The sequence below is a fragment of the Tauraco erythrolophus genome, chromosome 2 (genome assembly GCF_009769465.1).
Source record: "Tauraco erythrolophus isolate bTauEry1 chromosome 2, bTauEry1.pri, whole genome shotgun sequence".
Classification (NCBI taxonomy): domain Eukaryota; kingdom Metazoa; phylum Chordata; class Aves; order Musophagiformes; family Musophagidae; genus Tauraco; species Tauraco erythrolophus.
This window is the reverse complement of record NC_141466.1, coordinates 44,946,207-45,060,812: the sequence shown is the minus strand read 5'-3', so window position 1 is coordinate 45,060,812 and position 114,606 is coordinate 44,946,207. Positions and strand designations below refer to the sequence as shown.

The 114,606-nt window shown below is 38.7% G+C and overlaps 1 protein-coding gene across 4 annotated transcripts; it reads right to left on the bottom strand.

Annotated features, from left to right (window-relative positions):
* Positions 1-9,638: 9,638 nt before the first annotated feature.
* Positions 9,639-94,258, bottom strand: HMGCLL1 (3-hydroxy-3-methylglutaryl-CoA lyase like 1). Of its 4 annotated transcripts, none has more exons than XM_086608319.1 (10): positions 94,019-94,135; positions 82,334-82,339; positions 70,506-70,580; positions 69,920-70,027; positions 64,140-64,235; positions 62,227-62,375; positions 47,962-48,025; positions 43,313-43,501; positions 14,000-14,125; positions 9,639-9,752 (listed from the first exon to the last, which is right to left on the bottom strand). In XM_086608319.1, exons 1-10 carry the CDS (start codon positions 94,133-94,135, stop codon positions 9,639-9,641), a joined length of 1,044 nt encoding a protein of 347 aa, XP_086464445.1. The 4 variants fall into 4 exon arrangements, with proteins under 4 accessions (XP_086464445.1, XP_086464444.1, XP_086464446.1 ...); XM_086608318.1 differs by lacking the exon at positions 82,334-82,339 and adding an exon at positions 81,729-81,734; XM_086608320.1 differs by lacking the exon at positions 82,334-82,339 and adding an exon at positions 90,110-90,137 and having other exon boundaries at positions 94,050-94,135.
* Positions 94,259-114,606: the final 20,348 nt, after the last annotated feature.

The window sequence follows — 114,606 nt, the reverse complement described above, 5'->3', positions numbered from 1 at the left end:
AGTGCATAATTCTCCAGAGAGAAGTTACGACCCATCTCATCACCTGTTTCCTATTCATTGTCTCTAGGCAATCCCCGAAGTGCCTAATTCTCCCCGTGCACGGTACTGGGAGTCATGGTCTCTAACACACCACTCTGGATCCCACTTTCTGGCTATGAGTTCTGGATTTCTCCCTGTAGATGAGTTGTTTTGCCAGATTTAAGCTTCTATTTACCAGCAATTTGTTGTCTTTGTTGTATCTTTGTAACGATCTGGTTCTGGTCAGCACAAGACAATAGACCGGCATTTCTTACACAACTGTTACCATGCGTAGCATATGTATTGTCTTATGCTAGCATCTGATGATTTAATTTTATTTTGGATTAGATTAATTTGAATTTTGTCTGATTTCCCACTAAACATAACTCACACAACAAACAGCATGAGGAATGAAATACTGGTTTCACTGAATTCAGCTCCAGTTTTGACTATGAATGATTTAGATCTAGGGCTAAACATCTATGATGTGATCAGAAGAGCAGGAATCTCTACCCTTCAGTTTGACTTTTGCTTCTGGCTTTGGCAGCTTGTGAAGTGATTTAGGTGTGAAATTCTATTGGGGAGAGTTTTAGAAATTTTTAACAATTATTACAACATGCCTCTTCTCTTTCTTGAGGATCTGCATACAACCAAAAAATCCTTCTTGTTTTGCAACCAAATGTTATCCCATTACTAAATCAGCCTTTGGACAAAAATACAACAGAAAAGTGGAAAGCTGGTTAATTTGTTAATCAAAACAATCTCCTTTATCAGTCCAGCCATTTGAAGCATTTAGTTTAGTCCAAACTGAAAATACTTTTGAGAATATGTTCTCATCAGTGTTGGATAAAAACACTTCTTCATATAGGAAATGCACATATGAAGTGAACCCTGTGTTGGTTTTCAGTGTGACTTCAACAACAATGATACAACGCTGAACCCTCTGTGTCACCAAATTTGAAGAGCTCCATTTATATTCAGATTTAACTAAACCTCAATCACACACACAAAAAATCTCTTGTAACTTTCTGTCTTATAAACTTTTTGTTTTCTTATTAGCCTATATTTAGATGTTAGGAATTCTCCTCATATATGTGCTTAGACACACACATGCACTCATACACACACAAGTATGTAAAATGTATTTGAAGCAGTCGTTATGTGAGTTACTCTGAAAGACAGAAAGATATTTAGTGACTATTGTGTTGCTTCTTTAATCTAGCAAGCCCTCTTCATTAGGACTGACTTTAATGCTTAATGGAAAAGCACATTTCCTCCATGATACATGTGAAACGTATTCTGCTGATTTATATTTCCTAGTGACACTGCATTTTGTCAATTGTTATCTAGGTGTTAATTATTAAATAAAGGAATTTCTGCTGGTCATCACGATTAGACTCTAATTGCTTCATGAACAGTTTTGTGATGGAAGAAGAAGTAGCATCTTTGTAACAGCCTCATCATTAAAATCTTTTCCCCTGAAGTGAGACATCTGCACCTAATTCTCAGCTCAGGAAAATTGTCTCATTGACGACTTGGGATTCCGAGGATATAGGCCATTTTGGGTAAGACCGTGGTGTTCATCTCTCTTTGTTCTGAGCTAGGACATTGTAGAGTGAAGAACTGAAGACTGATTGGGCCAGAGGGAGAAAGCATAAATTTTATCCTTACAGCCCTCTCATCTGAAAGGGGACATACTGGGTTCCAGTTTTTTCTTTCAAGACTGTTTATGAGGTTTATCTACAGATTGTTTCAAACTAAATGTGTAAAGAGTTTTTAAGACAAGTGCGCAGGACTAGCTGTTCCTTATGCAGTATTGAAGCTACAAGGCTGCAAAGTCCAAGTCTCCACTTCTCCTGTCTCGGCACAGTGAGTCTTGAATTCTTCAAAATTAAAATCTTCCTCAGCCATCTCACTTGTTTGTGAATGGGCTGCTTGGAGAGACCGGAGTGGACTCAGCCTTTTCAGGCTGTTGTAGGAATCGCATCTTGTTGCTCAGAGACAGATGTCAGATCAAGCTAGTAACCCAGAAGATGGACGGAAGCAGCACCAACACCATCCCAAGTTGGTGCCTTAAAAGAGCGAACACCAGTCAGTTCTTTCAAAGAAATTACTGTGGGTGTCTTTCCACCAGGGAAAGATACTAACTGTTGGATTCAAGTTGGTGAAGATAACTAACTGCAGCTCATGTTGAGACACTTCAATGGCAGCATGGGGTAGGGAATTTTACTGTTGACTTTTTCAAAAAAGTTCCCTGATCAACACACTGAAGTTTCAGACCACATGCTGAAGTCATTCAGTCTCCCATGAAGTGTGTAGTGGGTCTTAGGCATCACTTAGAGGGCATAGATTTCTACTATGCATTGGAATATCTGAAGTTCTAAAAATACATTACAAATACATATAAATATATTCTCTCTCTATAAAATGTTCTATAACTACATTAGCAACAAAAGGAGGACTAAGGAGAGTCTCCACCTTTTATTGGAAAACATAGTGACAAAGGACGAGGAAAAAGCTGAGATACTTAATGCTGCCTTTGCCTCAGTCTGTAATAGTAAGACCAGTTATTCTCTGGGCAACCAGCTGCCTGAGCTGGAAGACAGGGACCAGGAGCAGAATGAATGATAATGAGCTCCCATAATTCAAGAGGAAATGGTTAGTAAGCCACTATACCACTTAGACACACAGAAGTCTATGAGACCAGATGGGATTCACCCAGAGGTATTGAGGAACCTGGCAGAAGTGCTCACCAAGCCACGTTCCATCATTTATCAGCAACCTGGCTAACCAGGGAGGTCCAAGTTGTCTGGAAGTTAGTAAACGTGATTCCCATCTACAAGAAGGGCTGGAAGGATGATCTGGGGAACTACAGTCTGACCTCAATGCTGGGGACGGTTATGGAGCAGATCATCTTGACCGTCATCACGTAGCACATGCAGGACAATCAGGTCATCAGGCCCAACCAGCATGGGTTTATGAAAGGCAGATCCTGCTTGATTAACCTGATCTCCTTCAATGACAGAGTGACCTGCTTAGTGGATGAGGGAAAGGCTGTGCATGTTGTCTACCTAGATTTTAGTAAAGCATTTGACACTGTATCCTGCAGCATTCTCCTGGAGAAACTGGCTGCTCATGGCTTGGACAGGAGTACTCTTCACTAGGTAAAAAAAATGGCTGAATGGAAGAGTTGTGGTGAACGGAGTTAAACCCAGTTGATGACTGGTCACAAGTGGTGTTCCCCAGAGCTCCGTACTGGGCCCAGTTCTGTTTAGTATCTTTATCAATGATCTGGACAAGGAGATTGAGTGCACCCTCAGTAAGTTGCAGATGACATCAAGTTGGGTGGAAGTGATCTGGACAGACTGGATCAATGAGCCGAGGCCAACTGTATGAGATCCAACAAAGCTCAGTGCCGGGTCCTGCACTTGGGTCACAACAACCCCATACAACACTACAGGCTTGGGGAAGAGTAGTTGGAAAGCTGCCTGGCATTAAAGTACATGGGACTATGGGTCAACAATCGGTTGAATATGAGCCAGCAGTGTGCCCAGGTGGCCAAGAAGGCCAATAGCATCCTGGCTTGTGTCAGAAATAGTGTGGCCAGCAGGACTAGGGACGTGATTGTCCCCCTGTACTTGGCACTGGTGAGGCCGCACCTCGAATACTGTGTTCAGTTTTGGGCCCCTCACTACAAGAAAGACATTGAGGTGCTGGAGTGTGTCCAAAGAAGGGCAACAAAGCTGGTGAAGGGTCTAGAGCACAAGTCTTATGAGGAGCGGCTGAGGGAACTGGGGTTGTTTAGCCTGGAAAAAAGAAGCCTCGGGGGAGATCTACCTGAAAGGAGGTTGCAGTGAGGTGGCTATTGGTCTCTTTTCCCAAGTAACAAGTGTCAGGATGAGAGGAAATGGCCTCAAGTTGCAGCAGGGGAGGTTTAGATTGGATATTAGGAAAAATTTCTTCACCAAAAGTGTTGGAACAAGCTGCTTAGGGACATGGTTGAGTCACCATCCCTGGAGGTATTTAAAAGATGTATAGATGTGGTGCATAGGAACATGGTTTAGTGGTGGACTTCGCAGTGTTAGCTCTACAGTTGGATTCGATGATCTTAAAGGTCTTTTCCAACCTAAATGATTCTATGATTCTGTAAACTAGATTACGCCTCATTAAATTTTTCAACTCCTACCTCCATTCCCGGCTGTAGCTTTTAATGTTTAGTTAATGGAGGAAAGAAATGTTTCCCTAGTTACTTAGAAGAGATTTGTCAGGTATAAAAGCACACAGGACCAAATGATAAAAAGGTAATCCTAAGAAAATGCATTCCAAATGGATTACGAGGTAACAAAGTCAACACAGGCGTACATGTCAGAGTGACAGTTTATATTTGCTAATGCCGTATGTGTGAGCTGGTCAGTCAGAGCTACTGAATCCAGTGTAATACATGAGCATATCAATTTCAGTAAACATTGAGATAGATTTTATTTCAGCTTTAACACCACATATTGCAAAATCACAAATGCATTTAACCAATTCCATAACAAACGTATCATCTCTTTGACATTGATTTCAAAGGACTAAGTTGACTTTGGCTGTAGTCCTTCTGTCTGCTGTGTTATTGCAGCAATAAAGATCAACACTGCATTACAGCAGGACAGTAGAGAAAAGTAATCTTCAAAAATATAACAAAAGAAAAGCATTGATCAGCAAGTCAAGAACTGGAAAGCAAGTGTCTTTCATTCACTTCTCTAGACTGATTCTTCTGTTTAGTCAGTTCTCTAGACATTAATAAAGAGAGCTTAACCAGTATGAGAAATCATAGAAAAATTCAGCAGCACAGAATACTAATTTTCAGGTATCACAGTAAATAAACAATATTTCTACCCCTTAAAAATAGCTCCATGAAAAAATAGGCACATTCACTCTAACTCTTTGGACAAGTATTATTTCATTTCAACAGCACTGATCTCAAACACAGGAATTTTATCTCACAGACTTGCAGTCTTCATTTTGCGACTCTCTATTACAATAATAAAAGTTTTATGATCTCAAATGACACTATTAAGAAAGGAAAATTAGCCAAAGCCTCTCTGGACTTATTCACAAGACCAGAATATTCACTTCTTATTTCCATAAACTCTGGTTATACATGAAAATGAAACACTAAAGTGCTGGTCTAGAGCCAAGTTGCCCTAATACATAAAAGTCTAAACTACAAAGCAAGCTGCTGCTGGAAGACGTCAGCACTATCCATGTACAGGATCCATGTCATTGCTGTCTTGTGAAAGGCACTGAAGAACAATTAGGCCCATTGCTAATGGAACTGATCAACTTCTCCAAAAAAGCACACCAGCCATGCCTTCAGAACAACATAATATCTTGATCAGCCAAAGAAGCCAGTATTTGACTTTCTAGCTATTGTCAATAACATGGGAAAAAGAAAAACTACTGTGAAAGTATTAAAGAAAATTCCAGCAATATGACATCGGTCAGCTGTTGAATCTTCACAGGTTCACACCAGGGCACAGACCAAAGACTGTCCTGGGAACTCCAGTTTACCTACTCCATGGCCCTGGCACAAATAAGATGATCTCCATGTGAGATCTCTGCAGTGATTTTGATACAGTGAGCTACAGAAGAAAATCTCCAAAGCATAGAGGTAAATATCTCGATACGTCTAATTTGCCTCTGGTAAGACTCAGAGAGAGCAGTCAATAAGCACTCCTCCTCTCCTTCTGCAGGCTCTCAGAGCCTATGCCATCCCCTTTTCAGCATTTACAGAGGACTATCAGCAAAACAGACAGGGACACAGCATGTCCCTACATTACAACAGTGTGATCATGATCTTCAGCACTCTGATGCTTTTTCTTGATACCTTTCAACAAATATGTATATATAATTCTTATAAAGACACAGTAATAGGAACATCTGCTCATGGAAGCCAAAACTTGGATGCAAGCCTTCTGCAGTCACAGGGTTACTTTAGCGTGAAGAGACAGCAACATTCTCAGTGGAGGACACTGATAGGGACTAAAAGAGCAGGCACGTGTAGTGGTGGGTCACTCAATATAAGCATAAAGATTTAGAAGTTCAGAAGCATTGGAGAGCATTAGAGCCATCACAACACTTACAGTTCTTGCCATGTTTTTGAAGGGATGTAGTCTCAACTGTTTTATTATGTGCTGAACTGAAAGCTGCCTATGTGAGTGATGCATGCTCGTGGCATAGCTGCTGGATTAGTCCTTGATCTTCAGAGCAATAGATGCCTGTTTTGTGAAGCCAAAGATTAGGTGTTAAAATGCTCAGCACAGTCAAAACGATGCCAGCCCAGCAAAGTAGAGCAGCAGCACTTTATGCACCTAACAAACTTCAGCAGTGAGAACATGAGATGTCTCGGGATTCTCAGTCACACTACAAGTAAAGAAGGATATTGTGAGGATTGCTTACCTGGACCCACAGGCTTAAATACATCCCAGGTGGCGCCTTTGGCACATGAATGTTGATGTTTTTTTAAATCTGGCTCTATGTTTCTTCCTCCCTTGTAATGATCCTGACAAACAATCCATTTGTCTGTGACCTCCATCCTAGATTACTATAACTCACTATGTGGTTGAAGCCGAACGTGCGGGTAAAGCACGGGCACCAGATGTGACTGCTCATCTTTTCCAATGCTCACATCATTATAGAATAACAGACTTGCATTTAAGGCTCTCCACAAGCTCCCAAGTAGTTTCTAAAATAGACCCAACAAAGAACTGAGGCATTTTAGGTTGCTCATCTCCATGATTTAACAGTTACCCCGCTTGAGTGCACAGGGACTGTTAAGAGCCTTGGAACTGCAAACTGGACAGCCCAGATACTGAGAAGCCTAGGATGCACTACGCACAGAAGCCTATCTGAAAACTCCTCCAGAGTGTAAGGGTCTCCTAGTGCCAAAGTTAGCAATTCTTCATGGTAGTTAGGAATACAGATGTCTAGAACTCCCAAAGAACTGAGCAGAGCTAGTTTTTTTATTCTGTAGTCTATGTTCTACATAGGTATTTTATTTAATGTAAAAGTTGTGGTAGTAGTGAAACCACTCACTTCTATCTAAGATGTTGTAGTTAGCATACTTATCAAAAAAGTGGACAGTATCAGTTCAGTTCCTAACTTGGCCTACAGCTGAAGCCCTCACCACCGTCATCAAGGAAAACGACCCTTATCTGTTGCAGAGCCGTTTTTTTCTTATGATCTTTCTCATTTCAGGAATTTTGAATTCTATCCCACTCAGTGGCACAACTTCATCCAGATTTACTAGAAAGTACGTTCCTTTTCAGTTCTGTATATAGCCTGGTGGTTCGATCCATTGATTAGGATGCTGAAATATGTGCAATGGAATTTCCTCAGGCTGAGTAGCAAGCTAATCTCAGATCAATTGTTTAGGCCAACATTCAGGCTTTAATTAAAAGGTGGTTTGCAGCACAACTACTTTTGTTTCAAGAGGTGAGGTCACTTTCATTCTGTGAGAAGGTCAGTCTTGGTCATGTCAGTTAAACATACTCAAAGGATCTTGGATGGAAGGACACTCATCAGGCCCTACATGAGAACGGCACACTTCAGCTTGATATGAGCTAATTCTGTGCCTGCACAGAAGCAAACAAAAGAGGAAATTTTATTGTTAGACAGGAAAGTATTACGGTGTGGTTAGTCACCTTCAGGGGTAAACGGCATCTGAATTAGGGAGTCCTTAGGATGTCAATTCTGGCACCTCATTTAGGCTTAATTACTAATTATTAGACTAAGTACAACCTAAGTCTTGCTGTAGATCCCTCACTTCTTCATTGGCTCAAATCCATTACAGAACTTTTAAATCTGTGAATGGCTCAAGACTCTTTTTTATTAAAGCTCGTGTTCTTTGAGGACAGAGCATTTTCTGTGGTGATTCAACTACTCACCCAGAGCAGGCCAAGCAAATCGGGCTGTTCATGTCTTTACGAGCACTTGAAAGCCTTCTCACTAGATACCGCAGGAAGGGGTGCAATTTAGAATTTTGGATTGATAGGCAAGACATTTTCTGCCCCACCTAAACGTTTCTTTGCTTATTCTTTGACCATGAGAAGAGTGAAACAATGTAGTTTATATTGGTTTTGACTATCATTACAGCATAAAGAGGACAGAGGTTTTATATCAAGTTTCTAGGTTTGAGTTACCTGGCATGCAAAGTTTGACTTTCTTAAGCTGTGCTAAAAGATCTCAGAAAAGGTTCACTCTGGAGTTTCAAAGGCAAGCTGAGACTCAGCTGGAACATGGCAGAGTTGAGTTCCAGACAAAAATGATTCAGCCTTTTCCTTCTTTTCAAGTCATGTTTCACTTTCTTTCATCTTACCTTTTTCCAACCTTTCATATTCTGGAGGAAAACAAAGAATATGGAAAAAGATCATAGCCCAGGGTTTTGGGCTTTCATTGTAACAAGCTATTTTCAGAAAAAATCAAGATTAAGTACACAGAGAATTACAGAAGGATCCTACATGAAGAACCAATAACAGTACTGATGTTTCATACTGAAAAAATGGCAATATTTTTGTGGCGCATTTGAACAGTTTATAGGCAAGATAAGGCTCTTCTTTGAATTTGTCCATTATTTATCTAAAAATGACAATGCAGTTTGCTGGCATCTTGCTGAACTAAGACACTGAAAAGTACTATATTGCTATCAGTAGAGCACAAAGAAAAATTGTCAGTGGTTCCTTTTGTGTAAGCTAGTCCAGCAGAATACTACTATCCTCAAAAGCTTCATGACTTGTAAATAAGAATGTCAATTCATAGACTATAGGACAAAAAATCAAATTGTTCTGTGAGATTCTGGACAAAAATTTAGCCTCTTCTACACTACTACTACCCTGAACGATCGTTGAAAACCTTGCCAATTTTTAATCGCATCATAGTTTTAATATAGTTGATGAAAAAAAGCAACTACAACAAATTTAACATATGTAACAAATGAGGAAATTTGCATTAGATTTGGAGGATCTGGCAGACTGCCATTCACCACAAAGCCTTGGAACAAGATAAAGTCATCCATATACTTAACAGATGTTAAACAAAACAAAAATTAAAAAGTGCTATTGCTAATAAATTCTTATGGTGAATTCAGATTTGGCTTCATGTTCATAACACAACTGACTTGACAAATGAAAAGTAAAGATTCAGATAAATAAAACACATAATAGAATGGCCACACACAGTGTGGGATCTCATAAACTACTGCAAATATTTGTACTGTTCTAAAAGTCATCTTGATTAAGAATTAACTATGTATTTGCTGCTTCTATTCAGTTTTCCTGAAAAGAACTAAAATTCAATTTAAAACATGGTAAAATGTCCTGATGCCTATACATTTTTTTCATCTGCAGAAGTACCAAGCACAGGGTTCTGTACTACAGTCATTTATTTCTTACTTTCAAATCAGACAATTCATGACAAAACAGTACAGTACAGTAACTCTTCTCATAATAAAAAGCTATATATGGGTTCCATTTTGGTTCTTTGCTGAAATTATTTTCTTATATTTGTTTTCTTGATATGAATGTCCTCGGCCAAGGTAGATGAGAAATGTAATTAAGCTCAAAAAAAAAAGAATCCATTTAATTGATAGTTCCGGTATTGAAAGAAGCTTGTGCAACCTTTGAGTTAGTTTTCTTGTTCAAAGCTGTACAGATGAAGTTTCCAGCTTCCATCACTGTATAAAGATTTACTCCCTAAAAAAGAGGTGAAAAACATTAAGAATAATGAATGTGCATGTTGAAAATCTTAAACTCCATGTTTTTTTGCTGCAGGGTCTAATTTTTGCAAACAAAGGACCTGACTCACATCATTGGTCAGTAATGGAGATCAGTAGAGTTACAGCGATGTACAGAATAGCCACAGCTTCACTGCTTCCAGTTGTTTGGAAGGTTCTACCACTTTGACCATGATTACTTTTCCTAACAGCAGTGGACCAAACACCCTAGTAATACCTTTCAAACATGAAAGAATCTGGAATGAAGAACTGGTATAACAACTTGAAAAAGTTGGAAGAAAAATACATGCTTATAGATATCCCATTTGCTGCTCAGGAAAATGGAGGAAACACACCGAGTTCAATGAGAAACAGGATCCTGCATTCTCCTGAATAAACAGAATCTCCGTCTTGATGAAGTTCTTTTTAATGCAAAATTGCAATTAACATTGCTAGCACAACTGAGCAAAAAATTGCAGCTTCTTGATCTGCCCATGCTAAAAAAAAATGTTTCTTGAGCAATTAACTGTGTTTTAACTAACATAAGATACATATCTATGCTGCTTGATTGCTAAAATGGAATCAGATCACCAATCAAAGAGGAAAAAAAACGCTGCGTTACTAGTCTCCTGGATTACTCATGTACAGTAAAAGTTTTAGAGTTAGATCATGTAAGTCATGTAAGTACTTGCTCCAAAGATTGGAATTTAGAAGCCAATAAAGTTCTTGTAGAAGGGATGTGAAAGGGGACTTTGAAATACCAATACACTGAGCAGTCACATAAAACTGGGAGAAGCATGTCACTCAACATTAAAGAGTACAAGATGCATTGCACGAGAAAAACGCTTCCATAACACTTCTCGATTTATGCATTCGAGTTCAGACCAAGACCTGATTTAGATGCTTAATCCTTTAATTGGATCTAGCACTTATTTCCATGTTCTACAGTAAACTTCACTGTTTTCATTCTTGGCTAAAAATGTTAATGAGAATAGGAATTACTTGACAGAAATGTAATCAAAAACATTTTTAATTAAAAAAAATGCTTCAAAGTTTCCAATTGGCCCTAGTATATGGCACCATCTAAAACATACTGTTCAAAGACATCCTTTTATAATTGTCTCATTTTAATGCTGTTATAACAAGGGTGATTTCAGCTCTATCTGTTTATCCTTTATTGATCATTACTTAGGCTTAGTTTATAGAGTGTTATTGTACATAATGGAATCTAAAAAATTCTTACAGCATCTGTGCTTTTTTACTAGGAAGAAATGAGAAACATAACACCACAGACATACTTGGTAGTTAGATTAAGGAAGATGGCAAAATAAACCCCTCAAAACACACAAAGTTCACATTTTCAGCACTGTAACGCTGCATATTGTGATGCATGTTGATAAGAAATATATGTTCACAGTTCACATTCATTAAATGGAATACAAGCATCTCTGCCTTTTAAATTGTCTGTCTTAGGTAAGAATCGTGAACCAAAGAGGATTACCATGAGGGCACAAAACCCAGAATTCACAAACATGACTCACAGATGGTGATGGGAAAAGATTCATGACAGGTGTTTGTAAGGTTGTTGAGTTAAAATAATACGTCTTCAGATAGATACTCAGAAATGTACTTAAGTGTACTTGACAACCACTCCATATATCCAGAATTATTCCTTGACACCAAGGAATGAAACCATGAAACAGAAAGACAAGTACCTCCAAGAGTATCTATGAACTTGGATAAGTGCCTTAAGTCAGAAAAGCTTCTGCCAGAAGGCAAAGTCCTTTAACTCTCATTGATTTCAGTTAATCGGTTCTCATCCAGCATTCATAAATATCAAGTCTATTATCTCTCTGAACTTCAGTTTCAGTGTCAGTGATGTGAGGCTAGTACTTAGTTGCTTCTCAGAAAGGCTTATTGTTTGCCAAGCACTTTGAAGGCATCATAAGCACGAGCACTACTGTAATTACAGAGGAACCATATAGAAACTGTTTTTATAGAAAGTAAATGTCTCCTGACAAAGTTTCATAAGCATCAATGATCTATGACATTATTATCTACCCATTACCATGGTACAACCAATAAATCTCTTTGTAGATGGGCTTCGCTAGAAAAATATTTCAGATTTAGCCTGCTGGAGATTCATTTCATGCGTCACTTCTTGGTTACATGTTCTGAAGAACAGTATAGAACAAGCATTAATTATTATTTCGATGTATCCAATCAATCTGAACTCAATAATGTATGCTAAAATACTGTCCCTCCTTTGGTTGACAATTTAAGTGACTTCAGTCAACAAAATGAAAGCTTTAGCGCACAGCTGAAAGGAACAAATGGACATTAGTATTTATAATTTCATTTCGTGCCATTACACAAAAAGGGTCATATTAATAAACTTTTGTGATAATGATTTTACAGAATTGGCCATGGTACCAAAACCAACCAACACTGCAAAGACCAAAGCTCATACATTAAAGTAATAATTTTGAGGCTCTGTGTCTCTCATCCAGTAAACCATTCTTTTCTTAACGGTCCAGAAAAGGGTCAAGAAGCAAAGCCTTGTGTTTTCCTATTATGTAATTTAAAATTAAAAAAAAAAAAAAAAGGATAACTAAGTGTTTGGTATGTTTGATGGTGAGATTCTTTGGTATCAACCTGTAAGACAAGCTAGATTCCTGCTTGGACATCAGATCATTAACAGGCTAATAAATCTTATCAAAAAGCCTAGAACAAGGTATATTTCATTTATTCAGGTTATTTTTATTTAAGTGTTTCCTTCTGCTATGACTTAGCTGGAAAAGTCAATGGATATTTTGCCCAAGGAAAGACTAAACTGAAATCCCAAGTCTAAGGTTCACAGCAATGTCAAGTGAAATACATTTCTCCTCCTTATTACAAATAACTGTATTGTTTCAAAATAAACACCTTCTTCATGAAGAAAGCTATCCCACAGCATATACAAACAGTTCAAAACAGAGTCCACTTGAACAACGGACACTTTTCATCAAACCTTTTCTAAACAGGTATCTGACTCTGCCCAGAACTCCCTAAGAAGCACATGAAAGCAGATAAATATTACAGTGAACTCTGTAAGGCACTAACTATGCTTTAACAGTGCTCAGGGGATGTTCAACTCAGAAACAAGTTTCATGATCCTTTTACGTCAAGGAACTCCATTGGCATGCCTGTCACACTGAACTGCAACCGACAGACAAGTAGTAAGCTCCCCAGTAACTCAGATATTTGTATTTCAGATCTAGACTTTACAATTTCTTTCTGCAGTAGTTTAAATACAAACCATATACGTTGGAGCTTTGGCAGCTCTTTATACGTTCTCCTTTGAGCCTGACTCTCAAAGTTTACATCTAAGTTAAAGGTAAAGTCTTTGTATTGCTCGAGCTAGTACAAACTCATTATGTCACGTTTCCAGAACAAGGACGACCAACAGGAAGACCAAAGAGCACATTCTTTGGAGAAGGCAGCATGACTTGGTTCCCAGGAAAACAGAACAATTAACATGCCAACCAAGCCAGGGATACTAACTGTGTGCTTTTGAAGTGGGGATGCTCACTGGTAAGGTTCATTAAAGCTCAGCTCAGTGCAGATAAGCTGCTTTGCTCTCTCTCCTTCAAGAACAGGGCTGGAAATAAAAATGGCTGTGAAGCCTTCTAGCCAGTAACAGATTTTGTACAATTTTGAAATACGTTCGGTGGATACCTGGGAAATCGCAATGTCCTGTGCTTGGACTCCAAACATTACAATTTTTTTCTAATTTGAAGCCAGAAAAAATGATAACGAATTAGTAAGTACTATGAACCAAATCCAAAGCTCTGCGAAAAAAGCTGAGTTCTGTTCAGTCTTTCCACTGAAGAGCTGATCAGGCTCCTGGGGCAATGTCTACAGGAGTAATTTTTTTGTGGCTACTGAGGCAGAGCAATGACTCAAAGCAGTTGCTGCTGAGCTCCTCAAACCTCCAGGTAGGGAAAGGGGAGTTATTCAAATTCCTGTCAAATACGCGAACCAATTCTATTGTAAATTGCTGAACTGTGGAGACAACATCATTCATGTTATGTGTCAAGTCATGTTGAAGCACTGAGTTTGCAAAAACTATTTGCTCCCAATATTTTAAGGTACAGCACAAGAAATTGTCAGGTACGTATCATATGTTTTCTAGAAAACTATTTTTGTTTTCCTTAAAGTCTTAAGTAGAAAGTAAAAATATCTTACTGTATTGATCCCCAGACCATTAAGCATGTATATCACATCCTCTGTGGCTACATTTCCCGTAGCACCTTTTGCATAGGGACAACCCCCCAGCCCTGCAACCGATGAATCCACTACAGCAACTCCCATCTGGAAGACAACAACACAAAAATGCAACATCAGCGCAGAGTATTATTTATAATTACTCATAAATAGCAGGCTATACATACTAGTTACCATGGATAAAATACATATTTCTCCACAAATGTTTCGAGGAGGAAATTCCTTGTAACGGCGTTAGTCCTGACATCTTTATAAGGTAAGACTCATCAAACACAGGATGCGGAACAGAGAACTAGTGGTTCATTACATGTGACTTTGGCAGATAAGATGATTGCTGTTTTAGAGCCAGAGTTCCAGGTCTTTTCTCTCTTTATCTCTCTACGTGTTGTTTTTAAGTAGTCTGTATCTATTCCTGCAAAGGTGTACATGCAACCAAATATAATCAATGTGTTTATTCAAATTGTAATTTGAATAAAGTTTATTCAATGTGTAATTTTAAGCATATGCATAAGTCTTTGCAAGTCGGAAGTCTTAATATTAGCATCTGATTTACATGTCATCCATTTGAGACATCTACCCTCTACAATGTGTTTCATATTAATGGCTATTCTTCCACAAAGATCTTCCCTCCTAGCATTTTCTCTCTTTTCACTTTCTTTTCTTTCCTCTTTATTAGAGATCATGAAACCACCATGTAAATAATTGTTTTTGTTCTTGTTTTAGAGGAAGACTACAAGGTATTTTCACCCAAACTGAACACCACAATGTAAAGAATTAAATTTTGGCAGATCTGTTAAAAAGTTCATGAGTTTAAATCAACTGGAAACAAAAGTTTAAAGAATTTTAGCCTGGTGAGTCTGACCCATTGTTTCTCATATTCACCAGCCTAGAAGAAAACACAATGCCCAAAAAAGCAAATTTCACACTCTAGCACAGTCCTGGAGCAGCATTCAAAAGCCTGGTTTTTAAGATGTTTGGAATAACTGAATAGATTGACTATCATGGAAGTTCTCCATAGATACAGGTTCCAATCTTTACTTCGAATATTTTTTTAAGGGAGTATTTGATACACAGAAAAGTAACAAAGCTGGTGAAGGGTCTAGAAAACAAGTCCTGTGAGGAGTAGCTGAGGGAACTGGGGTTGTTCAGCCTGGAGAAAAGGAGGCTGAGGGGAGAGACCTTACTGCTCTCTGCAAATACCTGAAAGGAGGTAGTAGCGAGGTGGGTGTCAGTCTCTTTTCCCAAGTGACAAGTGACAGGACAAGAGGAAAAAGCCTCAAGCTGCATCAGGGAAGGTTTAGATTGGATATTAGGAAAATTTCTTCACTGAAAGGGTTGTCAAGTATTGGAACAGGCTGCCTGGGGAAGTGGTTGAGTCACCATCCCTGAAGATATTTAAAAGACATGTAGATGGGGTGCTTAGGGACATGGTTTAGTGGTGGATTTGGCAGTGTTAGGTTAATGGTTGAACTCAATGATCTTAAAGGTCTTTTCCAACCTAAATGATACTGTGATTCTATGATTCTCAGCATGTTCACGATAAAGAATAGTAAACCAGTTATCAGCTCTGCCCAACAGATAATATTAAATTTCCTATGGGATAAAGCCTTCCCTAGGAGATTGTTCAGGGAGGGAAAAGAACTGAGCCTGTAATTTCCACTGACTTGTTTAGCGAGCTCTTACATCTTCTTCTTTCTGTGATTATATTTGAAAATAAAGCTGAAATTGGGAAGCATTATTTTCTGTTTTAACATGTTTGGTATGTGATCTAGGACACTGACTCTCCCTTGTCAAAGAAAGCTCTTCAGACTTCCTCTTGAAGATTAGATGCCTTTGGAGGCATTCAGGCTCTAGACATAATCAGAGGCAGGCAATACTGTTAGGCAGAAAGGTCATCAGGTCTTCAAAGACACCAATTTCTCTCTATCTTAAGCACCCTATCAGGTTCTCCTCCCCCTAGGGCTAATTTAGGCAGACATACACCAAAAATGTATAGGAAGTCAGGCAGACTGAATCAAGGTGCAATCACAGCTCAAATTCAGGACAGGAGTTCCTGTGCAGAGGTAATTTTTCAAAACTCCAACTTTGACATTGGGTCCAGAGAGATTCAGAGGTTAAACCCTGCCTGTTACTCACATATACAAGTCAGTAAGATCAGCTTAGAGGCCTGACTGCACAGCAAGCTGATTTCTGTCACTCTTCTTCTGAAGGACCTACTTGACTCCACAGGCTAGGCTGGGAGTCTGAGCTGCTTTTTCACAGCGGTGAATACAACTAGCTGCCAAGGTAGGCAGAAGACAATGTCCAGCATGTTGCAGTTGCTAAGTCCTCTCTCCGAATATACCCATCAGTGGGTTTTTTTCAGTTCTGAAACAAACTTCCCTACCGTTCTGTTGCATTTGCTTCTAGTTTTAACAGTGCTTTCCATAGTTTTATCATTGGCCTTACAGGCTCTTTGAAGTTCCAACATTTCTGGAGGGCAATAATAAAGAGTAATGCAATGAAGTGTTGTCCCAAGTCTTTATTCTGAGGCAAGGAACATTTTCTCAAGCTAGGTAGCTGCTCAAAGCCTGTAATAAAGACCTCCAAGGTGCCGAGGTGCATCACTGTGACAGGCAAGACAGTACTGCTTAATATTGCTCACACAATGAAACTAAGAAGGGATATTGTACTTTAAAGTACACTAATCGGTGAATTATGGAGTGAGTCATGAAAGTACGTTTCACATTTTAGCCACTTGTCACACACTTACACACTTTGTTTGTGTAACCCACCGGTCAGAAAATGCGTTATACAACACATCTGTGTCCAATACACAAAGGATATGCGTTTATGATAGCTTTCAACTGGAAATTCTGTCTCTTTTTGCATTAGCTGCTAAAATTCATACATTTACTCCAGAAGCCATTGCCTGAAGCTCCACAGTGGCAGCTGTCAGGCTTGTAAGTGTCCGGGCAGAAATACACCTAAAGCCTCTTAATGGAAAGACTTAGGGTACAGTGAAGGTCTGGGGAAGAGAAAAGGGGACTAACATGTAAAAGTGCTGGTATGATACAAGCATGCATCCCACCACTGTGTCTGCTCTTTCAGGCTATTTTTAAGATTTCCATCAGAAATTACTATTTCAGGGATGAAAATGTTGAAGAAGGTGTCCTTCATGGGAGTTTCCTGCTAGCTGTCAGGTTACGTAATAACCGCTAGAGCATTCTTCTTGATGTACTTATTTTCAGTAACTTTTACATGGGGATAAAAGCTATAAGAAAATAATGTGCTGAGGTACATCTCAGCTATACAGGTCCTAAGGAAGATTAACAAACTGAGAAACAGCTTTAGTAGCATATAAGCAGCCACTTTGTAACCCCAGTGCATTATCTCATGAAATGCTTGTTGTTTTGCAAAAATGGGAAAAATATCAACTAAATTGTATTGGTGATAATTAAATCAATAATTAAGTTTGCCAGTTCAAATCTGAGGAGAACCTTCTCCAGTGGGGTGTCACCTATGTTACTATCAGTAGCCTACTCCAGTGCTTCACAGGGTTCTCACTGGGAGAAAAAACAAGAAATAATACACTGCCAGTGTTAAAAGCTAGTGTCTTCTAAAGGAATTTGATAATTTCTTGATATGCTTGTACAAACACTTGTGATGCCACTCTAGTTCTGTGTTTGCAGTGCAAATCTTGTAACACTGGGGTGCAAGTTGCTTGTTACTGCTTGTTGAAAGTGTCTGTGAATACATGGAGGGGTATAGGAATACCACAGTAACATAAAGGTAACATGAAATACTCATCTTTGTCTAAGCACACCCTAGTATTCTCAGGCAGCCTCATCTGGGTTAATTCAAACTGCCTCCACTAGAAGCTGGAGTGTGCTTGGTCATTTTAGTCCAGCATACATGCAAGAGCATAAAAAATGCTATCTTCTGCTGGATAAGCAGTGAGAGCAGTAACCTCCAGATGATGGACAGTGATAATTATTCTGTCTTTTAAACCCTCAACTTCCCTGGCTAAGCAGAAAAAAGAGACAGTCCAGCCACAGCTTTACGTTGGTAACATCCTTGGTACGGCAGTTCTCATCCTAGTACAGGACACTTAAACCACTACTTCCCAGAAGCTGTGCATGAACATGTTTCTGTCTCTATAACGGTGTCTGCATCAGGATGCATTTGCTGTTTTAACATTCAGCCAGTTGTAGACAAGGTCTTGACACAGTGTATATAATGCAGCAGCTCTGCCTGACCTCCAAATCTGACGCGTCTTCAAATGAGTGCTCTTAATATGCAATGAGTGGGTGTCTCTGCCTTTAAGATATTGTTCTTTAAAGTTCTCTTCATGACACTTCTGAGAAGATGTCTGTTGCAACATACTGCTATTTCAGCAGCAGGCTCAGCTGCATCTGTCTGCTCTTGCATGTGGTATGGGCAAATATAATGTGTTTTCTGATTCCTATGCAGAATCATTGCAGTTCATCTCCAGTGTGGCCCCATTCAAAAAGACCTTAAATAATCCATACTCCAAGGTCTGTTCTAACAGTGCTAAAAACAGATGTTGGAAAACATCCTTCAGCAGCTCTACTAACTAATTTGGAGGTTAATATTACAGCCCAGCCTGTCCAAGCAGAGTCTGAAATAGCACCTAATAAATAACTTCTCTGCAAGTTTGAGCAGCTATGAAGCTGTTTTGCTTTTGCAGCCATTAAAAACATAAGGGGTTCTAAAAGAAAAGCTAAAAATTGACATAATGTGTAAAACAAGGCCTCTTCCTTCATCACATGTCCTGCATTTGTCTGGCTTTTAAAGGAGATAATGAGTTTCAAGCCTTTCAGCAATCTGAGCTTGCAAAACATTCACTGTCAATGGGAGATCTTTAAAAAGCCCACAGTCTGGTTGTCACTTCCTAACAGGCACTAAATTGTGCTGAGATTCATGAGAAGTTGCTCTGCAGCAATTTGGTAGGATATGTCCTAGACGAGCACTCACTGAGCTGCTTATGTATAGATGTGTGTGTGGGTGAACAATGGCTTGGCTTCCAGGACAACTTCAGTGCTCCAATCTTTTTTGACACTTGCCGAGTTTTGATAATCATTAAATTCCTGACAGTGGTTCCTGAACACCTTCCAAACTTTAGCTTTGGCTAGCTTTAGCTTACTCTCTAGAGAAGGCAGAAGACTTTTTGCTCCTGTCCCATGCTAACTTCCTAATTCCCCAATGAGAGAGCAAGGAATCAAATTCATCACCTTTGTCAAATAGCCAGTTTTAACAGGAAATCATTATTGCCAGTGAATAATAAATGCTTCATGTTTCTTAGTTTGCTCTGCTACCTCCCCATAACTTCTTGTTGGGACAGTCAGTCTCCTTCCTTCCTTATCTTTAAACCTGGCTTCATCTGACAGAAAACTAACTTTGTCCCTCTCTTAAAAATGGCAAGATCAGCATCAGCAACTCCAGGGATGTATGAGGCATAAACCAGAAACTGTAAACCAGGTTTCTCATAAATTGGGATTTTTTTTTAACTATGACATTTTGAAACCAGAATATTGAGGATCTCAGACATGTATAAAATAGGTACTAAATAGGAAAAGATTAGTTTTTCCAGAAAGCTTTGCAAAATTTTGCAAAGTTCAGTACCACAGTGCCTTAAAGATAGGTGCGTATAGATATGACAAAATATGAGTATGTTAGTTCAGGATTTGTTCAAGGAAGGGAGAAGGAAGGGACGAAGAAGTAAAAGGAGGACCTACACGAGTTAGGTCAAACACTGTACACCCAGAAAGGAGCACAAGACCAATACTCCCAACTGTTCAACCCTGCAGCCCAGTCAGTGCCTAGCTGGCACTCTTGGCATGGGGCGGTACTGTCCTATTACTGTGCCTCTCTCTCGTCAGTCTGCTACCCAACACCACTTGGTATGCCATCAGGGAAAATTCCTCCTGTAGAGATACAGATAGAAATAGAGAGATAGAAATATAAATAACTCTGCCAGCAGCACTTTCTAAAGCACCTTTTGAGACCCTTCTCTGAGTTATATTATCAAGCTGTCTAAAATCAAGGCTTGCCATTCCCCTTTATTTCAATAAGACAACTGTATATAAACAAACATTATTGTTGTATTTGAGCAATTAGAAGCATATATTTCTACATATAAGGCAATAAATCATAGAATCATAGAATGGTTAGGGTTGGAAGGGACCTCAAAGATCATCTAGTTCCAACCCCCCCGCCATGGGCAGGGAAATCCTCCACTACACCAGGTTGCCCAAAGCCTCATAAAATAGGACTTCTCTCTGTGGAAAACCCTGAAAGTTAACTACATTTCCTTCTTGTTTCTTCTTCTCTCTGGTCTTGCTAAAGATTAATGCATCATAAAAGAAAGCACTACTTTTCAGAGTAAATTCCATCGCTACTGACCACAGGGTGTCACTGTTACACTAAAATCTATAATTTCCCAGTTCATTTAGTTAGAAAATTAATACATTCAGCCAGAAAAAAAAAAAAACCAAACACAAAAAACTTTTCTCCTGAAACATATTGAGATGCAAGCGATTTGTGGGCAGACGTGCTGCATTAAATAGGTTAATATAGCATTCCTTTAACTTATTGCACACATCTTTTCATATTGCTACTGACACATTTATTATAAGCAAAGCTGGCAATGACATCTAGAGTTAAAGTTCCCTAACACTTTCCATCATAAGGGCCCTACTTTCAGTTGTTTATTACTTCGTCAGCCTTTAACTTCAGGATCTTATGTTTTCCATGCCTCGTCTTTGCCTCAGGCTGGGTTGTTTTGGAAAGTTTTAGTGAAAAATGGGATTGACCACTTCCGAGAAAAAGTTTTGGGGAAGAAGAAAGCCTTACTATGCTAATATTCAATAATTCTAACACCAGCTTCTTGAAGATATTCTTGTAGCTTTGCACTCTTAAATTTAGCACAGGAGAAATACGGATTTTAGGAGATCACACGGTCTGGACTTAGCTACGAGCTTAGGAAAGTTCCACCTCATTATCAGGAACTGGTCAGCCTGGTAGCTAACATGCCTGAGGGTCAAGAGAGCAGCAGCTGACCATGCTCTTTCCCTTAACCTCAACAAAGAACTGTGAAGCAATTTCTCTGGAACGCAGTTGGAAAACCTGTGTCTGGCTGACAGTGCATCATCACTTGCACAGAAAAACCTCTCACCGACAGGCTTGAGCAGCTGACAACTGTGTTGCGGAACCAGTTCTTCAGAGAATGTTTATGGATGTTTGGGGGAAAACCATTAAACATGACAGACTGGTTCTGAGATTTTATAAAGCGTAGAAAGTCCTAATCAAAACCCTAAGCCATAAAAAAAAAATATTGGGAAGCAGATGTTCACAAATCACTGTTAGTATTGACTCTGCAGGCATATTTTACTTTGTTTTTTGAATACATGCACTAGTTTATTTACAAGACACCCGAGTTTGCTAATTTGGGGTTGTACGCAATTTGAGCTGCTCCCCTGCTAAGGATCACGGTTGGACTCGATGATCTTCAAAGTCTCTTACAATCTAAACGATATTATGATTCTATGACCACAAAACCTGCAGGGGGAGCAGGAGGCACATTTCAAGGTCTCATCGAAACCCATGAAGATGTGACGACCATCAGAGCACTGAGCCACTTTCCAGTCTCCCTTTCTTCCCCTCCCCAAGCAACCCAGGGCATTACCAGATTTCCCAATTCAGCTGCTGTTGATCTGGAGTAGTTATTGCCCCAGATGCTCTTCAGCAGAAGTTGCTGCTCTGAAGTAAACCTCTGATTTGTCCGCTTCCTATGTCTTGTGAAATAATCTGATCTAAAAATGCAGACTATTAATTTTATAGATTTAAGTTTGGACATGCGTCCAGGTGACAACCAGGTTTTTGTCACATGCTACATGCCAGTTTAAATGAATGAGGGATTTGAATGGACAGGGAAGACAAAAAGGTTACTTAACTCGATGTAAGTTACTGAGGGTTGCTCTGGAGAGGAAAAGTTTGGTGGAACTGGAGAAAGCATGTTTGGAACTGCTGGCACTAGAGGTCTGATGAAGAAACAAAATCCACTCACTTTGCAAGGGATAGCTCATGGAGGATAAGCAGAGTAGAGATGTATCCACCAAAATAAAATGGCTGAATTATCGGACATCTGCTGAGAATGAGTTGAATGAATGATGGAACTACAGGTGAACAGAAGAAGGTTCTGTTTGAGATGCAGACTGCAGGAAGTGCACTTCACTGAGAGTCACAATATTGAGAAAGGACAGAGTGATACTACAAGAACGAGGGAAAGACACAGATCCAGCATTTGAAGGGCACGTGGCAAATGCGGAACATACGAATCCATCAATAAAAATGGCAAATCTGACCTGAGCATCACAGTACCTGAAAAGACTACTTTTTCTGACATTCAGGGAACATATAACCTAGTTCATCTACCTTAGGTACCCCTGTTATCGGTATCTATATCTTATAAAGAAACTATGAATCATTTTGATCTCATTCAGTCCTGGTTAGCTTCTGCCAACTCCCAACCCTTCTAGTTACTGGAAGACCAATTTCTGTTGATTCATTCTGCAGCTTAAGCTGGGTGGCCAAAACTGTTCCTGGAGCTCTAATTTCCCACACTTGGAATAAACAGAACATTTTCAGGATGATGCATGTCATGGTTTGATGTGGAGGGGGGGGTGGTTCTGGTGGCAGGAGAGGGGTTTTGGTCCCTGTGACCTCCCCGGTTTTGGAACCGGGTTAGGCTTAGTTCTGGCCACCAGATCAGACTGCCATCCCCCTCGGGATTGAGCCAATAGGGCGCCTCTGCGAATTGCCCTATTTAAGTCAGGACAAAGGGACCGGAAAAGGTGCTTTGCCCAGGATCGAGCAGAGAAGGGAGGAGGGCACTGCCCCCGCTCCCTGGCTCCCGGCCGGGCAGCTGCCTGCGTCGGGCCGGTGCCGCCCACGGAGAATGGCGGCGGCGGAGCCAGCTGGGGAACTCGGGGGCACCCCACTCCCGGGGTGCCCACTGGGCTGAGTTCACCCGGAGAGGACTGAGATCTGAGAGAAACAGCTGCATCGACAGCAGGTCAGTGAGGATGGAGCGGGAGGAGGTGTGCCGGAGCCGAGTTTGCCCTGCGGCTGATGGTGAGATAGCAGGCTGCCCCCCTGCAACCAGGACGGCCTCGGTGGAGCAGCGACCCACTCGCAGCCCGTGGGGAGAAGATGCCTGAGCCCGAGGATGGTCGTGTTGGGGTGCACGACGAGGCAGAGAGGCATCTGGAGTCTGCGTGACGACCCACGCCGGAGCGAGTGGCTACAGCTCCCTAAGTACCCGAGACTGTGGTAAAGCCCACACCGGAGCAATCTGTGGGGAGGGATTGTTTCCAGTGGGCTGGACTCACGCTGGAGAAGTTTGTGGATTTTTCCTCGTGGGTAGGGGATCCATTGGAGCAGGGGAAAAGGGTGTAAGGACTCCTTCTCCTTTAAGAAAGAAGCAGCAGTAACAGCACGGAATGAACTGACCTGCACTCCCCCAGTCCCTGCCCCCTGCGCTGCTGGGGGGAGGAGGTAGAGCCGGGAGGAAAACGAAGGGGGGGGGGAAGGTGTCGGTTTTAAGATCTGGTTTTGTTTCTTTCTGTCCTCTCAAGTAATCGGTTTTTGTTTCCCTTTGTCCTTCTAAGTAATCATTAATAAACTGTTTTGCTTTGAGAAAAGCTCTGCCTGTTTTGCCCAGGACCATGGTTGGTGGGTGCTCCCTCTGTTCTTGTCTCAACCCTCAGTCCCTTTGTTTTTTTTTCTCTCCTCTCTACTTTACTGGAGAAGGAGAGACTGTGTGAGTTTTAGTTGCTGGATCAGCCTAAAACCACGACATGCATCAAGTGGCATAAGACACTAGCTTGTACCAATCAGAGCAAACACAATAGGTGGGTGGCAGAAAACATCTATTTTTATAAAATAAATTTGTAGCGATCATGGCATTTATAAGAAAGCTGGGAAAGCAGCGCAGAACTATGTCATTCCATGATAGTATTATGGTACTCACTTGGAGTACTGCGTCCAGTTCTGGAGTCCCCAACATAAGAAGGACATGGACCAGTTGGAGAGGGTCCAGAGGAGGGCCACGAAGATGATAAGAGGGCTGGAGCACCTTTCCTATGAGGACAGGCTGAAAGAGTTGGGGCTGTTCAGCCTGGAGAAGAGGAGGCTCCGGGGTGACCTTATAGCGGTCTTCCAGTACCTCAAGGGGGCCTACAGGAAAGATGGGGAGAGGCTGTTCAGGAGGGCCAGTTGTGATAGGACAAGGGGTAATGGTTTTAAAATAGAGGGAGGTAGGTTCAGGTTGGATATTAGGAAAAAATTTTTTACTATGAGAGTGGTAGAACACTGGAACAGGTTGCCCAGAGAGGTGGTGGATGCTCCATCCCTGGAGACGTTCAAGGCCAGGTTGGACAAGGCCCTGAGCAACCTGATCTAGTTGGAGATATCCCTGTTCCTTGCAGGGGGGTTGGACTAGATGACCTTTGAAGGTCCCTTCCAGCCCTAACCATTCTATGATTCTATGATTCTACATCAGCATCAGGGCATCTAAAGGAATGAAATGGTAACAGCATTTAAAATCCCATCCGACTTCAATTCAGCCAGAGCCCTCACACAGCAGCACCTGACTCCCCTAGAGCCAGGAACATCACCCACCCACGAAAACCACTTTGGTTTGACATTCATTCTCCATATTATCTCTGAAATCATACTCACCTGCCACCCAGTCAGCAAAAATGGGGACCTCCTGTACGTCCCCGGGGCTCATGTCCAGATGTGCTGTGGAGCCCTACAGAAGTATCAGCTCCCTGTCTTGCTTGGGCTAATCATCTATACAACATGTGTGATCTTCACAGCCTGAAAACCACCACTGGCTCCTTAGTGTGGAAGGAAGGGAAGCTCAATGGACCAACATGGCTGGAGGGGACCCCAACATGGCATCAGGAATTCTAATGGGTTCTTCAGGGGTCTGAAAATGTATGCTAAATTCAACCTCTTCTCTGTCTTCCTCTATGTAGCTAATATTGATGCCTGCTAGTTCCAGTACAAGGACATTTTCTTCCACAACTAATTCAACTTCACCCAGTGCTTCCCACCTCAACTCTGTAACGAGCTTCCACACTTAGAGTGAAAAGACCTTTTCAGATATTAGTGACTTTTAGTATTGTTCCAACTCACACCTTTAAAACCAGACTGACACTCGTTCTCCTGGATGTGGGGAGGGAGCAGTTGGTAAACATGCTCCAGCCCAAGTCTCCCTTGTCTCTGCCACATTCCAGAGTGTCTGCTGAAGGTTTTGGCTACTATACCAAACATGATGGCAGTAATGACATATTAAATGATCTGTTGCACATTACCATTTAAAGTAGATGACTACTCCTATCTCATGCTTCCAAGGCTTTTCCTCTGATGTCAGTACCTATGCTTTCCAGAAAGTTGCTCAGGTTACTGTTGTAACTACTATAACATTTTCCTTCCTATTTCATCTATTTAATAGGAATCAAGCTAGGCTAGAGTCAAACTTTTTTCCCCCGCTCTCAATAACCATCTCAGAAAGACTTAGCTGACTTAGAAATGGAGCAGATTCAGCAGTGGAGCTAAAAATAAACCCCACACGCATCCAAACACAAATACATCCAACAGTCTAGCAGTGCTACTATCCTAGCTGGGGCTCGTTTTTTTTTTTTTCACTTTCCTTCTAAATAAATATCCTAACTATTGGGTAATGTAGGATACACAGGCAGTGAACCACAAAACTTCTGCCTATGGCTTTTTCTCACTTAAGACTCAAACTGCACTCTGCTTCACAAACACATGGCGACATCTAAATGGAAGATCCTGCTGAAGTTTTAAGTTTTTAGCTACTTCAGAAACACCAGGATGGTGGTGGGTTCTGTGCACGTCCCTGAGAAACCTTAGCCCACCACTTTTCAATCAGATTTTGCTGCACTTTCAATCTCCTTATACAACAGTAAGATTTAAAGCCCCAGTAGCACAGTTCAATTGCTTACAAAAGTTTGGTATTTTATACAGACCTAAATCTCTTGAAACTCCTCAACTTTATAAAAGTGGATTGGACTAATTCTTACTTTACTGAAATCAATATTCACTGGAAGCTTGCTTGAACAAGGGCATGGGCTTCAAGACACTATCAGTAGCAGTAGTAGTAGTTCTAACCTGTAGTTGAAGTTCATAGATTTGACTCCTCTTGCAGATCTCAGTAACAATCAATGAAATATCAGAACTTATTAATAAGCAGGCAGAGATAAAAGGACCTGATTGTATCATAGAATCATACAATGGTTTGGGTTGGAAGGGACCTCAAAGATCATCTAGTTCCAACCCCCCTGCCATGGGCAAGGACACCCTCCACTACACCAGGTTGCCCAAAGCCTCATCCAACCTGGCCTTGAACACTTCCAGGGATGGGGCAGCCACAACTTCTCTGGGCAACCTGTTCCAGTGCCTCACCACCCTCAGAGTGAACAAAACTCTGTTTTCACTTTTTAACTGTTGTTAAGGTTTTCACCTTTTTCGGGGGGATGGTGTGCAAGGGAAAGCAATAGTTCTGATAATTCCTGAGGCTACCTATTTTGCAAATGAAGATATTTGAAGCTTTCTAAAGGAAGTCACACATTTTCAACAGGGTACACGTGTTATAATGATATAATTTGCTACTTGGAACTGGGAAATCACTTTAACTTCCATGAAGTGTATAAAAGTGTTATCTTTATGCATTGTTTTAGCTGTTCAGATTAATTCAAAATGTACTACAAGGATGTGCAGAATTTTGAATTCTAGTTTAGTTTTTCCATAATCCAAGGTATATTTTGCATTTCATATTAATATACACAAGATAAGCTTCATACTTACAATTCATAATATATGCTTATAGCAGTTATTTTCTACTGTGAGAGATTCCTCTTTCTTTTTATTTCTGGAGATATATCTCAGAACAAAAATGAAGAACTGTGCATCGTATCTCAAGCCGAACAGATCTATATGCCCATCATTCCCTATCACTCCATATTAGATTTAAAGTCCAAGCCAAAAATAATTTGTACAGTTAATACTATTAAATAAAAAGCTGTGCTTTTTATTCAGGCATAACTACTATTTTGAATCTCTCAATTCTATTTTCATAATCCCCTGAGTGAAACAATACTTTATTCTATTTTAGTACGTAGGACGTAAGGAAATTAGAGATTCTGCTCCCTAAAATTCATCGACAAAACATACTCAGCATAAAGAAAAGTGAATTGCCAAGACGTATGGTAAACTGCCCTCAAAAAAAACCTCCTGGCATTTATTACATCATCTGGATTACACAGGTGCATATCTATCTTCTCCCATATTTGGAAAATAAAGACTGCATTCTCCATTCAAATGCTTTTAACTTATTTACAGCTAGGTCTGGAGACTTAATATTTATCATCACAAAGTATAAAGCCAAATGTCCTTTTTCTTCAGGAGCACCAAAGATTAACAGATTAGAATGTTTTCCACATGTCCATTTTACTGTCAAGAGAATATTAAAGAAGTTTTCCAGCTTCCGCAGCTCAGCCAGATGTCAATGGATCCCACAGTGAAGCAAAATTGGCAGAGTAGCCTTCTCATGACCCCGGCATTGTTTTATCAAGGATCAGTTTAAAAGTATAAAGGGCCATTTCTTGCTGAGATCTGTAATGTTTTTCAGCCCTTTTCCCCTGCAATTACACAAAAGTGCTGACTTTGTTGAACTACTGATATGCAGTAGTGTTTCTTATGACTTCTCTCACACTGTGCTGTAATTGCTGTTTGTGTTGGCACAAGAAAACTACCACGTCTTGTTTCCACTGTACATTTCCGGGCTCTGGTTTCAGTAACATCAGTGTAGGATATTGTACTGGGCATATGTTTTGTTGTGTAAACATTAACTGGTAATTTACCCTGTCAATCTCCACAGTATGGCCTCTAATTACCAGAAGTTGAGGGGCTTCGGATGGACATTTTATAAAATATTTACAGTACTTCTTTTTTCCTTCACTGGTATCTGTGTTCTGAAAAGCATTGCAAGGAAAAAAAATGCAACATCAAAACCCATAAACCAAACCCCAACAACAAACCCAAATGCATTCATTCTTGCACACCTCATTCTCTAGAGGAACTAAAGACCAGGTTCTCAATTAGTTGAGAAAAAGTTATGGCAATATTGCGGTAGATGTTATGGTATTACAAAGTATTAGATACTTCTGTTTTCTTTCAATTTGATTATTCACTTTTACATCTTCCGAAACAAAAAAAAAATAGTATATTATTTCTATTAGTACTTTTTTCCTTGAAATTCATTCTCACTAAATAGACCCTGAACTTGCAAACATGCTTAATTTGATTCAAAACTCAGACAAATGCATTTAACAAATGGGACCACTAAGGTCTTGTTGGAAAATATAGCATCTACTGCAACGATTCAGAACCAAGGAGCAACCTCCCTTTAAGAGCTCTGGAGTATATGTTTTAGTCATTCATCTATATAATTTCAAGGAAGTAGAACTTTCCATTTTGTCCTAAAATATAATGTCTTGAGTAGAATTCCAGGATGGCATTAAACAGTTAATAATTACAGGAATGTGACCAAAGAAGATGCAATCAAATAGGGCATCTTTTTGGACACCATAAGCAGAATGAATAAAATTTTCACCATGATTTTCATTATAACATAGGGAACTCAAAAAAAGTGTCACAGTTCTCAGCTTCTCCTATTCCATTATAACTGAATCAATCTTGCAATATTCATCACATTAGAATATCTTAACACATTACAATACTTCCAAAAGAATCTTCCCTTCCTATACATTGACTAATTAAGTGGTAGCATTAAGGTGGAGAGCCACAAAATGTGATGTCTTGAAAATTTTTTTCCCTTATTTAGAATAAAGTTCCTTTTCTAAAAAAAACAGTTTCGAATTGCTCATCTAATATATCTGTCAACAGTAAAGCCAGAACACTTCTTTTGTTTAAAAAGGCATTCAACTTAGCATCTTATGTTTTACTATAGATGCACATTATATTGCCTTGTTAAGTCTGCTTCTATTCTGTTTATTCTTTAGAGGAAAAGATACTACATCAAATTAAAAATTCTTAACTATTGTTGCAACTCTCTGTGCACAAGCACAATCTTACTGTCACGAACACAGATCAGAGAAAAATCTTTCTTTCTGTAATTGTTTACTTTATACATTTGAAAGGACCTTGTGTTAAGCAAATCACATCATTTGCCTCTGACAATATGTCACAATACAGCACTTGCATTAAGCAACCAAAGAGAAAAAAAATTAAATAAACAGGAAAATATGCAAGCTGGCAAAAATTATGGAGGGTATAAAACTATCATTCATTTATCATTGAAAATGATCAAAAAGTTTTTATTCCTGAAAGCCTGGCTGTTTCAATTTGTACGGTAATATTTCAAAACAAAAAAAAAAGATAAATGATTTGACTCAGGAGACTGGTTCAGTGTTGCTTTTGCACAGCACAGAAAGAAAAGATGATTGTCATACTTTAAGTACTGCATCACCTTTGGTTTCTGTCTTAACTGAAGAGTCACCTTCGAATTATTCCACTTATGCAAATGGTCACTTGTTCTAATAGGGCTACAAAGATCCACCCACGACACTCATTTAGAGTGAGTTCAGGAACTTCAGTCTGTCTGGTCATAGTATCTCCAGATTTTCTGCAGTTTCATTTACCTTAGGAAGCACCCTGAGAGCTTGTTTAAAGCCACCTAAGGTATCTCAACAATAGGAAGCGTCTTTCCCTCCTTCATTGTTTGCTGGATGATAACAAAATTGGTTCTCAGGAGCCATAAATATGCAAGAATGGCCAGAGGTTTAGTTCCACCCCCTCAGCACAGCTGTCTGCAGAGCTGCTCAAAAAGGAAGGAAGCACCATCCTGTAAACACTGCGCTTCCCTACTGGAGACACTGGGATTTCTGATTTCCCAGGACTGTTCCTGCCATAGCAAACTCCTCTGACCCTTGCTTGGGTCTGAAAGCCAGGTTCCATGCAATACCCTCTTTTTTCAGGCAGAAACTAGAGCAGACACACTCACAAATAATGAAAGGCAATGAAAAGAAACAATCATTTCCAAGTGGGAAGCACTGCAGTGATCCTTTCCTTACTTTACACTTGCTGTAAAACTTTAAGAAAAACTACTTCAGAGTAAAAATGGAGGGGAAGTCATTTCCATCGAGTAGAAAAATACACACGTCTAAAAGCCATTTATCTCCTTCAAGCTGAAGTACACAGAGTCACAGCCTGATTAAAGTGCAGTATTATAGGGAGAATTTCTAAAAACAAGTCAAGCAACTCTTACAAAAATAATTCGTTTTCAAAATATCATGAAAACTGAATGAGGAATTAAATCCTGAATAAAACCTGAATAAAAATCCTGTTTTTAAAGGTACGTAAAATAACTGTAACCTCATCAAACTTTTGAAATTTCTCTTTCACAATTGTTTTTAAAATTATGTTGAAATTCTGTATGTTATTTTTGTCACTGTACCATGCATCTTTTTAGTGTGCAGCACGTAAGCTCAAAACAAAGAGAAAGAGAAAGCAATAAGATAGGAATAGTAATGTAGTGATAGGACAAGGGGTAATGGCTTTAAACTGAAAGAGGGGAGATTTAGATTAGATCTAAGGAAAAAATTGTTCACTCCGAGGGTGGTGAGGCACTGGAACAGGTTGCCCAGAGAAGTTGTAGATGCCCCATCCCTGGAAGTGTTCAAGGCCAGGCTGGATGAGGCTTTAAGCAACCTTATCTAGTGGAAGGTGTCCCTGCCCATGGCAGAAGGGCTGGAACTAGATGATCTTTGAGGTCTCTTCCAACTCAAACTGTTCTATGATTCTATGGTAAGACTGTACCACAATCAATCAAGGAGACTAGCTGAAAATACAAAGCTAGATACACAGCTATTGGCATACTCATATGTTCTAGATTAGAAAGCATCTAAAACAATATATCCTAGAATCATCATCATAAGCACATTTTAATCACAGGAACAAATAAGTGGTCTAATGAACATAAACCTGCTATTAATCTAAAACATGTCTTAGATGACTATTTTTTGAATGTAGACACTGATTTTAGTGGTGTATTAAAATTCAAAATTTAATTTAAATTGGTATGTTAGCCATGTCAGTTACAAAGACCGGCCAATATTTTCCATATTCAGATCCTATGGTAAGCTGCTTAGAGCTCTGCCAATCTTTTACTAATCAAGCTGATATCCTGTGGGACAGATATCTGCCCTGAACTACAGCGCAAAACTTAGCCGAAACAAGTCCAGCTTTTCAAAACAACTTATATGCACACTTAAATGGGTCACACTAGTAAAGAGCGATGGATTCCTCAAGTTCTCATGCCCCAATGCCTTCAATCAAAGACGTGTCACGTGAGGAGTCCCACCTTAGCCATAGGGATGGATGCGGTGTGGAGATGTTTAAGGAAGACCTGTAACAACTCTGCACTGAAAACCCCAGGGATGTCGGCAGCACACTCAGAGCTGAGCAGAACCTTCAGACTGAGCTTTGGAGACATCCTCAAACAGCCACTGTGAATGACAGCAAAAATCTCTCTTTTGTGTTGTTAATACACAGGAACTTGTGCTCTTTTGTGGCTACAGATATATATATATGACCAATAAACTAAACAGTGTCAGGACTGGAACTCAGTTGTCCACTGTCTGTAACTCTGGCCACAGTCCCCGGCACAGCTTTGGCCTGAGCCAGGCAGCACCCACCGACCAATTTCTGGCACAGTCTGGGAACTAGCACCATTTAGGGATCATTCACAGCTGGCAGTCTGGATGTTCTGACCTTGTTTTGGAGGGTAAGAATTTGATTTTATGGATGTAAGCTTTTCGAATTTATTTGCCTCAGTCCTGGAGAGGCCAGGAGGTACCGAGACTGGGAACACTTTAAAAGAGTGATACAGCAACCGTAGGAGTGCAAAGTCTATTCAGACATGCAGTCTCGTATCTAAAATTAATGTGACAGCTGATGAGAGAGAAGTTGATGAAGAAACGCACGTGGTGGGAGGGGTGCTGAGAAGAGAGAATGGAATGGGCTTGCAAGGATGGAGCAGTTCTGAGATGAGCCAGTTGTGTAGGATACTTATCTATGGAAATCCCATTTCATTTGTTGTGAAAGTTGGAAGGTGTGTGAGAGACAACCAAGACACTAGAAAACCAAAAGGGACAGGTAACAGCTGTGGACAACTAGCTTGTCTTTCTGTGAATGACAGAGTGCCTATGTGATGCTGCATGAGGCACAAAAAACAACCTTCAGATCAATGAAAACTCATTTTCCAGTCATCTTGATAACCTAGATTCTGATTTTCAGGAATTGAATCAAAAACTGTTGTGAAATAACAGTTATCAGTTCAATTTTTGATTGCTATGGGCAGTCATCTCATCAGACCTACAGCCAGCCATGTAGTCTTACGTAAAAAAAAAACCCAAAATACAACCTTTTTTATGCATGAGATCCAGTTGAGGCACAACAGAAATATGCATGGGGAATTTGACACCAGTGTGCCCTCACCGTGTGTTTTATGCATGCTACAGATCAGTGACTTGGGTTTTCTAGTGCTGTATTTTCACAACTCCTAAAGTAGTAAATATTTATTTTAAATTGGGCTTAGCATTTTGAAAACTATTTTATACTAATTTGTTCTATAAACACCTGAAAACCTTTTTTGAAAAGCCTTCTCACATTTCCAGCATTTGGAAGTAATTTGTTTCTAGTCCAAAAAAATGAATGTCTGTCTCTAACAGAAAGAGCTGGATTACAGCCCAGTCCACTTCAGAACTGGATGATGCTGACTCTTAGCCATTTAAACAGTCAAGTTAAACAAGACACAGTTGGGATGATAAAAGGAGGTCTGTAAAAAGACTATTGCTCTGGCCATGTGGACTTACAACTATCAAACAATGACTAGGAAAACAGTGAAAGAAAGGAAAAAAGTTAACGTAAGTGCCAGGGAAAATATTAGGATTAGGTGAATGTAGGAGCACGGCATCTGTTCACATCATTCTCCCTTCTTGTCAGTGTGCTGCCAGCAGGATATTTACTCTGCTTAAGCACTGAAGGAGGCAAAGAATGGCAAAAAAGCATTTCAAAGGAAAACAAAGGAGAAGGGAGGTAGACACTAAGTCTGTACAGAGTACTATCCTCAAATGCGCCTATAATCTGCTGGGTTGGTACCTACCTTATATTGTATGCTATTTTGTGTGAGCCTTGTTCGCAAGCACAACTTTGCAAGCCTCTTATTAGCTGGCAAAAGGTGAAATAAGACAGAATTGTCTTCTTGTATTCTATTAATACCGATTCCTTTCCCTTTCACAAACTACAATTCCAGATACAACAACTAAAGAATGATGTAGCAGAATCTGACAAAGACTGAAGTATCATTTAAAGTATATTCTCTGAATCTGCTTATATTTGCATGGGACGTGCATTCACAAGAGGAGAAAGATGCACAGTTATGAAGAATGCCTTTTAGGTACTAGTCAACCAAATCAGCATGGTCTTAATGCATCTAAATTTAATGAATCGGAAAATGATCAATGAGGCTGAAACTGGAACATACCACTGACACTGAAGAATTAAATGTGTAAATGAACACCACTTGCAGGATGGGAAACTCAGAAATGAAAGCATTTAAGATGTGAATAGGAAAGCTACAATAAAACAGCATTCCAAGAAAAAAGCAGAAGTATGCAAGGAGGATGCAAGCACAGAAAAAAGAGAAAAGAGTACGGAATATTTGGGCCAAATTTATTCTTTCTAGAAACCCACAGCTTTAATGCTATTAGTACAGAAATTATGTTTGGCTTTAAGATAGAAAACTAAAACCACTTCAGATTTTATTTCTCTAGTTGTTGTAGTGATTTCTCCATTCATGTTCCATTTAAAGCTAGGCTGATAAATCTATATGAACTTGCAGAGATATAAAGAGAGATGCATAGATTTGCATGAGAAATTCAAGGTTTAAAAATGTTTTAAAAGCCGGTTGAGGTTTGATTGTAGGCCAAAGGGAAGTTGTGTCTACTGCTCCAAGTCGGCACTAGTGAAGGAATTTGGAGATGAGAATAATCTATAACTGATGAGGGATCTCTTTGTCTGATTGGTATCCTGAAACAGACTTAGACTTGAGGTTTGTTGGTTCAGTAACTAGGGTTGAAAGCTTCTGAAATTCAATCATCATATTAGAGGCAGCTAGAACAATGAGAATTTCTATCATTTGTTAATCATTTACAATATACTAAGTTTCATTTAAAATAAAACACAAATAACACAAAAACATACAGGCTACCTATTGGTATATGCATGTAAATACATCTTTGCCTCAGAACCTCTGGCTGCTATTTCAGTATCCAATACAAATATACTCCCTTCCCTATCCTAAAAAATTCAAAGAATAAAAATCTTGAAACAATGTCTACTGTTTAAACTGTTTTTTTTTTTTATAGTAACAGTTGTAATAATAAGAATGAGGAATTTATTTGTGAACTATCAGGCTATCAAGTTTTCCTCAAGCACAGGGAAAAAGGTCCAAAACTTTCAGCTCCTCAGAAATTGCCAGCTATGCACATCCTACAAAAAGCATCAGAAAGCAATAAAAATAGGGTTGCTACTTCTTTTGTACTGATCTGAGAAAAGAGCAGGATCATGTGCTTGCTTTCTTATTTTGCTGAAATTACAGGCAACAATGTAAAACCAGTATCTATAAAAAGGTTAAAAAAAAAAAAAAAGGAAGAAAAAAAAAGAAAGAACAAAAGAACAGAGAAAATACTGGAAAATATCTCTCAGATTTTCAGTAGGAATGCCTGTATTTTTATTTTCTTCCTATATGTTGGCCTGATTTAGTCGTTTGTGTAGTATGTTTTTTCATTTACAAAAGTAACTATCTGACTGCTTGTAGTAGCAATATTTGATAAAATGCAACTGTTTTTCCACTTTCCTAAAGCACACATCCTTTTTTCAAGTTTTCTTCACAGGAACCTTGCAGTCTGGTACCTTTTCACAATTCACCTGCCATTTTCCTTCTAACTTATCTGCTTTCAAATACAAAGTCTTATTCAATTCTGCCTTGTTAGCTTAATTTTTAAAGAATTCTACTCACTCTTTTGTTTCCTAATATCACATACTCCTTCAGCTCAAACATCTGTTTTTTTTAATTGCTAGCTTTACCTAAGTGCTATGTTGTTTCTATGAGGAAAACGGAATAAAAGGAAACAGAAGTAAAAAAGGAAGCTGGTGTTTTCTAAAGAATTTTATGTTATTGCTAACAGCTCTTTTAGTTTGCTGACAAAAAATTCAAAAGTATTGTTTACACTTTCAGACCAAGAAAATACCTGGTAAATACCTAGGATAAATTAGTTCCCAGAGAAATACAAAAGTAGAAAGCTCTAGGAAGACCCTTATTTAAAAGGACAGGCATGTCCTAATAATCTCTTGCTTTACTGAAAATTGTGTCTATTTGTATACTCTTACTTTTGATCCCAAGCTTTTTCTTTCACATGTTTTCGAATATTACACAGATTAACACTTACAAATCGTGCTAGCTATCCTGTTTCTCACAATGGAAATCTAAAATTTGAAAAGTTTAATTTCTACAAGTTAGAACAATTGCCCTTAACATGAGAATTACGGTACTGCAAATTATTCATTTAAGCAGGAAAACCTGGGACTCACAGGCCAACACTTCCACAACCCTGCTGATGAGTGCTTTCCAGCTCCAAGAAATTCCGTTTCATAACTCCATTTGTTTCCTGCCATTTAGCCAACTTTCCACTTATTACATGCCTCCATGCCTTAATATTAACTTCCAGTACAGAACACTGTAAATTGTTTTCTGAAAAATCAAAGCATATGATGGCCACTGTATATCCTTTGTCTTCTTTGGCAGTGACTGCCTCAAAGAATTCCAGCGAAATATTGAAGCATGACCAGCCCTTCCTGAATCCCGGACAGCTATTCTCGGTCAAGCTGTGTTTTCTAATGTTTCCCCATCTGAACCTTGAAATTAGTTTCTGGAGATCTCTGTTAAGTCTTCTGCAGTTTCCTAGCATATCTCTGTTAACAGCAGAGGAAAGTAAACTTGTGAGGTCTGCTGAAACCTTTCTGTTTCTATGTGTTTCTCAAAATAGGAATCCATAAAGGTATTAATGTTTTTTCAGGATCCCCAAATATGTGCATGCTTCATACGGCAAGTCTTTCCTATTCTTACATTGTGCTACATAAATTCTTCAGAGTACCAGGATGTGCAGGGGAAAGGAAACGGAGTGTTACAGAACTCAGATAATTTGATTGGACATGTATGTATTTTGGCCACTTGCCCACTCATATACCTAAGCTTTTTTAATCTCAAAATAACATTCTATACCAAACTTAAAATCGATTCAGTCTCTAAACTTCAATTTTACAATAAATTTTAAATCTAGACTTCATAAAAATAATTGGTACTTGTCCGATGATCTTCCTCTGTAGATTTTTTTCAGCATTTCACAAACTATAAGAGATGAGCCTTATTCTATTTTTATAAATAAAAAAATTAAGAAAAGTGATGTGCACAGTGACATGTCAAGTCAGGAAAAGACAAGCCAGGATGTTATGGTTCCTGCTTCCTATACCTCATTAATTTCATACAATACCTCCCCATTGGTTTAAAAAAACCTGTCTGTAATACAGTGTTGAAATTTTAACTAAACTATCATGACTATTTTTGCTCTGCTAAAAATCAGTTTAGATGTAAATTAATTTCATTGCCAGGCAGTGGGTACCCCAGGACACCGCTGATAATAAAATAAAACCCTAGTGGTATTTAATATATTATTCAAGCAAGAACTTCGGCAGCCCACTACATACAAGTTCATTTCCTCAATTACTGTATAACTCCCCAAACCCAGTATTATTTGATTTTTGTAACAACAGACAAATATGACTAGACTGCTTTCGTCAGCTAGAAAGTTCATATTCACTGTTGCATGGGGAATTCCTAGCATCAAGTCTAGCACAATGAGTACATGCAAGGCTTCACACTTTTTCATGGTTGCTTATCTGTGTTCTCTACCTTATAACACAAGTGTCAATTTAATCTACTACACTATAGCTCTGAATGGTTGTGCTTTGCATGGAATTAAAAAAGAGAGCATTACTTAAAAATACAGAATGATAAGGTGTCTTTGTTTTTCTTTCTTGATACCATCTTGAATGTTCAATTTTAGGTTGCTGATAAGTTAGTTGGGAGTTTAGAGATGAAGATGTATAAGCAAATCTATAATACTACCGATGGTCATTAGGAAGAAGTTGTTGAACTAGCAATGATGAACATAATGCACAGGAGTCAAAGGTAGATAAAGTTGGGAGACAGGACCAAAGATTTTAAAACTTTATTCAAAGTTTGTGCATACACTTTGTTCTCTGTTTTACAGGGAGAAAGTGAAGGAATTCAGTTGTTGATTAAACCTAGACTGTAGGCAGATAAAGAGTAGTCCTAAATTTTGGTCCTCCAAAATGGAGACCATTTATATCAGCACATAAATATACATGTTAATGATGAATTAATGATGCTTTGAGTTAATCCTGCTTTTTTGTTCTCTTTTAATGTCTTTGTTTTGTTACCCAGCATGCTGTGGATTTTATTGCTATTTCATACTTAGAAAATCAGAGAACCAAAAAGTTTTAGTTTTACTGTTTAATTTTTACTTATATCATGTCCTCATTGCTCTCTTCTAGTACAGCATTTTGCAACAAAGATATCATGTCCTCATCGCTCTCTTCTAGTACAGCATTTTGCAACAAAGCTTATCAAATTTTAAAATCTCTCTTAATTTAGTGGTCCATTCAAAAGATCACAGCCCAGCAACAGTTTTGCATTAACATTACGATAAAGGGGTAATTTCCACACAAATCCAGGAGAAACCTGCTAGTTTTAACTTTCTATCTCTTTGGAAGTGAACTCCAAAGAAGAAACCAGGCCACGAAGCTCACGAAAACTGAACCAAAGGAAAATGTGCTACGAGTTTTTACAACATAAAGTTTGGTAAAACTGTACTTCAAAAAATTGTCCTATTGCCTCTTGTTAAATCAAGAGATTAAACTGTGACTGTATACCTCTTTGTATGAGTAACTCAGTAAAAAGGCACAAAATCACCAACAGAAACCCTAGAACAATTTGTATGTGTCTAGTATACACGTCTTTGCCGTCTTCCCATTCGGTCCCCCACCATTGCTCTCCATATCTTCATGCTATTTTACCATTTTTTAGCACTTCTCTGTTCCATTCAGCTACTCTCACAGCTTCTAGCTGTACCTACTAGTCATTCACTGGGATAAGCCAGCATGAGCCCTGCATCCTTGTAGACATCTGCTAAAATAACCTGGACAAATCAAAGATGAAAGAACTGACTGCAGGATATAAATGTTAAGTGAATTTTCTAGCACAGAAATATTCTTACAGATTCTGTATTTATTTGGAAATTTATCATGTGAGTATATTCTTTTAGGTCAGTTAGTCACAGAAATACAAGTCTGAGAACTTGAGAATGGCACCAAAAGTAGTCTGGCACCTAAAAGAAATGTTTAAGTTCTGTCAGACACAGACATCAATCCTCAGGCTGATTTCTGGACTTTTTTTTTGACCTAACAGAGTTCCCAGTGCAGAACTGTTAGGGTTTTGTGTACACCCAGACACCAGGAAACGCTTTCTGGATTTAACTGAGCAGCAATATCTCGCTTCTCTGCAAGATAGCCTGCCGCTGAGCTCCAGAATCAAAGCGCATGAGATCTGCTCACTCTCACAACTGCCGTACCTCCCAGCTCACCGCTCCGCTACCTGCCACCCAGAGTCACCCTGAAAGCTCAAGATATTGGTTTCTAGGCCTTTGTCTAAAGACTTGACTGTGTGGAGCAGCGGGCTGGCCTCTCACCACCATCTAAGGGGACTTGGGAGACTCCTGCCACTACAAGAAAGCTCAACAGCCACCAACAGCAAACTCTGTATTTGAAAAAACAAAAAGACAAGCTAGGTACTTACATCTAGGAGCTGGTTTTAGGTGGAAAATTCATCTCACCTAAGGCTTCACATGTAAGCTTACGTGAATCATGGAGGAGGGAATTTTAAATATAGTCTTTTTTCAGTTGCTTAACTTAGGCTCTACCATTTCAGGCTGCTGGCTGTTGTGAACTCTATTCCTGTAACACAATTGATCCTTGTGAATTAATAAACCATGAGATTCAGCATCTACATTCAGAGTCCTCTCCTGGTTCCGGCACTTAAAACTTTGCCATATCAACACCGAGCACCTTTGTGTGAACCTAGTCCTTACTATGTAAGTAAACTGGATCCACAAAAACATGCAAGTTAGTCTCTCCAGCATGCATCAAAGGGGCTAGAATCTATTCAATTAAGTGATGAAGGGAAGAGGTCAGCAGTCAGCCATTTCTATTTGGATTAAAAAAAAAAAAGTTTATTTAATCTTTAAAATTCAAGGATCTTAAAGACATAAATGAAATATTATTAAATATTTTAAACTCTCTGTAAGGGGATATATTATAATGTTTGTAACAAAAACCTGTATTCACAAATCTGACTTTTGCGGTCTGAACCTTGAAAGTTTAATTAGAGGTTTGCTAAATTCTGTTTCTGGTATTAAAGTGTGGATTTTATTTCAAAACTCCTGTTTTCTGGAAAAAGAAAGCACTAATAAAAAGTAATTTCATTTGGCAAATCATCAATCTCATTCATCTCATTGTGTCCAATAAAGTGGAAATGATTACACAAGGTGGTAAAAATCCTTGCTCCCTGTAAGTCCTTAGAGTTTTATGCTTGTTTTCTCTAAGTTAAGATTTAATCCCAGTAGTGTAGGGATCAGTTTATATGAATGAATTACAATAGTGATTTGGATTTGATAAAGTTCTATGGGATTACCATGCGATTGTTTCATTCATTGAGGTATCATTGCCGGCCAAAACTCCTCTTTGCCTCTTAGTATGTTCTTTCTCATGTTTGGATATGCGCTATGAAAACAAAGCTATTTCTGGCAGCTACACACGCTACACAAGAAAAGAATTCTGTATCACTGTCATTAAAAAACGTCCCCTTTCTTACCTGTTCTATATGCACTACGAGAGTCAGTTGTCAAGGTAAATCAAATCTCCACAGATCAATGGTCTACCTTATTGGGGCCTCTAGCACAGAATTCTCCTAAACCATCTTTTTACCCTTCCTTGGAGGTCTGTAACAATTTCCTATAAATGTTTTACTACTTCTTTTAGGTACATTTTGCGTTTGTCACATTAGTGAACCCACATATGTAATTTTACTCAAAATACCACAACCTCTAACTAGATTGCCACATCACTGCCCATCTTCTGAATTTGTCTCTTTGGTAAATTATAGACTCTAATATTTTTATATTAAACCATTTAACTGAGAACCAGTCATGTTTCTCCTTTAAATGTTTACTGTTTTGTTCCAAAGCATCATTTCATGTTCCTCAAATTTTTACACAGACGCTCTTCATAAAAGAGAGTGAATTACCTTTCTCTAGGAAATGCTTTCTATCTAGGGTATTCACTTCAACAACTTAAAAAATTACTTACCCTTTAAAAGTTGGCTAATCTCTCTCCCATCTTTCACTACCTATCCTTTTGCTAAAACAACACACATAAAACCGAATACTAAAATTACAAGACTACTTCCCTGCTAATTTCTTATACAGATACAGCCTGTCAGTTCTAGATGACTTTGGATCAGCCCCAAACAAAAGAAAATATTCTGGGTAGTATAATCCTGCATGGAACAATGTGATCTGTATAAAAAATCACTTACTGAATCACCAGCACCTCTTTCCACTCCTATGAGATCTCCCATCGAAGCAACGCCTGAATTAGTGCAGAGTGATTTGTGGCTTTCCAGCTGTCATTCATTAATTCTTAGGAAATACAATATACAATACAATAGTACTCGGCCTGAGGTCGTAGTCTGGAATGCCTTAGGAAAAGTGTAATTTGCCTGCTGAATGTTCTTTAAAATGCTTTTCAAACGAGAACCGTAGCCCATTATTTCTATAAGCCCTCAAACACATTTCACTCCTGATGAAATATTGTGTCGGTCGCATGGCCCCATAAAGGAGGAAGGGTGAGGAACTGTGTCTGTGGGGAGTCTGGTCTATGAAAAGAAGGGCTGAGTTGAAGACAAGGGGTTTAACTCCAGTACTTTGCCATCCCGTGTATCTTTGGCAGAGAGGAAAGCACCGATGAGCCTGACAGCGGGGGCTAGAAGTGACCCGGGCACTCTGATCTGCTGGCTTTGGCACTTTACCACCTGGTTGACCTGTAAAAGCTGTCCTGTTTTAGGAAGAATATTGCTTAGCTGTAATTCACCGCTATCTGCCTCATTTCTTTGATCAGGAGAGGATGCTGTGACCTGCGGGCCCGGTTTGAGGATCCAAGTGCCTGGGAACCTGCCTTTGGAGTGAGCCAAGGAGCTGCTTCCACAAAGCCAGTCAGAGAGACTGTGTAATGCCTGCTTTATCAAGGACTTTTGGCAAAATCCATGACAAGCTCAGCTCAGCCAAAAACACCGCACCTTTAGACATGCACTGCAGCGGGACATGAGCACAGTGGGAAGTTTTCTGGTGGGTCTCGGGCACCCAGGGCTTCCCAGAAATCCGAGAAGGCTGCACAGGGATTATTTTTTTAGGTCTATTGCTCTCTTGAATTTACATGTTAATTAGCCTGAACCACACATTAGGCACCTAAGAGCTTTTTTCCCCTTTAACTCTTACACAGTTGATTTAAGCAGTAAATAAAAAGTAGGAGTGGGAGGTAAACCTGAAACAAGAATCACTTACAACAACTACTGGGGTTAACAAAGCATAGCCATCCTTCAGTGTTTAGTAGGTACCATGACAGCAATTACTTTAAGGAAGGATTTGAAAAACAACACTTGAAGTATTTTTATGGCGAACTCCTCCCATGCTCAGGGGTTTTCATGCTTTTAGCTTTTACATCTGCAACTGAAGCTAACTGTGAAATTAGCAATTTATCTATCCCATGGTACATACGCACACATTTGCAAGAGTGTAAGAGAGTAAGGGTCAATAGCGAGCACTGTGAGTAAAAGTTAGAACCTTTTTTACCAGATTTTGTCATTCACTATTTAATCAAATACCTGCAGAGATTCCCATATTGAAACATTTCCCTGTTTCTTCTGGTTGCTTATATCACTAATACTGTTAACGCACTGCTGTAATCTCTAAACAACATAATATGAGCCCTGCCAAAAAAACAAGTCAGGACAAAGGAAAGTTGAGCTTAAAAATGGCCAACTGAATTGCAAGGAAGCAGAAGATGCCATTAAGTATAAAATAGAATAATAAAGGCCTATGATTTGTAAACAGCTTTTGATTCTGTAACATTTAATAAAACTAGGTGTATTTAGGACGTAAGTACACATTAAGATATTTTTCAAAATTATACCTTTGCAAAAAATACATTAGAACTTGTAATCTCTTTCTTGTATTGTATCCTATTCTTATAATATGTAAACACAAAAGGCAAAATATCTCCTCTGTAAAGGAACTATTTCTGATTATTTAGCCACAGATATGAAAAAAGATTAAATAGAATATAAAGTTGTTGATAATCTGATTTGGAAGGTATAAGTGATAAACAAAAAAGCATACTGAAGGCATATTAACAGTGATAAAATTATCTAGACCAATCTGTGTACATAATTACCAATAATTTAGATTTATCCATCTGAAATCAAGATGTAGTTATGCATTATTCTCTTTTATATTTAGACACATCTGTAAAATAGAAATTTTACTTTAGTGAACAATGAATATATAGATGTTCCTAAGAAAAGCAGAATCTGAGACAGCAGAAAAAAATTGTATTTTATCTCCCTCATTCATCAAAAATCAATGGAATATAATAATCACCACCATTTCTTAGTGATTTTGTGTAGAATTGAAGGTAATAAGTAGATAAGAACTGAAATTTTCTTGCAAAAGCAACAACAGTACTAGCTGCAGACAACCCAATGCGTGATCAATACTTTCTGAAAGTTTAGTGAGTGCCTCTTTCCTTCTCTAGTAACTACTTTAAAGGTGGGATTTTTTAAAATTGTGCATTTGAATTAAACTAGGAGTACTACTGTCATATCTATAAAATGAGAATCTGAGTTACCTGTATGGCGGTGAGGATATTGGCTAATGCCTGGCCATACGTGTCATGACAGTGAACAGCAAGAGCACTCAGAGGAATTTCTTTCATAACAGCTTCCAACATTCTCTTCATACTTCCAGGAGTCCCCACACCAATTGTGTCCCCCAGAGAGATTTCATAACAGCCCATACTGTACAGCCGTTTAGACACCTGATTAGAAACAGAGAAACATGAAAAGGTCAAGATGAGAGAATATAAAATAGGGTCAAGAACGCACATTAAAAAGGACACACTTCTGTAGAGGTTTCAGGTTTTGACCCATGGAGGTGGACCTATGTATCAGAAACCCTTTATTCAGTCTTGAAAATTGTCACCCAAGAAGAACGTCCCATAGATCCTCTTTTTTTAAATTTATACTTGTGCTTCCGTACATGGAATAACCAACCAAGCCAAATCCATCAAAAACTTGCTTTTTCACTCTCCCACAGAGTCCAAACAAGCAAGATCTTGCACTATGAATTAAGTTTCTGTCAAGCCCTTTCCCAACGTGTTCCTCTCTCTGGGGATTTCCCAGCTGTTTGGTTTTCTCCATGTACTTTTCAGCTTACAAGTTGTGCAGGGTAAAGACCTGGCCTTTTGTTTGCTTATTACACAGAGCCAAGCACATGGCTAAAATAAGACAATAAAAAAAATCCTGATTTTGCTTTCTATTGGCACTGAAAACATCAATGAAAACTGAAGTTTTAACATGATGTAGTTCATTAATTTTTCTTGCTTTTCATGAAATCAAACATTACAATATTAGCAAAGCAAAACTGTAACTTAATTAACATTCTAGTCTTTAAGATTTAAATTTTTTCTTAATACCAAACAAAACCCCATACAAATATTTTTCAATTAAGTAAGTAGAGCCCTAAGTGTTTCTGGAATTATGTCTTTGAGGAGTTCTTTGTATGAGTAAGAGACTTGAGGTCTGGCTTCATAATGTTTGTATAGAGACATATGCTTGGAAGCACAAAATTATGTTTGCACGAAAAATATTGCTTTAGAAATTGAATGTAGCATCTTTCCATCTTAGTTTTGTTGAATTTATTTGGAAAAGGTTTCACCTTATTTTCAGTTGCTGAGTATGTTTGTCTCCTTTAGCATTACCCACTGTGTATCAGCGATCCCGAAAGGCCACTCCACTGGAACGGAATCCCAATCTGGAAATTAACTGTTTAGAAATGAAAAAAATATGACCCTTTTCCAAGACATCTTCAGTTGCACTGCACTCTGCTGTTAAAGCAATTCTAGGACTTCATCAGTGGGATTGCTGTTAATGTCTGAGGAAGCTGACAAAGTGCTGCACCAGCAGTCTCGGAAGTGCTGGATTAATATTGCTGTTTGCCTAATTCAAAGAACAGCTGAAAAAGAACTTCAAGTAGTTAGAATCATTCTGCTTAAAGCTCGAAGTGCTATGACTATTGCAAAGGTAGTAAAACCCTTCGTGCTTTAAAGTCAAAGAGCCTCTGGTTCCCATCAACCTAAGTTCAACATACGCTTTACGAAAAGGACATACACCAGATTGCAAAAAGGATTCTATCCTGCAGCATATTTTTATATCATGAACACAGGGCAGGTGTTTTAACCAGACTACTGTTGCAAGAAGAAAAAAAAATCATCTGCAGTTAGTGGCAGATTACCTCTAGTTAATCCCTGAACTTCAGTTTTCGTTTAAGATCAGGGTAAATGAAGCAGATTGCATTTTTTTCTCATGTTCTTTTTCATTTATGATTCAAAGTTTTTCTAGATGAGCATTTTAGTGATGGTGAAGAGACTATATAAAGTGCTAGAAATCATGTTGCTTTCACTTCTTTCCCATACTCAGGTCTTTCAGCTTCTGAAAATAAAGTTCTGAAAGATGAAAGGAGAGAGGGGGAAACTCTAGCAAGCTGAGCATCATCACTGACTTGTCATGATCTAACCTTAAACTGACCCTTAAAAAGAGATCTACATTTAATTTCAAGAAGAATGTGCATGCTTGGAAGTGGAACGAGATTTTTTCATACTGGATTTTCTGTCCTACCACAGTAGGAGGCAGCCCATTAGTTATAGTTTTGTAGGTTTTCAATGTGAATTTTTGGGAGGAGGGCGGGGGAGAAGAGAACACACTGTTTTGTCAGTGTAATCAGAATGTGATTACGAGGTTGCAGCTTTGTTGATTGAACAGGGTTGTGTTCTGCACCACTGAGCAGTTTTACTATGTATGAGTCTTGTGCTACTCCCCTTGGGAGTGTTGCCGTGACACCAAGCATTGATCAAAACGGGAGCTGGTGACCCAACACTGCAACCCCTTAGGCATGTGAACAATCCAACGGCTGGAAATAATGCCTAAAACTATACTTTTAAACTGAATGCAAAAGGTCAAAATCATGTTACAGATGATTGTAAGCAAATAACAACATAAAAACCACTGCCAGTCCTCTTGCTGTACGGGAAACTTTGTGACAATCCAATAGTATTTAAAGAGTAACAGACACATTTTCTGTAGCCTCATCAGCCTGTGTGCTTGATAATACTTACATGAATTCACTATTCCAGGTTAAAAGGAAGCTAAGGAGAGAAAGAAGCAGGCAGAAACATGAACACAGCCAAGAATATGACTGGAAGACAATGGATAACACAACTGGCTTCAGGGATGTTATACAGTGCTTCCAACAACTGTCAAGCCTTCTTTGCCTAAGGTTGAAATTCACAAACCACAGGATGATAAATGGTTAAACAGTATCTCCATTTCAAGAAAGAGCAGAGTGATCAAAAAGGACTATGCAGTTCATTTTAATAGATCAGAAACGTGGGGGTTTTTTTAATAAAGAACCAGATGGATGTACCAGATGGATTCTAGAAGTCTGAAGGCATCTGAAGTTTGCGCTCACTAGATAACGATGTGTACAACAGTTTTGTACCTAGTAAGCCAGAAATACATGCAGTCTGGTTAACCAGTCACCTCTCCTAATTGGTTTTGCTTCAGTTAAAAAGTATTTTGTTTAAAAACAAAACAAATTGGTCACTGTCATTAACTGCAAAAGAAACAGCCTAAATCTTTCAATCATAGCTCTGATTGTCACAGTCAAGGGAGTCACACGCTCCCATCCTGAGAAAGATGATGACCAAAGAGGCAGCTCTCTGAAAGGGCTTAGCAACGCGGCCAGTAACTTTCATAATTCTGATTCAGCAAAGGATGACTGCATGTGTTTATGTAAAATCCATTAACAGCTAATCAGATGCTTCTATATAAAGACCAGCGCTCGCTGAATCAGGGCCTCGATAACGTTAATGAGGCAGCTTTTATTCTTAAACACATACACAATGGTGTACAGGTACACAAGATGACACTTATCAGGATGAAGACAGAAGATAAAATATCTGCGTGAGTAAAAGTTTGCAGGTTTGGAACATGAAGTAGCACTCCCACCAGCAAACTGAAAAGGAGCTCTTCTGCACAAGGAGAGTGGTTAAAAACCAAGCAACACATGGAAAGAAGCCTGTAGGGGAACACGAGATTGCAGTAAGCAATTTACCAACAGCACAGCTGAATCTGTCATCGCTGCTCTAACCAAAGCTGTGTCACTTCTAACTTTCACTTCATATTAAACCAAATTAATTTAGAAATACTGAGTACCTTCCAATTTAGCTATTTTTTTCAGAGAGCGCAAGTATATGTGGCTGCTGTGGGAGAAGTATTATCACAAGTTCCATCTGGAACGTATACTAGAAGAAGATGCAGGACAACAGGACCTGAAAGCCACACACGCAGAACACAGTATTATGTCAGATAAATGTTGACTGGCTGCTAGAGCTACAAAGTAAAAAAAAAAAAGTGGTTTGGAGATTCTGCTAGATCACCAAAAGTAGGTGATTAAGTGTAATAGAGAAGACAAGTCTTTCTCCAGGAGGAAGGCCAGCGTGTTCTGCCTTGCGCCTCTCGAATTCTCTCCATTTTCTTCTCTATCAGCCCTTTCAGCTTTCATGGCCCTGTCTTCCTGCAAAATTTAACACTTGTGTTTCACTCATCTCTTTCTCTGCTGGGAAAAAAGGTTGGTCTAAGACATCGTCTTTCTTCTCCTTTATCCTGAATGGGAAAAGAGGGCAGGGAGGAAGGTACAACTTATTCCACCAGAGCAGCAGAGCGAGTTAAGGAGTAGGAAGTCATGTTGGGGATGAGTTTTGGTTCGTGTGTCAATCATACAACACTCACTCAGGAGCAGTTGTCGCAGTGGCTCTTGCGGCTGAAAGCGCAGTATGCTTATGCCAGCATAAAACGGATTTAAAAGCAGATACCCTTTGCAAGAGGTTCTGCTGGAAATCATCTCATACAACATGGTCCATGGCATATGTGCTGGAGTCTATTTCCTTACGCATTTCCTTACCTTCTTGTTGGAGGAAATAGCACATAATATTTTTCCTCATGACTGATAACAATCAAAACATACTATTTTTCTTAAATTTGACTGCATATGGTTGAGTGTAGACATGCATCCAGTTAGTATTGGCTATGTTTTGTGTTTGTTTTCTTTAAATTTCACCCATTAAATATCTTTTTAGGATTAAGTAGAGAACATTACTTATAGACATTTTCAAATGTACTTTTGATTCATTAAAAAGAGAAGCCAGAAGTTCACTCTTACTTCTGCCACTTTAGCTGGTATGATGTTTCCTTCATACGGACATCCCAAAGCACATGACACATACCTACAATAAAAAGAACACACAGAGATACTTCTGGTTTATATATGCATATCTGTATCCATCCATGTTACATTAAAAAAAAAGGTTAAACATAATTCTGAATATTTAAGGCATTCAATGTAGACTAAATAGTTGAATGAAAGGTTAAAATTACATCAGATGAAAACAGCAGGTTTATCAATTTTATTTTTAAATCACAGAACAGGTATTTATAGCTTTACTTACGCTCAATGTATTTCACAAGTTGTAAAGGAGTGGCAACGCAGCCAAGCTAACGTTGCTGCAGTAGATTTCAATTTTTCTTGGTATCTCCTTCTGAAGTCACAATAGCCAGCTCAAGTTTTGCCCTGCCTGGCCCACACAAGGTATTCAGAGGAAGATACCATTTCCTTCCTTGTGCCAGCTACCTAGATCATAGAGAGCAACACATGGACATAGGCAACTTCTAACACCCCCCCCAACCCTACATCTCATAAGTGATTAAAATTGTGGTGAATGGAGCAGCTTTCACCCTCTGTGCCTGTACTGGCATTTCTGTCCCTGTGCCTCAGAAGAATTATAGTTCCATTGCAAGCTGTAGTTTAGGTGTGTCTTGGGACAAGAAGAAACTGAGAAGCCAGACTGTGTCTCTCAGCAGCTATTGGCTTCACAAAGCACAAAAACTGAAAGCCACAACCGAGCCTCCATTGTTCAGTCTTAATGCTGTGCTAGCATAGAATTTGGTTTAAATTTCTTTTTTCTAATGATGATTAAGAGCCATGAAATTCCAATTAAACTTCTAATTGTTTATCTTAAATTGATTAGGAATAGGATTAAACTAACCAGAAACAGCCATTCAAAATCAAAGTAAGTGTGGCTGTAGAGGGATTTACAATAGATTCAGTGGCATGCAGAGCCCCAGTCCCAGTGGGAGGTTGCTCAACTGCTTAATAGGAGAACAAGAGCCTTCCTCGATCCCCCATCATTCCCCTTCCCTCAACACTGAAGGACATAATGTAAAATTATACACTGTATAATGCAAACAGGATTGAACAGATGCCAGTGTGTATGTAGTCAAGGTCCGTAGGGTACAGGATGTATTGTTTCTTTGCAGTTGAAGGGGAAACTGATTGATAGAATGTGAAATCGGGATGCGAAAACAAATCGTGAAAAAAATGTCAACATTTTAATGCATAGAACAAATTCCATCCCTTACATGAAGGTACAGTGTTGGCACACTGGAAGTAGCAGTAAGAATGAAGCAAACATTGAACCTAAAAGGAACTTGATTAACCCTGACAAAGAAATGGAAATGAATTTTGTTTCCACAAAAGTGCTTGGGTCCATTACATCCTGCTCATAATTTTAGTCCAGATGCCTACTAGGCATGATTTCAATTATCTGTATGTCATTATGAAAACCAGGTTTTTGAAACTTGGCCATAGACTTCATTAAATATCACCTCCAATTTAGATGTCACTGTTTAAGTTTCAAAATTCTAAACTTCCTTATCTACATTAAAGATAAAAAAAGAGTAGCTACTGTTAACAGTTAAACACTGCTCTGCTTTTCAATGACGCATAACTCAGAAACAATTCAGGACAGTGTCCTTAATTTTTTTTATGTGTACACATTTTTTCAAATGAAACCAAGCATGAAAAATCTGAGACTCAAACGACTGCTTTTTACAAAATACTTCAGTGTCTAGAGCTAGTGAATATACAGACTTTTGCTGAAACTATTTTGCAACATCAGCCACAGCACTTGTTATGACACGAGCAAGAACAATACTAAATACAAAGTAAATCAAAACATACAGTAGTATGTGCACACGCTCCCTTTAATTATATATATCTTTACATGTTCCTCACGGCAACATATATTTGATCCAGAGACGTGCATTTGGTAGCGATAATGTGGCATGAATTACATCTGGAATTAAGTAGGGCAAACAAAAGTGAAAGCAGGCCAAAAGGTACTGAGAGAACAAGGGAATACTCCCTGTGGTTCACACCAGCAAGCAGAAACTCGCCTGGGCTCACATAATTCAGCTGGGCCTGCTGGGGTATGAAAGTATGTGGTGACCTGAGGAATCTGCCTACTACAATGTACAAATCTGTTTGAGATTATGAACTCTCTGCCTGCTTACACCACTGCAACTAGACTGACATTTTAAACAGGAAAATATGATAGAAATAATCTATCTGTGCATCTGATACTCTGTATTAAACTGGAGAAAATAGAGATTACTGAAAGAATTTGACAGCTAAAGAACTTCCTACCAGAGACAGAACAAATTCCTGTGGAGAATGAAAGAACCTTTTTTCAGTAGAGTTCATCAAGTATGAGCATGGCATATATCTATATATAAACATATATAGATATATAATATTTTCATTTAATGAATTAGCATAAAAAGTAGAGATGTGGTGAAAATGTTAAATTTCTTGGCACTGTCAATAAAAAAAAAAAAAAGGACTGGGATTCCATGCAAAAAGGATAGGAACAATAGAAATGGGACTAAGTTGACAAATAAAATGAAATGCAATGACAAAGAAAGTGAAATGCTTAATATGAGGCTGTAAAAGAGTAAAACACACTCCAAATGTATCAGGATAAGCATATTAAACAGAGGACATAAAATATGAATTCTCTTTGACAAGGTCTTGCTATATTCCTATTGGAAATAAGAGAAACAATTTGAGTCACCTGTAGAAAAAGCAATGCAAGCTGGAACAGATGCAGGCAAGGGCTGGGCACAGCTAGCAGGCACAGAGAACCTAGCACATGAAAGGAGAAAATACACATGTCTATGTGAAAGAGGGAAGATAATTGTGTGTCTGGTCTGAGCATTTGCCAAGACATCTAGACTTAAGGCAGCGCTGGGTGGGATGCTTTGTAATTGCATTTGTGTGGTTCCAAATTAGTAAGCTAAGGTGAGAGGAAATAGGTTTCAACAGGAATGTAGATCTGTTATCTACAGATACCTTTGGCTTTTATGTTTTCTTTTTTGTGCATGAAATAGCCCACAAGGCAATGAAAGCACAAGAGAATCCAGCCAAAGCAGAGGCCCAAGACCTCCATCCACACCCTTCCAAAATGGGAGACAATTTTGAAGAACATGCTGAAGAACTGCTTAGAAAAAAGAAAATTAACAAGACAGAGCCACAGAAAGCAATGGAAGACACAAGTTTAAAGAAGAGTCTGGTCAACTGCAGCAAACACTACTGACAAGTCAAGAAGAATGAGGATAGACTACTGTTTCTGAGATCTTGTCATCAGGGAGTTTGGTGAGAGCTGTTGCAGTTGCAAACAAGGAACAGAAGCCAAAGTGTAGGAGTTCTAGGAGGGAATCACAGAAGAGGGTCTCCAGACAGTAATTATAAACAGCGCCTTCAATGAGCTTAGGAATGAAGAAGAGATAGGCGATGAGATATGATATGGAGAACCAAGTGGGGTCAAAGGCGCAATTTTTAAGAGGCAAATGCTTGCTTATATTGCAGTGGAAATGAGCCAGAGGACAGTGAGAGGTTAAGAAAGAGAGTAAGGGAGGGAAGAAACAAGAGGAAGAGCAGAATATGGTTCACTGGGGCAAGTGGAAGGAGTACAGATGGAAAGTAGACAAGAAACTGCTGCTTCTCTGACAGTGGAGGAGAAAGAAAGGATTAGGAGAGGGGAGGAAGAAGACAGTGACAGAAGGAAGAGCACACCGTATCTATTTTTCCTTAGGAGAAAAAGCAATGAGTTACAGAGGCAACTGGGATTTAATTTGGGGATTCAATTAAGTTGGACAACACAGCTGTTTCCAAAAAAGATGGCAGGACTGGAAGAAAAAAAGACTGTAATGAAAAAGACTGTCTCGGTCTCAGGATATGCACCAGAGACAGTCCACAGTATGAGAGCAGAAGGAAGCGTCTGGGAGTTCACAAAGCAGACCCTGCAATAGAAGTGTTTAATTCTAAGAATGTGCTTAAATCTTTGCTGAATCAAGGCCAGACATTTTAGTAGCTTGAATACATCTTTAGCATGCAATCAAGAAAAGAGCTCATGCAACCAGAGGTGGAAAGAAGGACCTGCAATAAGTCAATGTATCTATACAGCTGCGTTAGGAACACACAGGTAGATGCTGTTTTGCTTACTCAGGTTCTGTGAAATCAGAATTCTTCCCTTTAATAAAAAGTGATAAAAAGAAGTTCTCTACTTGCTTCACCTGGCAGTTTACCCAGTCTCTTGTCTGTTCTACAGATTTCGCTGCAGGTATCATTTTGTCTTCTCCTAAATTGTTTTCTATGCATATAGGAACAATTTAAAAAAATAAACTCCAACAACTTTACTGTGTAATATTTTGGACAAAAATGCTGAACAGCCTCTGGGGATGGGGAGGGAGAAGGAAGAGGAAGAGAGTTTTCAATTTCTTCCAGTAAGCCAAAACCAAAAAGCAATGTTCCACAAATGGTATAGACAGTATAAGGTCCTCGCAATCGAGGTCACCAGGAATGGTGATAATCACCACGCCACTCCAATGACAGTGAAGTGCAAGATATGAAACCACAAACAGGGTAAGTGAGCAAACTTTTCACAACCAAAGTGTTTTAAAAGGAAAATGAATCCAAGCAGAAACTGAACTCCATGTTGTAATCAGCCCTTTGTCAGCTTGTTTCAGCAAGAGTTCCAGAGCCAGATCCACAGCTGCTACCACAGCTGGAAGCACAGAGCCTCCTGAGAAGCCAGTTGCAGACTCAGATGCTGCTGTTTCCTGTTTATTATTATAGTGTAAGTTCACATATAATTTACCATGTTTGCTGCAGATGTATTTATTTTTACTGGATGTTCGTGCTAAAATGTATATATGCCTATCATTTGGTGAATTCGTAATATTAAGGTTGATATATTCTGTCTCTTTGCAGAGGAAGCCATTTGTTAAAAACATGCAATCTTTACTGTAAGGAGAGGGGAAATACAAAGAAGAGGAGAGGGAAAAGAGATTCTTCCAGAAACAGAATCTCCAAGCCAAGCTCAAAATGTGTAAATAAGGCCAGGAATTTTTTTTCCACATTTGATTTAAAAAGAAAAAGAAACAACCTCTCCATGTATTTAGTGCCCAGTTGCAAGTAATACATATGCTATTCAAAGTGAACCCTCTAGTAATAATATTTGTAATTATCTTCAGAATGCCCAGAAAACACATTTAAATTGTGAACTATGTTCTAGAAAATAAATCCTTCTCTAAAAACAGAACAAAACTGTTACTATAATGAGGGGCCACTTAACCACCTAACTCTTAATAACTATATAAAATCATCCATGGAACAATCAGTAACACACCAGCAAACCAGTTGCATTGTTACCTTATAATTTCACGCTAACATTTCAAGTTTGATTTTACACTACCCTTTAAGAAACAGGGATTATTTTTACTTCCCACCAGTATGCCTTTTTTTAAAACAACAACAACAACAACAACAAAACAATCAACCAAACAACAACACAGCTCTTCTGGCCTAGTAATAATATTTTCTGTCTGCAGGCACAAAAAAAAAATAGGTAAAAGTTAGCATAAAGTTATTCCTAAGGAAAATGTCTCCTCTTACTTAGTGCAATCATCCAGTATGATAGTTAGTACAATAGCTCCTACATCCTTTTCTTAACCAGTCCCCAGTACAGAGAAATGGACTAAGTCCCCACATCCCAGCAATCTCCGGCTTCTCGAACTTCTCCAGGGGACTGTGACCAGCTGGCTTAATACTGTGTAACTCTGTAGATTTATTTACCATTCACATACTAAAATGTGTTGCTTCCAGGTCTATTAAATGTTCATCCACATTTTGTTGTTCCCATAATCTCAAATATAGGCTCGTGTATAGTACCATGAAGGTGTTAAATTGGTTTTACTATTTAAAAATAGTGATAATGGTAGAAATCACCTCATTATCAATATAATTGTAACTATGCTAAACTTCACAGACTAGTCTAAAACTGAGTGTTTAAAGCAATGCAAAAAACCATGTGTACTCCAGCCTTAAGTATTCCAGAATACCAGAAAATATGAGTTCAAAGTTTCTGTCTGTATTTGTAAAACATACGCAGCTTTAAACTACATTGATTTGTGCAAAATTGAATTGTTGGAGTTTATCTCCTGGTAATTCTAATCAGTTATATAAAATACAGTTTTGTAAGTCCAGCCAAAGATCTTGAATTAAGGTATTTAAGATGACTTTAATAAAAGAAAAAGAGCAATATTGAACTAAATTGTAAAGATCAGATTGTCTTGATAATCAGAAGTTTCAGATAATCAGGATGTTTCTTTATAAACAAAGCAGACTTCATTACTAGTTTCCGTAATTACTTGTTACAAAGTATATTAAAATAAAACTGATGTGTTCCTCCACATGTATTTTTTTTCCAAAATAAATCCAAATATCATTAGCACAAGATAAAGATAACTAAAGGCAATTCTTTCTCTTTAAGTTTCCACTCTTTTGTGTCCTACATGTGTAATAGCATCAAAGTAAAACAATAATTATTTCCTGTAATCAACAAGGAATTATATATGCTGTAACCTGTAACCTTTATTGTAACATACTATAAAAGGTAATAATAATAATAATATTGCATACAAGTGTTTGGTATCTATTTGTCATAGCAAAAATTATTGCTACATTTCAAGTATATCAACCAGTATTTGAATTCTATACAAACACAAATGTAAGCTAAATATTGATACATTTCAAGATGCTTTTATGTATTGTGAACTTCACCATACTGCTCATTCTTAAAAGACACAGGACTATAAACAAAGGAATTGCATACACCAGTTTAGATTTACTGTGTGATTACATGTGCTTTAATTTATGAAGCAGCAGCTTTGTAAATAAATGCTTCTAGAGTCATCCTACAGCAAACATTTGCCTCTGTTTTTCTAACACTGAGCCTCTAAACATTTGCATACACATTCACATTTGCACATGCAAATAGTCCAAATGGCCTCAAAAGGGCTATTCATATGAAAATTTTTCAGGACTGGAACATAAATACAGCTTTTAATTGCTGGTCATGGAGAACTGGATTTTAGTCGAGAAAAAAAAATTACAACCTTTCAGCTCTTATATTCCCAGTTAATTTTTATTAGGACTAAGATAGTCCTATACAAAACTGAATGTTTCAGAGGGAGGTAGTCTGACTATTTCACTGTCACAGGACACAAAGTAGGTAGTGAAGTACCCTTTGTGGAAAAGGGGGAAATGCAAGTCCTTTCTTCCTTACTGTGCTATTGTACTAATTGCAATTTATTGTCTTTTTAAATTTTGGAATACATTAACTTGGAAGAATCTAGCTTAATCAGAATTTACTTAATATTTTCTTCATGTGTACATTAAAAATACATTTAAATTGAAACACAATCCAAGTCACTACTTGCAATTACCATTTTTTGTCAGTCCTGGCTGTTAGGCTTCATTTTTAATCACTGAAAAAGATGTGATATTTTTAATAGTACCTGAATTATGCATTAGAAGATGCAATTCTAAAACCAGCAGTATTTTGTGTCATTTCACATGTAAAATACACATAGTAGTAATTAGCTGACCACACAGTTTATAACTGATTTGGCTCAGTGTCTTCACCGAATGTGTCCCAGATGTTATTGCAAAGTTTTAATACATGGATAAAAAAATAAAAATAAAAACAAAAACCCCTTTATGACGCTAATAAATAGTCTAACTTCCAAGACCATACGCAAGATTTCAATTCTTCATAAATATTTGAACTAATTTAGTAAACATTTAGAAAACTATGTACTGTGCTACAGATTTTAAATGTGACAGCTGACAACATAAATTTTCTGGATGATGATCGAGTCAATGTTAGTGCAGCTGTAGCAACAGTAAGACTTGCAAAAGCTTAAAGTTTAGTTTCAACTGTTTAAGTGCATTTTTCATAAGATTCAAAGATTGCCAATGATTTATGCTCACTACCTAAATTCTGAATTGCCAGTGAAAATAGGAAATAAAATTTGAACCCCTTAAAATTATTTTTGGAAGTAGTTTTCAACTGCATAAATTAGGAGTTAAGGTAAGGCACTATATTATCAATTTCCTGCAAATAAATAACACTTTAAACAATAACAGTTCTTTACAAAGGAAACAATCTCTGTATTGAAATGAATATAAATACAATTTACACATATTAATATTTTTACTACTTAAGTAATTCAAGCAAAATATTCAGCCTGAAAATTTATATTAGAAGCAAAATTGTGTAGTCCTGGGAGCTTGATTGTGCAAAGGCTGCAGGTTTTGGCCATAGTTCTTTAAAAACAGCCAATCCCTAAAAGAATGATTAAAAAAAAAAACGTTGATTCTCAGCGCAGAGTACAAATCTTTGTCCATATAGTCCACAGCTTCATTTTGTATTACCTTGCAGCACAAAGCTTTTTAACACATTTCTTGCATTTACTGTAATTTACATAAATTACAAGGTGCTAATCCTTAGCCTATGCATAGTCAAGATGGGATTCATCTGTTCTAACTTCTGATATAAAAGACAATCATCTACAGCCTATGCCTTAGATAGGCCATCTACAGGATACCTAACACAGGATAGGATCCAAGCTCCTTTGCAGTCAAAAGGATGGATCATCTGGAGCGTGGTACACCTCCTAAGGCAGGTACTTCAAAAAGCACACATGATAAATCCAAGCTTGAAGGCTGCCTGTTTCCCTCTAGTAACTACAAGCAGATCTAGGATGACAAGCTCAGACTTGTCGTGTGGTCATGCTCAGATTTGTCTCATGTTACAACAACAGTTGTAAACAATATATAATTATTTTCAGCAAATAAAAGCCACACAACAAAATAAAACCTGAAACTAATGGTCTCCTTGAAACTAAATAACAACCAGTCAAACCATGAGCACCAGTTCTCAATACTGAGTGTCAACTGATGAATTATGTAACATCCCACCCTTTTGTTTCCAGAATGCTGGGTTTGACGTCATCAACAGAAACTCCCAAATTCCAGTTTCTGAAACTGTCAGTTTCTGCCTGTGTTTGACTAGTCTATGTGATACTACAGATCAGGATATAACGCATAAAGAACATGGCATAAAAACTTGCCACAAAGCCTTGACTGTCTCCACACTTAGAGAGCTTTGCATGGAATTGGGATACAAAAATATGCTAAATAAGCTAAATATAGGATCATAAATCACAACCATAAATCACAGGCTTTGATAGCTAATTCTTTTTTGATTGTTTTATCTCCAGGAAAAAAGTTATGTTGATTGCACTGAATATTTCTATGAGATCTCTGTTTAAGTTTTACTTTCTGGTTATCTTTTCCACACGTTTTCCATTGAGGAAGAGAAGCTTTGTGTTTTATATCATTCAATACAATGTAAAACTCCACAAGTCTCCTAAATGTACTGCAATATTTGGGAACTAATGGACTTCTTCCACTCAAGTCCTAATAAATTCCCTGTAGCAGTGCAGGCTTTTGTAGGGTGTTGGTACCCGAGAAAATGATGATTTAGTCTTCTAGAATTAACGTGGAAATTACGGTCTGCTTCCATAACCTGCCCCGTCACGAGCAGCTGAAATGCTTTAAACAGATATATTTACTTCCCGGATTTGGTATTCAAAATGGATGCTGCTTCTTTATAGGTATTTTTCAACTAATTAAAAGTTTTAAGTCCACCTTCTGGAGCTTTGTTCAACTGCTAAGAGAGCTACAATTTAAAAAAAGTCCTTCCAAAGTCTGCTTTTCTGTGTTCATGCTCCCGCTGTTATTTTTCTGGTCTTCATAATTCTACTCAACAAAAGACAGTACACTGGTGCTTAAAATAAAATACTTAAGTAGACGGACATTAAACAATCCTTTTTTTTATTAATTCTGAGCAATCATTCCATCTCAATGCTTCATACAGATTGCTGTAACTCTGCAACCCATGCAGAGTGCATCTGCATGAGCGTGAACATGAAGGAACAACACTCAATGTTATCACAATACTTGGTCCTTGTTCTCTTGAAAACACACTGTCTAGACTGATCCACAGCAACATTTTATTTCTCATTAATTACTATTCTCCCACCTCAAAATCTCCCTGAAAGGGATTTTTTAAAAATTCACTCAAAGTCCAAAGGGATTGTGTTAACCAGTTCTCTTTTATCTTCTAACTATCTATCTAGCATGCTCAAAACTTTCTTTTCAATATTTTTATATACTGAAATCCATGTTCAATGGATCTTTTAGATACTCAGAATTATTACTTCAGTTACGTTTTTTGTTATGAAATAAGGCTCCATATTCTGCAATTTAGATTCTCAACAGATTTTTAGCAGATTAGTTACTTTATTACTGAGTTATATTAGATTCCCCTGGACAAATACCAGACAGTCCTCTTCTAAAATATCTGATTTGTTGAAGCATAATGCTTATTCCAGCATGTTATCTCCTGATGCCTCAACCTCTAATTTTCACTGGAGAAGTTAGTTCCCAAGGTAATATCCTGTGATGAAGATAGCTGTAACATAAACATAAATGTAGTTTTTCTTCAATATACTTATCCTCTCTAATTGAATTCTTTACTTGGTTATAATCCCTCAAATAGAACGACTCTGTCAATGGCTTCCAACTTCTGAATGAGTCACTTTTGTTAGACCTGTAAGCCTAAGGAAGAAAGATATAGCTGGAGTAAACTTAAATCATTTTAATTTACAACTTCAAATCTGTTCACTTTGTAGCATATCTGATATTAAGCAGTCCACTGTTGAAGCATTGTGTATCACACTGCATCTGGCAAGACAGACTCAATAAAATTGTCCTGCATGTACTGTGTGAAGTTTGCCTAGGTTTGCATACTGAAGTGAAATTACAGAACTTTGTACTGGATGCACAAAGTAAGCACTTTTAAAACATAATCTGATTTTATCTTCCCTGAGTTCAATTATCTCATTTCTCCCCATCTCTGTACTGATGTTTTTTCTGTTGGCTTCATTACCTAGTTCTTGATACTCCTCTCTTTGTATCTCCTTGCTTTGTTTTCCTTCTTTTTATTCTTAATTATTATAATATTATGGTTTTTGTGTGTGTGTGTGTGCTCTGCTTCTGTTTGACCATTTTCTGCCTCTTACTTCTTCCTCTCTGTACATGTCTTCCCATCCTACTGCAGAAAAAAAAAACCTGTCGCACACAGTTCATCAGATAGTAGACAATAAATGTATGGGAATGTTGTAGAATCCTATAATGGGAACAGTTATTTCCATCACATCACTGTATCAGTGCCAGAATAACTGCTACTGGCATGTTATAAATGCCTTAGACATACAATCTCCGGAAAAAAAAGTAGAAGGTGCCACTTCCTTAAACATGTGAAAACTAGTGCACAGAAGATAAGTTAACATTTTAAGCTCCAACTTCAATCTAGAGCATACCACAGGGGCTTCTTCATTACCTGCAGTTTACATCTTCTGGACCAGTTTCAAAGTCCAGTTGTTGACACCCATAACTACCAAAAAACATATACAATGCATAAACTTTGAGGATTCCCTTGATGGCTGGTTGCCTCTATTGTGCCATTTGGTTGAATTTTGTTAGTGAAATACAGAAATATGAAACAGAAAATATTGCCTGACACGTCTAGATATCTGAGGAAAACCAGAAAACAAAAGTTTAGTGGAAAAACGTTCATCAGTGCCTAAGGTTTGTTGCCATAAACATGCTGTGTTTCCCGAATTGACTGCCTGTTCCCTTATCTACACCTATCTGGGTCCTAAAATTCAGGCATCCCTGAGCTTAATCCTCCTGGAGAACTCAAATTTCTAGTTATGTTCTCAACTCAGAATTTAGTTCCAGAAAAATGTGGCGAGCAGTGGTGGCAGAGACCTTTTAAACAAATGGACCTCTTATAAGAGAAGTTGCTCAGGAAGGCAAACCCTGACTCTACCTGACAGATTAGCAGCTAAGTAGAGTATTTAAACTCTGGTACAAGTTATTGTTTCTTAATACAGTGAAAGGTTTTACTTTTCTATTCAGTGATTTTCCACCTGAACCATATAACCAGGCTAGGCTATAAGGATACAAGCATTTATAAGCTATCCTTGGTTGGATGTGTGTGTGTTAAAATCCTTGGGTTGGACAAGACGACCTCCAGAGGTTCCTCTCAACTTAAACCATTCCATTATTTTGATCCTCTGAGGCCGAGGTGCAACTAGAAGTCAGATCTCCCTTTCTCAAGGTAAACGCTCAAACTGTCGCACTATTGTGCAAAAATTGAGCAGTAGCATTACCTCATTACTTTTTCCAGAGGAAAAGAGATGCCAGTACTTATTCCCACATAGGTTCTCAAGTACGTAGTCTCTGAGGCATCTACCTCTATCTGATTTCAAGACCAGGTATTTTCTGAGCATGATGTAGTTTGTATTACTCAATGAATCTCACTGTTGAGTTTCTCCTTGAACCTATGCAAGCCTTTTTGCATTCACAAGGACCTTCACAATCATCTTAGGTAAGTAGCTCTGTGTGCTGTAAAAAAAAATGGAAATTAAAAAGAAAGACTGTTCAAGGGTGAGTACCATTCAGGATTATTTCAAGTTTAAAAGGAGGCACTCTAGAGAAATATAAATACTGAATAATTCCAGAATTTCACATACTAGAGACTCCGAGCACTTACTTCAATGCCTGGAGTTTTCAGAATAACTTAAGTCGAGAATATTTTTTTTCTTAGGAGTAAATTTCTTCTATCACTTTTATACCTTGATTCTACAGTGTATGAAATGATATATTATCAGTACTATAATTAAAAAAAAAGTATGCAGGATATTTTTTAAGATGCAGGCAACAGTGTTATGAGTTCTCAACAACACAAAATACATTTTATTCTGTCATCTACGATGACACACCCTCCTTTGGCACACCTTCCTTTGGGCTAAAAACTGGCTGGATGGCCAGGCCCAAAGAGTGGTGGTAAATGGGGCTAAATCCGGCTGGAGGCCGGTCACCAGTGGGGTTCCCCAGGGCTCAGTGCTGGGTCCAGTTCTGTTTAACATCTTTATCAATGACCTGGATGAGGGGATTGAATGTACCCTCAGTAAATTTGCGGACGACACCAAGTTGGGAGGCTGTGTCGATCTGCTCGAGGGTAGGGAGGCCCTTCAGAGGGATTTGAACAGACTGGATCGTTGGGCTGAGGCCAATGGCATGAGCTTTAATAAGGCCAAGTGCAGAGTCCTTCACTTGGGGTATAAAAACCCCAAGCATCGCTATAGGCTCGGGGAAGAGTGGCTGGAGAGCTGTCTGGCAGAGAAGGACCTGGGGGTCTTGGTTGACTACCGGCTTGATATGAGCCAGCAGTGTGCCCAGGTGGCCAAAAAGGCCAATGGGATACTGGCGTGTATCAAGAATAGTGTAACCAGCAGGAACAGGGAAGTGATCCTGCCCCTGTACTCGGCACTGGTGAGGCCGCACCTGGAATATTGTGTCCAGTTTTGGGCCCCTCGCTTTAAGAGAGATATTGAGCTCCTGGAGCGAGTCCAAAGAAGGGCGACTAAACTGGTCAAGGGGCTGGAAAATAAAACTTATGAGGAGCAGCTGAGGGAGTTGGGGCTGTTTAGCCTGGAGAAGAGGAGGCTGAGGGGAGACCTGATTACAGCCTACAAATACTTGAGAAAAGATGGTGGGGAAGTGGGGGAAGGGCTCTTTACATTAGTGATGGATGATAGAACAAGAGGAAATGGGTATAAGCTTAGTCAGGGCAGGTTCAGGTTGGATGTTAGGAAGTATTTCTTCTCTGAAAGGGTTGTCAGCCACTGGAATAGGCTGCCCAGGGAGGTGGTTGAGTCCCCATCCCTGGATGTGTTTAAGAATAGGGTGGATGATCTACTTAGCGATATGGTTTAATGGGGATTAGGGACGGTTGGACTCGATGATCTCTGAGGTCTTTTCCAACCTAGAAATCTATGAATCTATGAATCTATGGATGATTAAAATAAATTTGTAAAATAGAACAGATGTTTATACATACAGCTTTTTTTTTCAGTTTCCAGAGAAAACTTCACAGTTACAAAACATAGAGCAAAATTAGTAAATATATTCAATCTTAAAAAAAAATCACAACGAAGACTATTACTTCAATTAATTTAAAATGTAAACATTTGGTAGTTTACTTTTCTGTTGGTCCAAAAAAAAGCCCTGTAACATCAACTCCAGTAACTTAAGAATCTTTATATTTACCCACGCACTGGAATATTCATATTCCTTGCAGATTTAGCAACTTCTTCAAATTTTTCTATGCTTTCTTCAATTGAACAATTAATATTCATTTTGCTGAAGGATTCAGACGCTGCACCAAATACTGAGACTTCTGTAGCCCCTGCTGCAATCTGAAAAATACATTTCAATAAAACAGAATCATAACACTATACTAAAAAATTAGATTAAGGACTTAATTCTGTAGTACATTCTAGAATTTTAAAGTACATTATAAGTATATCATCCATACCTAAAATATAAGTTTCATTCCAATTTTTTTATTATCTATTGCATAAAACCAGACTGAATCAAACTTTGAGTTCATTCACTATGGCATATATCCTTCCTCTTCTTAGTAATTAGGTAAACATATTTTTAAAATGATAAATAATAATGGCATTAAGATGTAGGAAATCGTATGAATCAGCTGTGAAAATAACGATGACTGATACCTATATTCATTTTGCAGAAAAGGAAAAGATCATGTAACAACTCTGAAATATCCATCCTCTGTACAAAGCCTGTTCCTGACGAATGCCAGGAAGTCATTCTCATGCTTAGGAAAGTTCTTTGCCTTGCATGTGCCTAGAGCAGCAACAATAACCAACAGGGATTTCCTTGTTAGAGCCAACTCTAGGATCAAGGGCTCCATTGGTCTTGGTGTCATCGTCGATATGGATAATATGGAAAATGTGTATGTGAGAGTCTGCTGAGAAAAAGTCTCAGAGTAAATACCAGCCTAGAAAACGTGTAAATGTGGTGACTTCACTGAAGGGGTAATTAGCCTGGGCTTGTACTCAGTACCTCAGTACTCAGTAAATCAACCAACCTGAGGCAAACTAGAATGCTGAAAGCCAAATGACAGGAGAAGAAAATATTTAATCTTAGGAGATTAGCTAATTAATTAATTCTCACTCTCCAGTGAAAATAATACTCTTGTTCTATGAAAAAGAACAGAGCTTTTCCCTTTTCTCTTTACTCCTGCAGGATAATGTCTAAGTTTCAGCAACCCTACCAGGAACGGAAGAAAAAAAATAGCAGAAGAAGGAACTCAGAGATAACCTACAACTATCTTTGTGTTGTTTTCCTTTCATTATATCACTAAATATAATATAGAGATATAGCAGATTTAATTCGACTCATACAAGCTGTCATTGCAAAGTTGTGGCACTATAAATCTGACTATTGGTAGTTAACATGCCTACATACAGGGTTCTACTTTAACAGAGATCTCATATGCAGTATAGAAACTGAACAATAGACTACACCACAAATGGCCATCAAGCAGTATGCTTTCCAAATCCAGCTTGTCCTATATCAAGACAAAATCATAGAAGCATGAAAAATTTTCAGAAAGTGTAAAGATTTGACTATCAATGTATATGTTTTAAGAAGACCGAACCACTCCATTGAGTCTATAATTTTGGATATTTATTTTATATGAACTGAAACAATTTAAACTTTCAAGCTCTACCAAAATGAAATGCAGAATTTAAGAAATGTAATACATTCCTATAAGGTCTTTTCATTTAATTGACTCCTTTCTCATTCTTCTTCACTGCTTTCCAATATGAAGACATTGTTCAGAAACTTTTCTAGGGCCAACAAGTCAAAGAAGAAGGAACTGTCTTTCTCTTTATACACAAGCATCATCTATAGGAACTTGCAAAGACTGTTTGATCAATACTTCCATTAAAATATGAATATATAGAACTTAACATCACTCTGAATTTGCCCATTTTTCACAATGAAAATAGTTTTCAATTAAAAAAAAATGCAGCTTATTTCTAACAGGACAGGTTATATGAAATTAATTCGCAAGTTTATGGTACTGAACTGAAAGTGTCTGAAACATGAAAAAGGTAATTGTGGACATCTTCTAGGAAGACACTCACAGCAGAATGAAAACCTTGAAGATTAGGCGTGAGAACAGGATACTGGACTCCAGGATGCCGCTCAATGCCCCTCATTACTTCTTTGTGATCTGCCATCTAAAATATATAAATTATTTGCATCGATCAGCGGTTATTTTCTGGTTTTATATAGCTAAGCAGAAATTGGCTTAGACTATGTTTTTGCCTTCATTAGGTATACAGTTTGTATAAAAAGTAGAACAACAAAGGGGTTAAATTGATGTTGTACAAGCGCTCTTTTTTTTGATTTCTTAACTTTTGAACATTTGAGTTGCAAGCTTTCCAGTTCTCTATGAATACAAAACTGGGGCTAAGATTTCTACGATGTTTCTTTTTGTGTGTATCTGTAAAAACATAATTTGCATCATAAATTGACAGACTTGTGATCATGCTGATCAACTGTTACTGCAACTTTAAACTTATCGCAATGGACACAATAGGTCGAATTAACAGAATAACGGTTAATATAAATTTTAAAACCATCCAAATCTTGAAAACTTCAGCACTGATAAATGCAACTTCACAGTCTTAAGAATAAGTGAAGTTGAATTACTTAACCCTATAATCAGCATATTTGAAAAGACTAATCATAAGTCTATCCTTAAAAATACAGCAAAATCCAGTTCTCTGCATAGTATAACATTTTAATACACTTAGAATTTCTTTCAAAAGAGAATGAAACAACAACAAACTCCTTCTTTATCACTGCAAATGTCAAAGACCATTACTTTATTCAAGCATTTGCTTTCCTTAGTCTCCTCTCACAAAAGAAACTCTGCCTTTTTAAGATATTCTTACACTTTTCTCACTCAAGATTAAACACACTCCACGTACTAATCAAGAAGATGAATCAAAGACTTATTCATGTAATAAACTGTAGATCATTTAAACAAATGCATTTTCTTGAAAGAAGTAGAGGAAAAATGAGTTTATCTTTTAATTGTGTGCATTCCTGAAAACAATACAGTTAATAAAACATATCCCTCATTTTCCATGTCTTATAGATTTAGAATTTTTAAAAAAAAGAATGGCGTATTTTAAATGCTTTTTAAGCTAGCTCTCATAAAACTTCCAAAGTAAACAATATTAAATTGGATTTCTGATTCTTTGCACACTGACGAAAAGTCATTTGCGGAGTACCATATGAAAAGATATATGAACTACAAAGCTCTCTTTACTCCTTATTTTCAATGGATACTTCATTGATGACTTTGCAGTACCACAATTCTAAATATGTGATATTAAATTCTACCAGATTATTAAGTGACAATACTACTGGCAACCTCAAATCTTCTTGTCACTGGTTTGTTACTATAAAAATGAATGGATTAAAAATATCAGAAAAATGCATGTAAACCCAACATGTAACTATAAGGAAGTGGATATATCGTATGAAAAATGTTTTATAGCCAGACACAATTGACTTCTTATCAGGAAACAACTGATGGCACAAAGCAACTTTTTGTAATTGCTTCTACAGAAACTAAATCAGTGTGACCACCTAACATATCTGATAACCTCATAAAAAACATTTGGTAATGCTTTAGTTTTTTAAGAACAATTTTTCATTCCTTAATTTAATATAAATAGTATCTGCATTTCTCAGGCCAAGGAAGAATGTTTGAAACCTAATGATTAATTAAATGGCAAATGCTGGAACTAATTCCACACTTCAAAATTATAGCCTGACTTAAAATATACTAGAAAACCAAAATGACACTTTTTCAATCAGTATAAAGCTGCCAGGTCCAAATAATATTATATGTATTACATTTGTCCCACTGCTATTTTTCCTGTAAGTAAAATCCCATTTTAACACATATTGCATGTTATAAGATTTTAAATTGTAATAAAATATTTCTTTCCAAATTTCTTTAAAAATAAGCTTTCTAATGGTAGGTATTTATAATTTTTGGCCATTTAGTTATAGGTGTGGGATCCTGTTTTATATGGCACCTCACTACTGTGGAACTTTTTCTTTTAGCTTTTTTCAGTAAAAAAAAAATCTGCCAAAAAAAACAGTGGATGGGAAGCCATAAAAGAGCTTTAAAATACTAAAAAAAGAAATAAATGAATGAGTGATCTAAACATAACCGTGAATTCTATTCCCATGACCTATGTAAAGAAAAAAGAAAGGAGCAAAGACAAAGTCAAGACTGCACTCCCTATCAAAGCAACACAATCTTATCTGGTAAATAAAAAACATTTTAAACACAAATTAAGTCATTAAAATAAAGTATTCAGACATGAATTTAAGATAAGAAAGGATTGTTCATTTTTTCGAAAACTCACAAACCTGTGCTAAATTTGGTACTCCTAATAGCTCACAGGAAAAGGAAATAATTAAACAAGAAAGTAAGAAATCCACCTTTCCTTTAGACTTTTCCTTGTAACGTTTAAAAATCCCTACATTATTTTCTGCTGCCCTAACTGCCAAAGTTTGATGGCACTTGGAAAAACTTAGCCTAGTGGCTTTTAATGGACACAATCTGAAAACTCATTGCCCCTGCATTCCCACCAAAGAAATTCTGCATTGTCACTGTTCTCTTCCCCTTTCCTATTATCCTTCCCTTAGGCCCTCCCCTGGTGATCCCAGGAACTCTGAAATAGATCGGGAGTCCCTTAGAGAGTGCTGTACAGCTAGTTTGCTCTGCTAACTCATGAATAAGAAAAAGTACGATCATACCATGTTTGTCTCAGAGGAAAGCCTGGAATACAGTCCAGGTCCAGGATGCATTCTCAGTTTAAAAAGGACAAACTTTATACACATTTTGACCAAAGATGTACAACAGACAATGTTAAAATTTGAAGTATTTTCTCAAAATGATTAATTTCATGTTTTACTTTGTAAATAACTTGCATGGTCCTTACTAAACACCTAAGTACTCAAATGCTTCTGTGCAAACACGTGCTCAATTTCTTGAAAATGAGTTTAACTGCTATAGACAAGTTCCGACCAATTTCCTTCCTTGCAGGGAATGATTAAGTTTGCACAAACAGGAGCTACGCTGTATACTTCAGGAATAAGTCTGGATTTTCAGTGTTAAATCTCTAATGAAAACTGGGCACTCCTAATGCCCATGTAGTTTTGCTGCTGACTTCAGAAAGGATGGGATTTCTGCTGAATTGTACCAACTGTAAAAATTAATTTTGGAAAAATAATACGCAAATTCTTACTATTTATCAAAACTCAGGCTGCTGAAAGAGTGCTAGATCTGCAAAATAACTAATGTGCCTAAGTACTACTTCATACACAAAAGTCCCAAATTTAGATCTTCCAAACACACTTTCAAATGTGGAAAATGAAATTTTGAAATTTCATTTAGGGGAAAAGAAAAAAAGGTATGCTACCTTTCTTTTTTACATCGATGACTATTAGAGTAGAAAAGAGGTAGGAACAATATTAAATTATATTAATTATGTGTTGCCACTCAAATTCTTTAGTTACAACTGAATATTTACATAAATAAAGGGCAAAACCAAATGCACAAGTACTTTCTTTATCTCCATTCCACAGTACAATGTCAACATCGATTGTAAAGAATTTTCTCTATATTATTAAATGCAGAAAGTCACTGTCCCTTTGTAACAAATTCAAAACCAGGATAGAATCTGCAACATCTCTCCTTAACTAGAATCCTTAATAAGTAAGTGCACACGTGTTCGTATGCATGTGTATGTTCCTAACGTTAATGCTCAGAAAAGGAGGACTGTATGGTTGATAAATACATAGAAACGTAACAAGTGCAGCAGACAAAAAATGGCTTTGGGGAAGAGTCAAGTTTCCATGACAGTCCACACAACCACTAGGCCTGAGGAGTCTACGCCTTCGGTTTGGTGCTAGGGAGCTTTGTAGAGAAGTTTCCCCAGTTTGCACAAGCCCTGTGCACCTAAGTTTTCCTTCTCCAATCCTAGGTTTCTGAACTGATGTTACTGCCACAGGAACTCCCCTCTACCATGACTGTTCCCCAGAGATCAGCCCCACTGCTGTTCGTCTGGATACTCAAAATCAGTACTCAGCATCCCAACAGCTTCATATTCTCAAATCTTTATTGCTATGTCTACACTCAGCATCCTATATCCCAGCTGCCCTTTACACAGAGGATTGATACACTGCCCGCACACATCTTATCCCCACTCAGCATCCTTTGACCCAGTTCTCTTACTCATTTACTGCTGACCCTTGCACATACACACTCATACAAATTCCCATCCTCATGCTGCAAGCAGGAAACAGGGAATCACCTGCTAAATTATTTATGTTTGGAGAGCAATGAAAATATTCATAGAATCACAGAATCATAGAATGGTTAGAGTTGGAAGGGACCTCAAAGATCACCTAGTTCCAACTCCCCCGCCATGGGCAGGGAAACCCTCCACTACACCAGGTTGCCCAAAGCCTCATCTAACCTGGCCTTGAACACTGCCAGGGATGGGGCATCCACAACTTCTCTGGGCAACCTGTTCCAGTGCCTCACCACCCTCAGAGTGAAAAATTTCTTCCTTATATTTAATCGAAATCTCCCCTCTTTCAGTTTAAAGCCACTGCCCCTTGTCTTATCACTACATGTCCTTGTAAAAAGTCCCTCTCCAGCTTTCCTGTAGGCCCCCTTTTAAGTACTGGAAGGCTGCAATAAGATCACCCTGGAGCCTTCTCTTCTCCAGGCTGAACAGCCCCAACTCTCTCAGCCTGTCTTCATAGCAGAGGTGTTCCAGCCCTCGGATCATCTTCGTGGCCCTCCTCTAGACCCGCTCCAGCAGCTCCATGTCCTTCTTGTGTTGGGGACTCCAGAGCTGAATGTAGTATTCCAAGTGGGGTCTCACGAGAGCAGAGTAGAGGGGCAAGATTTCTCCCACCTTATGTAGTAATCACAGCAAACTGAACTCCTAGCATTTTGGTTGATGAGGGCCTGAGTGCTCCCCTTCTTAAGCGTTTAGCTGCCTGGACTCAAGGACAACTCATTGATGAGAAGACAGCAACTAGAGAGAAGCCTCAATCAGCCTCGAAGCTCATCAATAAAAGCTGGAAAGCAGATCAGCAGAGGCTCCCTCAAACAGCTGTTAAGAAGTCTTAACATGGCCTACCATCCTTTTTCACTCAGAAGACTTTCAAGCTGAGACACTCTCGTGCTTCCTTTCTCCCTGAGAAACAGTACAGCTGCACAGCAGCAGCAGCCAAGCTCATTCTTGGCCATGTACCTTACTGAATGGATCCTGACTACATCTCACAGAGTTGACTTCCTGGCTTGACCCTGGACTTGGTGCACCACCGCAGACTCACCTGAGTATGTGTTCTCTTGGCTGCCCTGGTTACCCTCTCCAGATTCGCTCTGCTCTCCTGGACTGTTGGACTGCCCTTTGGTCAACAAGGCTACAATCTCTGCTCCCGTTGTTATTGTGCTTGGCTTTCAGTTCCCCTTCCCTTCTGGAGCAACCAGCTCCCTAGCTCTGCTGAGTTAGAATTTAACCAGCTTTCTGCACAGCTTGCTGGTTTTTCTTCAATTTTGACTACTTTTTAATAATTAGTCCAACTTCAGCTGACCTGAACAAAAGTATAAAACTTGAAAACTGAGTAAATGGTGTCTGACAACAGGATCTGATTTTACAAATAAACAACGTATTATTTCTATTCCGTTTTCTTGTATAATTATACAGGTTATACTACTGAAAAACTCCACTGCATGGAATGGCATTTAAATTCATTAAAATGGCACTAATGGCATTAAATTCAACCAGTTCTGAAAGGTGATGACTAAACATACCTGAGGCACCCATTTGGATGAAACAAAGCTGGTTACTTCTATTGCAGGCAGGCCTGTTCTGGAAAGCCGGTTGATTAACTCAATTTTGATATCAGTTGGGACTATCACCTACGGACATGGAGATGTACGATAGTAAAGTATTTAATGCAGAAAGAAACTTTTGTAAGTGAAATGTTCTTGGCACATAATCAGCACTTTTTTTAAAAATAATGAACTATATTCATACATTACACCATAACTATACAGTTTCATGACTGTAGGAAGCCACTGCATAAAGTACTAGGCAGTATGAATGATCCTACTCCATTTTTCATCCACCGCAAAAGAATGAGGAAGCACTTCCACGTACTTTAGCCACACTAATTATTAATAAACAAACACCAATCTAGCAAAGAAGCAACAAAGAAAATAGTAACACAGACTAGTCCAACCAGAGAAAAAAGAAAAAAACAGTTCTACAGCTCAGGCAGAGTAATTCTCCTATTCTGTTTATATTGTTAACACAATTAGCAAGATATATGTATTTTACACAATGAAAATACTGATATCCATGTCAAAATACACCCCCAAAAAAGAGAAAAATTACCTTTTCATTTTGTAATCCATCTCTTGGCCCAACTTCTACAATCTTGATGTACTTGGGCAGTCCAGATGCTTGAAACTCCTGAAATACAAATCAATACCGAAACATAAAACAACAACGGTCACTAAGATCAAAGGTACACCTTGTACTTGTCCTCTCATACGATTCGGGTATAAAGTCCTATTGTCAACAGTAACTTTGCTCATGGCCTTTAAACATCTGTGAGAACATGTTCCACACCTTGAGTCAGGGAATAAAAGTTAAAAGCAGAAGTTAACATGTATGCATGTAACGCCACAAATGTTTATTATAAAAATGTACATAAAACCATAAATGAACATTGTGTTTTACAGAGTGAAAAATATTTCCATTTTGAAAAGCCTCCCAACGAGCAATCCAGTCCTCCAAACTTCTAACTGAATGTTCTCAATTTAACTGAACAGTTACTTCTCTGTAAACATTTGCAAGACCAGGCTATAAATCTGAAAAGAATAGAGCAGTCAAGAAATGTTGAAGAGATTATTAATGAAAGATGAAAGCAATTCCTCCACCTGAAGACGAAGGTTTTAAAGAAGGATTTAAAGGAGAACAAGGAGAGCCCCTAGTAGACAAGAAGAGGAATTTTCCAGGTGTAAGGGAAGATCTGGAAAGGCAGGAAGCTGACAGTGACAGGAGGGAAGGCAGGCAGCAGCAAGGTCAAAGGGCTAAGGAGAGCACGGGGAGTTGGAGGGGGAGGAAAGAGAAGAGCAGAAAAGCAGGTGAAGGGAAATGAAACTTCCTTTTTTATTATTTAACTGCACTGTTATTGAATCAAGTTGACAGGTGTGGCACTTCACATAACCTGGGCCTTTATGTCCTCAAACAGTTCAGAGCAGTTGCTCAGACTGACCCCCAAAAAGCTCTGTGTCTTCAAAAAACAAATCAAATGGCCAGCTCAGGGCACGCTGCCAGCACCTCTATGAGCAGACTGGAGGGATGCAGGCAGCCTCACCAGAAGCTCTGGAGATGCCCTGCTTTCCGTATTGCACTGAATACAGAATCCGACCGGTCTCCATTCCAGTTCTGAAAGCCTGGGCTGGGACTAGCGTGAGCTAATATGGCCATAATCTCACCTCACCCACACCCAGACGAAAAACCCAGTTTTCACCCTTCCCTAGCTAGTACCCTCAGGGTTTTTTCAACCAAACAGTCACTAATTTCTCCTAACAGTAACGGAAAATGAGCATTCCTAAAGTACCTTTGGTTTCTCCCCGCATTCTTGGTGCTCATGGATAAAAGTAAGTTCTCTGCAGCAACAGCCGCAACACTAGCCAAAATACAATAAATGTATTTCAGAGCATTTACTGTATATTTACCTGAGCCCAGTAAAAAGAATGGGAACCAGCTGTATAGTATCTATTTGATCACGTGGAACATCTGGTAAGTTAAAACTCTGTCAGGCTGCGCTAAGCCCACACTCACTGACAGTATAAACCTACTTCAATGTGAAGGTAAAACCTTCACATCTGCTGCACATTGTTTCTCTTTTTTAAAGTTATTTTCACAAATATGGCACCACTTCAGCACTACGGGCATAAATCCGGGTTATTTCACTATTATCAGATCCTTCTTGTTACAAGACAATATGCCACAGCTGTGCTATGAGTAAAGCTGTGACTGGAAAAAAATAAAGGAGCTAAAATAGATTATGTGAATCAAAGCTTAATTTAGAGCACGAAAAATGTCCATAACACTTCGGTGGCAAAAATGTTCAATTTCTAGGCCAAATCCTGTAAATCCTATTGAGTTCCGGCCGTGGTAAAACTTTTGCTAAAATCAAAGAGCTGTACCTGTCTTTACAGAGCAGGTCACACAGCCACAGCACGTGCAGTAGCCATTCACATGGCCGTTCGGGGGATGTCTGTCTGGATTTCGTAGGGGACAGAAGTTTGGAATAAGCATTTGAAAAGGCATTCAAGTATTGATTTTTATGCTCCATCTGTGATATAGCAGGCATATAATCCCTTTGAGCCATGGTCCAGGTCTCTCACTCCCTGTTTTTGTCTATAGCCTTCCTGTCCACTAGTCAATCTCAACTTGAATTCATTGTTCTTGAACACAACACTGAGAACTACATACAGGATTCTCACAAGGGTCACATAGTGGAAACTCAAGGCAGTACTACAGACAAATTCTTCCACTCTTCGAGCTGATGGACTAACAGCTTAAGGTAAACATCTTGGCTCTGTGTCCAGAAGAGTCTTGCTTTGCACTGAATTTCATCTAGCTTCATCTACAGTACGTTTATTGCTCCTGTCTTCAAGGTCACTCAGTTCCTCCTGTGTGGCATCCAGTGTGGTAGTGATATGCATCTTGTCTTTCTGTCATCAGCAGATCTTACCACCTTGATATTTTCTGGTGAAAACATTTGGACTAACATGATTACCTTATTTTAACACAAACATACATTATCTCAAGAAATGTGAGTTAGTGCTATAGAAGAAACACATTTTAAAAAAAGACCTGAGGAACTCCACCAGCCATATCTCTTTGGTCTAACAAATCTGCTTTCAACATTCTCTCTTATTTCCTTCTCAGCCAGTTTCTTACTCATCTCACAAATGCTGTTCTGATCATACCTTTCCCCAACATAACTAATAATTTCTCTTCTACTGCACTGCTGAAGCTTAGATAAAAAGCAAGTAAAAAGGAGAGAGAATACTCAGGTTCAGGCACCAGTGTACTATTTTTGCATTTTACAGGGTGTAATCACTGGAAAAAATTCAGAAACAAATCAGAGACTATAAAGGTACATGTACCATCTTCTGCTAAGATGACTCTAGCATTTTTCTATTCTGTGGCCCAAGTTGAATCAGAGGAGGAAAGGAGTACCTCCTCACCCTAATGTCACTTGTCCTATGAATGAATATGCAGTAACTAGCCATTAGGACATTCTTCCAAGAAGCTGGAGATACGTACTTGACAATGTTGTCAGGAAGAAAAAAGAGACTCCCTGTTTTCTTGGGAAGTCTTCTGATCACAGTGTCACACTTGCAGAACATTGGGACATCACTCAAAAGACAGCTGAAGAAGTCACCTGAGCCACCAGTCACAACACCATCTGCATTCACTGGGCAAGCTTCAAATCCACAGAACAGACTGAAGTCTTTAAGAACTTACACAGAGTTTAAACACTTCTATGGATGGCATTAGACCTTAACCAGGACTCGGGCTTCCTGAATTGAGGGATCGAGTTCCCCGAAATCTAACTCAAGGATTCCAAATGCGCACCATCCCCTTGGGTAAAAGGAAGGATTTTCAGAAAGAACAAGACAAAATTAGAGAATTTTGACACCTTCAAGCATGGCATTAAAAGTCTACAGATATAATAAATAGAAAATAGAAATGAATAGAAAAATTGAAAACAATCTTTCTACTTCAAGAGACTCCAAAAAGGGTGAACCTTACAGAAATACAAAAGTACTTACATTAAACACTAAATATGTCAGGTAAATCATTTTGTTTCAGAAAAAAAATGTCTACTAAACTGTATCATATTAAGTATTTTTTTGTAACAAAGTATAAAAAGTAGTTACGGTAGATACTTAGAGGTGACTGCTTATTGAATTATATAGTGGCTCTGTTAAAAAGTAATGACTACCAAAGTGCAATGTTTGAAATATCAAAAAGGAAATAGTTGACATAAAAGACTAAGAGCCTGGAAAATTTGTTTTTTCCATGTATCAAGCCTTGCCAAGGGAGAACAAAAAGCATACAAAACCACAAAAAATTGCTTCCCTCAAAACAGAATGCAGCCAAAGAGTCTTTTTAAAAAAAGTGAAAAGGAGAACCATACCATTCAGCTTGAGACACCAAATGTCAAATTTCTGTATGGAAACATTTTGCCTCAGTTATAAATAGCTGAAAATCCAAGTTTATTACAGAAAACCCTTAATTAGAGCTGTATAATCTTCTTAACATAACCATAAATGTAATCAAATTAAATAAACACACTTTTTTAAGCTCTGTCACTGCTTTAGTACTTTTAGTAAAGGGGCTGAGTTTCAGTCAGCCTTCTGATTTTTATTCCATGCAGCTCATTCATATAGGCACCAACAGCACTGGCAAATATTACCCAGAGTCGCTCAAAAATAACTGAAAGGACACAAAAGTAAGGAAGAAGAAGAATCCAGAGGTTCAGGTCTTTTCTATCTTTCTAACCAAGCAAAGATGAAGCTCTGCTTTCCTTTCCCACAAGGTGGTGTTCTGGCACAGAGAACAACTGAACAAAGGTAGGTCCATCTTGTACGAGGAAGAATTATCAAGGAGAGCAGTTTTAAACAAGGATCAGCAGGGAGGTAGCATCGTAACTCCACAAGTATATATGCAGTGACATGGACAAATGCCCAAAGACTGGGAGAAGGCTCTGAAATAAACAATACGATTGCTGGAAGGAGAACAAAGGAAGCAGTGGTCAAAATTCTGAACGCATAGATGTCTCTAAATTTTACAAGACATGGAGGAAATAAACAGGAAGAAATTAAAATCCTAGTACATAATCAAATAATGATGGAAGTGGTACTGCAGAGACTTGTTTATATAGTTCGCACTACTGGAAGGCAGATACAAAAGATATTAACTTCCAAGTTAAGTAGGGGGGAAATGGAGAAGATTCACATGTGAGATATAAACAATACATACAGATACTCAGAAAACAGTGGGACACACTTGGTGAATATTCCTTAGTAAAGATAAGCTGAGCATTCATCCTAGAATTTCTGCCATATGCTGCTGACATCACCACTGGGAGAACAGTGGTCAGGAACAGGCCACGACTAGCAAAAAAACTCATCAGCCCTTGAGAACCTTTCACTAAGTAAATTTTTCTTACAGTATCGTTGCATATTGATGACTTGAATGATAACAGAAATACCACAAAGCAGCTGCAAGTGCTTCAGACAATAAGACTGGAATTCAAAATTCCATTGACATACTAGAGAAATAAAGATGATGCATTTCAATAAAAATAATACATAACACAACATTTAGGACTATCCTTATTGCATCTGATGCTGACTGACTAATTCAAAGAATTTTTAGTATGTTTGTCCTTTACAAATTGTCATACTTAATTCTCCATTTTAACAATTTTGACCCTCAAAAAAAGATTTTTGTAAAATAGAAGACAGAGTATCTGATTAAACAGTTTTATAGAAAAGGACTGGGATATTAAAACGAATAACAACTGAATATGAGTCAATAACATCATGCTCTCAGGAAAAAAAAAAAAGAAAAGAAAATCATAGAATCATAGAATCATAGAATGGTTAGAGTTGGAAGGGACCTCAAAGATCACCTAGTTCCAACCACACTGCCATGGGCAGGGAAACCCTCCACTACACCACGTTGCCCAAAGCCTCATCCAACCTGGCCTTGAACACTTCCAGAGATGGGGAATCCACAACTTCTCTGGGCAACCTGTTCCAGTGCCTCACCACCCTCAGAGTGAAAAACTTCTTCCTTATATCTAATCTAAATCTCCCCTCTTTCAGTTAAAAGCCATTGCCTCTTGTCTTATCACTACACGCCATTGTAAAAGGTTTTTCTCCAGTTTTCCTGTAGGCCCCCTTTAGGTACTGCAAGGCTGCAATAAGATCACCCCGGATCCTTCTCTTCTCCAGGCTAAACAGCCCCAACTCTCTCAGCCTGTCTTCATAGCAGAGGTGTTCCAGCCCTCGGATCATCTTCGTGGCCCTCCTCTGGACCTGCTCCAGTAGCTCCATGTCCTTCTTGCTGGGGACTCCAGAGCTGAACACAGTATTCCAGGTGAGGTCTCACGAGAGCAGAGTAGAGGGACAGAATCACCTCTCGACCTGCTGGCCACGCTCCTTTTGATGCAGCCCAGGATACAGTTGGCTTTCTGGGCTGCCAGCGCACATTGCCGGCTCAATGAAATGGCAAATCTAATCCTAGGCTATGAACAGGGATGTCATAGATAAAGCAGTAGCCTGTCACTTAATGAGTAGAAATACTGTCTCTAGTTTTGGACTTCTTACTTTAAAAAAGTATTAAATCAACTGGAAATTGTCCATAGGAGGGCAAAATATAAAATGCAATGAATGATATTAGTTAAATGCAGAGGTAACTTATCTGCAATAAAGCAAATAATCGTTGAGGTCAGAAAGCATCTCTGGAAATCATCTACTCCAACCACCCCTGCTCAGAGCAGGGTCAACTAAAGCAGGTCGTCCAGCACCATGTCCAGTCAGGTCTTGAGTATCTCCAACGATGGAGACTCCTGGGCAACCTTGTCCTAGTGTTGACCACCCTCACATTAGAAAAGACTTTTCTGATCTTTAAACAGAATTTATTGTACTTCAAGTTTGTGCCCATTGCCTCTTGTCCTGTCAATGACTTTGTCTTCTTTATTCACCCCATCAGGTATTTTTACACATTGATAAGATCCCCCTGAGCACTCTCTTTTCCAGGCTAAACACTCTCTGCTTTCTCAGACTCTTCTCATGTGACAGATGCTCCAATCCATGAATCATCTTCGTGGTCCATTGCTGGACACAATCCAGTATGTCTACGTCTCTCTTATACAAGGGATTAAAATGCAGATATTACTTTAGTTCACTTCAAATTTAATTTGAAAGTGCTTGCAACTTTTATTAGAGGGCTTATGTGAGCTCATGAAAGAGTAGTGATTTAAATATATCAGGAGATTATCTGAACTGACTGAGAATTCACTGTAGGGATTTCTATTGCAAAGTCATAACTCTAACATTTCTACTGTCCTTTCCATTAATTATTAAATTCTAATATAATCTGCTAGTACACTTATTAAATCGTTGCAGGGCTATTTACAATAAAATACAAGTCATTCATAAGGAAACAGAAGAAATACGATTTTAATCACACAGGAATTCAACCAAACTATAAAGGCTTATGCTGCTGGAGTGGCCAGTTGTTCAATCTAATCCTGTTTACAAAGAGAACTTTAATAGTAGAGACAAAAGTCATAAAGTGCAAATAATATTAACAAACGAATAATAAGAAAAAACTATTACTTTTATTTAGAAATTAGAAATTAATATTTCATAAAAATAATTCTATCAAGTGAACAGAATTTTGATGAACTGACAGTTCAAAAGGTAACAAATGACATAACAAAGACTGCTCCAGAGATTGTAAAAAATGTTACTGTGTTAATCCTACATAAAACTACAAAATTTAAGTCATACTCCTAACTACACTACTCATGGACATACAGTTATAAATTTAAAAAAGCAAAATACCATCTATATATCACTATACCTTTTGGAAATAGGTCTTCCAAAGCTACAGAAGATGAGATTTAAGAGTGGTATTCAGCTCAAGGTTAAGAAACCTCAGCTCAAGGTTAAGAAACCTTAGCTCATGCTTGCTATCTAAACAGATGTACCTGGAGCCATTCTGGATGATTTAAGAGTTCTGGCCTCCAAATGCTGTTCAGGAAGGGCATGAGTCCTACTTTGCACATTTACTGTAGGTCTCATTTCAAATCTAACAAGATGTCTATACACTGCAGGACATCTTAAATGGCACTAGACACATCTGTTAGGCAACTGAACTGAGCTTCTAAATGGTTCCCCCCGTGCAGGTGTCTAAAGGCATGCTAGATGTCTAAATTTCCACTGCAGCTGAAGGAGCTTTATTTAATATGGCTGATGGAGACAAAAAATAATTCAGGTCATCCTAAGGTTCACATCTAGTGGTTGATGATCTTAATTGCCAAGTTTGCTCAGGGACTGAATGCCACTCCAGAACGAAATCAGCCTCTCATGCATTTTCTAATGTGTAAGATATGCCTACCCCATACAGACGTCTCATATATCCCAGACACTTCAAATGGCACTAGGCAACTACGTTTAGGCAACTGAGTCTTAGGTCTGCACTGGCTATCACAGGAACTTTAGTTGCTGTAGACACCCAGTTATGTCTTAATTCAAATGTCTTAATCCCAAGCAAACATCTAAACATCTGTCTCAAATGAACTGTATATCATCTAATAAGTTATCAAGAGAAACTGGAGGAACTTCTTTTGATTTCCTCCAAGAGCTCAGTAGGCAGTGTATTCTCTCCATTATTCTAAATTAAATTTTCACTCTTCCTTGCTGACATGATTCCAAATCCATCCTGCTGCCGCATTTCATCTTTGTCTCTGAGCTCTTCCTCACTGAAAAACTCAAACACAGACAAATACATAGGATAGAGGAAGTAACATTACTCCTTGTAGCAGATCATTTCAATTCAAAATATACCCTCAGCACCTGATATCTTACACATCAATAATTTTCCAGGTATATGAAAGACAAAATGTAATACATGGATATTTAAGCAGTATCAGTCCAATGAATAGGATTCTAACTCCTGTTTCAGAGCATCTCTTTGGAGCAACAGGTGTGATTACTATTCTTCCGCCCAAGATCTGCATTAGAAGCAATTAAGATCAACTGAATTCTTGCCTCCTTGTTTTCCTGTAAATCCTTTGTAAACAGAGCACTCACACTGATCCAGACATGGGACTATGGACCTTGCCTGATGCTCACTGGGCAGTGCGGCCAACCCTGATTACCATCGCTGGACTGAATCCTGACCCTGACTCACACACCCTAACCTTGGACCTCACTTATCACTGCAAACATGCCCAACGACATCTTGCTCGAACCCAGCTATCGCCTCTAGGTCTGCCCTGCTCACCTCGCTATAGCTTCTGTGGGACTGGGCCCTGACTGGTGACCTGCCAGCACTGTTACCACCCACAGTTCCCCTCCCTTAGGGAGCCACTGGCCCTCGCCGCTCCCTGACAATCAAACTGCGAGAAATTTCTTACTGTAGAGTTCATTGCAATATCTGATCCTTGCTCTCTGACATCCAGTTGAGATATATACTCTGTAAACATTTCTTTATCCCAAGTCATACATGCTTGGAGTAGAATGCAGGCTATTTCTCTCTCTCTTTGCCCCTTTCTATCAGCTGCACCTAAAAAGAAAGTGCAGTAGCTAAAAAGAAAGGGCCAGCACTCTTAAGTAGAAGCTTTGTTGATGGAGGCCAATAATATCACATGCTCCAGATTAGAGCAGCAGCAGTCATAAGCTATGTCTGAAAGTTAGTGCTTTGTACATTAACTCTCTCTGATCCTGCTGCACCATCTCCTTACCCAGTGGAGGCTAGAGCTATCAGACGCTGTGAGAGTAATCCCAAAGGATAATGTCTTGTACAAGCAACAAACAAGGGTTTGACACGAAAAAATACACCAAAATCCAACTAATAATAAAAGAGCTCTGTCTGATACACAAATACAACTCTGCTCATAAAAGAGAAAACTGAGGCATTATACGCAGTTGTGCTAAATCACTTACTGCACAGAGAATCACCAGAGGGGTACTAAGTGTGCAAACACATTTCACAGCACAGTATCTCCCAGGTCTTAGCAAAATCTAACAAGATGGAGCAAATCAAACAAGTGACTCCTTTTTATACGGAAGGACGTTTCTTTCAGGCCAAATACAAAACAGCACATTTTCCAAAAGAGCTACAGAGTTAATAAATCAATATAATCTCTGTCTGCAGGAGTCTAACAGAGGGAATAAGAGAAGGAATTTCTCACTTCTCAGACTATTTTCCTTTATATTAAATCAGAAGAGGTCAATTCTCACATACTTTGTGTGAAACACCTGCTGAATATTGTTTTCTATGATCTGGAGTTTACCCTTTCGCTTACAGTGGATGTGCTTAGCCGCTCAGAGATGCAAACAAAACCTGCAGCTCCCTCCAACATATAATTTGCCTTGAATCAACAATTCAAGCAAACTCAGCTTGAGCTATGAATACATATAGACTGAAACCCTGGCTCTTGGAGGTGTCTACTTTCACTTTTATTTTAAAAGCATAAGAATAAACTCTAATAATGCATTAATACATTTTTAAATACACAAAAGGATGAAAGTTGCTTTCTGTTGTACTTTTCATACCACATCAAAGACTAAACTGACATGCATTCTTAGACACTCATCTTCCCCTTTCATGAGGAAGTGCCAAGTTCAGAAGTAATAAACAGGCTTAAAGAGTTCTCATTGTTTTTTTATCACGCTGCAGGTTTGGAATGCATTCTGAAACTGCTACTCTTAAGTCAAACCAATTGCATGGGTTACCATACTGATCTTGCAACAATTTTATCCTGTATTTCTTTAGGACCTTCTCAGTTTCTTCATAAACTAGATTTTCTTCTTGATCTCTCTGCTATTGGAAGAGAACACTGAATGTAACAGTATTTCTTCCAAGATTGCAGAGCTACACTGAACTACTACATTGGGAACGTGTTTTTCCCAGTGGCAGTATATGAACCCAAAAATTGCTAGCCTATAGCCTTTAGCTGATTAAGTCCTTGTTTTGCAACTTCTCATACATTGCTTTTGACTCAAAAAAATGTGCAAAGCACAGATACAGTGAAACGATAGAACACAGCTTAACCGGTGGTTTTATCTCAGGTACACAGTAATGGCTATGCTGGACAGAAAACGAATACAAGCTGTATTTCTCACCTTACATAATGATGAAGAGTAAAAATTATAGTAAGACCACCTATTCAAAATATAAACGTTCATGAAGAAACACACATAGTGTCATTATTACCTAAAGTACAATTGCTAGTATTATTTCAAATGTAAGAAAGTGAAAGTAAGAAATGTGAACACTTTAATTGCATAAAGTCACTAATTTTAAATTGGGATCATCAAAATCATGACAGTCCATGCACATTCTAACTATACTGCCAGGGACAACAACTTATTACTTGTCAGTAAAGAGTCATACAAACATTTCTGGTGGTCATGGCTTAGAATTTGATGAATGCGAGCTGCAGTGGATCAGAAAATTCCACAGGCAGATGCAGGCTATCGAAACTGTTGTGCTCACAGCCCTGCAAAAAGGAAATCTCAGGAACTGGGGACTGAATGTCTAACATAAGGAGCAGCTAGTCTAAGAGCAACTGCAAACCATGTTCAATTCCCTGCCATGATGTTGGATGCTCTGAAAAAAAGCAGTAGTGTTACAGGACAAATACTCAGAAGGGTAAAATCAAGCCCAAAGACTGTTCACAATCTTTGAAAATAAAGCAAGCCCTTCTTTAATATTCATGTCTGTACTCTACATAAAATCATTCACGTGACAGAACAAAAAAATAGACCAAATCTGTCAAACAACAGTCTCCTGAACGAGCCTGAACTTTCTGAATTATCACTGACGACTTGCCATCTTCTAAAAAACATTTGTTGCTATTCTCAACAAATGTAGAACATGTGGAATGACAGGGGTTTGAATACAAGTGCCAATTACAGCTAACAGTTCATGCAACCTAAAAGCAGACAGATGTACTGTAGTCACAGATAATTTTGGCTAACTTGCAAAATAATGACGAAGGGAATGTATCACTACGGTCAGATGGTAGCAGAGGCATAGACAAACACAGACTTGTGTTACAATGGAATCATTAATAATAAATGGTACTAGAGGCCTCTGTTGTTAGTAAGAGGCCAACACAGTCAGTCACTTCAGCAAAAATTAAAAATATATTTTCAGGACATGGTGTATACATTACCTTTTTCTATTTCCCTAAATGCTTCCCTTGGCTAACAAGCAGCGTTTCTCCATTAACCAAGTTGATTTGCAGCCAATTCACTTTCATCCATATCCCTATCTTGGTCAAAGCCTGGAAAAGCAATTACATTCTGCCATCTGGGCTGGATGAAAAGGATACAGAGAACTGAGATCAACAGCATACTGATGACACTGGAGCCAAAACCTCCCACACTTTCCTTTACTATTATTTATGGTAATAGTATTATGGTGTGTATGGCGTTTTACAGGCAAGACTGAAGACAGAATTCTAGAAGACAGAAAGAGTGGTGTTTTTCCACACACATTGAAAAAGCAGAGGCATGATCATCCTTACAAGACCAACATGTGAAAGTAATTTGCCCTTTGTAATGCTTTGGGATATCAATGAGGGAAAAAAAACGAATACATTGACAAGCCAGCACATCCACCCTATCAGATAAGTCTCTTTAAATACCTCTTTGTCAATAAAAGTGAGTTATGCATAGATCTTTAAGAATTCAAGTAAAAAGTTGGAAGTAAATCAACTATTCTCAACTATTCTCAATTATTATTGTCATCAAAATCACCTACCATGTCCAAGAAGTGCCTAAAAGATCAAGGAAATCTTTAATTCAAGTACAGCTGGCCCACCACTATGTTTTCCATAGCTCTCTTCCCAAAAGACACTGATAAAAATGACAGTAGTTTAATGGTTATTTATTTAGCCAGGGTTGGCAACTCATCCTTCAGGATAATTTAAAATTTATAAAGCTCTTTAGAAAAATAACATCTGCAAAGTGTTACCATAATAATTTCCCAATAGTAGGAAGGAAATTATGGTATCTTGAATGCTACACCATTCTTGATGTTATAAAAATGTTTCATTTTCACAATGGAATCAGTCAAATGTGAGCATATTTAGATAATATAATTTTATGCCCACTTAACAGATAATAATTAAAGCTACTGAAAATTTTCCTTATATGAAATTTAGAAAAAAGACAGGACATGATGCGTTATTTTTAAAATAAATATTTAAAATGTTTTTACCAGTTTTTATGAGCTTATTAAAAAGTATTTATATTATAATGATGTCACAGCTTCTGCTGATCTAGTTAATTTTCCAATTACATTAAATAGTAATGTAATAAGATTTTAACATGTTCTAATCACACAAACCTGAAAACACTGGAGTGGAACAAGCAGAAGAAAATGGACCAGTACTGGACAAACTGTGACAAAGACAAAACCAAAATGGGATCATATCACTTCAGATTATTTGAGAAAATTAAGCATTGTCATGGCAAAACGAATCATGAGATTTCCTAATTTTTTATTGCTTCCATTTCTAGACTTAACAAATTTAGGAAGACTTTTTTCAGCCTTCATATTCTGGATAATAAGTTGCACAACAGATGAGAAAGAAATCTGCATTGGTGTAAAACCAGTAATAAGATCAGTGGGTTAATGCTAACGAAGCATAAAATAAATAAAAGACATGTAGCAGTATCAGCTGTACTTTCATTTTACTGTGACACATAATCTTGACCAAAGGATTGTTCTAAACTCTGATGATAGATAATAATAAAAAAGGACTAAATGGAAATCCAGCCATAACACTCACTAAGCTCAAAACGTCCTGAGATGTCCTTAAAGGAAGGATTCAATTTGTCTTTAAGACACCTGAACTTAGGTGTCTCCACACTGATGTCTCCAGGCGTGCTAGGTATCCACGTACAGTCCATGTATATATTCATATATAACGTCTTAGGGTTTCCTAAACACAGCACGTAGGACACAGGACCTACGCCTTTTTTGGCAGCTGGACGTAAAGTAGGATATTACAGGGCATCTTAAATGGCATCAGCAATGAGGCATGGCCAGCTGAATCAAGCCACTTCTCAATGCTGTCAACAATGGCCAAAGGCATATGAAACAACTCAGCTGAGTAGTATGGACACAAGTCAGACAGCTAATTACAGGCACAATTTGAGATGCATCCCACTTGACTCCCAGCTACCGTACCAGAGGGCACAGGTCTCCCATAAATCCTGTTTGATATCTGCCAACCCTGTAAGCCATCTCAGCTACCCTAGGGTATCTCATACGGCACCAGACAACCGTGCTTAGGTAATGGAATCAAGTCCTAAATATCAGAAAGTGACAGGGAGACAAGACAATTCTCAATCACCAATTGATTCCTCTCTGTACAGCCAACAGACAGCTGGCTTAGTAGCTTAGCCTTCCGTCTTCTTCATACCATTCAGGCAAAAGTGAGACACGGCAGGGACAAGGAACTTGCCTGTCCTCTCTCTTCTCTTTCCCAATAAATTCTTCATGTAAGCTGTTTTGCTTTATACGAAGCCAACATATAGTTCAATTTAAATTATGTTTCCAGGCTTTTAAACATTCAGCTGTGATCAGCTGCGGATTCTGTTCAATCTTTTTCCTAATCCCAGTGTTCCACGATATACCTTCATCACTTACCTTGCTCCTCCATTTCTCACATACTAACACCTATATTTAATCTCATCTTAACTACTTGCATTATAAGTAAACCCTAAAGCCACATATAGTTCCTTTCCAGATGCTGCTGTTGAATTATTTCCCTATGGGTTTCACCTAACATTCCACCGATGTCCTCTGGCGCTTCAGTCCACACATCTCATGCATTCAAAGCCTTTAAACTTTTTTTTTTCAAGAAACTCATAAACTAACACCTTTATTCCCATACAAAACAGCTAACAGCTGCAGACAAAAAAAAACAGCCAAACAAAGAAGAAATGTCTACCCAGCACAGTTTTATACCAACGCACCTTTTTGCATGTAATAAATCTATTTTTTTTCCGTAAGAGCCGTTGAGAAACACTCTCATAAGCATATTTAATCCAAATAACAAATTCAAATGTAATATAACAACTGGAGTAACTTTCATCCATTTACACTAAACCATAATTCCCTTTTAACATTCCCTTTTAACAAGGGCATTATCTAAAAATAATATCAGCTACAACAACATTCTGATAGCAAGTATAATTTCCTTCTTATCACCTGCAGCATCTTTTTCATCTTTTGCCACATTAGAATTTTGTCCCAAACTATGATCGAAATCTTCACCATCAATTACTATGTCTAACACAGCAAAAGCCTGAAAAGTCATAAGCTGATGACTTTCAACTCAAATACCCTAAGATTAAAAAGCAACCCTAAAACTATCCCTGAAAGTATCTTCCTGAAATGTAAATCATGCATTTATCAGTTTTCTGATTCCTTTGGAGTGAGAGATGGGTTAAAGGGACAGATAGTCAGAAAAATAAAGTCTGTATCTGATTCATAACCTTATATTTAATAAACTCGTTATTATTAATTACAATTTATGTCACTATCAATATATTAAAAAATAGAAAAAACTTTTATCTCCACTGCACTACTTAGTTTGCACACCATTTTGGCATTTCTGCCCCAAGAGGCCTATATAAGTGTACATTAATACAGCAGCAATAAAGCATTTCCCTTTTGCTGAAAAGCAAAATTGTGGAATTAGCTTTACTGGTATTTAGCACAGTATGAAAGCCTGATTTTGATCATGGAGCTACAGGCCTCATATTACATGCTCTTATCTCAGAAATACCACATCAGCCAATAAAGCAACTTTTCTCAGAGTTTCAATATTCTGATGAGTTTTCCTACGTGACAGAAGATGGATGGATTAGATAGCCAGAGAGAACCTTTTCCTATAAATTTGTGCCTGATAGCTTCTTTTTCCCCATTCTTAAAATTAATATTCTTCTGTTCCAATATTTTCTGAGGTTCAGTTAATTGATGAGCCTTACTTGAGTGCACGGCCCTTCACTACGCTGTACGTCAAGCTCCACGTATGCGTGATGATGTGCACTGGCACACACTGTAAGGTGGTGCACATTCCCCAGCAAGTTCACAATATCACACAGCATCTTTAATACACAGTTCTCTTTCATACTTCATCTATCTTTTTAAATACACGTTTGGGGGAAAAGAAGAATGCTAAAGAAAATATTTCATCTTTGTTAAATGAACGAGAGCGCTAAACAATAGAAGAGAATTCAACAAAGTCTGAAGTACTAAATAACTACTTTTCTTAAGCTCCCCCCAGTTTTTTTAAACACAACTCATTGCACATTTGACGCATCAAAGGATCTCAATAACCTTCAACTCCTAAAATTTCAGAGAACTATCACCTTAGTTAAACATTTCAAATATTTATGTGGGGAAAGAGCAGAAGATGACAAGAACTCACTTCAGCTTTATCTCTGCACTGCACCTACACTGCACCAGTTTCTCACTGTGTGATATTCACACAGAAACTGAAATTCAAACACACACTTTCATAAACAAGTGAATCTTCCAACCTAGATGCTGCAAGAATTGGAGCTACCTTTTTCCTCTGAAACACCGAAACAAGGTTCTAGCATTAAAACTGAGAGAGAGTAAGTGTAACTTCATTCTAGGTACCCAGCATCCCATCTTTAAGCCAAGCCTAGGTGAAAAAAACTTAACTTGTGATACAAGCCACTACAGACACAACTGTTACTATTACGTATTAGTCACGTCATCAGACAGTTCAAAGATACAAAATTTGATTAATTAGGAGCAGTAAATATTTTGTTTTATGAAAACTTCTGTGTCTGACCAACTGGTAGGTCTTACAGTAGCCTTATAAGGCACTTGTGGGATTTCCTCACCCATACTAGAATCTAGAAGATCCAAAAACTGTAAACAAAATCCTTATTATAACCTGAGACAAAGATAATACTCCCATTTATTTCAGTAGGAATTAAATTTCGATCTAGTTGTTCTTAGTCAAGTCACTTATCTTCACTCTCAGCCAAGGCAATGAGAAAATGAATTAAGAATGATCTCAAGATGTATGAATTTTAAAATGATGATTTGACACATGGGGTGTCTGAAATTAATCTTCTTCCTTGAGCTGGCAACAGAGGAAATGAACATCACTGTGCCCATATGTAGTCTTTGAAGGAGGTGGATGCGAGACAAGTCAAAAATGGGATCTCACCAAAAAACAGATGTTGGGTCTGAGTAGAAATTTCCTGTGTGTTTTTTTAATTCCCAAATTTGCAGAGCAAGATCTGTAAAATCCTTTACAACATTTCCAGCTGTATTATAAAGTTCTAAACCCACATAATAATGCCAATATAGCATAAATCTGTATCAACCAAAAACCTCCTGTTATCTTTCCACTATTTACAAACCAATGGCATAAAAGAACTAGAAGTCAGTGACTCCATTTAGGTCCAGCTTACACTTTATCATCAGCCTCTTAACTTCTAACATCCTGTTTGGCACCTTCAGCAAACCCACTACTTATCCTTTTCAGACTTTCTCTCTTCAACATTTTATCCACCGATGTTCTTGAGCTCTTATTCTGCAGCATAAAGAATACCTGGCTGAAAAAATCTGGCATGAGTCTATTGACGGGATCTTCTAAAGGGGAAACTCCTCCTGACTTCAAAGAAAATTCTGGAAAGAGATCAGCATTGAACTCTCTCTACTCCACTAAAATTCAGCGGGAGTGTGTTTTTGTGTTTTATTTACTACCTTCAGTGTCAGCATGTATCAAATGTCATTTATCATCTCCAAAGTCAACAAGAAAAGATACAGCATGCTGATATGAACTTAACAGGTTACATTTTAATTCTAAATTATAGTTATAGTAAGCCTTTCTACTTTATTCTTCTATTTATTTTACCTTTTTAATAACATTCTACACTTTATATCTTATGAACATTAAGAAAATAAATGTTGCTTGGAAACCTGCAACAAAACAAAAAAAGTCCCATTCTTGTGATGTAGTTGTCAATAAAAAGATCCATCTTCTGAGTTTTGTATCGACAAGGCCTCTACATGTAGAGGAATATGAAGGGCTGAAAATCAGGAATTTTAAAATCTCCTAGTGATTAGTTATTTAGTTTTGTACAAGAAAGACAGTGTAAAATCCAAATCCCTTGGAAGTTCAGGATGAAAACACAAAATGAGGTAACAACAGTGGGTAAAGGAGAGAGGGAAAAAAAAGGATACAAGATCTTTGCCTCATGAAATTAATATACTTTCGCTATACTGATTTCATTAAGTATCTTTAAATAACATCATCCTTTTAAAAAGCCAAGAAGCAAGAAATCTGCAGTATAATGTTCAGGACATCTAGCTTCTTTTTTCTTTATTAAAAATAGAATTTATATGCAATTTTTCAGGAGATTAAAAAACAATTTAAATTATGATGTATTTCTTGCATATTGTAATTGTCATAATAAATTAATACATGTGCAATACTGTTGACAGCAAATTTTTATAGTAGTTTTTAAACAAAATAAATTCAATAAAAAATGAAAATAACCTTAATAGTTATTTAAGGAGAGCCTGCAAATGTGAATTTGTTCCTGGAATATATAATTACATGGAGATAAAAAGAACATTAAATATAGTATGTCTCAAATCAGTTGCTCTGAGGTGTAGCTAAAAGATTAAAATAAAACAGACATGCCTTCTCCTCCAGGTAGCATAATACCATATGCTTCATTTTTTAAACTGTAATTTGAATCAAGAATCAACCATCGAATACAAGAAGAGGCTAAGACGAATATACGTAATTGTCTTACAGACTGTGGGTTTTTTTGTTATTCCTGAGTTACTTTAAAAATAAATTTGAGAGGTTTCTAGCATATGGGTAAAACACGGCAGTATGTTGCAAAATCTAAACTACCAAATCAAAACTGCAAAAGTAAGACACTTCTTGTATCTCTCGATCCAAGAGTGTCATGCGGTGATGAGATGAGGGAACTTTAGGCTGCATGGTTTAGGTCTGGATATTTAGGCATGTAGCATATAAATCACTGCAACCTAGGCACTGAAACAGAAGTTAGCAGCCTAAATTAGAGGACCCAAGCTTTTGTTCATTATTATACATATTTAGCATGTAGAATTTGTGTTCCTCACCAGTTATAAAACTGACAATAATGTACGCTGCGCTTTCCAATGATAACACACTGAACAACTGTTAATAATTCTGGGTATTGCATCCCACATGACAGCCTAAATCAGAAAATTTAGAAATCCTACCAGATAACATAGCACACATTAGCATTATTTACATAGATTTACACCTTCTAGAGTCACTGCTACATCCAGCAGAGCAAAAAATTGAGTTTTACTTTTTACCCATTTTCGCTTTGCTTGTGGTAGATGTAGGCAGCCCTCACCAAATCAGTAACTCCTAATATACTCCTAATATACTATACCTCTTAGTACAGCTAGCTAGTGGTACATTAAAATACAACAGTCTCAGAGGAAGATGCGTATTACTCAGCTACGTTTAGCTACAACCCTCTTGTCAGAGTAGAATAGGATGCAGTGATTTAAAGTGGCAGAAGATGAATAGCCACACTGAAGTTGACACTCTGACCTTAACTAATCCTACTTTTTCCGAAGTGTTGTAAGCCATGCAACTTAATTAAAAACTGGACTTGGAATTGTCTCTATTTTACATCATTTAAATATCTAATCTTCTATATAAACTTTCAAAATCTATTCAGAATCCAATCATTTTCACTACTACGGAAACCACATCTTGTAATCCTTTTTCTAAACCTTTTCATACAGGTTATTCACCCTCATTATTTTGATTAGAAAGATATTAAAGAATGTCACCACTTGATACTTAACTTTTAAATTTCTACTCTGTATTTAGCATATAGACAGATTATAAGTGTGTGTTTGTGTGTGGCAACATATTCCTTTATTTTAAGCAGCTCTTTCCTCTTCTCTCCCTGCCTGTCTATCCTCCAGGTCTTAACACTAGTTACCAAACGAACCAAAGTAATTTTACATTTTATCTCCATTTTCCTGACCATTCTAGTGGTGCAAGACCTAACCTGTTCCAGCTGGAATTCAACTTCTTGAACATGACTAACCAAAACTGAACAAGCCTCAGGTACAGCTTTTTGCAATGGCACTAACATTTCCCTGTTTGACTGAAAATATCTTATCTGATATATATGAGGATTTAATCTGATTTTTCTAACAGCTGTACTGTATTGGCAGCTCACAGCCCTCCTATGATTTTTAAGTGTTCCAAGTTCTTCTCTTCTTCAATCGCTTCTAACTGATAATGTCACAGTTTCTAGTTTGGGTTATTAGTCTTGAAGTACAGAATCATTCTGTATCCTTGAACTTCATCCCAGTCTTTTACACCCTTTCTTCAGCCATCCAGCTCTTCCCTGCTGTGTCCTTAGCATATTCCTAAGGCACTAAAATTCCATTTTAACCCACATGAAAACATAACATTCAGTCGGATGTAGGATGAGACCAATGTCAGTTGCTCTCCGAGCATCTCTCCTTCCAGCCAGAAAATTCCTGCTAAGCCAGAGGACAACCATCAGCAGCTGATGAACAGCCAGCCTTCCTCCTTGCTGCCCAGCCTGAGCTTTTGCAAAACAGAACACAAAGTACATTACAAATTCCAGATAAGTGCTATAAGTCACCAACAGTATCAATTTCGATCACTGCAGAAATCTCCCTAATACTGCAACATCTACTACCACCTCCTTTCTAGGTAGATCCTAGCACATTTTACAGTTCTAATATAAACCCATGTCTTTAAAAAATTCTCATGTAGCTATATCTTCTATTTAGTAAGATTAATTAGTCTTTTAATATTAAATTAGTCCTATCTATTAATAACAAAAGCATACACTGGGGTAATGCTAAGAGAATGAAGTGGAACTAGGATCTCCTTGAATAAAACATAAGACAGTATTTCTGAGGCAAACAAGATTAAGAAATTAAGAAAACTGAGTAAGATGAAGATACTTCAACAGGAATGTGGTGTCGCATTGACTAGTGAGGTGTTCAATAGTTTTTTTAGGTAATACAGACTAGTCTAAATAAGAGCAAAATAGATATTAGTAAATTCTACTACTAGAGAGTAGAAAATTCTATTTACTTTCTATCTAGTCATTAGCTCAATTTTCACCTCACACTTTCAATAACTTCGGTCCTCAAGCAACTCTATGTTTTGAAATCAAATATAGTTGTAAAAATACTGCAAAATGAAAACAGGACAATTAAGAGAAAACAAAGACCAAGACATCCCACTACTCACTCTAGGACCTATTATTTTGCCTCCAATACAGCTCCAAGTGGTTAAACCTGGACCATTACAAATAGTCAGCCCAGTATATAACAACATTTTCGTATATTTGGGATTTTTTAGACAAAAATGAATTATTTTCATTTTACAAGAGCCCTGGTAGCAACACTCCAATAACACATTTTACTTTGTGTTTAAAGATAAATCCTGAAAAACTCTTGAAAAGATTCAGGAGGAAAATCAACTCCTTATTTTCAACAGCCATGAAAGCACTAAATTATTCTCAGGAATCTGTTCTTGCACTGTATACCCCTTCCCCTGTTTTGTTTCTTGGTACACTCACATAAATGCGATTACAGTGGTGCCCCCATAACTGTCTTGCATACACCAGTCGAAGCAAAAAAACCCACTTTTTACAACCATCACTTGAGCTAGTATAGTTTCTAGATCACATAACACATCTCTTTTTTGAACAGGATTAGTACAGAACACACTCAAGCATAAGGAAAATATTAACAGCATGTTTAAGCATCCACGTGAGAAAAACGGAAATTTGAAAAGATTCATGTAAAGTAAAGAAACTTATTAAAATAATCTAATCAAAATCACAGAGAGGTAATGCAGAAGCAAATGTTAAAACATTAACAGTGACCAACAGCTAATTAGTGTCGATGGGCTCAGGAGGCTGTGCCGCTCACGATCCCATCAATGTGCACAGGGAGGATAAGCAGCAAATTCTCATGTTTGCTGTTTACTGAGGAAGACATTTTCCTGTATCTTTGGAGGAAGAAAAATTGTGATGAAAACGAAAGAAGAGCACTGCAAAAATGAAGCAAAAGTTACAGGCATCCATTACAATAAAGAAACTTTTTTTTTTAAATCTACAATTTTCTGGGAAGATATTATTGCTTATCTTTGACTTCAAACACTCTGTTGCTAAACCCCTTGAACCTTTCAGATGCTTTGTCTGATAGGGGGCTGAGACTGATGCAATCAAGTGGCATATCAAGATATTTTGAAAGAATTTTTAAAAAACATTCACAGCTTTCAAAAGAAAATGACACACCAAAACGTAGCAAGGGCACCTGAAAAGGATTATAGACCTTCACTTCATGCCTAATACATAAAAGTCCTTTCATTCTATTTTGTTTCTCTTTACTGTACAAAAACATTTTTCCACTTTTACGGAAACAACTGAAAGAATTATGTTTGATTTTTTCCCCAAAATTCAGTGCTGGATAGACACCGTTCTCAGGGAGTTGTGATAGCTGGAAGTTGTATGGAGCTTACCTATACACAGCTCGGTGCTCACAACAGTATTTTTTATGACTTGGCAAAGTTTGTGTCTACATCTCCCTTAAGCATTGCCTTAGGTATTCCATACCCAGATCATATGAAGCAAAATTACAATGCTGCCACAGAATCACAGAATGTTAGGGACTGAAAGGAACCTCAAAGGATCATCTGGTCCAAAGGATCTAGTCAAAGGATCATCTAGTGCCAGCTTTCATGGTGCTCAGAACATCCCATTTTTCATGATCTCCCCACCTCTGAAGTTACATTGCTACCTAGTAATTAAACTTCTTTTCCAGAGGGTAGAGAAAAATGGAAGATTTACCTCCAGTAGCTCTGAAAGCTGTAGAAAACAGAAGAAAGATGCAATGAGCAATAAATGCATTTTTTTTAAGACATGATTTTTACACCAATTTTGTTCTAAGCTTGGTTTATGTTTTTTAATGTCTGGAGCACCAAGTAATTACTGGAGTTAGACTCAGAATGAATGATGGTTCAGACACAATGTGCCTCAACAATAAGTGTGTTGTTAAAGTGAAGATAATGTCATGCTCAAAATTACTTCCTTCTTCACACTGACATCTTCCTCCAATGTCATTCCAGATTTATGCAGCCTCTCCCTAAAAGGCACTGGTAGCTTTCCCTTTCCTTCATTTCTTTCCTTCCAAAGCCATGACGAGGACAGTCACGGCCTGTGGTCTTCATGTGGTCACCTACCCACGTGCCTCCTCATCTAACTTCCCAGTTTCTCCACCCACACCCCACACCTGTTCACAGGTGACGGACATGAGGGTGAGCAACCACCTTGGCTCGTTCCTCCATGACAATCCTATGGGTACTCAGCGCACCCCAGGCCAGAAGGAGGGCACAGCTGTCGCGGGCTCTGCCTCTACATCCTTGCAGCTGCGCTGACTCCCCACCCGACAGCAGCCGGGCCCACCGCGCTCCAGTTTGAGAAACACAAACTCCCGGGAGCGAGGGCGATCCTGCGGCTCGCCAACGGATGTGCCACCCTACAATTTTATGACTTTTCACACCGTGGATTATAGCAGGTGGAGGACGCCACAGACGAGCAGATTTCTTTAACGCTGCCCTCGGCGCCTCCAGAGCTGCCCACCTGTGCGTGCGCACCACCAGTCACATCGTGTCAAACCAACCGGCTTCGGAAATACCGACCAGGAAAGGCCCAACGGCGTGCGGGGGGATGAGAGGGAGACTCCCGCTCCCCCGTGCGCGCCGTTACACCCGCCGGAGGCCGGCAGGAGGGCGGGCCGCAGGCACAGGCAGGGGGCAGCAGGGACACGGGCGACGTGCGTGAGGGGCGAAGGGGCGGCGGCGGAGAGGAGGCGGCGGCGAGGGGGCGGTAGCGGCGGCGGCCCCCCGCGCCCCGGCCTCCCCCTGGCAGCGGCCGCGCCTGGCGGGGCCGGCACCATCCCATCCCTTCACCCCCGCCCGGCGATACCTGCCCGGGGTGCGGAGCCGCAGGCGGCGGCGCGGCCGGCTCGCCGATCCACAGCTGCTCCTTGAGGAGGTGCTGGTAGCTGAGGCAGTGCTTCAGCGCCGACGGCACCGTGCCCATGGCGGGGCGCTCGCCGGGCGCCCGGCAGCCCGCCGCAAGGTCGGCGCAGGGCCCCGCCGCAACCCCCGCCGCAGCCCTCGCCGCCGCCGGCTGTGGCCCGGCCCCGAGCAGCGCCTGTGATTGGCGGAGCGCAGAGTCGGCAGCCCCGGCGCGCCCCTTCCTGCGGCCGCGGCCGCTGCCGCCACCGCCGCCTCGACCCGCTGCTGCAGCCGCCAACCAGCCTCGGCGGCGGGGGGGCGGCCCGCCCGGAGACGGCCGCGGGGCTGCCGCCGCTCCTCACCTCCCGCTCCTCACCTTCCCGGGCGCTGAGGAGCGGAAGAGGGAGCTGAGCCCGGCAGAGGAGCCTGGGCGGTGGCTTGGCCGCGTGCGGTGCGGGCCCGGCCAGCGCCACAGCAGCCCGACATTGCTGGGGGATGCGGGGGGAGAAACTCCTGAGGAGACCCGGGGACCCGGCGGGCCCAGCGCTCCGCGGTGTGGGGGGTACAAGCAATGGGGACAGCCAGCCGTCCTGCCCACATCCCTCCTGACGCTCCGCATGCCCGAGGGAAACGGCCCAGCGTGGGGTTGCAGTGCTTTCGGCAGAAGGCTGGAGGGGAAAGAGGGGAGTGCGGAGAAGGGCCAGGGCCGGCTGGAGGCCAAGCCCGCCTGCCCGCTTTGGGATCCTGGGGCTGCGCAAACGGTGCGGGATGAAATCTGTCCCGCTCGCTCAGCCGTTCAGGTGGCAGCAGGTCTTTGACGAGAGGCTTTATGCACACGCTCGCGTTTGTGCTTTTCGTTTGTGTAGCAGAAACTTAGAACGTAGCAAATGGAACACTTCTCAGGTTTTAACAGCTCGCTCAGAAGCAGCAGGTTATATTTTGTCATATCCTTCAGCGTTCGCTGTGTCAGCCAACTTTCCAAACTGCTCTCAAGCGAAATACCGTATGCATTGGAAATTGTTTCTGGATCATTCCTTTTCCGGGGTATCAGGGATTTTTTGTTAAATCCACTAACTTTTCCCTCAGTCATTTTCTGCAGAAGATTATCAGGTTTACAGCCAAGTCTCTGTTTCAGTCGTTCTCTGACAGACGTGATGCTCTAAAAGCACTGTCTTTTGCTGGTTTGCATTTCAAGCTTGCTGTTCTGTGTATTGAAAACCCTCCCTGTTTCTGAGTGCCATCGTAAAACAAAACTGGATGCTGATTGATTGGCTGGGAATTTTTTGGTGTTCAAGGATGATGACAGCTTTTCAGAAATAAAATACTTAAAATACAATTTTTAAAATTGTTTTTGAAATATCGCTGGTGGGCATCTCTGCAATATCAAATCTGGCCACAGAAAAGTGCCAGGTGGTTTCTCTACTGACTTCGATCTGCGACATTTAGTATCTTTTCTTCTTTCTTCCAGTAAAATATTTGTGAATTCAAAATTCTCATATTTTCACAGTTCAAAATTCCACTAAGTTTCTATTAAACACTGACTCTGGGTCCTTGCTTTGGTCTTGTTACCTGTAAAGCTAGGGGTAAAATGTACAAAGGCTGGCCATGAAATCAAGCCTTTTTCTGTTGTCTCCTAGTGAGAAGCGGTTTATCTAGGATGTGGTACCTGTGAAGAGAAAAGCAGTTTATTAAGGTAAATAATTTAAATAATTTCATTTAGCACTTCTCTATACATTTCATAGCGAGTTGGAAATAGGGCGAAAAATGCAATCGCGAGGAAGGTAGAGTATGTCTGTGTATAAAGTATACCTCTCCTGCCTGCCTGACCTGTTTCTAAAGTTACTCCGGCACTGAAGTAAAACTTCATGTTGCCTTTAATCATCTTTCTTACAAATACCTCTGAAATTAGCTTCATTGTAACCCTCTGCAGGTAGCTTAGCCATCAAGCTGCTATCTGCTCCGCATTAAATCCTTTTTAATGGCGTTGCTTCTTTGGCTGTCACAGTTATTATAAACATAACTATAAAACATGCTGCCAGAATTGAATGCCATTTTTGTAGGGCTTGAGGTTTTCATGTGCTCTTTCAGCCTAAGTCCACTGTGAACGTTTTCTGACACCAACCTGCTTTAAGACTGAGAGTGAATCTGAATCTGTTGAAAAGGAGCATCTTTATGTGAAGTCCCAGTGTTGTTGGGCAGAGAAGGAAAATACAGCAGTGATACATTATAAAGTAATCTCACATAAACAGGGTTCTCATGGCGACAGCTTCTCATTGTTTTTTACTGTTGTGCTTCTCATTCTCCCAGAAATCAGTTTGTTTTTCACCCTTGCCGATTTAGCACTGAATTTTTCAACTAGCGCTTCTAGTTCCATGTAAGCAGTTGTTTCAAAATCAAGGAAGGTAGAAATAAAACACATTCCTCTGAAACTCCTGTGTTTCTTGGGAGAAGGACGTGATAATTTCTCTGTCAAAAAAGCACTGTGCATTAAAAGCTTTAGCGCCAAACCAAACTGTTTTTCCTAAGCAAGAGTCACTTGGGACAGCACAGTGAGAAAGTAGCTCTAAGAAAAGGGGGCGTCTCTAAGAAAAGGGCAGGCGTAATCATGCTGATGATATTGTTCTTTGCTTCCAGGGGCTACAAAACTTACTCCACCTCACTCTGTGAGTTAACGTGGAGGTGGATACAGTACAATATGCTGTTTAACCTTGTCTACTTTCAGTGGTAGTACCAGTATATTTACTGATGGAAGCGTTTGCAAAATCATGTAAAGAATAATGGAGACTTCTGGCAGATCTTTCTGTGACGGCACATGGGCCTCTCGTGGTCTGGACCTTTATATACCCTGTGCTGTTCCTTATTTTGATTCTGCATATTTTTTCTCAACAATGGCTTTTTGGAACAACTTCAGTTTACTAGAACACATGGAAGGACTCAGATGTGTTTAGTGCTACATCAGGATAGCGAATAGAAATTGAACGTGACTGGCTTTTGGCTTTCCATCTGTCTCTTAAAACTATTTATCATTCTGATACTCCTCTGAATTTATCATTGTCATTGGCTCACACTGTATTCTGGTCAAAGGTTTTAAAACGTTTATTAAAAGGAATGCTTTTCACTAAAATAAATAATCTCTCATAGAAGTCATGCCACCAAGCCTACCAGATGGGGAGAACAGGCAAGTTTCTGTAATATACAGAGAAACTTCAAATATTACCATGAGAGATGTTTCTGTACTCCTTATTGTTCCCATGCGATTACACAGGTAGTTGGCAGTCAGAACATTAGGAGTGGAAACATCAAGCTAGTGGATTTCCTGCAGTGTGACACAAAACCTTGGCCAAGAAAGGCATGGTAAAAATAGGTTGATCGTTTACAAGCATCTAAAAGAAAATAAGAAAGTTGTTTAAAGAGTGATTTGATGACAGCAAGAAGGACAGAATCAGAAGCAAGGGAGCTATTCATACTGCTGATAATTGTAAGTGCCAAACTGGCGAGCAGCCAAGGTGCCTACTAGGCAAGGATCAAAGACACATATGGTGAGTCTCAAACAACAAATAAGCCATAGAATTCTGGCAAGCATTGCAGGAATAATATGCTCCAGCCCTGACCAAGAAGATGAGGGCTAAAAGAAAAAACGATGAGGCTACCAATAGTGGATGATACCTCAGGGAAAGCAAAGCTTTCATCATTTCAGTTTTATTGGAGAAAAATGCAGATAACTTCTCACATATGGTAGGTCTGGTTGATCTAAATTGATGGGAAGTGTAACACAATGTTAAAAAAGATTCTTTACAGTTGTGGCAGTAAATCAGTGTTCCATTAGCAGCGGCATCATTCAGAGACGGCATTCTTCAGAGAGTTAGTAATAGATTTACTTTGCCAAAGTAAGACTACACTCCAGGTGATAGACACCTGGCATTTGAAGCAGACACAATCAAGAGGAAAGTTCCAAGTTACGTCTTGCCAGATGTTGGATACTGTTCTTTTCTATTCTTTCACTAATTCAGTCAGATGGCAGTTTTTTTGCCGACTAGATCACAATGTAAAGCACACACACAAAAAAATGGAAACATTTTGATTTTATACTCTTACTACTAGACAGGATTAAATAGGAAAAGAAGGAAATTCTGAAAGCTTGGTCCTAGTTTCATAATCACAGCAGTTACACACTAATACACAGAGTCATAAAAGAAAGGGATGTACAGTAAGTGATGTTATTTTATATTTATAAAGGGCGGTGCCCTTTCCGCTGGTAAGAGTACTACTTGGCAGCCCTTTGGGTGATCTCCAAAGTGCCAGCGCTACATAGCTATGTACAATTGTGATGAGGCATATCAAAGACAAGAGTGAATTGTAGCAAAAAGTGCTTTATTTATGGGCAACATTTTCCTTTTGAGATACTTCCATAACTGACAGAAATGCTGATGAACCAAATGTGTCCCCTGTCTGACTCCATCTTTTAGATTGTAAGTTCTTCATCTCAATGACCTGACCTACCACTCGGCATTATCAGGAGAAACTATGAGCCAATTCCTGAATGGATTTTCAAGGTGCTATTATATTTAAGAAAATATTTCCTTTTCAGAGCAAGTATTTTGCCTACTGTTACACAGACTATGTTTCCATCTCTGTTTTCCACATAAATGCAGTTAGTATCTCCCTCTCCACCCCATCTTTTCTGCCAATAAATACTGTTATGATTTCTTATATAGATTTTAAGGTGCAATATGCAGTAACCTCCGATTTCCTTCCTCCTTTTAAGTTACTAAGAGCCAGTAAAACTGTATTGGTTGTCAGTGGGGCCAGTTTTCTCGCTCTTCCAACAAGTGACCCCTTTACAAGTGACCCTTTTACAGAGAGAAACTATAAATCATCCTTAGGAAATATTTACTGAATAAGGAGATGCTGAGACAACCTTTATGTGATATCCATTTCTTCTCAAGTGCACAGCATTTATCAGAATTTAGCCAAAACAGCGCAAAATAACCACCTGGCAAGTGTACCTGCACTGCATTTTGGGGATAGTGCTTTCCAAACAGGAAAAAAGAGTTGAAGACCTGCACCTTTTCTGTATTCTCTTAGGGAGCAATTCTTCTGATTTATTTTAAACATGTATTTATGATCAAATGAACCATATTCTAATGTATGCATTTGGCTCCCTGCTGGCTTTAGAGAGCATAGGGTATCTACTCAGATGTAACTAGCTGCATTAGGTACATGTACTGGAATGAGTCCCACACCAGCTAACATTATTAAGTCCATGACATTCGAATCTATACCTGATTTCTACCTGTGCAGACGAGGAAAGTCTCAAACCAGTATACCTAGCAAACATTGCTGTCTTCCAAGAAAAAGTCACCAAGGAAGCTGGAAGTAGACTTAAAGGGAAAGTACCAATGAAGTGCAATATACAAATATCAATGTATAATCTCATTGTATACTGCAGAAAATTTTTTATCTGTGGAAGGTTACGTGGCAATAGCTTTGAGGCAGGTAAAGAGATGAGTAGAGAGTGTGTCCCTCCGGCAGGCTGTCAGAGCCGGATGCAGTTTCAGCATTAAGGGGAGGGAAGAAGATGGAGTAGAACTGGAGTGTTTCTGAGAAGCTCAGATAGTCCAAGGAACTGTGTATTTAGGCAATGAAATCACAAGAAAAACAGAGATTGATTAGTTGCTAGCTTGCTTCTTGGTGATTTTATTGCAAACCCTAGGATCTAATATAGTAATGTCTAATATACTAATATCTAATATGCAATTTCTCTATTTCAATCTTTTCCAGCAAGTGAAAATGAATTAGACATTATCTAAAAAAGCACGAATATATGTAGATTATATTAATCCAAAAATTTAATTTCTCTGTTCTTTTGGGGTTTATTCTTCTAATTAGTAAGTTAATGTACAAAAAATATTTTGTGGGCGTACCAGGAATAACTGTTTGAATTTTGGTTTTAGCCATTTGCCATATAACTGTCCTTTAAAAATGACTTGGGGTACTCAAGTGCCATGTCCCTGGCATTAAGTTGTTCCAGAACTATACCAACAGTTTCATTTCTGGTACAGAAATAGTCTGTCACTATAATTTTTCTGTTTCTTCTGCCACCAACATTACTTAACCTAGGACCAAAAATAAATGGAGAAGTTGTCTTCTGGTGCAGTATAAACTTGCCTAATTTGGCAACCAAACAGTAAAAAAAGCAGAAGTATTACTGAACAGACAAAGCAAAGTTAGTGTCTGCACATAAAGAACGTGCTTGCCAAGGTAGTCTGCTCATGTTTAAGATGGCAGTTTGATGTTTTTCAATCCATATCGTTTTGCCTAAACACTGCATAATTAAAATTCGTATCCACAATAACTGAATGCAGTTGTTCAATTGTCAGCATAGAAAAAACTTTCAGAAAAATACTAGTAAATAATGAAAAATAAATTGAAATAGTGTGTAATGTGGAATAAAACCAAATATCACATGCACCGTAATACAAAGTAATCCGAGATCATCAAGTAAATGTGTGCATCGTTTATTTCTTCCATTTCTGTTTGTATTTAACTTCAGAGTCAGATTGCAGTTTTCAGCTGTGTCCTGTGATCTAAAATCCTCTTTGGTAGCATGCATAAGTTAGGACAGAGGATTGTGTTTTTTGGCTTCAATAGCAAAGACTGAACCAAGCAAATAAATACTGTAACTCTAGAGGAAAGGCTGACATAGGAAATACTGGAATGGTATTGACATTCAGAGATTGCGTTTTCAGCATAATGGTAGCAGCACCACGATAAAGTAAAACACTTGGAAAAAACTCTAGGTTTTTTACATCCACTTTCTCTGTCTTCATTGCTAATACAAGATGTAATCACGTAAAAATTAATGTGCAGTACGTCATGTTACAGTTGCAATAATAAACACTTTCTTGAGTCCACAGCATCTCAAACAAAATTACATCTTTAAGCTTTATCTGGGAGAAAAACTCAATAATATCTTTAAATGAAAATACTGATGCCATAATATGAAGCAGAACACGTTATTGCTGTGATCTTTAGGGACCCACAGTGTTGCCTAAACAAAATTCTGTGAAAGAGAAGAATATTCTTCTTTTTCGTAACAAGAATGTAATTTGCAGTATCAATAATCCACTCTACCCTTAATGATTTCTTTCATCGATTTGAAGCATAATTCACCTCCAAAGCAGATGTTTGTATACCAGGACAAGAAGGGATCTTTTTCACATATTAGATCTGGGGCTTTAAAGGTCTATGTGTCACGTCATAGAATTATAGTGCAACACAAGAATTAAAAATTTTCTTACAAAAATTAGCATTTTCTCATCTTTCTGATCACAAAGAATGGCTCTGAAATTCGACAGTGTGGTCCTACTACAACAGCATACTGATTTTGACTGGGATGGGGTTAATTTTTTTCATAGCAGCTTATATGGTGCTGTGTTTTGCATTTGTGATGTTGATAACACACCAATGTGTTAGTATCACTGAACAGCATCAAAGCTTTCTCTGTTTCTCACTGTGTCCTCCCAGCAAGTAGGCTGGGGTGGGCAAGAAGCTGGGAGGGGACACAGCCAGACAGGTGACCCCAACTGACCAAAGGGATATCCCATGCCATATGACATCACAGTCAGCAAATAAAATTGGGGGAAGGAGGAGGAAAGTGGGTGACGTTCAGGGTCATAGCATCTGTCTTCCCAAGTAACAGTTATGCATGATGAAGCCTTATTTTCCTGGAAATAGGGCTTCATGGGAAGTAGTAAGTGAACTATTTATTTTGCCTTTCTTGAGTACACAGCTTGCCTTTACGTACTAAACTGCCTTTATCTCAACCCACGACTTTTCTCCCTTTTACCCTTGTGATTCTCTCCCCCATCCCACTGCGGGGTGAGTGAGCAAACGGCTGAATGGGGCTGAGCTGCCTACCAGGGTTAACCCACAACAAACCAATACAACAGTCTATCTGCACGAGAATGCAGAGAATTAAAACAGATATGGAGAGCATTAGTCAAACCTCCTATTTTAGGCATTTAAATTAGGCTGTGCAGCATTTATGAGCCTTTTAGAGAGATTTAGGCTGCCTAAGCTGCATTTTTCTGCAGTCAGTGGAGAGAGCTAAGTGTCTGCGTCACTCTCAGGGAGTTATTTGGAGCAGCTTAGTTACAGACTTGCTTCTCCACTGCAATGGAGGAAGCTTAGGTGTTTCTTCTAGGCGGTGCAATATGCCCACATGTTGAACAGGTCAGTAGGAAACATCAAGTACAAATGAATAGCCGTGAAGTTTCTGGCTTAGATTTTGAGAAGCCTTCAGAGTATGGAACCCACACTTCCCATTTCCTAGGAGAGAATCCTAAATGCCAAACCAAATATTGACACTGGATCACTGTACAGCCAGGAATTTGAGTAATAAGGAATTAAAAACAATGCGTAGAGTATTTCTTCAATTTCTACAGTAATACGTTAGTGTTACAGTTCTGCCTTCTCTTTGACCTTTAAGTATTGCTGGTCCTAGTGCAGAGAGATGCTTAAAGATCCATAGTTTCCCTTGAGGACAACAGGTAAATAGATTTTTGGACTTCAAACTCTCCTTTATTATTTTTGTAAAAGGTTTTTTTTCCTCTCCCATGCATACAGAACTTCCATGACAATTTTTGAGGTGTTTCGTACCATGTTAAGGAATATAATTTGACTCAGTGACTTGATTATTATAAATCGGATTTGTAACTCAGAGCTCAAGGAGAGAGCTCTGAAGATGTGCAATACCATAGTGTTAATGGAGATAATTTGAGTTCTTACACTCCTCTTTTAGTGGGCCTTTTAACAGAAGAGAAGGGGGATAGGTCACGATGAGGAACCAGAAGACCCAACACCGACAGGAGAGGCAGCATTGCAGTCTCAGAGGCAGTAGGGCTGCTCCAGTGCGTGACAGCCAGGAAGGGAAGCTTTAACTTTCTTTTGCAATTGGTCCCAGAGAGACTTCGGCTCTTCCAGCCTCATTAACATCCGTTTCCAGCTCCTTGCTCTAGTGTTGTCACCACACGTGTTCTTGAGACAATGAGCTTGTGTTTCCATTGTAAACACAGTGGCGTTTACCCATGGCACATCTGTGCCTGAAGCAGTGACCACTATATTTAAGTTGCTAAAGCTTTTCCATTACAAAAGTATGTCCAAATATTTCTGAAAGCGCAGACATCTCCATGTCTTGTTGCAAGAATCTGGAGTTAGGCAGCTGGATAGCCTGGAGTCAGGAACATGCCCTCTGTTGTCCCGGTGAATATCGATTTAATTTCTAAAATGTTGAGAAATGTAATTTTCTAGCTATGTTTTGCTTCTTTATGTCTGCCAGCGGCTAACAGCTAAGCAGTTTAAAATTCGAGTTGCTCTGAGCGGATTTCGCTCTTGCATGTTGCTCCACCATGGGAAACAACACTGAACCTACATCTGGAGCCCACACAGCTCAATTCCTGCCACTGCTCCACAACAAACACTCTCAAAGAGCAAAACTTAGAGAGACACTAAAGAAGAGTTCTGGAATGAAAATAATACTTCGTCCTCTAGGGCTTCAGACAATCTCTAAGTGTTAGAGCTTAGGATGAGACCTCCTTAATAGAGAAATAATCCAACATCTGCCTACTGTGAGGGTTTTTTGCACCTTTGTGTAAAACATCGGGTCCTGGCTACCATCTCGGACAGGATGCTGTGCTTCGTAGATTGCACATCTGATTCATATGTTTTTTGTAGTACGGATAGAGAGTTTGCAGAATGCCAATTCACAGAATGATGGTTCTTAGGGAATGCAGTTGTACCTATGGACTATTTTGTTTATAGTAAAATAATGATCTCCAGCAAGAGATTATTCAGCTATCGCATATAAGATGCTAATTATGAACATACAAAAAGATAACAGTACTTACATGTTTGTCTTCAGCTTGACTGTATCGAGACTTAAAATAAAACACGATTCCTATCCCAATTTATCAAAATGACAAAAGAGAACAGATATATGGGAAGGGAAAAGTAATCAGAAAACAATCAGCTTTTAAAAGCCTTTTATTGACAAAAATCATGCAAAATAGCCAGCCCTGTTTCTTTTAGACAGAAAGTCAGGAAAATGCAGTAGCAGAGTGTAGAATTTCTTGCTGTTCTCTCTTTATCTGTGTCGTGACTAGATTTTATCAATTTTACGTATTAACTGTAAAGAATCAGATGCATTACTGAAAACCTTTTAAGAAAACCAAGAAATTATTTTTCTTTGCCGTGGTTAAGTATGTGAGTGAATCACTACTATGTCATTTGAACGGTGATATGGTATGAAGGGAATAAGATGAGCCTTTCTTAAGTGGAAGGGAGATCAAAATCAGACTCTAGGAGCAGAAGAATAGGTGGGGTCTCCAAAGTTGGAGGTAAAATTCTAACCAGAAGGAACAACATTTTAAAAATGATTAAGGCTCCACCCAGAAGATATTTGTATGGAAAAGGCAAAAACAGTTGAAGTGTCTTTTCTGCTGGAAAATGTGAAGCAATCAGCTAAATTAAGGAGCAGATTCACTGCATGATGAATAATTCACCACCCTGATTCTTATAATCCTCTAGTCTGCCCAAGCAGATTTGAGATCCTTCTGTGGAAGCATAAATGGTCTGTTAAGGGTGGTAATTACTGTATTATATTCAAAATGTGGTTTATCTGGAATGTACTGTTATGAATTATTGTGCAGCTGGTACTGTATACAGACATGGAATACAAAAATTATTTGAAGTAATTTGAAATTTTTACTACCAATGGATCTTTACTGTCTTTCTAAATAGCACCAATTATTTGGGCTTTTCAAAGCACAAATCAAAGTGAGAGTGAATGAAGTCAACAATCAATGAGATAAACATTCAAGATTAACTGGACATCATTAAGATAAGTGGTCTATTATTCCACATATTATGTAAGCAATTCCAACAAAAATGGAGGCTTAGAAAAGAAGGTGTTTCAGAGATATCTTTATGAAAAAAAAATATATCTTCCTTAAATAGATTGTGTAGTTAGTCTGTAAGAAAAAGGGGAGTGGGGTATAATCGAAAACGTATTTTCTGAGGAATGATATCTGAAAACAGTGATTCAGCTTTTAAAAACAAACTGCAAATTATATTCCCATACCATTAAGAAAGCAAATGATTCCTTTGATTCTTAACACATGTCATCATGACAAATCAGGAAAGTATGACTTGTTAACCAAGGTTAAAATTGAATATGTCACATTTTTCCCTTATAGCATAAAAACAAGGATGAATTTCATGGCAGGCGGAACATTTCAAACTGATTAAAATATTCTTATTTCAGTACCTATTTAGGCAATTCTTAACTAGCAGGAATTATTATCTTTGCATAAGATATCATAGAAGCTAAGAGCTTAGCAAAATTCTAAGGACTAGTGTCCATATGCATGAAAAGATAGTAATAAAAGAAAGGTTAAAAAATATTAACAAGTATTTACCCAGTTGACACTAGGTGGAATTAGAGAGTTTTAATTAGAAGCAGATTTAATTATTGGTCACTGTCTGATTTCTTATAGCAACCGATGGGTTGCAGATCCTGAGACAGGCTAGTTACTAGCTAGACCTTACACCTAGTGTAGTTGTATCTTAATATGCGAATAAAAAGGTATCTTAATACATACCTCTGATGTAAACAAAACACATCCTATGCACCAATGTGCGATGTTATGTTTTTAATAGGAATACTAATCAGGTCATAATTTTAAAGTAAGACTTAATTGCTCCTTTTATAGTGCCATAACTAAGCCCTTCCATTGTTCCCACTACAGAAGGTAAGGCCATATGCAATACCTGAAAAGACAGTAACAATGATATCTTGAACAACGCTTACTCAGCTGTGATTTCACAATAGTTAGCATGTCACCTAGCAACAGCAATATAGGGGCATGAGGCATGATGTTAGAAGACAATAAAGTTGATGGATACATGACTGTAATGAAATCAACTTTCTCCTAAAAAGGCTGCCCTAGCAGTAATTATAGAAAGAACATCTGGGCGACAAGGGACAACTGACTTCCTACAAGATATGACCCAAGACTTTGACAGCAGTTAATCTTTTGCGGGGGGGGCTGTGGGATAAGTAAGCAGAACATCCTATTCCTGATGTCACTCAGTACTCTGCGGAAGGAAGAGAGCTGGCTAGCAGCTGGTCGCTGGCCTGGCTCCCATTCTTAGCCATTACTGGTGCACTGGTCTGTACAGAGATGTACCATCAACGTCTGTTGTCCTGACTTGAGCTGCCAAAACACAATTGCAATGCAGAAGGAGTTATCTCAGCATCAGAAGCAGAGTTAGGATTTGCCCCAAGGGAGAAAAAGCACTTTATTTTCCTTGTACAATAAGAAATCCTGAAATCCTATGTAATGACAAAGGATTTGGCCTTTGTGCAGGTGTTGTGTGTAGGGTCTGGAGGAAGATAAGTTGCCAGATGTTCACTTTTGCTCTTGACCTGGCCTACCCCAATATGTCCTCACTGATATATTCGTAGTAGATGCAAAGCTCACCTTTCTATGGAACCCACTACACTGTCACCCATACTTCGTCACTTATCACTGTCTTAAGAGCCAGTCATAGCATTTAACACAGGAATTTCCTACCTGAAACTTCTTGTGCAACAGAAAGCTCAAATGTATCTTAACAATGATATCACTGAACCCCACCTGTATCTACCCTGGGATTTTATACTGCTGCTCGCTACTGCAGTGTTTGAATGCTTTCTATATAGAATCAGTAACAACAGCAATGTTTCTACTCTGGGAAAAAATAAACTCCCTTTGGATTGGAGTTTGTTCTTGAGATGCAAGATTTGAGTCATTACTTTTTGTTTCTATGGATATATTCTCAAATACTGATACTAGAAGCTCTGCTGTGGTTGTGATGGTCTAAGGATACACACGAGAAGTTTGTAGGCAGATGCAATATCTTTAGTGAGATTAATCAGTATATTTGGAAAAAAAAAACAGATAATCCCTTGGGCATATTAATCCTTCTTTTTTTTTGCATCTTTTTTTTTTTTTTGCTACAGGGACAAGGAAGTTGACTAGTTAAGAGATTTGATGTTTTTACAAGAGAAGGACAAGTCAGGGTTATGAATATTGTTCTGCAGCAGTGAAGTTGCTTCAAAGAAGGATTTTGTTAGTGGAATGAGAAGTTTAGTGTTAGAAAAAAAAAGAAATCTGTTTTGTCTACTCTTACCAGATTATCTGGTAAGACAAACACAAAACTTAGTTCCTCTGGAATATGATCCTGTACATTTCCATGTGTTCCTGTTAATTTAATGCCTTGTGTGTACTTTTACAGCTGGATTCATGAGCTGAAGCTGTTAAATTTAATTTCTAGCAAGCTAAATAGCTTATGGTCTAGTTTTATTATTCATATTTCTGAACCTTGAGCAATAAGGCATTGCCTATAGGGATGTGTTAAACCAACACATGACTAATCCGCCCCACGAGAGCATGAGTAAAGGAGGGGCCATATATCCACAGCTGATCCCCAATGACTTTTTCTCATTATTCCTGCAGACAAAATAGTATCATTTCAAAATTAGTACAATAATAGAGAATAAAGCTTGATGACTAACCTGATGAACTGTTTAAAAAATTTAATAAAGCAAAACAAGACAGAAAGATAAAGTGGGCTGGAAGGAGTCTTCTTGGTATCATTCTTCACCTTTGACAGACTCATCTGCTGTGAAAGAAAATAAAGGACATTTCCCACTGGGAAGTAAACTTTTTAGACCCTGATCCACAAGTCGCAGAGTGTGGAAAACAGTCTGAGGTGGGCCTTGCTCTCCAACTGGAATTTATTTTAAATCATTCTGGAATTTTGCAGACACATACTGGCTTGGATACCTATACTAATCTTAATGATAAAGTATATTTTCTCAAATGAAGCACGAGGCTTCCTTTAAAGCAAGTGTTCCCTTTTATATTTAAACTCTACTTATGTATTTCTCAGCAAAATAGCAGTTGTGCATATTTTCCTCATGAAAAACGACAGGCAAACTGCAGTTCTGTTATTCGAAGTACGATTTATGCACCGAATTACAACTGCTTTCAACTTGATCCATTTTATTTAGGCAAAAGCCTCCGTATGGGTGAAACCTCCCTCACATCAGATGAGTGCTTCAGAGACTCGCCGCTCAAGTTTGTGCACTCACAGCACATTTGGCAAGCTTTGCTCCGGAGAGGCTCATGCCTGCAATAACCCTGGTGTGGCAGATCAGAAACAAAGTGCAATGGGAAAGCAATACCAGAGATGGTTGCTTAGCACATGTCTGCAATATATTTCTTTTTACCAAGGTGCAGCCAGTTGTGCAATATTGTAAACTGGCCTCTTACTGTGAAGCAAAAGCGACAAACCTGAAAACAGCAAACCGCCGTAACATGTGAACAGTATAAAATTGATACCAAGTCTGAAAAGTGTGTGTTTAATGTTAGCGTAATGAAATGCAACTGTATGACTGTGCTGCTTAAGGACTCTGTTTTGTGAGGTGCTGAGCACTCTTAACTTAAGACACATAATATTTTAAAATGAGGAGCTGTACAAGGCAAAAAGAAAGGCATTTCGTTATGTCATCAGGTCTGATTACCCAGAGTAACAGTGCTTGAGTGAGCACCCCGATATCCTGTATGTCAACTTTATATGGAAGCTATTGAAAGCCTTGAGCCCATAGGTCCCTCAACGCCTCCAGTGTCTGAGCAGATTCAGTGTTAGTACCATTTTATCCTACAGAACAATGCTATGTTACATTTAAAAAGCATTAGCTACCTTGTTTAATGTAAATTTAGCAATCTAAATAAATACAACAGTTCCTACACAGAAAGGATACCTATTGATCCCAATTGGATTTTAAGAGCATATGAGTCGAAGGCTGATGCGTACCGCATACTAATAATGTGTGTTAAGTTGGAAGAAATAGTTCCTTCTCTATATGTGTGAAAATGTACTAGATTGGGATTCCAATAATATATTTTCTGGGGAGAAAATCTGCACACACACACACACACACACACATAGAATCATAGAATGGTTTGAGTTGGAAGGGACCTTACACATCATCTAGTTCCAACCTCCCTGCCATGGGCAGGGACACCCTCCACTACATCACATTACTCAAAGGCTCATCCAACCTGGCCTTGAACACCTCCAGGGATGGGGCACCCACAACTTCTCTGGGCAACCTGTTCTAGTGCCTCACCACCCTCAGAGTGAAAAATTTCTTCCTTATATCTAATCAAAATCTCCGCTCTTTCAGTTTAAAGCCATTGCCCCTTGTTCTATCACTACACGCCCTTGTAAAAAGTCCCTCTCCAGCTTTCCTGTAGGCCCCTTTTAGGTACTGGAAAGCTGCTATAAGATCACCCCGGAGCCTTCTCTTCTCCAGGCTGAACAGCCCCAACTCTCTCAGCCTGTCTTCATAGCAGAGGTGCTCCAGCCCTCGGATCATCTTCGTGGCCCTCCTCTGGACCCGCTCCAGCAGCTCCATGTCCTTCTTGTGTTGGAGGCCCCAGAGGTGAACGCAGTACTCTGGGTGGAGTCTCACCACAGCAGATTACAGGGAGTGATGTTGAAATGTATTTTTTATTATTAGCAGAGACATGAACTTGCACAAGATTCACATATATTTCTACCAGTATTTAAATACTGATGTATCTACATCTACTGTAATTAAACAGTAATTAAACTATCTAAATTAAACACAGGGTACTTGTGCACTTGTGAAAGCAAACATAACCAGTGAACCATCCCTTACAAATATTTTTTGCCTTATGGCTTCTTCACAACTAGTTTATCTGGGCCATGACTCAGGTTCTCAATCAATCATGGATGCCTAATATCTTTAAGCATTGTAGTTAACGAGACATTTGTATGAGGCTAACGTGAAGAGAGGATACATGTTTTGTATGTGATTGGCAGACATGTGGGACTGTGACCTGTGCCTTTCTAGAACGTCTGCACATCTGCTATAATGGCCTACCAAGTGATTTAAGGTTAACATAAAGATAAGCAGTTCCAGGCCCTCTGAATTTTAAGCTCTGTCTCATGCTCGGTCACAACAGCTTCTGTTTTTGTTTTCTAACGAGCAAACCAGAAAGGAAAGAAAGAGCATCCATGTATATCACCCAATCTTACTTATTCAGCTATGTATTTTTCATAAGGCAGCAAGGTGAAACAGCTTTTCTTTCTTGATTTCATGTCTTCCATGTCACAGTGGGGAGTGTTGAAATCTATAAGCTCATAAAGATTCAATCTTCTTGTTCTGAGAATCATCCCCAGTGTTTTTGTTTACCCAAAAGTAACGATGTTGTTCTTTTGCAATGATATATTCAGGGCCTGACGACTCCCTTATTGCTACAGTGAGATTTTGGTGGCTCCCAGTAGTGCCAAAAAGAAACAAAAATTTAATGTTCAAAATTTAAAAAGATAAACCATAAAATCATTGAAACTATTTTTTAATATTTTTCCTGTATTATTTATATTTTGGAGGGGTATTTTATATTTTATTAGTATTTTCACAACAAAGTACATCTAAAATATTGAATTTATCCATACCTTCAAAAGCCAAAATTTGAATTACGGTACATACGACAGCAGGCAGTTCAGAAAACTGGCCTTTTTAAACGTTTCAGAATGGCTGGAAATATCATCTGCCAAAAGCACATGGAACACCTCTTAAACAGACGCAGAACAGTATGCTACAAAGGACACTGAATTCAAGTGCCCTTTAAAACAGTTATCCAGCTTTAAATACAAGCTGAAGTGAAAGCCAAAAGACATTCATGAGACTGAAACTCCACGGCTTGGACTTCCTCAGACTGTGCGCTGGAGAAAAAGCTGGATTGTAAAAAGTCATGAGCTGAGCTTCCATTGACCTTTGCTCTGCCTTCTTAACTCTGAAGAGCGCAGTGCTTCAGGACTGTAGATAACCATAATCATGCTTCAAGAAGAGATATTCCAGATTCAGGGTACCTGCTAATGTGCATATAAGTAGCAGAGGGGGGAAAAAAAATCAAATCCTCAAAGGTAACATAATTCTACTGGGTAATTAACCACAATAAAGTGGTTTAGGAATAATATTTCTTTCTGATAACAGAATTTTGAAGTCTTTTTTTCAAACTCAGTAGTGGTTGCTTTTTTCAGTGGGTGTTCTTCCTATGTTGATTTCACTGAAAAATTACAGGAGACTTAAAGGTGGAAAACGATCCTCATTTTGGCAGTCCAGGCACTTTACTGTAGGTTGAGAGGACAATCTTGAGAGCACTTGTTTTTCCAGAGCTCATTTTGAAAGGAAAAGGAATAGCATGCTTAATTTCTAACCCTTTCTCCTTTTTCTTCCTTCTTTGCCCTTTTCCAGTCACCAGTTGCAAGAAACTTGGGTACGGCCTCCCCAGACTGTACTCACTGTTGAATTATTGTATTTCCTACTGGTTCTCACCAGCAACTGCAGAAACAAACCTGTCACCGTGATCTCAAGTGAACTACCTAAGCAATGTCTTGAACTGTCTTCTGATGTGACTTAAGATTTGCAGAAAATCAGGAAAAAAGTAAAAAATAGTACTTTTTTCTAGCTTTGTTGTTGATATCATCTTACCAGTTCCAAGATGTACCTACCAGACTTACCACATGCAAGGGGACCTACAAAAAAACTGGAGGGGGACTTTTTAACAGGGCATGTTGTGATAATGGCTTTAAACTGAAACAGGGCAGATTTAGACTAGATCTAAAGAAGAAATTCTTCACTTTCAGGGTGATGAGGCACTGGAATAGGTTGTCCAGGGAAGTTGGGGATGCCCCATACCTGGAGGTATTCAAGGCCAGGTTGAATGAGGCTTTGAGCAACCTGGTATAGTGGAAGGTGTCCCTGCCCATGGAAGGGGGTTTGGAACTAGATGATCTTTAAGGTCCCTTCTAACTCAAACCATTCTATGATTCTATAGAGCCTTGTATATGCATATAAATGTGTGTCGTGTATGTGAAAGACTGCAACTTGAATGCATGCAACTTAAAATTCACCAACTAATGTGATCACTGCAAATAAGAAGGCAATCACCTAGTGTCTTTTTTATTCAAAAACATAATCTACTATTTTTTTAACATCTGTCTTTCACAGCTCAGGAAGTTAAGAGCTGGACCTAACTTCTTCCTGTAACAATCGATTTCCAGCTGTTGAGATTTGCACTGTGCCTGCACCAGTGAATCTCTGAAAAGCACTAGTGAGTGAGGTGTGGGAGCAGGAGACCATCTTTTCTGTTGAAGGAAGACAGCAGTAAGGGTAGTTGGTAAAATGATTAAGTCAGGAGAGAAGAACTTTCTTGCCTTCTTGCCTTGGTAAGAAATACAAGTCAGAGAACCAGGGAAATGATTGCTTCACAGAAGGAGCGAGTCACAGAAGACTTCGGTCTCTCCCAGTGGCATGAAATGAAGGTAGGAGAGCAGGTCAGAGAGCTGAAAATGGGTGACGAGTATTTCAGAAGAGTTAGGAAACACGAGTCCCACTGGAGTAAATGTGAGCCACAAATATGATCATTATATTTATTTTTCAAGGATACAGAAGAAATGTCAGATACTTGAGAGAATACACTGAAGAGAAAGGGAGACATTTTCTCTGCATGGGACAAGTGCCCAAGTAGCACTCAGTCCCATGAATTCTCATCACATTTGAGTAGCTCTGTTGAAACTAATGCCCCAGAAGCCTCATTCCAGGTCCAGGGAAGCCATAGACTTCAGTAGGCTTTCAGTTACCACTGGGGTGTGGGTTTAGAGGGGGAAGGGGATGTTGTCAAGGTTGGGGCCAGTTCTTTATTTTGTAAGCATGAAGATCCTGAGATTTTAGTATTTTGAGTCATAGAAAGATACAAAGAGGTTTTTTCTCAAAACCAATCCATTCATGATATGTATCTCATGTCAGAACATCAGTGAAACTGGGATTGATCCCCTACAAAGTTAGCAGGGGGAGAAGTTGTCAACACACATCAGTCAAGAATTACAAGTGTATTTTCAAGAACATGCATGAAACTATCCTGACTTTTTCCTAGGGTTGGAGAGAGTTAAGTAGAGAGGGAGTGGGGTTTGTTTCTTTTTGTTTTAAAATTGTTACCAAGAAGGCAGATCTTTTAAAATGTTCATGGAATCCAGAGGGCTGCCTGTATATTTTCTGTGAAAATACTATGAAGAGAAGTTGTGGATGTTCCCTTTTCTGTCCTCCCCCAGTGCTGCACCATCCTTAAATTACGTGACTATACTTGTGAAAGGCTTTCTTCAAGGTTAGAGAGGGAGGATCCGAAGCAACTATAGGTGAAAATAAACTCGATACTCAAAGGGAGTGATAACAGTGTCTGCTTTTAACATTCCTCAGCATCTTCTCTTTCCTTGAACTGAGGCCCCCCAGTACTTATTATAGCAAAGTCGTTCTCTTCCTGTAAGCTAAGCCTAAGTGTTTGATTGCTTCACCATATTGAAGGCAAAATACGTACTTTGAAGAAAGCACAGTTCATATTTTAAGGTATTTCATCACTCAAGGCCACAGCTGGCCAATACCAAACAAGCAATCAAGAGACTAAGGACTGTCAACAAAGAACGGTTCCTTACATCACAGAATCAGACACATTTGCACTCAATTAACACTTTGCTTAAAAATAGACAAAGATAAGCCCTAAAGAGTGTGGTGCCCCACAACCCCATCATTATATATACAATAGCAATGCATAGTGGTAGTTATCATCATGCCTTACCACTCCATTTGCTATAACAACAAAAACATCACTATCAATTCCTTATCGTGTTTTGGATATATTTAGAGATATTATCGTAAAACTGTCTCCATGATGTGGTCAAAGGGATGATAATCTAGTTTGTTTTAAAAGTGAAATTTATATAATCTTATTCTCTTTTGCTTAAATTCCTTACTTAGTGCTGATTAAACATAAGCCTCTGTCGTGTAGGGGTGGCAAAGATGATTTTATGTCACTTTTAGTGTTCTTGAGGTTCAGCAGAAACTATTTTGACTGTGGTAAGAAGTTAGCACTGCTTCAAAATTACACAAACCTGTGCATGGACTCAAAGATACAGGGACTGGTGGAGTCCAGGAATGCTCTGGACTACCACCTCTTCAGGGAAAGCCGACTTCTTTTTCATGCCTAGAAGTCAGGTGGTACACAGCTTTTCAGTCTTTTTCCATCACCATGACTTGGGGATTCACTCACGCAGGAGAATTTAAATCTGCGTAGATCAGCTAGTCCAACAGCTGTTTTGTAGCACCTGAGCAGTGCAAAGCAGAGACGATTAGGCTGAGAAGAAAACTCATGTTATAGCAGGTCACAATTCAGTAAAGCATTCAGCCTCATCTCAAACATTTCCATCTGCGACGCTGTATCTGGAGAAGGCATACAGCATTTACAGAGCACTCAACAAAAGAGTAAACTCTTTGTCATTTTCCATAGCAGCTTTCTAGTGAAGGAAAACACTTGTAGAACAACAGTAATAACTTTCCTTTTTCCTTGAAGTATAGTTCAC

What these genes read in the sequence shown, in the direction of transcription:
- HMGCLL1 (XM_086608319.1), bottom strand. Translation starts at nt 94,135, where the DNA reads ATGGGCACGGTGCCGTCGGCGCTGAAGCACTGCCTCAGCTACCAGCAC. An exon ending in ATGGATTACAAAATGAAAAG is followed by an intron (nt 70,028 to 70,505) that starts GTAATTTTTCTC and finishes CCATGTCCGTAG; the next exon opens with GTGATAGTCCCAACTGATAT. An exon ending in CATCCAAATGGGTGCCTCAG is followed by an intron (nt 64,236 to 69,919) that starts GTATGTTTAGTC and finishes TATATATTTTAG; the next exon opens with ATGGCAGATCACAAAGAAGT.